General features: G+C 47.6%; 4 protein-coding genes, 1 long non-coding RNA gene and 7 other non-coding genes across 17 annotated transcripts; 7 read left to right on the forward strand and 5 right to left on the reverse strand.

Annotated features, from left to right (window-relative positions):
• Positions 1-348: 348 nt before the first annotated feature.
• Positions 349-27,146, forward strand: PATL1 (PAT1 homolog 1, processing body mRNA decay factor). Of its 4 annotated transcripts, none has more exons than XM_025265995.3 (19): positions 349-619; positions 2,546-2,657; positions 8,445-8,662; positions 8,964-9,044; positions 9,859-10,053; positions 10,433-10,504; positions 10,984-11,085; positions 11,535-11,624; positions 11,863-12,083; positions 13,644-13,733; positions 15,879-16,059; positions 16,520-16,643; positions 17,465-17,562; positions 18,002-18,061; positions 19,087-19,235; positions 20,665-20,824; positions 24,663-24,818; positions 26,675-26,766; positions 26,862-27,146. In XM_025265995.3, the coding sequence occupies exons 1-19, from the start codon at positions 605-607 to the stop codon at positions 27,013-27,015; spliced, it is 2,370 nt and encodes a 789-aa protein (XP_025121780.3). In that variant the 5' UTR covers positions 349-604; the 3' UTR covers positions 27,016-27,146. The 4 variants fall into 4 exon arrangements, with proteins under 4 accessions (XP_025121780.3, XP_006068132.3, XP_044785004.2 ...); XM_044929069.2 differs by lacking the exon at positions 349-619 and adding an exon at positions 1,091-1,356; XM_044929070.2 differs by lacking the exon at positions 349-619 and adding an exon at positions 1,091-1,304.
• A 19,888-nt stretch (positions 27,147-47,034) lies between these two features.
• LOC102390814 (oxysterol binding protein) lies at positions 47,035-74,393 on the forward strand. The gene is made up of 14 exons (XM_045162891.1): positions 47,035-47,630; positions 52,102-52,310; positions 54,405-54,655; positions 59,604-59,799; positions 60,149-60,251; positions 60,557-60,611; positions 60,795-60,926; positions 65,244-65,489; positions 65,757-65,877; positions 70,012-70,115; positions 71,154-71,249; positions 71,974-72,155; positions 72,995-73,215; positions 73,302-74,393. Exons 1-14 carry the CDS (start codon positions 47,263-47,265, stop codon positions 73,442-73,444), a joined length of 2,427 nt encoding a protein of 808 aa, XP_045018826.1. The 5' UTR covers positions 47,035-47,262; the 3' UTR covers positions 73,445-74,393.
• Positions 74,394-81,358: 6,965 nt separating this feature from the next.
• TRNAF-GAA lies at positions 81,359-81,431 on the forward strand. The gene has a single exon. It is a non-coding gene; the product is annotated as a tRNA-Phe (tRNA).
• Positions 81,432-85,239: 3,808 nt separating this feature from the next.
• Positions 85,240-89,202, forward strand: LOC112579530. 3 transcript variants are annotated; one of them, XR_006545200.2, is made up of 3 exons: positions 85,240-86,068; positions 87,858-87,948; positions 89,084-89,202. It is a non-coding gene; the product is annotated as an uncharacterized LOC112579530 (long non-coding RNA). The 3 variants fall into 3 exon arrangements; XR_006545201.2 differs by having other exon boundaries at positions 85,240-88,480; XR_006640064.1 differs by having other exon boundaries at positions 85,240-87,948.
• On the forward strand, positions 85,951-86,023 carry TRNAK-UUU. Its single transcript has one exon. It is a non-coding gene; the product is annotated as a tRNA-Lys (tRNA).
• On the forward strand, positions 86,769-86,841 carry TRNAF-GAA. The gene has a single exon. It is a non-coding gene; the product is annotated as a tRNA-Phe (tRNA).
• On the reverse strand, positions 87,690-87,762 carry TRNAK-UUU. The gene has a single exon. It is a non-coding gene; the product is annotated as a tRNA-Lys (tRNA).
• A 3,687-nt stretch (positions 89,203-92,889) lies between the features above and the next one.
• TRNAL-UAA lies at positions 92,890-92,972 on the reverse strand. Its single transcript has one exon. It is a non-coding gene; the product is annotated as a tRNA-Leu (tRNA).
• Positions 92,973-93,352: 380 nt separating this feature from the next.
• Positions 93,353-93,438, reverse strand: TRNAR-UCU. Its single transcript is given in 2 exon segments — positions 93,353-93,388; positions 93,402-93,438. It is a non-coding gene; the product is annotated as a tRNA-Arg (tRNA).
• Positions 93,439-93,722: 284 nt separating this feature from the next.
• Positions 93,723-93,795, forward strand: TRNAV-UAC. The gene has a single exon. It is a non-coding gene; the product is annotated as a tRNA-Val (tRNA).
• A 6,027-nt stretch (positions 93,796-99,822) lies between these two features.
• LOC102391149 (olfactory receptor 4D9-like) lies at positions 99,823-101,083 on the reverse strand. The gene has a single exon (XM_025265827.3). It carries the CDS (start codon positions 101,081-101,083, stop codon positions 100,148-100,150), a length of 936 nt encoding a protein of 311 aa, XP_025121612.2. The 3' UTR covers positions 99,823-100,147.
• Positions 101,084-115,047: 13,964 nt separating this feature from the next.
• On the reverse strand, positions 115,048-115,983 carry LOC102391487 (olfactory receptor 4D9). Its single transcript, XM_006068073.4, has one exon. It carries the CDS (start codon positions 115,981-115,983, stop codon positions 115,048-115,050), a length of 936 nt encoding a protein of 311 aa, XP_006068135.3.
• Between the last annotated feature and the right edge of the window lie 1,043 nt (positions 115,984-117,026).

The raw sequence follows: 117,026 nt of genomic DNA on the forward strand, positions 1-117,026 counted from the left end.
ACGAACACAGCCTCCGCCGAAGCCCTGAACGTCTCCCCGCCCCTCCCCCGCATTCGGCGCAAACGGTCCGTCGTGAGGAACGCCCAGCAACTCGAAGACGGTGCGCAAGTTGGAAAGACAGTCCAGGAATCTCCGTGTTGCCAGCCCAGGCTAACTTAAGCCTGGGACTCTTCAAAGCCCTGTCCTGTAACAATCACAAGGCTTTTCTCCGCCCCGTCGGTGACGGAAAACTCGTGACTGGAACCTGAGCGCCGGGAGAGCGCAGAGGAGCCGGAGGGGGCGGAGCTACAAGCCTACACCGCGAGGAAGCCCCCGACGGGCGGCGCGTGCGCAGTCTCTCGCCGCGGGACCTCCTTCCCGCCGCTGAGACTAGGAAGCGGGACGCCAAATCTGTCCCCGCGCAGCCGCCGCCGCCGGGTGCCGAGCGGGGCGGCCGCCCTCTCCGAGGCGCGCGTGCGCACGTCCCCACGCACGCTCCGGCGTACGGCGGCGGCCAGGGGTCGCGAGCCGGTGGAGGACCCGCGCACGGAGGAGCCCGGGGAGTCGGCGCCTCTTCCCTCCCTCTCCCATTCCCCTCCCCGCTCCCTCCCCCCCCTCCCCAAGAATGTTCCGCTACGAGGTGAGCCGCCGCGACCGGAAGTGACCCCTCCCTCGCTCCCGCACAAGCCCAGCTCTCTTTCAGTCTCTCTCTCACGCGCGTCGGTCCCGCGCTCTGGGGAGGAGGGGGCGGCCGGGGCGACCCGCGGGACCCCGCGGAGGGCGGCGGTTTGGGGTGGCGGGTTTCAGCTTCGGGTGGTGAGCCAGCTTCGGGGGGGCCGGGGCGGGACCGCCCTGTCGGTGGCCGGCGGAGAGAGCTGACCTCTGTGTTGGGCTGGGGCGGGCCCGTGAAGTACCGTGACCACACAGCCCCCCGCCCCCGCCTCGGAGGAGCGCCGAGTAGAGAGCCTTGCACCCGCAGCCGGTGATTCCTGTGGAGGACTCACTCGGGAAAGGCCAGAGACGCGTTTCCCGCCCTGGACACGGAAGCGTCTCCCCCTCACAAACGGGCGATCGTCAGGTCCCGGGGGCCCGGACTTGCCTTCTGACTGGGGCCGAGGACTGTTTACTGAAGAGGACTGGGGGCTGGGGACGGGCGTGTCCCGCAGGAGTTCCTTGGGGGCGAGCGCACGGAGGCGTGGGCTGGGGGAAGGTCCCGGGAATGCAGGACCAGTCGAGAGTCTTGGCGCTGTCGCCAACTCGCCGTGTGACCTCTAGCGACTCCTGATGCCTTGGACAGGGTTCCTGGGACTTGTAGAGCTGACAGGGTTGGTCTAGGTGATCCCTGAGAGTCTCTCCAATTTGAGAAGCAGTGATTTGGTTAAGGAGACTTTCGTGATTTGCGAGTGCTTGGAGAAGTTGCCTCTGATGTGGAGGCAGTCGCTTGCTTGTTTCGTGTTGAGTTTGGGAGGACTTAAGATGGGTAGACTGGCCCTTGAACCAAACTTTTCGTTTGGGAACAGCCTCGCTGAGAGGTGGTCAGTCAAGGTGTATCAGAAATGTGCCTGCAGAGAGAGTGGATTTCCGACCCTGAGTCTTTGAAAACTGGACACATAGACCTTGTATTTGATAGAAATGGCTCAAGATCAAACTGACTTTACGAAAATATGGAGAGAAGCGATGAGATGCAGTAGGCAAAGTTCCCCAAAAAACTTGGAAAATTAATCAGTTGAAAAGTGAAATGAAGGGGGAGGGAAGGGAGTGTTTAGAACACACCTAGGTTGTTATGGTGATATCTAGCATTGTTTAGCAGTATCCAGTGTTTGTCTAAAACTTTGCCTCCTTTGAGCCTCACAACACCTCTGAAGGAGATGGTATTGTCCCTGCATTACCACTTAAAGAGACTGTGGTTTAAAGTCTAACACAGCCTGAGACACAATAGGTGCTCAGGAGGTACTGAATGAATTCATCAGAAGGGGTGTGGCTTGTCCAGGTTGGCATCGCTTGTAGGAGTAGAGACTGAGCTTGAAGTTGTCACATCACAGTTTTTCAAGAGTTCACTGTGATTGAAAACTTAGCTTTCTCTTTTACCACCAAGTTTGAGCCTATAGGAAAACAAAATGTGTGAAGGAAAATGGAGAGAAAGCTTTAAAAGGGATTAATAGTTGAGAACATGACATGAACATGGGGAAGAAGAGAATTTCAGTGAAAAATAACTCAGGCAAAAAAAGTGTTCATTTTCAGTTGTCAATGTAACAAGTGATGGAAAGGAAGTTGCAGGCCTAATTTCTTGGTTGCATGAGGAAATGCTATTATTAGAGCCTTGATAAATAGAGAAATGGAAGTTTGGGGGAAGAGGTTAAATAAATAGGAAAGAGAAGCTGAAAGAAAAGGTACTGAATCTTCCAATGTCAGGGAAATTGGGGGATAGAAAAAATGCCATCTGTACAGAAAGTCATAATGAAGCTATTGGTTGATTGGTGTAAGAAGAACATTTTTAGAACATTTTGAAAATGAGGTTGTGAGCTTCCTGAATAGCTAATCTTTTTCTCTCTTTTTTTTTTTTTAGTCTTTGGAGGATTGTCCTCTGGATGAAGATGAAGATGCATTTCAGGGCCTGGGAGAGGAGGACGAAGAGATTGATCAATTCAATGATGATACATTTGGGTCAGGTGCAGTTGGTAAGTGACAGCTTTCTTTTATAATGTCTCGGTCTCCTGCTCTTTTCAAATGCTGTCTTTTATCAGCATTGATACTTTTGTCTTAGCAGGAATATCCTCATTCACAGAGTTGGCAGACTTCTATTCTTCACTCCAAGCATCTACCGTGCCCCTCTGGGCTTCTGTTTGCCTCACTTACAAAACCAGGTGTTTTTCTAAGCCGTGTCCCTCCCAGCTTTATGATCTGTGGCCCTCAGTTGACACTATGAGAAAATCAAGTGATTAGAGAAGTACACATTTTATAAAGGCTGAAAATAATCCTGCTGCTAAGTCACTTCAGTCGTGTCCGACTCTGTACGACCCCATAGACAGCAGCCCACCAGGCTCCCCCGTCCCTGGGATTCTCCAGGCAAGAACACTGGAGTGGCTTGCCATTTCCTTCTTCAGAAAATAATCCTAGAAGAAGTAAATATTTATTTGTGGAACATACAACTTAACTAGTGGACTAGGAGAAAACTCAGGTTCTGATATGTATGTTTTAAAATTTAGTTGATCAATAGTATATAGCATGATCCTCTGTTGTACTGTAGTATATTCAGTTAAATAGAGTTTTTGATTGCAAGAATTTTGGTGATAGAAAGTCTTCATAAATTAGAAAAGTGCTGTGTACAGATGAGATTTTCTCATCCCTGGAGATAGATAAATATTTCAGGAATTGGAAGAGGTTAAAAAATTAAAGAGCCAAACTAAACTACAGGTCACGGTTATAGTTACTGAGATGAGAAATTTAGGGGGCAAGTTTATATGATAAAGTTTGAAATTTGAGATTCTAGAACAAGCATACTAATAAGTTAAAATTAAACTGTACTTAAAAGATGAATAGGTAAGGGAATTCCCTGGTGGTCCAGTGCTTAAGACTGAACTCTCACTGCCAAGGGCCCCGGGTCCATTTCTGGTTGGAGAACTAAGATCCAGCATGTGCGAGGCCAAAAAGAGAGAGGGAGATGCGGCTATCTTTGCTTTGACTGATGGTGTTGAAAAACAACAATGACCACATTTACACTGGGATGTGTGAATATGTGGAGTTTCTTTGAACTCTGTCTAAGCAACAAATATTCAAACTTAAGTAATGAGGAAGAAGAGGAAACTTATTAGTATTGAGTAACCCCAAAATGTTGAATATCAAAAACAAACAAGAGGTCTTTAAAAATGTCGTATTGGTTACTGGTTTTGCAGTGACCTAAATGACTTGTTTGTTTAAGCTTAGACCGAGTTAACTGGCAAAAATGAAAAAATGTTCTCTGTTCAGTCAGGGTTTAGAGAATTCACTGGAGAGCTAAAACTGCCACTTTTGGGAGCAGGAAGAGAAGTATTTAAGGTGAAAGCAAGGCTCATTACAAAAGGGAACTGAAGACCTTTTGGATTCCAGCCGTAGTTTAAGGGAAGACCTCGCCCCAGAGGATAATCTAAGATGCTGTTCTTTCTCCAGGGAGATCACAGGGAAGGAGGGGAAGAACAGAGAATGGTGGGAGCAGGGGGCTGATGGAATTTGCAGATTATATTTGAAACTTTTGTAAAAACCTATAGAATACAATAAAGCTACAAACAAGTGTGTGCTTGCTTCTGGAACTCTTTCTCTCTTAAAATAGTGTACCGAATGTTACCGTTTTGTAGCAAATTTGTCTGTATTGAAATGAAGTATATTAAGACAAGACATAGCAAATGTCCTCAGTTTTGAACCTGGACTGGAGACAAATAGTCTTGCCTTCTCCCTGACTTCCAGAGTGCTTGACAGTCTTTTTTTTTTCTGAGTTTCTCCCAAGATAAGGAAAGTATTGCCCTAAAAGAATTTTAAAGTATGCAGAATTGTATTTTATGGGATGGAAAAGCAAAAAGTGCACACACATTGAAAAAGCCCCTAGGGTTACACAGTAAAAGAACAGGTGGTAAAAGGTAAGAACAGCGAAATAGCATTTGGATAGGGCAGCCCGTTTCTGTACCCTGAGGCACAAGGGCGATTAAGGACTTCTTGGTCTACAGAGTCTGTAGTCGAGAAAAGATTTCTAAATGTGAGCCCTTAACATTGAGACAATTGTAAGGTTAAAATCCTAGTTCCTCCTAACACCTTGTTATAAATAGTATACAGATTTATAAAAAGAAAATTTCTAAGTCCACCTGTGACTTGTTTAACATAGATGAGTAGAGAATTTAAACAAGGAGGTAGAATGTTAGACCTATGACATATGTTTTGACTTAATGGTTTTTAACTCAAGGAGTGAGTGTCTTGAGTAATACCTGTTAATACAGTAGTTATTTTAAGTCACTGGCTACAAATGCTCTGATGTCACCTTTCCATAAGAAACTAGTCAGTGTCTTTGCATGGAAAAAAATATTTGCATCATCTTTGAGCAATAAATGGGCCATAGTAACCTCAACTCATTCTCTAAATATGAAAGCTTACACTTCCAAGGTACTTATTAGATGCTCGGGACCATTCTAAATGTTTTACATATATTATCAATCCTCATAGCAATCTTATGAGATAGGCACTATTATTATTGTCATTTTAGCCAATGAAGAAGGAAAGTGCCAGAGAGGTTAAGTAACTATAAATACAATCAGTGTAAACTACAAGTTATGTTTAATAGTATTTGGGGAATCCTTGGAAATCTTCTGCCTCCATGTGGAAGGATCCTCATTGTTTCTTCCTCCTTTTTACTGATAGCTGCTGAAATCTTTAGAGACTGAGATTGCTCTAAAATTAAATTAACTCTACTTCTTTTTATTTTGTTTTTATTCAGATATATCCCAGAGACACATTTGAAGGGAATTGCCACAACAAGCACGTGTTTATAAAAGCAGACAGGATTTTAGTAACTCACATCTGGGTGTAGGTTAATTTTTTTTAACATTTGTATTTATTTGGCTGTACTGAGTCTTAGTTGCATCACATGAGAATCTTCACTGTGGCATGTGGGATCTAGTTCCCTGACCAGGGGTTGAACCAGGGCTTTCTGCATTGGGAGCACAGTGTTAGCCATCGGACCACCCAGTCCCAGAGTATAGGTTATAGTTGAAGGAAAGTAGGTATCTCTTTCCCTTCATTTCTCTTGTTGTTTCCCCCTACCCTTTATCATTTTGGCAAGTGTGGGTTGAGGTCAAACAAACAAAGGCATGTTTAAGTAACTATATTTTTCAGTCATTCAAAGAAGATACAGAGTGAAGTGTCTTTTTACACCAAGGCCATGTGTGGCCTCTGACGTTGCTTCAGGTGATTTTTCACAAAACAGGAAATACATAAAATGATGATGATGGTGTTTTGTGGCATAGATTTCTTTACTTACATGTTTGAAAAAGTAACAATTCACAACAGAGCCTTTCTTACAGAATATGGTCTTACAGAATATGGCTACTAATCAGTGTTTTTTAAATTAATTACTAAGGACAAATAGATTATCGTCTTTGATGAGACATATAGTAAAGCTTCCCTGGTAGCTCAGACGGTAAAGCGTCTGCCTACAATGCAGGAGACCCAGGTTCGATCCTGGGTCGGGAAGATCCCCTGAAGAAGGAAATGGCAACCCACTCCAGTAATCTTGCCTGGAAAATCCCATGGACCGAGGAGCCTGATAGGCTACAGTCCGTGGAGTCGCAAAGAATCGGACATGACTGAGCGACTTCACTTCACTTCATAGTAAAGTTAGTAAATAGGATTATGAGAAGTGAATGAAAACTCTTCTACATTAGAATTAATCCATTAACAAATCAGTTTCCTAAATTTGGGTAATAAATGTTTTTAAAACCTCCCATAATTAGGGATTATAGACTTTTTTCCCCCCTTTTTTTGGCATTGTTGAGTCAATAAGGTTGGAAAAAGCAGTTGGTCCTTCAGAGCATCCTAGCTTATTCTTCTTTAGCAAAGATGACACCAAGTATTAATGTCACAATTGATTTTTGATTATGCTGTTCCTTGTTTTTTTAATAACCAATAATTTAGTACTGTAAATTTTCATCTAAACTAGGTTTTTCCCTTACTGTACATAGTACATTCAGATCTATCACAGCCCTCCAAGACTAGACAGTGGTTCTGATAGTATCAGATGATAAATTTGGAAATCCCACTTTGTGTTTCTACTTTTAAAAATTTAACATTCCTGAAGAATTGTGGGGAAGTTTTGCTGAGTTACATATTTGTATAATGTTTAAAATTTTTTTAAGCAAACATGTATTTGTAAACAAGAAAAAAGAGTAAAGATACTTTTAACAAGTTCCATATGAAAGTCTAAATCTTTTTTTGAAGTAGCTATCATTTATTACACCCTTAGTATATACCAGACACTTTTCTTTTTCTTTGCATGTTGTTTCCAGTCCTTCTCCTTTCTTTAAATGAGATATATAGAAAAATAAAATGGGGAGGATTGTCATTAAGGACAGTTTTTCAGAATTCTGTTTTGTGATGTTAGTTATAAAGAGAATTACCTATTGTCTGTGTTGGATTTGCAGAACATACAAAACTAAAATAAGAATAAAAATATGTAACATATGCAAGAGAATACATGGGGTTTTGGTGGGTTAGATGAGGCAAAGGTAAGAATTGAAATGAAAAGATTATTTAGAGAAAGCGTCAGTGAGGAGGGAAAGAAAGGTGTCTGAATTTGAATGCTAAAGGCGAAATAGTAGCGCTTTTATCATGGAGGTAGAAGGGAATGATGAGTGATGTGGTTAAGGAGCCTGGAATGAAAGAGGTGATGGAGATGAGGTCTAGTTCTGGAGAAGCTGATAAAGGCTTCTGTAGATTTTCATCTGTGAAATAATGCTCTGTCAGCATAAACAATGAGAAAATAACCTAGTATCAGTGATACAGACTCCATAGTAGTGTACAGAAACGGAGACAGTTAAAGAAGAGGGCTGAGCCTCACCTTTCCCCTGACGTACTTGCAGTAGCCTGCTAACAGACCTCCATGCTTCCCGTAGTGCGACCCCCTTGTCCCCAAATCTGTTTTCAGCACAGCAACCACATCAATTCTTTCAGCAAGCCCAGCCACATCCTGACTTCTTGGGGTCCCATTTCAGAGCAGCTCTAAAGGACCCCTGAGAGCTCCCCCCAATCTGTGCCAACCTCGTTTTCCTTCTGCCCTTCACCCGTGTTCGTTCCAGTCCAAACGCAGTCCTTGCTGCTTCTGAAAATTGTCAATCTCTCATTTTAAGTCCTCTATACTGACCGTCCTTTGCCTGAGACACACTTCCCCTAGATATCCACGTGGCTAACTTTTTAACTCTTGAATTTTTGCTCAAATGTAACTTCCCTTGTCTGTTTCTTACGGTGATGTATGCCATGCACCTAGAACAGTGTTTGTCACATAATAGATTCTCAAAACACGCTAACTGGCTGAAAGGAATGGATTTAAAAGCTTGTAAAGAAGATGACAGTTATCTAAGAGAAAGTGGTATGCTAGCATGAGTTTTTGCCTAAAATGTCACAGAATCTCAAACCCACAGGTTGTAGTACACATATATATCACCAATTTAGAAATCAGTTTCAGAATATAATCTAGATGCCATTGCTAATGTATTAATCTATTACTCTAAAAGTTTGAATTTTATTCCTGATAGGATGTTTGTTCTCAATAGTGAGAAGCCCACTTGAGATGTGCCCCCTTAATTTAAACCTTATTTCATGTGTCTAGGTGGAAATTGAACTTCCCACCTGTCTTCTGGAGTTGGAATTGTTTATTTGGTTAACAGAAGAATTTCACGAAACTTTTTATTCCAGTATGAACCCTGTTTCTTTTTCTGATTTCCTCATAGATGATGATTGGCAGGAAGCACATGAGCGCCTGGCTGAACTGGAGGAGAAGCTACCTGCAGCAGTTAATGAACAAAGCGGCAATGGAGAAAGGGATGAGATGGACTTGTTGGGTGACCATGAGGAGAATCTGGCAGAGAGGCTCAGCAAGATGGTGATTGAAAATGAACTTGAAGACCCAGCTATCATGCGGGCGGTACAGACCAGGCCAGTGTTGCAAGTAAGTGGCCGTGAGCTGGAGCAGAGTAGTAATTGAAGCAGAGTATTGGGCTTTGCTTTTGCTATTTCATTTCATTTACCATACTGAGAGAATTACACATGCCATAGAAATTTGGTGATATTATTCCTTATGATAGCAGTTCTAGAGATGAAGTTGGGGTAGAAGGTATTTTCTAGAATGCTGTAGTTTCTTTATCCTCAACAGTTGCAGCTCTTTGAGAGCTTTGTTCACCACAAATTGGTAAGTTCCCCAGAGAGCCTGCACTGTTCCACACTTTGTGTGTGTTTTCCTTTCTTGCTAGCCCCAACCAGGAAGTCTCAATTCCAGCATCTGGGATGGATCTGAAGTTCTGAGGCGAATCCGAGGACCACTGCTTGCTCAGGTATTAAACGTTTTCTCATTATATAAAATTCCTAGCATCCGCAGCCTGGCTCCTGTTGTTGCCCTTCCCTTACTGGAGCGATGTATAGATGTATGTTCTCTGCTGGCCTCGTGTTGGTCACATTGTCCAGCAGCCATAGCTGAACCTCAGACTCCATGGTCATGCTGACTTGATTGTGCTTTCCTTTGAAATGGTTGAAAGGGAGCCATTGAAACATGAAAATTTTGGCAGCTTATGGTGTCAATTTCAATTAAAGTCATTTTAGGGGCTTCCCAGGTGACGCTAGTGATAAAGAATCTGCCTGCAGTGCAAGAGTTGCAAGAGACACAGGTTCTATCCCTGGGCTGGGAAGATCCCCTGGAGTAGGAAATGGGACTCGCTGCAGTATTCTTGCCTGGAATACACGGACAGAGGAACCTGGCGGGCTACAGTCCGTAGGGCCGCAGAGAGTCAGACACGACCAAGCGACTGAACGCACACAACACGCACACACAGTCATTTTTAGGCACAACTGTCAGGACAGAGCAGACCGATGTTGGCCAGTGGTTGAGGGTGATGGGAGAGGCGACTACAAATGGGCAGCGCTGAGGCAGTTCGGGGAGTGACAGAACTGCTGAGTCTTGATTTTGGCGGCAGGTCCGTGACTGCATTTATCAGAATTTAGTCCTGTACGCCACAGAGGGTAAATTTTACTGGATGTGAAATAAAACTAAATAAAAATTAAAAAAATAATTTCTCAAGGTATTGGGCATCTGTAAAGGTGATTAAGAGATTTCAAGCTAGCTAATTTTTTTAACACTACTTCCTCAATTAGGAAATGCCTACAGTGTCTGTGTTAGAATATGCCTTGCCTCAGAGGCCCCCCCAGGGCCCAGAAGACGATCGGGACCTGTCCGAGCGCGCATTACCAAGGCGGTCCACCTCGCCTGTCATTGGGAGTCCTCCTGTTAGAGCTGTCCCCATAGGCACCCCACCTAAGCAGATGGCTGTGCCCAGCTTCAACCAGCAGGTACCTCTCCTCAACAGGCACTCAGCCCAGGATACTGGGAATCTGGGCAAAACTCTTTGGGAAATGTGCTACTGGGAGGAGGGTGGAAGTGTGGGGTAGGCATTAGATTAGAAAGAAAAATAGCCGATTAGAGGAGAAGTTAGCACAAACAAGAGACACATTCCCCAATGCCCTTTGCTGGTGCTGCTCCTGTTGCTGCTGCCTTTTAATTGGGGGAGAAAAAGGGTAGTTAACCACATTTAGTGTAAATATCCTTTTTAAAATGTTTACTGGCTGCCCAAAACCTTGGCAGAGAGGTAGCTGAAAGCTGGGGGGGTGGGGACACACAGCATTGTCCACATCCCTTTTTACCTTTAAGATATCCCTGCTTTCCCTAGAGCCTGTGCAGTCCTGTTCCATAGACTTCCCTCCACCTGAAACCAGCAGCTGGAAAGGAAGGCCAATGTGGAAGGTATGGGGGGAGGGTGGTGTTGGTATGGCCTAGTTAGGCTCAATATCCTCTGAAATGGTGGAGTCACAGTGGACACAAAAGAGCTGAGCATGGCGGCCATATCACAGGGGCTTCAGAATAGGACTTAGTTAATCCTCCAGCTTTCTTATTCCATCTCCCTCACTGCTACCAAAACATATCCTCTTGGAGAGAATTTGCAAGTCAGAGTATCTGCTGGTACCTCCCTCAGATAGCATGGAAGGGTGGGGATAACTGGAGAATTAGCTAAATCTTCCTCGGTTAAAAAGTGGCACGTTGCTTGATATTTGTGAGAGGAAGTGACTGAAGGTTCTACACGTGGACCAAAGCCATAGCAGTTTGCTTAGAAGTAGGGCTTCGCATTGAGTTCTGTGTCTCTGCCAGTACTCGAGGGGAGGGGGTACAGGTGGAGGGAAAACTGGCTTCACTGAGTGCAGTTGTATGTGTGCTTGTCCTTGTAGATTCTGTGTCCAAAGGCTGTCCACGTTCGGCCCCCAATGCCGCCACGGTATCCTGCTCCCTATGGTGAGAGGATGTCTCCAAACCAGCTCTGCAGTGTCCCGGTATGCCACTCTTCAGCCTAGTGAAGACGTGCAGTGTGTGTTTTCTGATCAGTGCCTGGTGTATCGATACCTCCTAAATGATACATGTTTTTCATAATCTCCATACTTGAATCTCTGGATCTTAAGAGTGCCCAGGTCAGGAGACATGGTTCATCGTGTTCAGCTATTTCTTACCTCAACTCACTTCGTATCTTTAAAGATCTAAACTTGATATGATCTGGTTTCGTGCTGTTACAGTCCATCGTTCTCCTGCTTTCTTTTTCACGTTACATAATCCTAGCGGTTCGTAACTCCTAGCGTTACTCTCTCTCACGTCCCTTCAGTGGACAGCTCAGCTCTACCCTTTGGGAGTTTTCCTGTCCATGTCTATTCTGCGTTTCTAGTGCGTTCCCGTTATTTCTCTGTTTTTATGGTATGACTCTAATGTTTTCGTTTCCTTTTTTTTTTAGAACTCCTCCCTGCTGGGCCACCCTTTTCCCCCTAGCGTCCCTCCTGTCCTCAGCCCCCTCCAGAGAGCACAGCTTCTTGGAGGAGCACAGGTAAGCATAGGATTAGCTCAGCCCGTATAAGAGCTCACCTAAATCCTAGCGTTCGCTAGCTCACATCCCCCCCCCTTTTTTTTTATTCTCGCTACTAATCAATTCCTACTGCCTCTTCTTTCTTCCCCCCATTACTTTCTCAAGCAAAGTTATTGATGGAAACAGTATTCACTGTTCTGTGGATGAAAGTAAGGGGACCTGCCAATCAACTAAACCCAAGATCTTGTTCTTCTTGCAGCTACAGCCTGGACGGATGTCTCCCAGCCAGTTTGCACGGGTGCCTGGATTCGTGGGCAGCCCACTTGCCGCCATGAATCCCAAGCTGTTGCAAGGGCGAGTTGGGCAGATGCTCCCCCCGGCGCCAGGCTTCCGCGCCTTCTTCAGCGCCCCACCCCCCGCTACACCACCCCCTCCGCAGCAGCATCCCCCTGGCCCAGGACCCCACCTGCAAAACCTAAGGTATACAGAGAAGTGTGACTGTCCCTGGTCCGTTGAGTCTCTTGATTGTTGACGTTTAGTGATAGAAGGTAGCAGTCTCCTTGCTATTTTCAAATGATGTATTTTGAGATGTTATTTGATCCTCAAGTTGCCAAACACAGAAATGTTGGATGGTCTCCAAGGTTTCATATGAATCACATTTCCCTCGAGTCATGTGCTTCCTGGGCTTCCCAGGTGGCTCAGTGATAAAGAACTGCCTGCCAGTGCTGGAGAGGTGGGTTCCATCCCTGGGTCGGAAAGATCCCCTGGAGAAGGAAATGGCAACCCCTTCCAGGATTCTTGCCTGAGAAATCCCATGGACAGAGGAGCCTGATGGGCTACAGTCCTTGGGATCGCAAAGAGTAGGGCACAATTTAGCAACTAAACAACAAGATGCTTCCTACTTACATTTGCACGTTAATAATCACCTTTTTCATTTCTTCTAAAGTTTCTTATGTATCCATTTGACACACACACATACATGCGCGAAGTGCTTCTCACCTAACAAGGATTGTCTTACACTAAGGAACAGAGAGGGAAGTCCCTGATGGCTAGGACTCAGCGCTTTCACTGCCATGGCCCACGTTCAGTCAGGGGAACTGAGATCCAGCAAGCTACATCGTGCAGCCAAAAAAAAAAAAGAGGAACAGAGAAATAGATGCTGAGTTGTCAGCTAATCTCAGTGCTTAGCTACTTGCTTGCTTCCACTGGGATTTTACGATAGAGGTTTAAGTTCCTGCTTCAGTGAAATTGTGTTTTATTATATATCACGTTGTCTCAAGGTTCTCCTGAGAAGCAGAACCAGTAGGATATAAAGAAGAGATTTACTTTAAGGCATTGGCTTACATGATTGTGGGGTTAGGAAGTCCAAAATCCGTAGGGCAGGCCAGTAGGCTGGACATTCTGTTGGAAGTTGTGGTTGCACCTAAGGTCTGAATTTGTAGGGCAGGTGAGCAGGCTGGAAACTCAGTCAGGCCTTCCCGTGTTCCAGTCTTGAGGCAAAATTCCTTCTCTGGGAAACTGGTTTTCCTTTTAGGGCCTTCAACTGATAGGCAAGGCCCACCCACATTATCTAGGGCCATCTCTCTCTTTCTTAAAGTTAGCTAATTGTAAATGTTGATAGCATCTACAAAATACCATCACAGCAACATCTAGATGAGTGTCCAAACAACTGGGTGTCTTAGACAAGTCGACATATTAAATTAACCGTCACATGTATATTTTCAGTGTCATTTCCAAATGTGAATTTGAGTACATTAAATTTAGTTAGAGACCTCTCTTTAACAGTTAGGAGCAAAGAGAATTAGACTAGCTTACTGCTGATTCACTCAGATTTTATGATTGTCTTCTTGGGAGTTGATAATTGTCTTTCGTGGAAGATATGAAAATACAGCTATATCTTCCTTATGAAAGATCTTCTTAGAGTAGACACCAACATTCTCTTGGGTGAACCTGTGTGAAGTTATCCAGTTATTGACCACATTCTTTAAAGCTTCAGGTCATCAAAAGGACAGAACTGAACATCTTTCCCTTTTTTCTTAGATCACAGGCTCCAATGTTTAGACCAGACACAACCCACCTTCATCCACAGCACCGTCGACTTTTGCATCAGAGACAGCAACAGAATAGAAAGTAAGTACTTAACCTTCTCTTTTGTGGTTTCTTAATTTATGTTTCATTTTTGACCAATCTAGCTTACTTTTTAAGTAAATTTATCAATATTGAGCTTATTTCAACTGGCTAAGTCAGATTATATGTGCTATTTTATGTAACGCACAAGCTTTGAATGACTAAAGCTTATCAACTTATTTCCAAGTTAATATAATTCTGAAATGCAGTTTAGATCTGGGGTGGGGGGTGGTCAACATGTTATACTCACTCCTTACCAAATTCTTCCCATACTTTTAACTACATTTTTGTTTACCATCTCGGCTCAGAGGTAATCTTGAAGTATAGTCTCTAACATTATATTGGGGTCTTATGTAAAGCCAACAGCCACTTTATTTTTGCCTCTGTTTCATCCTCATTCAAATATATATATATGTGGCCCTAGCTGTGACCAGCTACTGTGGTCAGTTTGGGGGATTAGAAGAAGAACAAGACATAACAAGCCCTTGCTTTCATGGAGCTTATATTTTATTATCATTCTTATACATAAAATAAGAGAATTAAACATAACTTTGAAGTTTTTACAGCTTTCCCTTTTATGGTTCTTTATGTGTAATTTCCTTTTTCTTTCAAAAAAAAAAATTCTGGAATATTTTTTGCAGAGGTAAAAAACTAGTATGGGCCTTTAAGACACAAAAAATACAAACCATAAAGGAAAAGATTAATAATACATTGACTGTTAAAATACAAGCTTCTGAAGCCTGCAGTTGACATTATGGTATTGTGCATTTCAGAATTTAAAAGGGTAGATCTCATGTTAAGCATCTTACCCCCCGCCCCACAACTCCTCAAAAAGGGAAGAAGAACAAAGGGACCCAAGGAGTGGGTGTATCTGTCTAGTGCCTTTTCTATGCTGATGGCATGACAAGTGTTGGCATTTTTCCAGACTTACTGATTTGTATACATTGAATTGTATGTTTCTTTGTACAGTAGTTATCACTGAATAAAGGTGTTTACAAATATTTTTTATGAAATTGTAAAAATATATTAAATTTCTGTATAACAAAAGGCATCAAACACAAGCATGCAGTTTTCCAATAGAGGAAACCTACATGGCTCATAAAAATGCAAAGATTTTCAGGCTCACCTGTACTGAGAAAAGTGCAGATTGAAATTAGATAATCATTTTATATCCTCAGACGGCAAAACATGAAGTGTCTCAACACTCTCGTTGTTAGCAAGAGTGGAATATATGTAGCCTTTGGAGAGAGAATTTGGCAATAAACGATAAGGGTGACAGTGTAGGTACATTGAATCCTAACAGTTTCACTTTTCAGAACATACCTGGGGATATGTTATCACTGTGGACAAGTATGAAACACATAATGCTGATTAAGAATCAAGGAGCAGAATTTCATGCCTGATTCCATTTGTGTAAAATGGAACACTGCTGTATGATATTTAAAGGTAGATGTACCAGTAATACAAGTATAAAAATATTTCATGAAGGATATGTATCAGAGTCAGGATAGTGGTTCCTATAGGAAGGAAGGGAAGCTGGAAACTGTGATCTCGAGGGCCACAAGTGGGCCTTCAACTGTAAATGTAGCACTGTGTTACTTTAATATCACTTTTTAAAAATCTGAAGGAAATTTGACCAAATAATTTTTTCATGAAGTCCAAATGGTGAATAAATGGATTTTTGAATGTTTGCTGGACCTTTCTATGTGTTTAAAGTATATCATAAATTTCAACAAGTTTCTTAAAAGTATGTAGACTTGGAGTCAAGTTGGCCTGTGCTCAGACCTCACTGCTGCCAGGTGTATTGCTTTGGGCAAGGCACCTGATCTCTTCTGAGCTCAGTTTGTTGCCTCAAGTGGGGAAAATAAACCTATGGACCTCATAGGGTTGTTGTGGGGCTTATACACAAGTCCATAGGTGAAGGTGCTTAGCTTATGGTAAAGCACCCAGATCTTAGCTTAGTCCTCTGGTTAGGTATTGCATAGCTCTTTCCTCTCAAATTTTGTTAAGATTCTATTCTTTTTCACTCCTTTTTTAATAAAAGCAAAGGGGAATTTATTTTTTAGTTGGCCTGGTTTACTCAAGTATCTTTATAAGGCGTATTCATGTGTCCTCTCGGAGTGCATGTGACCTGTACTTCTTTTCCAGTCAACATCGGAATCTCAACGGTGCAGGAGACAGAGGGAGTCACCGGAGCAGTCATCAGGATCATATCCGAAAGGATCCGTATGCCAACCTCATGCTGCAGCGAGAAAAAGACTGGGTCTCTAAAATCCAGATGATGCAACTGCAAAGCACTGATCCCTACCTGGATGATTTTTATTATCAGGTATGTACTCTATGCCAGTCTGAAAGATAAGTGTAGTTGCTTACCCTGGTGAAGATACTCATTTAAATATTGGTAGAATTTTCTTCTGAGGTAGTCTTCAAGTGGGTAAGAATTTTGTCCCGTTTTTCAAGCTGAAGAATCTCTCACAATATTCACTGAAAGGTTTGCATATGTGCCTTTTATTTCTAAACTTTAGAGACTCAAACCAATATTTTCAAATCTTTTTGGCATCAGTAATCTGGTTCTTAAAATTAAGAATCTTGGCAGTCTAATGATGTTTCCATTGATGCTAATTTTGAAGGCAGGATTTTTTGATAAGTTCTTCACAATCTGACGAAAGTTAAAAGCCAGTACGTATAGAGCACGAGCAGCATCGCTGCCCCTGGTATAAGCCGCTTCATGGTAAAGAGCGGCCGTGTGCTGTGCTTGCTGCAACTGAAACCGTCTTCTTGCGTGGTAGAATTACTTTGAAAAACTGGAGAAACTGTCAGCTGCTGAAGAAATGCAAGGTGACGGCCCAAAAAAGGAGCGTACCAAGCTCATCACACCTCAGGTGGCCAAGCTGGAGCACACCTACAAGCCAGGTGAGGTCGCCGTCCCCACGCCCACGGCAGGGAGGCACGCCGTGCTGTTGGCAGGACAGCGCAGCAGCAGCGTGTGGATGATGGGATGCAGACGTGTGAGACCGATGCACACGGCACCGCTGTCCTTGACAGACGCGGAGGCCGCTGATTCAAGCGCAGAGTGGATATTTTGACAGATGACCTTTTAAGTCCATTTCTGCTTGAGATTCCATGACTTTTTAAAATGTTATAATTTCTAGTATCCATAAAATAGATAACGGGGAAGATACTTTAGACTTTTTATTATTACAACCAAAAAAAAATGGGAAAGGATAGATTTTGTTAAGACATTGCCTTAGATAATACATAGATTTTTGTAGTGAATTTTTTAGGTCTGGAGTAAAGACTAGAGAACATAGGACCTCCCTGGCAGTCTAGTGGTTAAGACTGTGCTTCCACAGCAGGGGGCTTGAGTTCCATCCCTGGTCAGGGGAACTAAAGTCCCCACATGCAGCACAGCGGGGCTTCCCTGGAGGCTCAGCAGCAGAGAACCCACCTCCCGGTGCAAGGGACAGAGGAGACACAGGTTCGATCCCTGGGTCAGGAAGATCCCCTGGAGAAGGAAATGGCACCCTGCTTCAGTATTCTTGCTTGGGAAATCGCACGGACAGAGGAGCCTGGCGGGCTGCAGTCCATGAGGCCACAAAGAGTCGGACACGACTCAGCAACTAAACAACAGGCCATGCAGTGGGGCCAGAAAAGAGAGACTGTAATGATCTTCTCTGAATGCTGTCTGCCTGTGTTGCTGGGTTTTTACTTGTTGGCAATTTTTGTCCTTGCAGTGCAGTTTGAGGGCTCTTTGGGAAAGCTCACTGTCTCTAGTGTGAATAATCCCCGAAAAATGATTGATGCTGTTGTGACGTCTCGGAGTGAGGATGATGTAAGTAGCCGCAGAATTGTGTGTTTAAGGAAGTCTGAGTCAGCACTGCTTCTTTGACGGTCCCTGGGTTGGAATCCTAAGGCAGCCAGGCAGGACCTGGGGTGGCAGGAGCCTTTGAACTGGGTAACCCTGGCTACAAACAGCATTAGCTGTTTATTCCAGTTTTTAAAACTGTCATTTTCTGTGTGTTTAAGATTTTCCTATGATATCTTCATTTTCCATCGCATTCTCCAATACCTTTTGCTTATCTGTGAATTTAGTTAATAGTTTATGTGTGGGTTTATTCAGTCAACTCCGTGACCTTTGTCCACATTACTTTTGTTTGATTATTAATCTTCACAGTCCTGTCACAAATAGAATTACCTATAGAATTTACCAGCAGTAAATTATTCTTAACATGGTTAAAGAGTTCATACTGAAATGTCTTGTCTTTTTTTAGGAGACAAAAGAAAAACAGGTTCGGGACAAAAGACGAAAAACCCTTTTCATAATTGAGAAAGTAAGTTTTAGAATTGCTAAAGTTGCTGTAGTTAGTTTCAATTAAGCGAACTGTGAAATGTATGTGTACGCAGCACGTGGGAAAGTAAACAATCGGTTAGTGTCCTGTGATCTTAATTAATGTACGTGTTTGTGTAAAGCGCCTGTTGTGTACAGGGCGTGCTGGAAGGGAGTGTGGTTTACCTCACCTGTGGCCTCATGGAGAAAGCACTGCAGTTACAATTAGAAGTCCTGGGGTTTTGTCCAAGCTTGTTCAGTTAACGGCTGAGTGTTTTAGGGCAGGGCATCTTTCTAAGAAAATGAAAAGAAAAATTGTTCTGCCTGTGAATGGATTGTCTGTTCAGCCAGTTCACGTGTATTTATTGACCATTCCCTGGGTGCTGGGCACTGTCCTGGGTTCTACGGAGAATCAGCAGTCGGCAGCTAGTGTTGGACCATAAACACCATGTTGTGGGGCATGGAGTATAGGAGTTAAGAGCACAGCCTCTGAGAACAGGCTCCAAAACACGTCTTTTTCATTTCTCACCAAACCTGTGACTTGAGGCAAGTTATTTAATCTTTCTGTGCCGTCTTTATCTTTAAAAATGAAAATGCTGAGAGTCTCTTCTCACTGGGCTGTGGTGAGTACTCTGTGAGTGAGTATTTGCACGGTGCTTGGAGTGGGGCCTGGGACCCTGTAGTCGTTAGCTGTTACGTTTTCACAGATAGAGGCATCACGGGACGCGGTGGCGCCTGTTGTTCACATTACTAACACTGCCGCTGCTGGAAAATTTGGAAAGTGGATAATCATTTCATTACCATCGCCTGCTGGATTAGCGGTTAAGAAGGGACAGGGAATGATACCTGAAGGCGGTTTTCTTTTTTTTAAGTTGTTTCACAGTGTTTCTGTGGGTTAAGAGAGCAGGTTTCCCTCTCACTGTTACTTCCATGAGCTTCACTCTTAGGTTGTTGTCTGCTAGTCCTGAATGGCCGAGTTGTTCACCTAATGTTCTGAGTTTGCTGAGGCCGGCTTTGTCTCTCCCTTAGACCTATAGTTTACTGCTTGATGTGGAGGATTACGAAAGGCGTTATCTCCTAAGTCTGGAAGAAGAGCGACCTGCCTTGATGGATGAAAGAAAGCACAAAATTTGTTGCATGTATGACAACTTAAGGGGGAAATTGCCTGGACAGGAGAGGTAAGAATTGTGTCCTTTGGTAAAAATGTTAGTCTCACTAGATTCCTTTGGGCTTTATACATTCTACCCTTACCCTTCTTTACCATTTCAGTAAGCTCAGAGTCTTTGCTTTTGGCCTAACTCAAATGCCACTCCATATAAAACATTTTAGAATCCTTTTGGGCCGGGGTGGGGGGGGAGGAAATATATGTATCTTGAATTCATTTATTTAGCAAGTACCTCTTCAGTATCTATTAGGAACGGTGCTGGACGCTGGAGACAGTGGGAAACATTGTTTAGTTTCTTTTGTTGAGCTTATAGATTGTATCTAGTTTATGCTTGTGTGTTGTGTGTGTGTGTTAGTCACTCAGTTGTGTCCGACTCTTTGCGACCCCACGGACTGTAGCCCACCAGGCTTCTCTGTCCATGGAATTCTGCAGGCAAGAATACTGGAGTGGATTGCCATTCCCTTCTCCAGAGGAACTTCCCAACCCAGGAATCAACCGTGTAATCTTTATGTATTTTGTTTCCTACTAAGATGGAAAGTGTAAACATTCATACTTTCTTGGGGTTGCCATACAGTTATTTGCTGTGGAAGCCAGTCAGTCTTCCAGTGAAGACTAAGCTTCTTAGTATGATTTCTCTGTCTCTCTGTCATCTCTCTCCTACCTAGTATCTGGAATAGAATCTTGCTAATGGTAAATGTTCTAGAAATCACAATATTTATTTGATAAATGCAAGAGGACACTCCCTTTGTCTTTGCCCATGCAAGAGAATTGATGGTTCTTTTAAGCTAGGACATACGCAAAACAAAACTTTTTGAAAAGGACCTTCTTTTTAGCACATCTTTTCCGGAGTTGGACTGACAGGGAGCTTGGTTGAATAAATCTGGGTTTCTCCATAGATTGGATTGTTATGCAGCCAGTAAAATCTATAAAGTATTATGTATTGCCGTGGAAAAGTGTTCATAAGAAGTTGTCAGGTGAAAAAAGTCAAGTAACAAGCCATATAAATTATATGGATCCCCCCTTTTTAAAAAATGAAAGATAAAAATATATAATACACAGCAAAAATGTCTTCAAAATGATAACACTAGTAAATTATCTCTGAGATGATGACTATTATTTATATATATATATTTCCAGACTTTGCTGTTTTAACCGTGTCATTTGTGTAGTTCCTTGAAAGTTAATAAAGGAAATCAATGCCTATAGTTTGATTAGTTTTTTTAATGTACAATTTTTGAAATGATTTTCAGTATTCATGAAACTCGAAGAATTTACTTTTTATTATTTGGTTGAGAGTGGTAAAGTAATTCTCACTGTTTTGTAGTACAGATCATTGCAGAGTGAAAATAAATGCAGTGTGTTCATCTAGTAACATGTAAGAGGAGAAAGGTGGTTTTTATATTGTTCTTGCTGACCTAAGTTGGCATTTTCTTCCCCCACAGGCCGAGTGATGACCACTTTGTACAGATCATGTGTATCCGAAAGGGGAAGAGAATGGTGGCCCGGATTCTGCCTTTCCTCTCCACAGAGCAAGCAGCTGACATTCTCATGACAACAGCCAGGAACCTCCCTTTCCTCATCAAGAAGGACGCACAGGATGAGGTGACCCACCACGTGGGGTCCTCTTTCCTTTGGGTCTTCACAGTGTATAAGATTTCTAGAAGCCAGACTTCTTATTTTTCCCCCTTATCCCTTTTGTGTTCTTTTACCTAATCTTTGGCTCAATGATTTGAGTATTTAAAGCAAAAACTTGACTCCAAACCTGTATTTTTAATGCCACTTCTTTATCCAACAGACTGTGTTCCTAAACATGAGGAAAGCAGTAATTCCATCTTATGTGGCACAGTTGTTAAGCTGTGATCTGTATTAGAACTGCTTTGGAAGCAAATAGTTCAGCCCTACCCCAGACTTGCTGAATCAGTGTTTACAGAGAGAAGACCAGGCCCCCAGCTGGGTCTGACGGCTCACTATTTGCCGTTCATGATCCCGGTTACCTTATTGGATATAAAGTATCATTCATGGGCTGTTATTAGTGGTTTAACACTGACCTGTAGACTTGAATGGTGTCCCACAAGAACTGGGCCAGTGCTTTTAAGCAGTTTAAACTGGGCTAGAATTTGTGGGTTTCATTTTCTTTATATTAATAGTAGTATTTTAAATTTTATTTATGTTTGACTGTGCTGGGTCTTTGTCGCTGCACGGGCATTCCTCTAGTCGCGGCAAGCAGGGCCGCTCGGTTACGGTGCTCAGGCTCCTCTTGTTGCGGAGCACAGGCTCTCGGGGGTGTGGGCTTTAGTAGCTGGGGTACACCGGCATAGTTACTCCAAGGCATGTGGGATCCTCCTGCACCAGGGATCAAACCCATGTCTCCTGAACTAGCAGGCGGATTCTTTACTGCTGAGCCACTAGGGAAGCCGTGGGCTAGAATTTGAAACATGATTATCAAGTTTGTAAGAATTGTTCTCTGCTTATTCCTATCACAATACTTGAAAGATGAGCAAAATTCAAAATAGTATTAGAAGTTCAAAGCAAGAAATTGATATGATTAGCGCAAAGGGCTAATATTATTAAGTATGAGATTCAAAGTAATAGAATTTATGCGAATGAACCCGAGTGAAATTTATTCTTTTACTCATTTATTTATGAGTGAAAATTATTCTTTCTGAAATAATAGAATTGAAAGAATTTCTTCACTCAGCAAATACTTACTAAGCACTTCTGTGTCCCAGGCACTGTTATGTAGGCCCTATAAGTATAGTGCCTAATTCTTGGTGCTGGGAGTTAGGAGCCCAGAGAGGCCTGCTGTAGTGGAGCTTATGTGCTAGTGAGGAAAACTTGGTTGAATATAGAGGCTAAGATTTTACCTGTATGTGTTAAAGAGTAATAGACCACATCTCTAAATACTGTTTGTTTGAAGTAATAGCAGGTTCCAGGTCTGAGGCATAAAATGTACAAGATAGTCATGGAGTATCGTGTCAGAAACCAAGAAAGCTGAAAGATTACTGTGGTTCTGTGTAAAAGACGCGCAGACCAACTTGAAGGAACCTCCTTTCAGTCACAATGGGATAATTTGTGTCAGAAACAAAAATTAACACCAGTGGATTGCTGTAGATCGGATATGTTTAATGAGTTCATAATATGAAAAAAATGTAGAGATTGCTTGGTCATCAACTCATTATTCTGAAAAGTGGTAAGTAAAGGAAAAGAAGCATTTATCCTGCTGCATTACAGCCAAAAGTCAAGGTGACTAGAGTGTTGATATTAGGAAGTTGTTCTTTATAGAAGAATTTCAGCTAATAAATTCCAAAGAAATGAGAAAATTGCCGTTTTACAAGCTCCTAATGGAAAAAACAGTCTGTCTCGGCAGCAGCCATTACTGGAGCTGAAAGCGTGGGACATTTGGCTGTAATGCAGCAGGATAAATGCTTCTTTTCCTTTACTTACCACTTTTCAGAATAATGAGTTGATGACCAAGCAATCTCTACATTTTTTTTCATATCATTATGAACTCATTAAACATATCCGATCTACAGCAATCCTCTGGTGTTAATTTTTGTTTCTGACACAAATTATTCCATTGTGACCGAAAGTAGGTTCCTTCAAGTTGGTCTGTGCGTCTTTTACACAGAACCATAGTAATCTTTCAGCTTTCTTGGTTTCTGACACGAATGGGGATTTTCTCATTTCTTTGGTTGGGGCAGGCTGGCCACACCTGAACCCGCAGACGACCGCCAGCCCCACGGAGGGGAGCAGTGCAACTGCGTGCTTCCTGACCCCGCGCGGAGGGAGCTCTCAGCTCTCCATGGGTGTCCTTGCCGCGCACCGCCCTGCCCCCTCTGCTGAACTCGAGTTCAGTCAAACCTCTGATCATAATTACTAGTTTTTATGGGGGAAAGACTGAAGATTGGGTCATTCTTAAGTGATACCACAGAGGTGCCATTAGCCAGATTCAAACTATGGGACAAATGACCCAGTTTCTTCAAATAAATGGCACGAGAAAAGGAGATGGGCAAGTGACGGAGGACCTGTTAACAGATTCTAAAAGCCTTAGAGCCACCATGCAGCGTGTGGATCCGATTTGAATCATCGTTAGAACAAATCGGCTCCTAGACATTTCTGAGACTGTTGGACTAATTTGAGTTTGGAGTGGATATTAGATGATCATTAAGGAGTTAAACTTCCACAGGTACGATAATATTGTGACAGAATTGAAGTATTGCTATTTATGACCAAGATGATGTGACATGGGAGGAACATAGATTTAATGAGGTTGGCACCCTGTTACTGATTGAATTGTTGAAGTTGGGTTGTGGGTACGTGGACTTCACTATACCGTTGTTTGCACTTCTGTGTGTGTTTGAAAATGCTCTGGGCTTCCCAGGGGGAACTAGTGGTAAAGAACCTACCTGCCAGTGCAGGAGACATGAGAGACACGGGTGCAGTCCCTGGGTCGGGAAGATCCCCTGGAGGAGGGCATTCTTGCCTGGAGAATCCCATGGACAGAGGAGCCTGGTGGGCTACAGTCCATAGGGTCGCACAGAGTTGGACACAACTGAAGTGACTTAGCACGCACGCAAGAATGCTTTAATTTTTAAAGCTCTGTTTATTTAGAATAGTCGATCATAAAAAGGAGTCTTCTCTAGTCTTGAATGCTACTTAAAGTGGAACCAGCCTTCATTTTTTATGCTGTGGTCATTGAGTGCTGGAAGCACCCTTGATTTCAGGTGTCATAACCCAGTTACACCAGTAGCTCTGTATTGTCGTTTCCCAGCCTGGGCCTTACGGCAAAGCAGAATGAGTGAGCTAGCAGGCTGGAATCCAGCAGCCTTGAATTCTGGTTCTGGCTGCTAGCTTTGTAACCAAAGTCTGGGTTTCTGATCACTTAGCTTCTCTGATCTATAAACATTGATTGATCATTTCTCTGTTTCCTCATTGAGCTTTTATAAAGATAAATTAAGATACCATTAAGTCTGAAAATACTTGTCAGTAACTCTCTGACTCTAGGAATTTACCCGTGTTCGAGTGCCTCGCACAGTAGTTAAGCTGGCAGTTGACTCACGGCTTCTCTGTGTCTTGGAGCCTGAGGGTCTGTCCTGTTCATCATGTGCTTTTAGCCCATAGTGCCAGCACAGTGTAAGCATCTGAGTATTTGCACAGTGAATACCGATGTTCTATCATGTATCTTGCTCTGTATTTGAGAAGTGATTTTGCCCCCTCGCTTCACACAAGTAATGATGTTCCTGTACGAGTGGAAAAAATTCTCAGCAGTTACCGTGGAATCTGCTGCTGAGATGCTGACAGTATCTGCTGGACTTGTCAGGCTCCTTTGTTACATCTTGCCTGGGGCAGTGGGCACCCCTCCGTCCCTGCCCACTAATGGGTATAGCTGAAGTAGCAGTTAACCAGACTGTGATGGCCTGTCCGTTCTGTTTTTCGGTAGGTGCTGCCATGCCTATTGAGTCCCTTCTCTCTCCTCCTCTACCATCTTCCACCAGTGACCGTCACCAGCCTTCTGCAGCAGCTGATGAACCTACCTCAGAGTGCAGCGGCCCCAGCTCCGTCCAACCCACACCTCTCTGCCGTGCTCCAGAACAAGGTGAGCCCTGAGCCCTGCGAGCCTTCTCAGTCCGAGGTACGGGTACAAATGATGGCCGCTGTGGCCGTCGTGGCGGGAAACAGGAGGGTGAGGGGGTTGGAGCTGTAACCTCAGCGGGGAGCTCCATTAAGCTCGTGGTGACAGAAGCTGGAGATGGTAGTGGTTTTCACAAGACAGGGTGCTCTGTACCTCACGTGGAGAAAACCCGGTGTGTGTCGGGGTGCAGACTCCTTTGGTCCCCCGCTGTGCCATCCCAGCAGCAGCTGCCACGCTTGCACCCTCAGTGGGTGTGGAATTTAGGGCTCTGCTCTGCATCAGGAGGAGAGGAGGGTTTAGAGGGCTGAAGGGTGTGGGGGAGCTGGCCTCCTCACTTGGAGCTCTAACCACCGACTTCTACTTGATCTCAATGGCCAGCTCTTAGTCTCACGCCGCACCCGAGTGCAGGGAAAGCTGGAAACATCTCTGAGTTCACGTCATTGTCACCACGGGTGAAGTCAGATCTAGTAAGAGGAAAGAGGATTAGGTAGGTAATGAGCCGTCTCTGTCACAAGACATCCCAGTTCATATTTCGTTTATATCAGATTAAAGATCCAGAGACTCCCAGGGGAAGCATAAATACAGAAGGAGAGCGGTAAGCTTTTAGACAGAGCAGGTTTCCACTCCTCGTCGGCCGCGTCCTAGGTTTGTGGCCATGAACAGATCATTTTGCTTTGCTGATCCACGGTTTCCTGATCTGTAAAGTGGAGGTGATGTCAGCGTCACTTAGATGAGCAGGCAGCTGTGAACGATGCAGTTTAATGCTGGGTACACAGTGGCGCTCACTCGGGACCATCCGTTACAGTAAAGGGAAAAGGAGACCGAGGCGGGTTTTCTTCTGGCACCTGAAAACCTGGAGAGCCTGGCTCGAAGGGCAGTGAGCGCCTCAGAGACTGAGAGGGTGGCGGTGCCTTGGGACGCAAGACAGGGGTCCCAAAGTTGTGTGCCTTCCTCGTTATTTGGTCTCTTAGCTTTAATTTTGATAAAGGCAGTCAAAAAGCCTGAAGTCAGACGAGATTATGTAACCTGTTGTTTTTCTGACAGTGACATGAAGGGAACTTTGTGGAAAGGCGAGGTTATCCTCTGTGAGGTGAACTCAGAAAGGGGGGAGGGAATCCCAGAATCTGCCCAGCTTCTCTTCATGGGCCACGATAGCCATGATTCATGTGTTTAACCTCAATCTTGTCCATGTTTGTGCCCCTTTAGAGTCCGTGTTTTCTGCTCTTACTGCCCACGGAGTAAAATAAGTATTTATATATCTCTCTACAGCATGTTGCTAAATTTTAACAGTCCTAGATATGGTAGATGGATCTGTTTATCCTCTCTCTTTTTTTATCTTTTAAACTCTCATTAACACCCTCTAAGCCTTTGTATTTCCAGATACGTATGTCATTTTTTAAGGAAATGTTTTCTTTACAGCCTAATCATTCCATTTCTTTTTCTTTATTTTCCCACAGGACTTTAACACCTGTTTTCTTAATTCAAACTCTATTTTTGTTTTTGTTTTTTCTATGAAGTTTAATTTTCTGTATCAAAATTTGTCTTCATGTAACTCTCCCTTCTATTTCTGTTCTAGTAAATAGGAGAAAAGCTACCCCCTGCCCATCTTGTGACAGGGAAGAGTCCACTTTTCATCGAAGGGTGGGATGGGGGAGCCGTTGCCCTTGAGAGAGCCTGAGCTGCCGAGTCTGGAGGGACGCCTCTGGGCTCTGCGCGGGCTAGGAGCAGCACGGCGAGGGGTGCCTGCATTCAGTGCCACCCCCTCGACCGCCTGGCCCCCCGTCGGCGCGGTGTCTCACGCCCTCTGTCTCCTCTTGCAGTTTGGCCTGTCCCTGCTCCTCGTCGTCCTGAGCCGCGGGGAAGACCTACAGAGCTCAGACGCCGCTTCAGAATCGGCGCAAAGCAACCCATGGTCAGTCTGGGCCGTGTTTCTTCTTTGAAGTTCTTTCAGGTCCTCTTTTTCATTCCTTTTCTTACATTATTATTATTATCGGTTTTCCCTGTTAGGACGGAGGTGATGTTTGTGGCAACCCGAGAACTTTTGCGGATTCCCCAGACGGGCCTGGCCAAGCCAATCTCTATACCCACAAACCTAGTATCCCTCTTTTCTCGTTACGTTGACCGACAGAAACTGAACTTGCTGGAGACAAAACTGCAGTAAGTTGGAAATAGCAGAATTCCACATCTCACTGAAGCTGGCACTTTAGAAGTTACGTTGAGGAGGTTGGGGGTGAAAGGGGCATAAGACGTCATGAATCCAGTGGAAGAGATTAAACACTTCTGTGAAATACACGAGTGTCTGCTGGATGTAAAGCACTGTGGCCACAGCAGAACCCTCCCAGTGAAATACCAGCTGGGGTCCAGATCTCTCAGTGTCCGATAGGAGAGGTTGCATGGGCTGGGGTTCTGGTGCAGATGACTGCTGTCTGAACTCATCCACACGGGCCTCCTCGCCCTGTGCCGTAGGCTAGTTCAGGGCACACAGCACAGGCCCTGCGCCTGTGCCCCCCTTGGCGGCCTCAGGGCACACGGCACAGGCCCCGCGCCTGTGCCCCCCTTGGCGGCCTCAGGGCACACGGCACAGGCCCCGCGCCCGTGCCCCCTTGGCGGCCTCAGGGCACACGGCACAGGCCCCGCGCCCGTGCCCCCCTGGCGGCCTCCCGCTCTGCTGCTGTCACCAGTGCAGTGCTGCTCCAACAAGGCAGGGAAGGCAGCGCGCTCCCCAGAGCGTCCGGTGGGGCCGAGGCCCATTCACAGGGCTTGCCTCTGAATGCCAGGTACTCCCCACTGCTCTGTGAAATGTGGCTGGGTTCACACTTCTGCTGGTTTTCTTACCTTCCGTGTGACAGTCCTGCATGTCCCACCTTACTCGATTCTTCTCCATTCTGCCTTTTCTTTGCCCTTGAGACACAACCATAACCTCTCCCTTCATCCCCCACCACCGCTCCAGCTCAGAGTAGGTTGTAGCCTGCCACAGAATTCCTTCCCTCATCGCCCCTATTAATATGACTGTAGGAAAGCTGATGAAGTAGAAATATAAGTATATATGCGCGCACATACACCCCGATACGTATGTTTATGTGGTCTCCAAAGGGTCCTTAAAGAATGAGTTTAGACTGAGAAATTTAGTTGGCACAGCATCCCTTCTCTAACCACAAACCAGCTGATGTGTTTTTAATCTGTTCCTCCTCCATCTTCTGATTAATTTGGTGGGTCCTACTTGTTCTAATAAAATGTAGGGTATGCAGCACGTGTAATAAACTCAGAGCTCTCAGTTGGCCGGTGCCCAGCTCTCAGCTGAGCCGTTCCTTGTCTCCTCCCCACTCGGGTTTCCTTCGGTTCTGTCCACCGCGGTGGAAACGGCACACAGTTAGCCTGGGTCCTGCTCCAGCCGCGGTTATTTGAGCCCGTGCCTTCAGGTGCGCGGAGGCTTGCGGGAGACGGCCGGCCTGGAGCCTGCTTCCACCGCGCAGCTTCAGCGCACTCCTTCTGTCTTCCTGAGACCGCTGCAGTAAGCCATTCTCTGACGTCTCCTTCCCTGTCTGTACTTGGTATCCTGGGGGGACCTCCGCACCTCCCCACGGGAGCGCAGGCCGCCGCTCCGCCCCTCGGTCCCTCTGCGCCGCACGCGGAAGCGCTGCCCTAGCCCCTTGGTGCAGCCAGGGCCTGGGTCTGCGTCCGGGCGGGGCGGCCTGTGCCCCGGTCACCACCCTCTCCCGCTCCGCAGTCACCCGGATGCGGGCCCGGGTCCCTGGTGATGCCAGCCCTGAGCAGATAGCATCTGATTGATCTCACCGGCCTGTCCTGAGCACACCTCGCTGCTCTCACGTTTCTGAATGTAGGGGGGAGGGGGGCAGGTTACGGTATTTAATACGCGAATGAACGTTTTGCACATAAATGTATCCTACAGCAGTGAGGCCCTCCTGTTCTCCGCCTGTACTTCTCCCCACTGTGCCCCGCGCGCCCCCTCGTCCCCTCTGCCATCACCCCCTGCCTTCCCTTCACAGCCGATCAAGTGAAGGCTCGATGATTATCTCTTCTCTTCTGTGCTTTTATCTTTTTTGTTTGGTTTTAATTAATTAAAAAGTTTCTAAATTTACATTTTTATAGGGTATTGTAAATAAAAACAAATTGTATACTTGAAAAAAAAATATGTGCCAACATTCCTGCTTGTTTCTCCTGAACATGCCTTTTAATGTGTTTCTAGCATATTTAGATAGATGAGCAGACCTCTTGGTGCTGGGGATTGGTGAGGATGGTATCACCTGATGTTTTTATCTCTTATTTTGTCATAAGGGAGACAGATAAAGATCTTATGTTTACATAACTTTCCTTAAAAAACCTAGGGTATGGGCCTCCCCTGATGGTTCAGTGGCTGAAACTGCAATTCCAGTGCAGGGGAAACGGGTTCGATCCCTGGTCCAATCCTGTGTGCCACAAATAAATAAATGCATATTTTTAAAAAGAAAAGCTAGGATGCTTTCAACAGTCACTGCCCCCCACCCCCAACTTTTAACTGCATAGCAGAATTAGAAAATTCAGTGGATAGACCACAGTTCACCTTCCTCATCTCTAGGCAGCTGAGAGTTTAGTTAAGAAACTTCACAAAGCCCAGTTTGACCTTAAGCTGCCCTCATGGTTAGTATTTCCTTAGCTTTCATTTATATCTTCTCAGAAGAGGTAAGAAAAAATTGGTAATTCTTTTTTTTTTTGGTAATTCTTTGTAGTAAATTCATGTTAGCTATTTCAAACTTAACACAGCATCATTTGTAATAGGAAAATTAGAAATAACCTAAATGCTCACTAGTGGCTAAGTGATAATCTATGTGTCATGGACAGGTATAATACCTAATCATGAAAAGTGTTTATGGTCTAGTGTGGGGGAACGCAGAAAGTATATATGCTTGGAATGCAGTTCTTTTATGAAAATGTATATGTGATGGGGAAGAAATTGGGAGAATATGCTTCCCAGGTGGCTCAGTGGATGCAGGAGATAGAGATTGAATCCCTGCGTCGGGAAGATCCCCTGGAGGAGGGCATGGCGACCCACTCTAGTACTCTAGCCTGGGGAATCCCATGGACAGAGGAGCCTGGCGGGCTGCAGTCCGTGTGGTCACAGAGAATCGGACGCGACTGAGCGAGAGCAACGCTCCTGCAGGTGTTCCCCTGAAGACGTACATCTCTCAGCGGCAGGACCGTGGGGAGCTTCCTTTTGCTTTCAGTTTTCTCCAAATCTTCCGTAGAGAGCAAGCATTGCTTACATTCTGAGAAGAAATACTGTTTTTGAAGAACTTCGTTACATCAGAAAGCACTTGGAGTATAAAGTTGAGTGTAAGTAAGTCCCTTATATGTATATGACTTCATGCAGGCACGGGGAATGGAAGAAAATACAATCCCGGGCGATTGGAGGGCGGTGGCTGCCTCTAAGGGGGAAGCTTGTGGAGGATTTTGTGTGTAGGTGATGGTTCCTTGTTTCCATTGTCCAGATTGTCTTCAGTCTTCATGTATTGCTATTAGAAACAAAAGGGGGTTATTCTCTAAAAACTGCTAAAAATCACAGCCCCCTGCCCTCTAGTGAGAAGTGCTAGTAGGGCAAGAATGTCCGATCCAGTTGTGCTTGATTTCAGAGCCCGTGTATTTGACTTTGAAAGATGAATGGGCTGAAAAAAGTGTGAAAGCAAGGCAGTTATCCTGTGAGGTGTGGTCAGGTATTGCACTGTTAAACGCTTAAAAACTCCACTGTTAAACAGTTGAGGAATCAAAGGACCACTGTAAGTCCAAGCCATATCTCCCAGTGAGTTTCTATATTTACAGAAATTGCATTTTTTCCTCACTGACTGCTGAATCAAAATGGGTGGATCTCAGCTCCATCCACACACAAAATCTGCTCAGGTCCATTGTGGCCTGAGTACCAGCCAGCTGGCTTTCACCAGAGCTACCCTGTCTGTCCCAGGAAGGCCACGATGACCTTCCAAGTTTGACGCAGACCACCAACTGCCTCTCCCTGTGGAGAGCAGTGAAGTCCTTTGTGTGAAAAGTCCAAGTAGGGAAGTAGTGGAAGACATCTTTACACTCCTCACCCAGCTGTGTTTAAGTATGTTGGCATTGTGATCCTTAAGAAAATAAAACGGGTTTTCAGGCAGCAGGTCTAGTGCATTAAGGCCGCAGGTAGCGTAGTTTTGGCCATTAACCTTGAAGCAGAGGCACAGTTGTGAATAGATTGCAGGTCACCTAATAGCCTCAGCTTTGCCTTTTATCTTGAGAATGTGGCATGAGAGACTTCCAAGGAGCCTGTTTACTCACCGTGACTCTAAGCTCCGCAGTTCAGCCAAGTTCGTTCTCCAAGGTAACTGTTAACCGAAATCAAGCCCGAGACCTAGGAAACATCTGGACGGGGACGAGGTAATCAGTGATGTGTGTACTTTCCCTGTTGTGAGTAGAGCATCTCTTAAGTCGCTTACGATTTAGTACTGATCTAAAGGATTCCACCCCCAGAAAAAGCCTGGCTGACAGCCTGATATGTTGTCCTCCAAGTGGTTTCTCGACGCACATGCAGTGCATGGAGTGGTAGATGCTGGGTTTCCCTGACGCATCGTGGACGTGCTTACATGTCCACAGAGAGGCACCGCCGTTTGTTTAGAGATTGCACGGTGCTCAGCCGCACGCTGTACTTTAACTGCTCCCCTGTTAATAGATTCCATCCTCAGGTAGTTTTGCCAACTCATTCTTGTTCATCCAGCAGTGAGCAGAGGTAAAGCCACAGTGCCCGTTCAGTTGCTCAGTCGTGTCCGACTCTTTGCGACCCCATGGACTGCAGCACGCCAGGCCTCCCTGTCCATCACCGCCTCCTGGAGCTTGCTCAAACTCACGTCCATCGAGTCAGCGGTGCCATCCAGCCATCCCAGCCTCTGTTGTCCCCTTCTCCTCCTGCCGGTAATCTTTGTGACACCAGGGTCTTTTCCAGTGAGTCAGCTCTTTGCATCAGGTGGCCAAAGATATTGGAGCTTCAGCATCAGTCTTTCCAGTGAATATTGAGGGTTGATTTCCTTTTGGACTAACTGCTTTGATCTTGCAGTCCAAGAGACTCTCAAGAGTCTTCTCCAACACCGCAGTTCAAAAGCATCAGTTCTTAAACGCTCAGCCTTCTTTGTGGTCCAACTCGCACACCCCTACATGACTCCTGGAAAAACCATGGCTTTGACTATACAAACCTTTGTTGGAAAAGTGATGTCTGCTTTTTAATATGCTGTCCGTGTTTCTATAGCTCTTTCTATAGTGTACAGAGAGCACTGACATTCATTTTATAACTCAACTCTTCTCTATTACCCTTTGAAATATTAGAATGGGCAGCTATAATTGTACAGTACCCAAACGAGATTAGTAAGACCATCCAGGTAATAAGGGCTCCGGTTTAAGACCGAAAGTTTCAAACTCCATATCCAGCATCGTGGCTACAAGAAGGCTCCTGCTTCTGGATAAATGTTTCATGGAGCAGCAACTGAGAAGCTGCAAGCATTTAAGGACACATCTGCAAACTCTTCTGATTGGGTTTTAATGCCTTCATTTCCAGTAGGCAGATTAAATAATTCCCTCTCAGTAGTGTCAAAAATGTGATTCAGGTCTTAGCTATCGAGGTCCATTACAATATACAAGGATCAGAATTTCAGAAAGGCAGCTGTCAGGCATCTGTGTGGTCCTTTTGGTTTAAGCGTTCTGAAGAGGAGATTTTAAAAAAGATTTGCTCCCACACTTCCATCTCAGTATTTGGAAATGCATTGTTTATATGAGATACATTCAGCCCCAGGCGGTCGGTTCGCTCGTCAGTTCCCTGCACTAATGCGGGAGCTCCAGGAAGGCGCCAGTCCTCATTCCCTGCCGCGCCCCAGTTCCCAGCACACAGGCCACACCAAGCAAGCATCCAACGGACATCGGTTCATAAAATAGTTGGGCCACAAAGAAACAGCTTGACAGGATTATTCAGATCTTCAAAACCAAGAGGACAGACCTTAATGGCGTGAACTCATCTGTGTGTGCAAGGCCCATTCCAAACACATTGTCACTCATTTTATCACAGCAACCCCTAGGTCGGAAACAATTTGATACAGTAAGCAGACAAGCTCTCGTGAATGTCCAGCGTTACTAGGTACAGAGGTGACAAAGGCTCCGCCCCGGGGGGTAGTTGGTGCCAAGCGCTAAGAGGAGAGCAAAAGAGGATGCAAGGATGGAGAGAGGGGGGTCTGTACTGTAGACAGGCCGGGGAAGGCCTGGACGGGAAGGTGACATTGAAGCGGACATGTGAACACTAAGACGACGGCCACGCAGAGGGCTGGGAGGAGCATCCCAAGCAGGATGAAGAAGGTGACCTCTGCCCGCGACAAGAATGGGTGGGGAGTTCTCAGGACCGTGACCGGTTAATGTCGCTGGAATGGAGTGACCACACTGCCTTGAAGGGCTTTACTCACATTGCCGTGGGAAGCCTTCGCAGAGTCTGTAAGGACAAGCTTGGCAGAGTTTTTAAGGAAAAGGACAAAACTATTTTTAAAGTCACTTTGCTGGGTAGGGGCTGGGGAGGAATAAATTAGGAATTTGGGAATAACATGCACACTACTGTATAAAATAGATTAAAAAAAAAAAGCCTACCATATAGCATAGGGAACTATGTTCACTATCTTGTAATAATCCATAAGGGGATAGTATCTGAAGAAGACTTAAGTACATATGTGGGTGTGTACGTATGCACGCGTCACTGCTTCAGTTTTGCTGTGCTGCAGAAATAACACTAAATCCCTACCGTCCAACAACGGCCGCAAAGCCCAAGGTGTGGCCCTAGTGCCCTGCCTCAGCGTGGACTGTCTGGGGACAGCGCCTTTGACAAGATGTGGAGGGGTAGTCAGGGAGTTTGAGGTGGACATGTACACGCTGCTGTATTTAAAATAATAACCAACAGGGACCTACTGTTTGGCACAGGGGACTCTTCTCAATGTTCTGGGCCAGCCTGGATGGGAGGGCAGACCCATGGCTATGTGTGGCTGAGCCCCTTCTCTGTTCACCTAAAACTCACATCGTTAATCAGCTACACGCCAATACAGAATAGAGAGTTCAAAAGAACAAAAAAAGATTAATCTGAAATGAAGTCGTAAGTAAAGGAAGTCATTAGGGTGAGTTCTAATCCCGTATGAGCAGCGTCTTTCCAGGCAGCAGTGATGGGAGCACAGGCACAGGGAGCCTGCCTGTGAAGACCCCAGAAGACGGCCATCTCCACCGCGAGCCGTCGGGAGAAACCGGCGCTGCTCACACCTGGACTTCAGACGTCCAGGCGCCAGAACTGTGAGGAAACACACTTTCATTGTTTAAGCCACCCTATCTGTGGTACTTTGTTAGGACAGTCCTGGCAAACTAGCAAGGGTCAAACATCTTATCATTGACTTCTTTTTAATTTTTAAAAATCCACAGGGTAGTAGAAGAATATATATCCAGCTGTTAACAATGGTCATGTCTAGAAGGTGTGGTTAAGGAGAATTTCCTTTTCTATATTTGCATTTCTGAACCCTTGTATCTTTTATAATGAATAGATTTTGGCTTGTATTTAAAGGAAGGAAAGGGAGAGAGCATCGACATGCTTTGTCCAACACTGTAGTGAGTGAGTGGCAGAAAAAGAAAACCTGAATCAGCCATTTCCCAACGTTTCTCCATCTAACAGAGAAGCAGACAGCTTGTATGGAACTTCCAAAAATGCTCCTTAAAAGACAGGAAATACTTATTTGTCCTCCTTTCTTTCCTCTTCGTGCTGCCTAGACTGCAGTCACAATGACTGGCGCTCCAGCAGCCGTCTCGGGGCAAACACCGCGCTCAGCGACAGCAGCAGCGCACGGCGGGGCGGGGGGGGCTGCGAGGCTCCAGCGAGCCGCCGAGCCGCTCCTGGGCCGCCTGCCTCGGGATTTCTTTTACTTTTATTTTTCAAATGTCTTTAGGCGTGAGGATAAACTCTTATGTGTTTAAACGAACATAAATTGGGCCTCTGTCCCCAGTGACTCAGCGGTAAATATCCATCTCCAATGTGGGAGGTGCAGGAGACTCAGGTTCAATACCTGGGTTGGGAAGATCCCCTGGAGGAGGAAATGCAACCCACTCCAGTACCCTTGCCTGGAGACTCCCACGGACAGAGCAGCCTGGCGCGCTGCAGCCCATGGGGTCGCAAAGAGTTGGACACGACCGAAGTCCCTGCACTTGCACTTGCAAATAAACCTAATCTGAATCATTACAAAGGGTTTGTTTTTCAGCCATTCAACATGAGAGTTCATTAAGTGCTATTGGGGAAAAACATGTTTTGAATGATTTTTACAAAAAATTATTACAAATGTGAAGGACTTCTTCACACACAGCCTCCGTTTTCTCTGAAGTACAGTGCATGATTAGCTGGTATGAAACAGAAGGCTCTGTATAGCCTGAAGAGGTTGGTTAAAATCTTAGTATATGCCCCTGGGAGAAAGGGGAACAGGGGCAGGCTCATGATACTTTTTAAAGATAAACATATCACAGTAGTTCTGTTACATTTAAACCAAACACCAGTTCGTTGTGTTTATGAAGCCTGATTTAATTCTTTGAATAGTTTCTGTCCTTAAGAAAAGATTCCCAGGCACCAGTTATATGAAGCCTGCCAAGGCCGAAGACCTTTTCATATCTATGTTGGAATGCTGGCTTTGCTTTTATAAGATATTTTGCTTGTTTGATTCTCAGGTTTTTAAATTGTAGATGGGGTGGTACAACAACTGGAACAGTGACAAAGAATAAATGAAATTGCATTTGTAGACGTGCTTAACATGCAGTAAGAGTCGATGCTCGCTCGCTTTACTCATCTGTTTGTACTTCATATGAAGTCCCAGTATTTGCAGGTTTTTCATACCCCCAGGAAGATGTGTGTGGGGTCCCACTTGGATGAGTCATGTTGTGCTGTAAAGATAGACTTGTGGTAATGAATATGTAAGGCCCCTACATAGGAACCTTTGAATGTGCCCAGGGCAGGGATGGAGAGAGACAAGAGGAAGAAGAAGTGAAGAACCCAGCAGATTCAGGATAGGAAATGGCCAGGGGATTGCCTTTGTTTGACCCGTGCCGTCAAGGTCAGGCATGAACATGCTTGCAGCTCGCCCCTTGTCTCCTACTGCTGCCCACCCTTCAGCTCTGCCGTCTCCACCCTCGTCTCCCTCCTCCACCAGTGACTCTTCCCGCCTGTTTGCTCGATGCCAGCCCCTGCGTGCCAGCTGTTGTTTACTGTACTACTGTACTGGAGGAGGAAATGGCAACCCCCTCCAGAACTCTAGCCTGGAAAATCCCATGGATGGAGGAGCCTGGTAGGCTACAGTCCGTGAGGTCGAAAAGAGTGGGGTATGACTGAATGACTTCACACTCACTGTACTTCTAAGGTACTGTACTGCACTGCAAGATTAAAAACGTTTATTTTTGTTTTTTATGAATTATTTGTGTGAAAAGTATTATAAACCGATTATAGCACAGTACGACAGCAGATTGTATTAGTTGAGTACCTAGACTAACCGTGTTGGACTTACAAATTGGATTTACAAATGTGCTGGCAGAACAGAACTCACTTGTACGTAGGGGGACTTACTGTAGTGTCGATCAGTCAATAGTGCCTCCTGCTAAGAGATTAGGGATGTGAATTTCCCCAGCTAGTATGCAGCTCCCCTTTTAAAAATTTACAATCAATCCTTGTGTGATCGTCTGTAAAATACACAGAGAATGTGGTCTTTGCTCTCTGGTCGCACCCAGTTCCCTTGTAAACCACAAGCAGAGAGTTGAGTGACCTCCCCTGAGGCCCCGCTAGGGAATCTGTCCTCACTTCTGCGCCTTACTAGTTTCAGTAAATTTCATCATCCTGCTGCGCAAACGTGAATGCGAGATGAAGACCAAAGGGCTGGGAGGCAGTTCTGGCTCCTTCCACGTGCCCCGCATGCTATGACTGACCAGTTCTGCGGAATAAGCACCCAGCTGTTTTGTCTCAAGATTGCACACACCTGCAACAGACCAACCCAAGTTCAGATTTCCCCAGAGCTGAGGCTTCTGTTGTAAGTGCCTCTCGGTTCAACTTCTCCCTCTGATCCTGTTTCCTTCACCCCCTCACAGGTGTTGTTCCTGGGAGCACGCCTCAATTAACTTACGAGGCGAACCTGACTTAAACAAACTAGACTTTCTGCTTCATTTGGTTGGGGGACACAATGTTGTCCTTTGAAATCACAAATTACTTTTTTCCAGTAAGAATTTTTTGTTTTGATTATAAAAAAGGTAAAACTGGGAAACCCAATACCTGGACTGATCATACTGATAAAATCTGCATATGAAACTATTATTTGGCAACAGTTGGGAGAGCAAGCCAGTGACAATGTGGAGAATGACGGGAAAAAAAAAAAAAAAGCATGAAAGTTACCCAAGTACGTTTAAAGCTAAACCACACAAAAACATGCACAGTAATGTTTATAGGAGCTTTACTCACAATAGAAAAACTTGGAAACAACCAAGTTGTTCTTCAGTAGGTGAAAAGATCAACTGTGGCCCATCCAGGCAATGGAATATTAGTCAGTGCTGAAAAGAGATCATCTATCAAGCCATGATGGGCTTCCCTGGTGGCTCAGTTAGTAAAGAATCTGCCTGCAATGCAGGAGACCCAGGTTTGATCCCTGGGTCAGGAAGATTCCCTGGAGAAAGAAATGGCAACCCACTCCAGCATTCTAGCCTGGGAAATCCCATGGACAGAGGAACCTGGCGGGCTACAGTCCATGGGGTCACAAGAGGTTGACACAGCTTAGGGACTAAACCACCATCAAGCCTTGAATAAAACTCTGCAGGATCCATAAGACAGGAAAAGTTCTGTTTTCACTCCAATCCCAGATAAAGGCAATGCCAAAGAATGTTGCAACTACCATACAATTGTGCTCATTTCACGTGCTAGTAAGGTTATGTTTAAAATCCTTCATGCTAAGCTTCATCAGTACTTGAATCAAGAGCTTCCAAATATACAAGTTGGGTTTAGGAAAGGCAAAGGAAAATAGAGACCAAATTGCAACATTCATTGGATCATGGAAAAAGCAGGGGAATTCCTGAAAAACATCTGCTTCATTTACTATGCTAAAGCCTTTGACTGTGTGAACTGCAACAAACTGGAAAATTCTTAAAGAGATGGGACTACCAGACCACTTTACTTGTATCCTGAAAAACCTATTACTCGGGTCAAGAAGACACAAAACCAGACATTAAACAACTGACTGGTTCAAGATTTGGAAAGGATCGTGAAAGGCTGTGTATTGTCACCCTGCTTATTTAACTTCTACGCAAAGTATATCATGCAAAATGCCCAGCTGGATGAATCCCAAGGTGGAATCAAGATTGCTGGGAGAAATACCAATAACCAGAGATATGCAGATGATACCACTCTAATGGCAGAAAGCGAAGAGGAACTAAAGAGCCTCTTGATGAAGGTGAAAGAGAGTGGAAAAGCTGACTTAAAGCTCAACATTTAAAAAACTAAGGTCATGGCAGCTGGTCCCATCACTTTATGGCACATAGAAGGGGGGAAAATGGAAGCAGTGGCAGATTTTTTTTTCTTGGCTTCAAAATCACCGTGGACGGTGACTGCAGCCATTGAAGACGCTTGCTCCTTGGAGGGAAAGCTATGGCAAACCCAGACAGCATATTACAAAGCAGAGACATCACTTTGCTGACAGCCTGTCTAGTCAAAGCTATGGTTTTTCCAGTAGTCATGTACAGATGTGAGAGGTGGTCCATAAAGAAGGCTGAAGAATTGATGCTTTCTAACTGTGGTGCTGAAGAAGACTCTTGGGAGTCTCTTGGACTGCAAGAAGGTTAGGACCAGTGAATCCCAAACCAGTCAAATCAGTCAAACCAGTTGATTTCCAAGGAAATCAACCTTGAATATTCACTGGAAGGACTAATGCTGAAGCAGAAGCTCTACTACTTTGGCCACCTGATGCAAAGAGCTGACTCATTGGAAAAGACTCTGATGCTGGGAAAGACTGAGGGCAAAAGGAAAAGGGGATGACAGAGGATGAGATGGTTAGATAGCATCACCAACTCAATGGACATGAATTTGAGCAAACTCTTGGAGACAATGGAGGACAGAGGAGCCTGGCTTGCTGCAGGCCATAGGGTTGCAGCAAAGAGTCGGACACGGTTTAGCAACTAAGAAACAGCAACAAAGCATCAAGCCATGCAAAGACATGGAAGAACCATAAATGGATGTGACTAAGTGAAAGAGGCCAATCTGAAAAGGCTGCATATTGTGTGACTCCAGCTATTTGACGTTCTGAGAAAAGGCAAAACCGCGGAGACAGTAGGAAGATCACTGGTCACCAGGGCTCCAGCGGGAAGGAGGGAGGGATGAACACGCACAGAGGATTTTGAGAGCAGGGAAACTGTTCTGTATGAAGAGGCAGGTTTGTTTGACTCGGCCGCGCCCCAGGGTACATGGGCTCTTAGTTCCCCGGCCCGGGCTAGAGCCTGTGCCCCTTGTCTTCAAAGCATGGAGTGTTACCCACTGGGTCACCAACAAAGTCCCAAAACTATGGTGTATGAAACTATAATGGTGTATACATGTCGGTACATACTTGTAAGACTCACGGAATGTACAGTATCAAGAGTGAACTCTAGGGATTTCCCGGGTGATCCAGTGGTTAAGTCTCAGGGCTCTCACTCCCAGGAAGCTAAGATCCTGCAAACAATGTGGTGAGGCAAAAAAAAAATTTTTTAAACGGGGTCACTGTTCTAACCCCGGGGCTTCCTAGGTGGTGCTAGTGGTAAAGAACCCGCCCGCCAGTGTAGGAGACAAGAGACACGGGTTCCATCCCTGGGTGGTGAAGATCTCCTAGAGGAGGGCGCAGCAACTCACTCCAGTACTCTAGATTGGAGAATCCAGTGGACAGAGGGGCCTTGTGGGTTACAGTCGGACACGACTGAAGTGACACAGCACGCACGCTACGCACCTTTAGTTGCTTCCCTTTGCTCCTGAAATGAAGCCCATGCTCCTCAGGAGGCCCTGCAGGCCTTTCCCACCTGCCTTCTCCGCCTCTAACCCCTCTGCCTCGGGTACTGCCTCTCTTCTTTCTTCACAGAAGAAAGACTATCCCCATCCTTTCATTTCTCTAAGTCCTCTCCAGCCCCCAGGTGCTTCAAGAGAGTTCATCCCTGTTTGGGACAGGTTGCACCTGCTGTTCTTTCCCAGCGCCCTGGTGGTCCTGCAGGTTACTTCAGGTATATCGTTACCGTCCATATTTTCTCTGTGCAAGTGTGTGTGTGTGCATGCAGTCACGGCCGACTCTTTGCGACCCCATGGACTGTAGCCCACCAGGCTGCTCTGTCCGGGCAAATTTCCAGGCCAGGAGTACTGGAGCAGCTTGCCATTTCCTCCTCTGGGGGATCTTCTTGACCCAGGATGTAGCCCACATCTCTTGCATCTCCTGCATTGGCAGGCAGATTATTGACCACGGCACCACCTGGGAAGCCCATGCAGATACTGTATATATTCATTTGTATGCTTCTGGTTTAATACCAGAGCGTATCCATACATTCATTACTCTGCCCCCAACACTTGACAAAAGCCTGGGGATTATACGGGAGATGCCCAATTCATATTTGTGAAATGATGAACCTGCTGGGCTTGAGACGGAGCAGGACTCTATTGCCTCCCCTCCAGCATGCCTTTCACCTGTGGAAAACCTTAGTCAAAGAATATGTTTAATCAGAGAAGTGAAAGATGTGAAAACAAAGGGAAACAGTCAAAGGAGACTAAAGAATAACAATGTCATTGAGCAAAGTCAAGGACTTTAGTTTTTTCTCAAGGGCTACAGATAATATTCAAAGCCATATCCTGTGAGCTGTCTTATCCATACTGAAACACCAGTTGGAAACCGAAACACCAAGTTAACTACACGATGACCAGACTGTACCAAGGACGTGAGCGGCCACAGTTCCGAGAACTGGCCTCAAAAAGTATAGGAACAAACGGAACAGAACGGACGATTAACCGTACCTAAAACAACAAAGGCGATGCTGCTCAGACCACCGATGAGCAACCTGAAGAGGACTGTTCGAGCTGACTGTGCTGTTTCTGCACTTAGCATGCCTGGCCCCCTGCTCCGTCTGTAACAGCTCTCACTCCCTGCTTGTAGGGGCGGGGGCTGGGGAATCAGCCTCTGGACAGATGTCCACTGCCCTCCCCGCACCCCCGGTCGCTGGCATCTGAAATAAAGCAAACTTCCCTTTCCACCAGCCTGGCCTATTTATTGGCTTTTGCTCAGCAAGCAGCAGACCACTCACCCACTCGGTAACAGGCTGTGAGCTGTCATGAGGAAACCAGAGATGAAAGAGATGCAGGTCACACTGGGGGACTCACCCCGAGGAGGGCTGGCGTGGTAGGAACACAGCTACAAAGCAAGACAGTGAGCATGACAGGGAATCCCGAATCCCGAGGAAGCGGTGGTCTTCTGGGCAGAGAACTCAGAGCAGACTCTGTGGAGGGAGGGAAAGCAGAGTGCAAAGGTGGTGCAGACACAGGGATCAGGTTGGAGCATGGAGTGCATCAAGGCAAAAGAGGTGGAGAGGCTAGAAAGGAAGGCACACCAGCTGGTCAAAGGCGTCTCTTGGCAAGCAAGGAAGTGTGGGTGGTGCTCTGGAAGCGTTGGTGGGCAACAACATTAACTCAACTCAGCCTTTTAAAACCTTTAAGGAAATGTTTTCAGATATACAACAGAAGTAGGAATAATAGTACAATAAACACCTGTGTACTTCTCACCAACATTCAAAAATTAACTTTGTGTCTGTGTGCGTGTGCCAAGTTCCTGCAGTCGTGTCCAACTTTTTGCGACCCTGTGAACTATAGCCCGCCAGGCTCCTCTGCGCCTGGGATTTCCCAGGCAAGCATACTGCAATGGGTTGCCGTGCTTTCCTCCGGGGGATTGAACCCACTTCTCCTGGGGCTCCTGCATTGCAGGTGGAGTCTTTACTGCTGATCCATTGGGGAAGCCCAACCTGTGTCTACTTGCCTTTATAAAGGAAACCAACCCTGAATATTCATTGGAAGGACTGATGCTGAAGCTGAAACTCCCAATACTTTGGCCACCTGATGCAAAGAAGAAAAGATCCCGGTGCTGGGAAAGATTGAAGGCCAAAAGAGAAGGAGGTGGCAGAGGATGAGATGGTTAGATAGCATTACTGACTCACTGGACGTGAATCTAGGCAAATTCTGGCAGATAGTGGAGGACTGAGGAGCCTGGTGTGCTGCAGTCCATGGGGTCTCAAAGAGTCGGGCACGACTTAGTGACTGGACAATAACAACAGTTTGCTTTTATATATAGTTATATATAAAAGCAAACTAGGTATATAGATGTGTTATCTATAGATGTGTTATATATAGATGTGATATATATAGATGTGTTATCTATAGATGTGATATATAGATGTGTTATCTATCTATCACATCTAGGTATATAGATGTGTTATGCTAAGTTGCTTCAGTCATGTCAGATATACAGTTACATATATGTAAATGTGTTTGTGTGTGTGCATATCAAAGTTTGTATTACTTTGGGAGGGGGGGCTTGCTTTCTTTCCTGTTCTTACCATTTCAGAAGATATTTACAGATTCTTAACTCTTCTCCAAAATCTGTTTCTTTTCGTTCAGTTTTATTGAGATCTAATTACTACAGAGCACTGTGTAAGTTTAAGGTGTACAGCACAAGGACTGAACTTACATACATCATGAAATAATGACTACAATAAGTTTAGTTAACATTTGTCATCTCACAGATACGTAAGTAAAGAAACAGAACAATTCTTCTTTCCTGTGATGAGCACTCTTAGGAGTTACTCTCTTAACTTTTATATGTAAGGTAGAGCAGTGTTAATTATATGTGTCATGTTGTACATTACAGTTTCTAGGACTTATTTGTCTTATAACTGAATGCTTGTAACCATTGGCTACCTTCACCCTAGTCTTCCCCCCGCCGCCCCCCTGCCACAACTGTGATCTGCTCTTCTATGAATTTGTTCTTCAAGTATAATTGACCTCAACACCTCTAGTTCCTGTGCAACAAGATAGAGATCTGATACTTCTATAGATTTCAAAATGTTCGCCACAAAATGTCTAGTGACCATCTGTCACAATACAAAGATGTTACATAATTACTCTATTCCCCACACTCTGCACTTCATACCAATGACTAATTTATTTTGCAACTGGAAGCTTGAACCTCTTAACCTGGCGGCTCATTTCTTCCTTCCCGCTCCTGTCTCCCTCTGACAGCCACCTGTTTGTTTTTGTATCTGTCACTCTGTTTCTGTTTAGTTATGTTTGCTCGTTTTTTTAGATTCCACACGTAAGTGATAACGTACTTTCTTTCATGTCTTTCTCCATTTACTTCAGTAGGCAGAATACCCTCTGGGTCCATCCGTGTTGCAAAACCCCATCCTTTTTATGGTTGAGTAATATTCTATATTTTCTTTATCCATTCATCTCTCAGTGGGCCTCTAGGCTGTTGCCATGTCTTCGCTATCATAAGCAATGCTGCAGTGAACATGAGACTGCAGATTTGTTTTTTGAATTAGCGTTTTCATTTTCTTCAGATAAATATCCAGAAGTGGGACTGCCGGCTGAAATGGGGCTGTTCCGCTTTTACTTTTTTGAGGAACTTCCATACTGCTTTCCATGGTGGATGTACCAGCTCACATTCCCACAACAGTGCACAAGGCTTCCCTTTTCTCCACACCTTTGCCAGCACTCATTACTTGTTAAATATTTTCTTTAATAATAGCCATTCTGACAGTGTGAGGTGATAAAACATGGTGGTTTTGATTTGCCTTCCCTGATGATTAGGGATCATCAGGGGAAAAGATGATATTGAGCATCTTTTTACATGTCTGGTGGCCATCTGTAAGTCTTTTTGGGAAAATGTCTATTCAGAGCGTCTGCCCATTTTTTAATTGGGTTTTTTGGTTTTTTGAAGTTGAGTTGTAGGAGTCCTCTGTATATTTTACATATTAATCTCTTACCAAATATAGTTTGCAAATATCTTCTCCCATTCAGTAAGCTGTCTTTTCATTTGGTTGCCAGTTTTCTTCGCTGTACAAAAGCTTTTAACTTTGAGTAGGTCCCATTCGCTTATATTTTGTTTCCCTTGCCTGAGGAGACATACCGTCCAAAATATTGCTAAGACTTATGTTAGAGAGCATACTGCCTAAGCTTCCTTTTAGAAGTTTTATGGTTTCAGGCCCTACATTCAAGTCTTTGATCCGTTTTGAACTTCTTTTGTAACATGGTATGAGAGTTTGTAGTGGTAGTCCAGTTTGATTCTTTAGCAGGTAGTTTAGCCATGTTCCCCAAAACCATTTATTGAAGAGGGTGACGTTTCTCCAGAGTCGAAAGATGCTTTCATTCATAGCCATCATACAGTATTACATTGAACAAATGTAATAACTGCCTAACATCATCTAATACCAGTCCATTTTCAAATTTGCCCAGTTATCCTCCGATGTCCACAAGAAGTTTTTTTGTTTTGTTTCAGAATCAAAATAAAGTCAAGCATTTGTTGGGGAAGTCTCTTTTAAAAACATTTTTTTTTTTTAATTTACAACAATCACCACGTGACTCTGTTATCACATCATTTTTCCTTAATCTTTCTATCTTATATTCTGTAAAACCAGTTGTCTTATAGACTGTCTTACATTCTTGATTTATTCAATTGTCTCCTTGGGGGGTGTTGTTTAACTGGTTCCTCCAGCCTCTGTAAACTGAAGGATAGATCTAAAGGCTTGACTGGACTTGGGATCAAGAAAACTTTGGCAAGAAAACTTAATTAAGTGGAGCTGTATACTTCATGCTGCAGCACACAAGTTCAGTTCAATTTAGTTGCTCAGTCGTGCCAACTCTTTGCGACCCCATGGACTGCAGTACACCAGGCCTCCCTGTCCATCACCAACTCCCAGAGTTTACTCAAACTCACGTCCATAGAGTTGGTGAAGCCATCCAACCATCTCATTCTCTGTCATCCCCTTCTCCTCCTGCCTTCAATCTTTCCCAGCATTGGGGCCTTTTCCAATGAGTCAGTTTTTCTCATCAGGTGGCCAAAGTACTGGAGTTTCAGCTTCAACATCAGTCCTTCCAATGAACACTCAGGACTGATCTCCTTTAGGATGGACTGGCTGGATCTCCTTGAAGTCCAAGGGACCCTCAAGAGTCTTCTATGACGACACAGTTCAAAAGCATCAATTCTTCGGTGCTCAGCTTTCTTTATAGTCCAACTTTCACACCCATACATGACTACTAGAAAAACCATAGCCTTGACTAGATGGACCTTTGTTGGCAAAGTAATGTCTCTGCTTTTTAATATGCTGTCTAGGTTGGTCATAGCTTTTCTTCCAAGGAACAAGCATCTTTTAAAGCAGCAAAGGGATCTCATAAAAAATGTTGGCTGTCCCAGGGTTAATGATAACCCAGTTGGTTAACTGGGTTAAGGTTGGGACAGCCAGATTTTCCTCAGTGTAAAAGTATGTGTTTCTCCTTTGTGGTTGGCAAATTAACAGAGGGATGTATTTGGCAATACAACTTACATTTTGTAGCTGTTTAGTTTATCAAATATGTTCATATATGCATTTAATCAGAACAATATCCCTATAATGTTTTATTCCTTTTTAACAGAAATGAAAACTAAGGCTGGGAATGCTTAAGTAACTTTCCCAGTCAGAGGGCCAGTAATTAGCAAAGGCATGACTCAAGCATAAAGGGGTTCACTTTAGTTGAGTTAAAACAATCCTCTAAGCTACATCTACTGCAGATTTTCAAAGTGCATTTTATCTCCAGAATTCAATAAATGTCTCTTCTCTTAAAAACGTTTTCTAAAAAAGGATATTTTTATTTTCCTGATACCATGAAGCACATTGCCAAGAAAAGGCGATTTGTTTTCCAGCCAGCAGCTATTTCTATTGTCCAGGAAAACTAGCAAAATGTAACAGACGCCAGGTTCCCGCAAAGCTCCATTTGCTAACAAGAGTTCTAAATGTTAAATGAGTTACTGAAGTTGTAACTTTCACAGATGTGTGAACAAAATAAGTGTATCTAAAATATTCTGTGCAAAGTTAAGCGTACACACGTGTGCTTATGACGCTAAAACCAACAAGGGCCTTTAGGACTGTTAAAGACATGGGTCCAAGTACAAATAAAATCAGGTCCTCGCAAGTCCACTTACGCCTCACAGCTGGGTCAGCAACTAGTGGGACAAAATCAGGAGAAGCATATGACAGTCTAGAATCAAGAGATAAGGTGGGTGGTACTATGATGAGCAAACCAGGAAAGGGAGTTAGGATGGTGGATTCTGGAGGACACTGGGGAAGCCATTTCTGAGGTCCCCAGGAACTCGGGCCTCCAGCTCGCAGGGAAAAACTCAGGCAAAGGCCAACTGCGCAGAAACACTCTTTCTAACAAACTGACGATCTTACTCAGAAAAGAGCGACTCCAACACTGACACACAGCATCAAAACACGCGTTAGAGAAACCGACTAGAGAATCCGACGGGCTTTGGCCACTCAAACTTCTCCGAAGGCGGAAGCAGATGGGCACGCCCCCAATTGCTCTTCCCGGGTTTTATTGGCTGCCCTGGCCTGCCCCGCCCCATCTCTCAATTGGTCTCTTTCATTGGTCAGAAGTGTCACGCTCCAGCGTTCACAGACAATTCCAGGAGCCAATCACCTCCAATCACCGCCCCGGCTCTTCGCCGCCTTGAGTGTGACATCCACTCCAACCAATAATAAATGAGAGTGAAGATGTGACGCGTAGAGTCCGCCCCCTTTCCCTCAACGCGTTCAGTGAATGGTAGTAAAGGTTGAGTAGCTGATATCAACCACCAATCCGTAAGGGCGGAAGAGGGCCGCGGAGACGACTGATGGGAGGAGGTGACGTGGCAGTGACGAGCGCACAATCTGAATGAGTGGCAGAAATATTGGCCAATCGACAGCCACACGGGCTGGGCGGTCTACATTCTCGAGTCCTCCCTGAGCGCCGGAGATTTCGGGAAAGCGCCAATGAGCTTGACCTGAGTCTGATTGGCCTTCACCTGCACCAATCGGCGGCGGGCCTGGCGGAAGCGTCCCTCCTCGGACGCTCACTGGGCGCTGTGGTATGACAGGTCCCAGAGAAATGCCAATGGCCTAGGGGCCCTGCGCAAGTGACACTCGGAGGCACCAATCGACTTTCTTCCTCCCCGTGGCCGGCCTGGCGGGGCGGGGACGCTGCGCGGCGGCGGCTGAGGCGCTCGCCGAGTGGGGCCCTCCGGGCGGCGACGGCGGCTCTCGTAGGCGGTTCCGGTCGTGTATCAGCGGGCGGCGGCGGCTCATGGCGGCGACGGAGCTCAGAGGAGCGCTGGGCCCGGGCCCGGCCACCATGGCGGCCCCGGGCGGCGGCGGCGCCGGTCCCCCCGGGGTGGGAGGTGGAGGCGCCGGCGGCCGCGGAGACTCCGGGCCGGGCTCCGGGCTCGTGCCGGGCGCGGCGGCCGCGGTGGCGGCGGGCGGCCCGGGCCCTGGGGCCGGAGCCGTGGCGGCGGCGGGCCCAGCTCCCGCGCCGCCGGCGGGGGGCTCTGGCGGCTCGGGCGCCGGGGGCTCGGGCTCGGCTCGCGAGGGCTGGCTCTTCAAATGGACCAATTACATCAAAGGCTACCAGCGGCGGTGGTTCGTGCTGAGCAACGGGCTCCTCAGCTACTACAGGTAACTGCTTCCGGGGCGCGTCCCCCCGCCGGCCGCCACACAAGCCCACCCTCGCGAGAGTGGGCGCGCCGGGACGTACGGCGCCGCCCGCGTGCCCCGCCCTCGGTGCCCCCCGGCCCCGGCCCCGCCAGTTGTTCCGGGAGCATCGCGTCTCCTCTTGAGTTGTGTCGCCGGCCGCGCCTCGGTGCAGTGAGGAGTCCGCAGGGAGGGCGCCGGTGTCGGTGCTTACGGGGGCAGAACCCGGGCACCGCTCCCGGGGAACTTGCTGTCAAGAGTCCCGAGGCTTGGTTGTCTGTGCCCCGGCTCCAGAATTCAGGGTTATCAGCGGCCCTTGACGTTCCCGCCGTTGCTCCCTCCACGTTCAGGCACAAGGACGCCACGCACAGGGTGGCCTCGGGGTCTGTCCCCAGGCCTTATCTCCTCCAGATTCGCCTCCGCTCTCGCCTTTGCACAGCCCACCACGGAGACGCGCCCTCCAGGGTTTCTGGTAGTTGTGACCGCCCCCGCGCCCTCCCGAGGGGAGATAATTAAGGGTTCCAGCCAGGATTGCTGGGGGCCAGCCGGTTAGTTCGGTTCAAGTTTCCTCAAAAGAAGAGTCCATGTCTTTTGTTTGACTCCTGTTAGCAGCGCTTGTGTTGGGACGTTTAATACACGCTTGTGGGGACTCACAGTCTTGCCGTAACATAGCATGCTTTTGGCTCTGAGCATTACTATAGATAGATAGGTTGGGATACTGGATTTGGGGACAAGACATAAACATTTCCTGAGTGCTAGACAGTTTGGACAGGTGTGTTATGTCCAGTATTTAGCTCCCAACGGCAACCTGAAAGTTAGGAGATCTCCCACCTTACCAGTGAGGAAACGGAGACAGCTTGGGCAGCTTTCCCAAGGTCTTGAGTCAGGATTTGAAACTAGTTCTTTTCATACCAACACAGCCTGAAACCCAGGTTAGTGTTACGTGAATCAGTCAGATAAAGAGAGAACTACTTGTCTACAGCAAGTTTATAGATAAGACACTCTGTGTGTGTTATACAAAATGTATAGTCTTCTTTAAGTAAGATTTTGCTTAATATAGTGGAATTTCTAAGTGAAATCTTTTTATAAAGACCATTCTATTTGAGACCCAAAAGAGTGTTGTTAAGACTGTGTTTCTTGCCCTCTGCCAGGAGCCGCTTTGCCACTGGGACAGTTTGGGTGAAGGAATCTCTTTTCCCTCAACTTCATTGTCTTGACTCTTAAAGAATCTTGAAAGGGAATTGAAGACTGGAGTTGGAGGTTGTGGAAGTAGGAGCACATTCTTACCTGGTCTCTAACATGGTAGAAAACGCCTTAGTGCAGCCTCACTGCTTAAGTGACATTAATCGTGAACGTTTATGTGTATCATTTGAATTATTCAGAATTGATTTTCGTTTTTAATTTTCCATTTTAATTATTCATCCGGGACTATCAGTTTAAGGTTAAATCACAAATCTAAAGTTTTTGTTTGTTCCAGAGTTTTTCCCCTGCTCAAGTTCATATTTTCCTGTTACATTGTTAACTGATTCATATCCTAGCCTGGCTTATAAGTCAGTATTAACACTGATTCCCCATTTTTTAATAGTTGTGTATCAGCTGAGAGCCTTAATGTGTGATCATTTTTCCTTATGCAAGTTTTTAATCAGATCCACTTTCCAGCCCAGTTTTGTCTTTAATCAGTACCTGTCTTGGTCGATATTGATCTTGGTTGGACAGTAATAACGTATATGTTGTTATCTCTTAAGTACTTGTAACCACGTTTAATTTCTCTCCTACAAGAGCTAGTGGTACCTGTCTGACTATAGCTAGAACGCTTTCCCAAACATACCAAACCATGTATTGGGAAATACGCCACGGGCCTGTCCTTGCCAGCCAAGACTGTTCCGCCCACAAACCAACCAAGGAACAGCATTCGGAATTATCAAGTCTACACGCTACCCTCAAAATCACATTGAAGTCCTTTCTATCAACCAGTTGGTATTCTTCCAAACTGGTTCTTTGGATCCCCATGTTCTTAGGGTTCATTTAGCCAAGTCATCTTGGCTCCTGCTTTTCATGCCTCCAAAACCATCTCCTGTATATGCCTTTTACAAAATACGGTCTTGTTTTTAACCAAGTGCTTCCTAAACCCATCCTCTGATGAACTGTCCTAATAGGTTTTGGCAAGCCTTCTTTTTACCTATCCTGTTCTTCGTTATATACAAAGTTACACAGCTGTCCTGTTACTTAAAACCATATGTAGAATCCAAGCTCTCCCAGACACATAGTGACAAGCCCGTAGTATTAGTTTTCTTGGCTAGCTTCTAGAGGTGGAGCTACTATTTTGGCCGGCCTTTTCCGAGAAGAGCACCACCTAATGCTGTGGTGCCTGAAGAGCTCCTCTTGCACCTGGAAAGCGTGTCTTTTGAAATACTTCTGCACTAACCATTTATAAGCAGAGGGGTATCTGCTTGAGCCCAAGAGCTCCAGAGTCAAGCCTGCCCAAACTTCCAGAGTCCTTTGGTATTTTTAAAAGTACTGTAGACTGTATGATTCAGGAAACTTTTTTAGTTCATGGACATGACCTGAGCAGAGGAGATTCCTAGGAAGCGGCCTGTGGAAAAGCTCAGCGCACTGTGAGGAGTTGCACCTTTGGAGTAGAAAGTGAGGGTGAGCTGGGGATTCAGCCTGCGTTATCCATAATGTAACTGCAGCGCGGGCGGGGGAGGGGACGAGGAGTCGAAAGAGCAGGAGTCACGTTACAGCATGGCAGGTGTGGGAGGTGGAAAATGGCCTGGTTTATTGAGACCCCGGCCCTCCCCACCGGCGATCCCAGGCTTCTCGTCTGTGCATCTGAGGAGGAAAAACCAGTTTCATGTGACAAACCGAACACTAGCCAAGCTGTCTCCCTCAGCACAGCAAACAGGCTTTCTCAAGCCTACCCCAATCGTGGTTTCTAGAGATGGCGCGAGTGTCATCGTTTACGGCATGCAGGAATTTGGGATGTGCCAGGTGTGTTTGGCCGCTTGGCACTCGTGAAAGAGAGACGGCCCTGTTTTGCACGCTGGCAGTTGGCAAAGGACTTTGACCTCTTTCTGTTCCAAGTTGGTCAGGGAAAACTGCAGTCTCAACATGCAGGTCCCCTGGGCAGGTCGGCGGGTGGCGGGGAAATGAGCGCAGGCCGCCCTGGACACTCGGCTGCACTGGCAGCTCTGTTTCGTGCCAGGTCCTTGTAGCTTGTGGTCACCAAGCAGGGCTGTAAGGTTCAAGAGTTGGCCTGTTAATAGAGCTGGCAGTCGGGAGCAATGAAGAACATTTTTACACCCAGTCCTCTGAGAAGAGATTTGATGAATTTCTCCTAGCCATTAATAGGGTGGCTTAGGAGTTCCCACCAATAGAGATCAGTGGACCTTAGGAAAGAATATATTCCTGAAAGATTATACCACCCCGTGCTCCTTTAATGAATATTCTTTCTTCACTGCCACGGAGAGCTAGTGACTCCTCTTTCATATCATTTAAGCTGTAGTCAGTATTTAATGGCTTCCCTGGTGGCTCAGTGGTAAAGAATCTGCCTGCCAGTGTGGGAGATGCGGTTCGATCCCTGGGTTGGGATGATCCTCTGGAGAAGGGAATGGCAACCCACTCCAGTATTCTCACCTGGGGGATCATCCTGTGGACAGAAGAGCCTGGCGGGCTACAGCCCATGTGGTCGCAGAGAGTTAGATACCACTTAGCAGCTAAGCACACACACAATATTTAATACTCTAAACATCTAAGTGTGCCTTACACGTCTGCAAGATGGTTTTAAGAGTGATATGACAGTTCTCACTGGGTCTGAGTTATAGTGGACTGGGGGAGTGGATTGTTCAATATTTGTAAAATGGAGCTATTCTTTTAACTTTTTTTTTTTTTGGCCATACCACGTGGCATGTGGGATGTAACCCGTGCCCCCTGCCCTGGGAACACAGCGTCTTAACCGTTGGCCCGCCAGAGAACTCCCTCTTTTTCTCAGAGAATGAGATTATTATACAGAATTTGGTTGCATGAATTTATAAAGCACCCTTTGATAATTGTATCTTGCTAAATGAAAGGTAGCTCCTGACTGCAAAGGGGCCTGAGGGGACTCTTGGGGGTGATGGAAGTGTTCTCCATCTTGATTGTGGAGGTGGTTGCACAATTGTTTACATTTGTCCAAACTCACTAAATTGTACACTTAAAATTGCTGGGTTAATGCTATCTGTAGTTCGCCTTCAGTGAAGCCTGTTTTCCCAAAGCTCAGGGTGAGGGGGAGAGCGGAGCAGTAAACACCGACTCAGAACTCGCTCAGGCTCAGAAGGGGAGTCCCTGCTGATTGGCTTTCTAATTGGAGGGAGCCTTGCGAGGGGCGTATTGGAACTTGCTGCCTGCTAAGACTGCGGCATGTCTGAAAGGCTGGGCCGCGATTGCGTCCGCTCAGCTGTCTGGCTCGCTCTTGCAGGTCCAAGGCAGAGATGCGGCACACCTGCCGAGGCACCATCAACCTCGCCACGGCCAACATCACGGTGGAGGACTCCTGCAACTTCATCATCTCCAACGGGGGCGCGCAGACCTACCACCTGAAGGCGAGCTCGGAGGTGGAGCGGCAGCGCTGGGTCACGGCCCTGGAGCTGGCCAAGGCCAAGGCGGTGAAGATGCTGGCTGAGTCAGGTGGGGCGAGCCCCTGGGGATGCTTCACTGCCCCGCACTCGCAGCCCTTCTTTGCCCCCACTGTCATCTAATTACCAGCTGTCCGCTGGCTGCCCAGCAGGCAGAACCTCTCCTGGAGGGCTGGTTTTCAGCCCGGCAGTTCAGCCCCTCAGTGTTCCTGAAACGTGGGAGCAGAGGCCAGGGCTGCTGCTGAAGCTCCCACCAGTGTTCAGGAGAGCCCCCCGGCCGCCGCTCCAGAGGCAGCTGGCCCCAAATGTCAGAGCGGTTGAGATTGGGAAACTCTTGTCTTAGAAGCATGGCAGTTAGCTTTTGCCTTTTAATGCCCACCGACTGCCTTAAAATCTTGAGAAAGGATGATTTATTGATAAATCAGTTTTTATTTATTGATTTTATTGATAAACCAGATCAATTCATCAAAACCAATGAACTCACAGGTTGGCTCTGTCCTTACTGTTTCCTTTTCTCCTGACATCTTCTTACTTAACTGGTTGTTTACTTGAATTGAAACCAGCAATCTCCGTAGACTGCCAAAGCATGATGTGTGAACCCCCTGGCAGTGGGCAGAGACCCCTGACGGAGGGGTTGCTCTCATGGGTTGGGGCAGAGGAGCTCCAGCCGTCCCTCATCCCTGCCTGACACCTGGGTCGGCGGCCGGAGCTGTTTCATGCCTGAGACACGTGGGAAAAAATTACTTGTGATATTTTCTGTGAAAAATCTTTATTTTGCTACTGTAGTCTCACTAAAAAGCACAGTCTGCTTATGTTTTGATTTTTCTTAAAGGAAAGTGGTAGTTGAATCATACTGAGCTCGTTTGCTTAGAGCTGACTGTGCTGCTCACCTGCTGACTTCTGTTCACCTCTTGTTCTTATCTCTTGTGGTTCCCCATGCTGTGTTTAATGTCTCTTAAGCAATGAAAGCAAAGTTTCCTGCTTTATAAATCTCTGGGTCACAGGTTATATTCTGACTCTGGCCCTGCCCCTCTGTCTAGCAGATATAGACAGGGCAGGTCTTTCCTTGTTTGTTTTGTTTTGATTTTAGTGCCGATTTTAGCTCCCCCAGAGGAAGTGACGTGGCTAGAAAAGAACTGTGCAGTTACACAGCGTTAAGGACAAACCTGCCGGCGAGCGGCAGGCACAGCCTCTCCGTGACTTGTTATTCAGGAGGCGTTTAACAGAAGGCCTTGCACGGCTTTCCGTGCAGCGGTGGCTTCAGTGTTGGATGAATTCATCGTGAGGTTCCTGAGTCCTCCTGTAGGAAAGAGGAATTCATGTGCCCTTTGAGGATGTGAGCGTGGTTCACAGACGGCTGGGCTGCGACTCAGCCCAGGACATACAGGGGCCTGCCAGTCACCCAGCAGATAATTGTGGGTTTCTATTCACAGTCACGTTGACTGTTTTGGGACCCTCATGCTATGGTTAAAGGCTCAATAATTCATTCCCAACCATCAGAGCCATTTAGCTTCTCCACCCTGACCTCTCATCACTAGTTCACAGACCTCAGTGTGCATCAGAATCACTCAGGCAGCTTTGCGAAGTACAGATTCCTGGACCTTGCCTCACACCAGCCAGATCAAAGCCTTTCTAGGTGTGGGGCCAGAGACTCCGCACCTTTAGGAAGAACCCCGGGTGGGCCCTGAGGGGGTTGGATGAGGGCGGTCCAAAGGTGCCGGCCTCCAGTTAGAAGGCAAGTAAGTACTAGGGATGTCGTGGATAGCACGTGACTGTGATGAGCTCTGCTGTGCCGTGTGTTGCAGATCCTGAAAGTCTCATCGCAGGGAAAAGCCTTCCTTTTGTGTTTGTATGAGGTGATGGAGGTTAGTTACTTTAATCATTTCCCGATAGATGTATGTGCTGTGCACCTCAAACTTAAAACAGCATCGTACGTCAGTTACACCTTGATAAAACTAGAAAAGCGGGAGCAGGAGAAACGCCGATTGTTACCTGCCTCGGTGTCCGCCCCAGCGGGGCCGAGGACCGGTGCTGGAGAGCCCCCTGGCGGCGGTGAGCCCGGCTGGTCACGCCGCGGGTGGACCGGGAGAGTTCCGGCTCTCGGCCCTGGGCCTGGAGTCGCATCGCTCCCCTTCTCGCCCCACAGATGAGTCAGGAGACGAAGAGTCCGTCTCCCAGACCGACAAGACGGAGCTGCAGAACACGCTGCGGACCCTGTCCAGCAAGGTGGAGGACCTGAGCACCTGCAACGACCTGATCGCCAAGCACGGCACGGCGCTGCAGCGCTCGCTCAGCGAGCTGGAGGCCCTGCGGCTGCCGGCCGAGAGCAGCGAGAAGATCAAGCAGGTCAACGAGCGCGCCACGCTCTTCAGGATCACGTCCAACGCCATGATCAACGTGAGCGCCCTGCGGGAAAGGCCACGCCCCCCGCACATGCTGGAAGGCTGTACTTGGCAAAGTGTAGACCATAGGTCCTGCCTCCTTGTTCAGGGGATTTGAGTTTCAGTGTCTGTTGCGTGAAACTGAATAGGATGGATGGATAGAATGACCCTCCGCGCTGCCCTGCTCGAGCCATCAGGAGGGTGCTGCCCAGCCAGGCTTCTACCCCAGCAGGGCCTCTGATGGAAACGCCGAGTCCTTCACCTCTCGGGGTTGCGACTCTTTCTTTCTCTCTCTTTTCCTTTCACTCTTTCTTTGTTTTTCTTTCTTCCTCCCTTCCTCCTTATCTGTTTTTCTTAACTCTATCTGTTGGAACTGAAAGATCTTCATGGGTCCTTTCCACCTTTCTGTTCTTTGAGATTTCCGTTGGAGTCTGACCCCTGCTTTGCTAGTGCATGCTGGCCTGCAGTGTGGTAAGTGGGGGTCTGGGTCAGGTATTACTGAGAACCTTGGAATCTGGGTGAGTCTCACCTTTAGTCTTTGAAAGGTGAGAGAGCTCTAGGTGATAGAGCTTCCCTGGTGGCTCAGCTGGTAAAGAGTCTGCCTGCAATGCAGGAGACACGGGTTTGATCCCTGGGTCCGGAAGATCCCTGGAGAAGGAAATAGCAACCAACTCCAGTATTCTTGCCTGGAGAATCCCATGGACAGAGGAGCCTGGTGGGCTACAGCCCATGGGATTGCAAATAGTCAGACACAAGTGAGCAACTAATACTTTAGCACACTTCCAGGTGATGAGACGGCATAATCAACCTTGGGCACTTTTTTTCAAAAGAAGGGACCAGAGCTTCTGCCCCCTTGTGACTCGTAGCTCGGGTGACTGTCATGGGTCTGTGGGATACTTTGGCTGCTTGGAGGCAGGGCTCCAGGTAAACCCAAAGTGCCACTGGCCCTGGTGATGTGGGGCAGATACGGGGTGATAGGTATGGAATGAGTCCACAGTCTGTAAACAGTGCCGCGCTTCCTCTGCTGGAGACCGACCCTCACCTGGCAGGTTGTGTTAGTCAGCTTCCAGGTAGGAACACGAGAGCATGGCTCTCAAGGCACGTGAGAATCGGTGAGAAAGGACTTACACGGGTGGTGCTTTTGTTTCCTGTCTACTTAAACGGGAGGAACTTAACACTTCCTGATAGCTCAGCTGGTAAAGGATCTGCCTGCAATGCAGGAGACCCCGGTTTGATTCCTGGGTCGGAAAGATCCCCTGGAGAAGGGAAAGGCTTCCCACTCCAGTATTCTTGGGCTTCCCTTGTGGCTCAGCTGGTAAAGAATCTGCCTGCAATTCAGGAAACCTGGGTTGGATCCCTGGGTTGGGAAGATCCCCTGGAGGAGGGCATTGCAACCCACTCCAGTGTCCTGGCCTGGAGAGCTCCATGGACTCAGCCCATGGGGTGAGAAAGACCTGGACACAACTAAGCTACTTTCACACTGCCTTCAGTAGGGCCAGATTTTTTTCCCTTGTTGAAGAAGTGATAATGAGGCTTCTGTTTAGAACTAGTTTAATTCGTGCAGCTCTCAGAGATCAAAAGTCTTTTCCTCTGATCAAGGGAAGTTTTACTTTCCTGCATTTAAAACCCCATAATAGAAAGCTGTGATGACTTTTATTTTCGTGCCCTGTTCTGAAACACTGAGCACTTTTCCGTGCTCTGACTCACACAGAGGTGAAGAGGGAAGCTGTTCTGTCCATTTAAGGGTTGGGGGCAGATCAGCGCCTCCCAGCAGCGCCAGTCTGTGTTCTGCGCTCCAGCGCGGGCACCCGTGTCTCTGATGTCCGGTCCTGTGCTCTTTCCAGACTCTTCCCACCTCTTGGTGCCTGCTTTTCTGGTCCTCCTGTGATGAGGAAAACTCATGAATCATACAGTGCATTTAATCAATAGTACATAAATGTATGTATGAAATAGAACAACTTAGGAAACAATTGTCTGTTGCCTTTTATCCAAGTCTGCAGAAGGCAATGGCACCCCACTCCAGTACTCTTGCCTGGAAAATCCCATGGACGGAGGAGCCTGGTAGGCTGCAGTCCATGGGTCTCGAAGAGTCGGACACGACTGAGCAACTTCATTTTCACTTTTCACGTTGATGCATTGGAGAAGGAAATGGCAACCCACTCCAGTGTTCTTGCCTGGAGAATCCCAGGGACGGGGGAGCCTGGTGGGCTGCCGTCTATGGAGTTGCACAGAGTTGGACACGACTGAAGTGACTTAGCAGCAGCAGCAGCTCCCATAACAATTTTTTTTTCTACTATGATAAATATTTGCTACATAAAACACCTCTTGATTTAAAAATGTCTCATAAAACTGAAACTGTATTTTGTACTTTTTTCTTGAAAATATGCTTGTCTTTGTTCCTGTGGAGAATTCTTTTTCCCTGAGTTCTAGGTATCCAGAGCTTGTGTCCACTCTCACTCTGTTCTCCAGAGTGCACTGTCTTTGCCCCTTCTGTAGCCGGTCACTGCTGGAAAGGCGTGTTTTCAATCCATGTGTTGTTCCCTAGGGGATAATGGCAAGGCCTGAGAAGTGCCGTGAGCACATCACGTCTCAAAACAGGCAGTGTTAATGCAAAGGAAGAGTGCGTGAGTCTCGCTCCGCTGCCTGCTTGCTTGGGATACAGCTTTTCTTGCTACCAGAGTGAGTCTCTAAGCAGGGGAGTGGATTTGACCCTGTGTTAGTGTATCCATTTTCTAGTTCAGTGAACACAGTTGAGCACCTTCTGTGTTCTAGGCCTGGTGCTAGAGGATATGGCTGTGGTCTCTGCCCTCAGGGAGATTACTCTCTGTTTAGGGGCTGAGAGGTGAGGAGATGATTATGGAGTGTGCTGAGCGCCCCGACAGATGTGGGCACAGGCTGCTGTGCTATAATCCTTGGGGGTGTCAAGCTCAGACCGGGAGGATTTGAGAAGGTAACACTTCAACTAAATGCTGGAAGACCTGAGAGAGTCTTCCTGTGAAAAAAAGGCACCCCTGATTCAGGGCCGAGGAGCCCAGTGGCCCCAGTTAACCGTCTCTATAGCTGGGGTTGCCTCCTTCCTCTCTGACCCCAGTTCCTTTTCTGTAAGTGGCGATGGTCCTGCCCTTGGGCTGTGGAAAGGTTTCATGAGCTCATGGGTGTCGAGAGGTGGGCACAGTGCCCGGCATGCCGTCGCCTCTTGCTGACCAAGTTGTCGCTGGTCTCGGGACGCGGGTGAGGGCGCGCGTCCCTGGCGTGCATCGCTGCCCAGCGTCTGCGGGGCGCCTCTCCGGTGGAGGAGGGAGCTGAGAGAAGGCTGAAGAGGTGCTCAGGTGGGCGGGGACGCTGTGTGTGCAGGTCCCACATGGGCTTGGCAGGGGTGGGTTAGGAGGGGACGAGATGGACTTTGGTGCAGGCGTAACTGTAGTCACGGTCGCCTTGTTGAGTGATGACTCTGAGCCGGGTCTTGCTGAGAGCTTTCCCTGTTCCTGTTGAGAGTGCTTTCGTTTCACAGATGAGGACGGCTAGGCGCTTCTCAGTTCAGTCAGTTGCTAAAGAGTCCAGTTAGACAGCGGGATGGAGCTGTGACGACCCAGGGTATGTTCTCCGTGCTGCCTCGAGTACAGAGTTTGGAAAGAAGTGTGAAGATCCCAGCAGTATCAAAGAACAGTCCGTAGGCTCTGATCGTTGGACTCAGGGAGGGAGGAAGACTCAGAATCCAGGAAGCCCCTTGCTTCTCTGCCAACGAGAAGATGCAGAGTTGGAAAGCGAGCCTGCTGATGTTGAGCTTACTTTGAGCTTTCTGGTAGGCAGTTGGGTAGTCTGATCTGTGGCTCCCTGAGCACAAAGTCGGAGTTCCTGACTCCATAGGCCTTAGTCCATAGGTCAGGGTTGAAACCATGGCAGCAGATACTCTATTTACCTTTTAGTTTCTCTTTAACATTGTCTAGACTTTTAAGCTTCCATTGCTTCCTTTCTCCATTTATTTACTAAGCAAACTTTATGGACTCCCACTGTGTACAAAGCAGCCAAGTTAGGAGCTGGAGATAAGCATGTGAATAAGCTATAAATGGTATCTTCAAGTCACTCATGATCCATCTGGAGAGAAAGTCACGATCAGATGCTGTGGATGCTGAGAAATAGAAATATGCGCCAAGTGCTGCGGTAGCAGAGGAGAGCCTGGCTCCTTTGCGCTTGGGGGGCAGGGGTGTCACGGAGAAGGAACTTTGCCATAGGTCTCAAAGAATAAGGAGTGCTTAGCCAAGTAGAGGAAGGAGGCGGGGGGCATCCTAGGCCGCGTGAACAGCACAGGCCCCTTCCGGCGAGATCTGCGTGTCTGAGAAGGGTGCACGGCGGGGGCTCCGTGGCGGGGCCTCCGTGGCGGGGCCTGGGTCTGGAACCCACACGGAGCCTGGGGCGGGACTGAGCACGGTCGGGTTTGTGTTCTGTCTCGAGGTCACGTAGGCGTTGGCTTTTTGAGGTCTGTGGTTCTCTTAGGGACCGAGATAGAAACCAAGGAAGTTCCTCGTGTTCGGGGTGATGCGGTTCAGACTCAGCTGTCGTCCGCGTTGAGTTCCTCCGCGGGCGGCGGCTTGAGTGTGGTCGGGAATGGGTCGAAAGCCACACCCGGCGCCCCATGCCTTCTCTCTGCTCCGGGTCAGCAGGCCTCCTCTCGAGCAGCCCCGGTCTGGGTTTGCTGCTCAGCAGGCACCCGTGTGGTCCTCGCGATCAGGAGAGTCCTAAGCCACCGTGACAGCCACACGGGGTGTTTTCTGTGTCTTTTGTGCGTTGACCTTTGTTGTGTCACGGAGCTGGCTGTCCCCGACACTGCCGTGACAGGGAAGGCCATTCACTGTGCTTTGCTGGCTCGGGCTCCCAGAGTGAGCTTACTCCGCGGGCATCCAGAGGTAGGGGCGACTCTGACTGGTCGAGTTGAGGGGACCCACGTGCGCTTTGTCTCCATACAGGCCTGCAGAGATTTCCTCGTGCTGGCCCAGACCCACAGTAAGAAGTGGCAGAAGTCCCTGCAGTACGAGAGGGACCAGCGCATCCGCCTGGAGGAGACCCTGGAGCAGCTGGCAAAGCAGCACAACCACCTGGAGAGGGCCTTCCGAGGGGCCACGGTGCTGCCCGCAGGCGCGCCCGGCGCCGGCCCCGGCAAAGGTGGGGGGACCGGGGAGCTCGGGGGGGCGTCCGACCGGCCAGCAGCGCTGGCTCCAGCAAAGGTGGGGGGCTCGGGGTGGGGGGCGTCTGACCGGCCAGCGGCGCCGGCTCTGGCAGAGGGGGGGTGGGGGTGGGGGCGGGGGGTGCCCTACCGGCCAGGGGGCCTCGCGAGGCGGACAGAGCAGGCCCTGGTTTCAGGAGTCGGTGCGTCATACGAGCTGGGATTCAGCCCTTCGTGTCTCCTGCTGCCCTTGTTTCCGTGTGTGTGGTTCGTGTTTAGAAGGTCTGCCTGCCAGGTTTCAATAAATGTAGCAAAATGAACGAACGCGGCTTGTCCCCCTCCCGGCAGATCAGTCCTGCTCTGGCAAAGGAGACCTGAGTGACGAAGATGACGAGAACGAGTTTTTTGATGCCCCTGAGATCATCACTGTGCCCGAGAACTTGGGCCACAAGTGAGTCCGGCTTGACTGCCCTCCCCTGGCCCAGCCATGAAAGGCGGGAAGTGTTTCAGTGGGGATATCCTGGTTGTTGCCCAAGGCCTGGACTCTTGGCCCTAAGTACCTGGGAGAGCGTCTGTCTTTACGTGAGCAGCTTCTCCAGAGACGCTTATTCCTACGCACGCTTTTCTACCTGTCGTCACTTGGTCACTTCTGAATAAGTTTGTGCAGTGTCCTTAGCGTTCTGCTCTGTGAAGATGTGGCGAGGACCACCGTCTACTTCTGATCTTTATTCTCATCCCCGTTTCCCGCCCGTGTAGACGCACCGGCAGCAACATCAGCGGAGCCAGCAGTGACATCAGCCTCGATGAACAGGTAACTCTCGCCTGGGTGATGAACAGGGACGGGGTGAGTGTGTTCCCAGGGATGTGCTTGTAAAGCACGAAGAGGAACAGGAGACACTGATTTTTTGTTTTTTAGCATGGGGGAAGGGAGGCCTAGAAATCCTGGGTTTTCTGTTCTCTGCGGGTCCCTGAATGGCTGTGTGTTTGCGCTCAGTACAAGCACCAGCTGGAGGAGACCAAGAAGGAGAAGCGGACGCGGATACCTTACAAGCCGAACTATAGCCTCAACCTGTGGAGCATCATGAAGAACTGCATCGGCAAAGAGCTCTCCAAGATCCCCATGCCGGTGAGGGTCTCGCACGCCGGGGCCCCTCAGGCCCGGGGGTGCTGCTGGGGCAGCCCTGCCCTCCCGCACGGCCGCCTGCGGCGCGACCCGCGTTACCCGTACTGTCATAGACCATCGCCTAGGACCAGGGGCTTCAATTCCGGCTAGGTTCCTGGTATGCTTCCAGATCACCGAGAATCAGATGCGTTGTTCAGAAGCAGTGATTTATGAGCAGATCCCTAGGTCAGATGTGCTGGGGCCGTGCAGAGATAAATTCAGTATCGTTTCTGTTTTCATGAACCGTGTAGTTCAAGAGACAGGCGCGAAGACCGGTAGAGGACATTGCTTTCTGTGACCGTCTGGTGGGCAGTGCTGCACGCACAGAGGCTTGGGGAGCGCAAAGCAGGGCGGTTGATTCCAGGCAGGAAGCCCGGGCCCATCTCCGGGGGAAGGTGGCGTTTGGGCTGATGTCCCTGCCTCCCATCAGGCCCACTTCCTGTCTGTCCAGAGTGCTTTAGAAGGGGATGGGTTTAGGATTGCAAGCGTCCCGTCGCCGCTTCCCTGGGGATCCTTTGCTCGCCGCTCCCTGCTCTTAGTGGAGCCCAGCTCCCTCGGCCTTGCCCCCCCCCCCCCCCAGGGAAGTGCAGGCAGTGTGCCCCCGGGGGGGCCACCTCAGGTCTGCACCGGCGCCTCGGTTTGCCCCCTGCGGCGTCTGCCCGTGCTGCTCTCTCTGCCTGCACTTCCCTCAGCTCCCACCTCCCTCGCCACTCTGCTGTTACCCTGGCTGGTGCCTGTTCTTCAGGAGCTGACTACAGAGCCCTGTGTCAGCCCCCTTCACCCAGGCGTCCCGTCAGGGCAAGCCGTCTCAGCCCTGTGTTCCAGCAAGTGCCCCTGTTTATTTCTGGGCAGTGGGTTTCACTTCCTCTTTCATTCCCTGAGCGTTTACTGGCGGCCAGGCTGCCCGGGGCTGATTCAGTTAGGTATAGGTTCAGTTTAACGAGTCCAAAATATGTTGGTTTAGACCAGGAGTCAGCGGACGGTGGCCTTGGGGCAAATCTCGCTGCCCTCTGCACAGCTCACAAGCCAGGCATCGTTTTCATATTTGTAAATGGTTGGAAAATATCAAAAAGAGGCTAATATTTTGTTATTTGAAGATGATATACAGTTTAGATGTCAGTGTCCTGGCGGTTTTATTGGAACACAGTAAACGCTCATTCACGTACCGATTGTCTGTGGCTGCTCTCCTCCTAGAACAGCAGTGCTGAGTAGGTGTGACAGAGGCCATATGGCCCTCACAGTCCAAATATTTACAGTCTGGCCTCTCACAGAAAAAGCTGGCCTATAAATATGAGCTTCAGTCACCATCACGCTGGAGTCCAGAAGCAGGTGGTTGGGTTCTGGTCGATGCCTCCGCTGCCGTGACCAGGCTCACCCTGGCCCGTGGCCCTGCCCCATGCTGCCCCGTGGCCTTGGTTCCTGGGTGCTGGGTGGCTGCCGCAGCCCTGGCCCTCAGAGGGGGAGAGGAGATGGCACGCCTGCCTTTTCGGGGTGCTTCCTGCAAACTGGGCGAACCATCCCCTTCAGTCTCTTTATTTACTCTGAACTCAGTTATATGGCCTCAGCTAACTGGAGATCACGACTTCTGTTTTTGGTGGTGTGGCTGGTATGAGAACTGGGGATTCCGCTGCCTGTGGACGAAGTGGAGAGTGGAGTGTGGGGGGCTGCAGGTTCTGCCCGCGCGCCGTCCGGAGACAGAGGCTCCCGGCCGCTCGGGGCCTACGGAGGAGCAGTGAGTGGTTCCGCCTCCCGTGGACAGCACTCTGCCCAGACCGTCTTACCAGCCTTCATACCCCTGATGCATAGCAGGGCCTGGCACGTGTATATCATTCAGCAAATGTGAGTCTTGGAAAACAAATAGATTTGTCTGGAAGCGTGTAGGACTTTTGGTAGAAAAAGACTCCTCTGCAGACCGAAAGGGCCGTGAGTAGGCACGGTGCAGAGAAACATAAAAGAATTGGTTCACAGGGTGGGGTGGGGGTCTTGAAAAGGAGCCCCACTTTTTTGCCCCAGCACCTTAAGGAAGTGGTAGGAAACGGGGCTGGAAAGGCCAGTCATCGCCGCGGAAGTGCAGTTCCTGCTCAGAGGAGCATCCGCGTCCAGGTGGCCCCGTCCACGTCGGTTCCCGCTGGTGCTGCTGCAGCCTGGCCCTCACCCCTCACCTGCCTGTGCCGAGTCACAGGAGGCTGAGCCCCTGGGCGGTTTCTTCCTCATCTGCGGGCTGTGCCGGCCCCGGATGCCCCCGGTGAGGCCCTAGAAGGTGTCTGGAGCGGGCGGGAGGAGGGAGCCACCCCAGGGTGCTCCTTGCGGCTGCCTCCTCCTGGGCCACGCTCCCGCTGGACGGGCCCAGAGGCCTCAGCTTCTGCGCGGGCCCGTGCCTCTGTGTGCAGTGACCCCATGCGTCCCTCGGTCCCTGCAGCCTGCCGACAGCTTCCTGCTGCTGTCTCTGGGCTGTGTCTTACGCTGCCCTGCTCTCCATCAACCATGTCACTAATGCCCGCTCCCTTCCACTTCGAAGTCTCAGATTTCTCTGTCCCCCGTGAGGCCTCTGAATGGTAAAAAAGACCAGGAGGAAAAGCCTGCCTGCTCTCGGGGACGCTGTGGGTCCTGGCACAGCTCTTGGGGGCAGGGCCATGCGTGTGATGAGTGGTGATGACCTGAGGATGTGCCGTCCCCACCCCACTTTGCGCAAAACATATGGAAGTGTTACTGCACGTCGGCTGCAGCTCAGCCCCTGAGAGGTTTTGTCCGCGTAGTTAATCAGTGCTCTCTTTTGAAAGACCTGGAGGCTTTGCGCTCTGTCCGTCCACTTCCCCTCCGTGTGCACTTTTCTCGTCACACCGCTCTCCTCTCCATGGACAAGGCGGCGCTGGAGTGTGGTACTTGAAGACTTTTAGTTGAGGCATGGTAGATCGTCCTTCCCCATTGGGAAAGTTTCACAGGAAAATGCTTGGTTTATTTTTCAGGAAAAAACAGGCCCTTTTAAAAATATATAAATGCATAGAAAAAATATGAAACTATTAAGGATGGTTATCTTTGGGTGATGGTATTTCAGGTAGATTTTTTTTTACTTTAAACTTTGTTTCTCCAAGTGTCATAGTGGAAATTACAAGATATTTCGCAATTGGGAGGACAGTAAATATTAGGGTAGTATGTGACTCACAGAGATTGGCGGGCAGAAGGTTGGATAAAAGTGCAGAAAAAGAAAAGAGGTGGGAGTCTAGGAAGGACAAGTGTCATTATTGCTTGTTTCAGTAACCACAACGGTGCTTTCGGTCAGCTTCATTCAGTACAAAGGGCGTTTTTTTTCTTCCTTCTTCTCTTCTCTGGACTCAGAACTTGAGCTGCTGGTTTTCAGGCTTGTTTAGCTGTGCTGCTAACTAAACAGCATTATGGGCTAACCTGGGAACCTAACCTCTTTTGATAATAAGTTTTTAAATAGAAAGTCATGATATGTTCCAAACAGTCAACTTAGAAGCTGATTCTTTGGGGTGGGGAGAACAGAGTCTCTTCTGCTCACTTCTCTGCCCCCGGTGGGTTGTGTAGGGCCTGGGCCCATGAATCTGCAGTGTGCGTGGACACCTTCTCCCGAGAGAGGCGCACAGGCACGCGCTCGCTTCATCCTGTAGTCCAGTGTCCCCAAGTTGGCTCTAAAACTTGAAGACAGGAGCACACGGAGCCCTTTCCCCGCCCCTGGCGTGAACACTCCTGGTCCAGAAATGCAGTTGTGCAGCCTCAGAGAAGGCAGCACCTGGTCTGACGGGGCACTGAACTGAGTCCAGTGATGGCCCAGGGTGGAGCGGAAGCTGGCCCCTGCAGCGTGCTCCCTGTCAGGACTGCCTGCTCCTGGACTCCGCTAGCTTTCCTCTCCTCCTCAGAAGGGTTACATGTCCAGCCTCCTCTCTGGGTGTCCTTGTGCCCACGTCCTTCCCCTTTCATTCACTCATTTGATGCCTGTTTGATGACAGTCTCCCGGGGCCAGGCGTCCGGGGCTCTTGGATATGCAGTGCTGAGCAAAAGAGGCATGGTTCCCATCTCAGTTTTCAGCTAGCAAATCAGTGCAGGTGGAGATTGCCCAGTCCCAGACGCGAGCAGCTCACCATGGAGAACGGGCGTTCTTCGGCGTAGAGTGTCCCCACGGAGCAGAGGCTGCTTTCCCCAGGGATCTGCTTTATCGTCTTGACGTCTCAGTGTGTGTCTCCACCTGTGGAGAAAGAAAAGAAGAAATGGTGTGGTGTGGCTGTGCGGGCAAGGCGTTTACATCTGCTCTTTTCCTGACAGGTGAACTTTAATGAGCCCTTGTCCATGCTTCAGCGCCTCACTGAAGACCTGGAGTACCACGAGCTGTTGGACCGGGCCGCCACGTGCGAGAACTCTCTAGAACAGCTCTGTTATGTTGCAGCTTTCACCGTGTCCTCCTACTCCACCACTGTCTTCCGCACCAGCAAGCCGTTCAACCCACTCCTCGGGGAGACCTTTGAGCTGGACCGGTTAGAGGAGAATGGCTACCGATCCCTCTGTGAGCAGGTGAAGGAGCCTCAGGACTGTGGCACGCTTCCTGTTGGAGGAAGGGGGGGTTCGGGGGGTTGCTCCCCACCCTGGGTGTTAGCATTTGCAGAAATTCCAGACCCCATCACCCCAGACTGCCTTCCTTTCCTTCAGGACTTCAGCCCTGGAGGCCCCGGTGTTCACCTCCTGCTGTGGGCGTGCGACGTCCAGCGGGAATCTGGGGCGTGACTAGGCAGCATCTCCTCTCCTGCTTGCCTGTTCATTTGCGCTCCCGGTCTCTTCCAGGTGAGCCACCATCCCCCCGCGGCTGCACACCATGCCGAGTCCAGAAACGGCTGGACGCTGCGGCAGGAGATCAAGATCACCAGCAAGTTTCGCGGCAAATACCTCTCCATTATGCCCCTCGGTAAGGCCGGCGCCTGGGTAAGGGTTGGTGCTCCGAGAAGGAAAGCCGTTCTGGTGGAACGGAGGAGGTCGCTGGTTCCGGGGTGAATGAGGGCTGAGAGACTCTGTAGGGACCCACTCAGTCACAGGTTCTCTGTCTTCTTAGCTTACGTCTAATGCATCTTTATTTGGGGGCTTCCCTGGTGGCTCAGATGGTGAAGAAACCGCCTGCAGCGCAGGGGAAGCAGGTTTGATCCTTGGGCCGGAAGATCTCCTGGAGAAGGAATGGCGGCCCACTCCAGTGTTCCTGCCGGAGGATCCCATGGGCTGAGAAGTCCATCGGGCCATAGAGAGTCGGACAGGACTGAGCGGCTAATGCTTTGACACTTCCTTTTCCTTTTAAGTACTATTTTAGGATATACATTTCAGCTTGCATTTTAAAAACTCTGTCTTTAAACTGGTGGTGTTGCCTCTCATTCCCTAGCAGGCAGTTTCTCTCCATAGATCAGAACTCCTATGACTGCAAGGTTAGGTTTCCTGGTAGACCCTCCCCCACATCCACCAGAGGGGTTAGGTATCATTTATGTAACAGCTAAACTCCAGGTAAGGTGAAACTTTGTTTTAAAAGATCTTATTGGATTACAAGTTAATTTTGCACCAAGACGTAAAAGATCCGGCCTGGGAATAGGAATCCTAGTATACCACGTTAGCATGTCTGTACTTCAGGTTATTCAAAAAGTGTAGCAGGCTCTTGAATAACCTGAAGTTCAGCGAAAGCAGCCACGTTTGACCCTGTACGTGTTGAAGAGCGAGTGCTGGTCTGCAGGAAAAGAAACCCAGAGCAGATCGAGAGACCAAGTAGCCTGGAGACGGCTGGCAGTAGGCGCCTGAGCTCGTCTTTCAGGAGGCAGAGCTGCAGGGCTGGGCTGTTGTAGGACAGCTTTCTGCTGGCTCCTCCCGCTTTCCCTCAGAAAACACACAGTGTAGCAGGCACAGTGCAAACTAGATGTGAGAAAAAAATCCAAGGATGTTGGAAGTGAAACTGAAGTGTTAACTTTATTGCTTCATGATTAATATGCAAGAAATTGAACAAAGAGTTGACATAGCAACAGGAACCTGAGTACAGAGTATAAAGAGGGTTTCCAGACGTTAGCCCCGAGGATGGCTGCACTTAATATTTTTGCATCTGTGACTTGGAAGGAGAATGGTGCAGTGTACTTTTCACATATTCAGGGATGTTCACCTCTCAGAGGGTAAGTGGTTAAGCGATAGACGTCACTGGTGAGAGAAGTACAGACAGGGCTATAAATGAGGCAGATGGAAGTCTGAGTCTTCTTGTAAAGTAGACTGAAAAGGTTAGAATTCTTGCAATCTGGAAAAAAGCACGCTTCTAGGAAATGTAATTGATGTTTGCAAAATTATGAAGACCGTGGTAGAGGATAAACACAAGTGTGCTCGTCCACTCACTTTGGAATTGAGTGGCAGCTTGCAGTTTAAAGAGGTGCATTTAAATAAGACTCTTCTTTCACAGCTTGGAGTTCTCAAGCCTGAGGAGAGTCACAGCCTGAGACTGAAAGGAGCCAGTGCTCAGCTTGTTGGTCTCTGTGGCGGTGACTGCTGGGCTCCACGTACCTTGAATTTGCTCCAGCAGCACTTGGGTCAAAAAATTCTCCTTTTGTATTTTATCCATTTTTCCAGTTTCTACTTTTTGCTTAAGCTATTAATCCATTTGTATTTATTGATTAGGTAGGGTTTACATCTGCTGTTTTGGTATTTTGTTTCTGTAGATCTTACGTCTTTTTTGTTCCTCTGTTCGTCAATTACTTCCTTCTTTGTATTAAATAGGATTTTTCCAGTTTACCATTTCAATTCCTTGGTTATTTCTTTTACTGTGGCTTTTAAAGGTATTTTTGTTGTGGTTACCCTGTGTATTAAAACCTTGTAATAACCTAGTTGAGATGAATGCAGCGGAATTTCTGCAGTACAGGAGAGCTTTGCCCGTGTACGGCTCCGTTACCTTCTCCCTCCTTCGTGCTTTTATTGTCATACAAACCATTTTTGTACATTGTAATTCCATCAACATTGTTTTATAACTGTTGCTTTACATAATTGTCTTTTAATGGTGGCTCAGATGATGAAGAATCTGCCTGTAATGCGGGAGACCCAGGTTCGATTCCTGGATTGGGAAGATCCCCTGGAGAAGGGAATAGTTACCCACTCCAGTATTCCTGCCTGGAGAATTCCATGGACAGAGGAGCCTGGCGGGCGACAGTCCATGGGGTTGCAAAGACTCATACACGACTGAGTGACTCAGCGCTTACTGGTCTCTTAATTTCTTGAGGTAGATTTAAGTTACTGTCCCGTGTCTTTTCATTTCAGCCTGAAGGACTTCCTTGAGTGTTTCTTGAAGATGAGATCTGCTAACGCTGCATCCTTTACGTTTGGTTTCTCTGGGAATGTCTCGCACTCTCCTGCGTCTGTGAGGGTGGTTTTGCTGGGCAGGGCCTTCAGCCTCGCAGCTGTGTCCCGCTGCTGACTCTGCCCGTGGCTGTGCGGGCTGCTCGCTCGCTCGCTCGTGCTGCAGCCACTCCTCTGTTCCTTGCGGGCATGGACGATTCTCTTTGACTCTTTCTCATTTGATTATGGCGGGTTTGTACGTGGTACTCTTTGAGTTGATCCTGCTTGGCGTTCAGTGGACTTCTCGGATGTGTAGATGAGTGTTTTTCGTCAAACCTGGGGAATTTTTGGCCATTATTTCTTCAAGTGCTCCAACTCTTATCACCACTTCTGGCAGCTGTTGTGTTAAATAATTGCCTCTGATTGTTTTGATACTTGCCCCAGGAAAGAAGCTTTTTGAGGTGAGCTGGTGCTGAATCAGATCCAGTAAAGATCAGCCCTGTGAGTGGGCTTAACAGGGGACCACCAGACAGGTCAGATAATGACAGTACTTTGGAGCCGGGTTCTGGGGGCTTCCTGCCGCTCTGCCCACTCCGGTGTGTGCTGGCCTGCTAGCTGGTCTTCCTGGTTATCATGACGGTGAGGCTGCCGGTTTCCAGGGCTTCTGCTGAGCTGGGGAGAGGGTGGTAGGACAAGGTACAATGCCACACAGCTCATTTTGCTGCTGAGATTCAGCCCTTTTTCTTGAATAAATGCTTCTTGGATTACTGTAAGCCTTTGGTTAATTTCCAGAGTTAGGAAGAAGTTGATTCAGATCGCTTTTGCTGTCCAGGGGCCCAGCTGAGGCACCGCACTGGCAGACACCTCCAGGGCCCTCACGAGTAACAGAGACACTATCACTCGGGAAATTGCAAGGGTTTAAATGTTGGACAAAGACCAGACAAATTCTTTATTATACGACACAGGCTTACACAGCTAACGAGTGGTGGAGCCAGTGAACCAGTTCTGTCTGATTCTAGAGCCCTTGGTCTATCCACTACTCCTCTTTATTTTTATTTTTTTAATCTATTAAGGCTCAAAGGTAGGGACTTCCCTAATGGTCCAGTGGCTGAAACTCGGCCTTCCAGTGCAGTGGGTGCGGGTTCAGTCCTGGTCTGGCAGCTACGATCCCACATGCCTCGAGGCCAAAAGACCAGCATGTAAAGCAGAAGCAGTTTTGTAAAAGATGCAGTAAAGACTTAAAAAAAAATGCTAAAGGGTTATTTTTTTAAAAGGCCCATATATGGACCGGTGACTTGCCTAAAGTCACACAGCCAGTGACTCACAATGGGGCTTGTCCTCAGTACTGATCGCCAGCGTGCTCTTTGCCACAAGGCAATTTTTGTTTCATGTTGGGGTAGGTTTGACCTGCTCTTGTTAATTTTGCTGCTAGTATGGCAGGCGCAGTTAGGGAAGACTGGGGTTTTTGCTTTCATTTTTATTTCTGTTGTTGCAGAATACTATTTGTCAGTTAAGTTGTATCAGTTGTTAGTGTTCATCATCATTAATTATATTTTATTCATATTTAACAAATTTAAAAATCAAGTGAAAAATTCAGTACTTTCAATATTTGTAAAGATTATAAGTCCTTTCTGATGTACTGTTTTCTTTTTAAAAGTAAGAAATATTGATAGAATAAAATCAACCCATCATTATTTCCAGCCAGCACAGTGCTGCTTTTCTAGCGTTGGGCTTAATGTGTGCCGTGCTCTGCTTCTAGGGAGCATCCACTGTATTTTCCATGCGACTGGGCACCACTACACTTGGAAGAAAGTGACCACAACGGTGCACAACATTATCGTGGGCAAACTGTGGATTGACCAGGTGAGCAAGGGGCCTCTGCGCGCTTCTGAAGCCCAGAAGTGCCCTCATGTCCATCTCTGCAGGGTTCAGGACATGGGACCTGGACCCAGACTGCTGCTCCTGCTCTGTCTGTTACCGAAGGGGTTCCTCTCCGGCAGCAACCACACTCCCAACTGCTGACTTGCTGTACCACCAATGACCATCTGTAAATGACCAGGTCACCGCATTCATTCGGTGACTGCTCTCCTAGGACTGGGTTAGGCACCAGGAAGGTTCCAAGAAAGTAATAAGCTCGGCTCCCAGCCTCCGTCATGTGATTGCACATCAGACATTTATTGCCGGCTGGAGCACAGGGTCTTTGGGGTACCAAGTCAGATGGGGCATTGTCCCTCAAGAGTTATTTTATCATTGGAGACTTTTGACGAATATGTGTAGGATGAAAAGTATTTGACAAAATGACCCACATAAGAGGTGTACTAAGATAATATCTAATTAATTATCAATTTGCTCTTAAGACAATGGTTGCAGTAAATTTAGGAAAAAAGAGGGAATATCGTCCGAGCAGTGGGAGAGGCTTCACAGTAGGTATGGGAATGAAGCTGAGTCTTCAAGAGTGGATTGGGGGTCACAAGATAGAAAGGAGGAGAGAATGAAATGAATAAAATACAGAAAGGCCCACCACGTGTAGTCTTGAAACTGTGAGTAGAATCCTTTGATTTAAGAACAGAGTTCATGAAGACTATGAGTGGAGGACTGGTTTGGGAAGGTAAATTATTATGTGAATGTCAGTGTGTGTGCTGAAGGTCGAATTACGCCACCTAACGTGGCACACAATTTTTTTTTTTAAAAAAAAAGGTCATTTGGCCTTGATTCCAACCAGGAATACCAAGATGATAAAAGCATTTCACAGCATCTCAAGAATGACTGAGACCTGAATCTTAAGTGTACGAGCTCTAGAATGTAAGACTGAAAAGAACAAAATTATGAGGCATGGGGCTTAGCATATATCCAAGTCATTCAGTCTTAATAAAACAATCCATGGTTCTTTTCTTTTCATAGTCTGGTGAAATTGACATTGTGAATCACAAGACGGGAGACAAGTGCAATCTCAAATTTGTTCCTTATAGCTACTTCTCTCGGGACGTAGCAAGAAAGGTAAGAGAAGTTGGAATTAAAGTGTTTTTCACCGAGTGTATGTCCTGTAGAAAGTCTGTTCCTTTGGAGCTGGCACAGACGGGTGTGTGTGTGTTCAAAAAAAGGAGCAGTAAAGGAGAACATCAGCAAAAGACAGTTAGAAAGTAAAAGTCAAGAGTAGTGAGAGATTAGAATTGGTCCAGTGGTGAGGGGGCTTTCACTGCCATGGTCCCAGGTTCGATCCCTGGTCAGGGAACTAAGATCCTGCAAACTGAGCGAAGGTGGCAAACAAAGAAACAAAAAGAACCACGAGAGACTGAGAATGGGAGACGCTGCGGCAGGACCAAGGGAAGGACTGCAGGGAGCAGGCACGGCAGCGCGACCCCTGTGAAGTCAAGCGAGGCTTCCGTTACCACCGCAGCGGAATTGTGCCGGGAGTTGCGTTGGGAGAGTGAAGAGGTCCGTCTGTGGTCTCTGATTTCTGAGAAGAACACAACGTAATCCCCAGTATGGTCAGACCCTTCTCCTGCATACATCATAGGACAAAAACCGCTGTACCACCAAATGGTGACGAAGCTCCCATTCATGACGCTGTTCCTTTGAGCAGTTCAGGCACACGCTCCCGGAGTAAGTCGAGCGTTCCCCGGAGTCTGCGCAGCAGGGTGCGAGCAGCATATGCCCCAGGGCCAGGGCGTCCGGGGCGCGGCCTCTGTGCAGCCCTCCCGAGCCTGCTCTCCACCCCTAGGTGACGGGGGAGGTGACCGATGCGTCGGGGAGAGTTCACTTCGCTCTTCTGGGCACATGGGATGAGAAAATGGACTGCTTCAAAGTGCAGCCGGTCCCCGGGGAGAACGGGGGTGACGCCCGGCAGCGCGGCCACGACGCGGAGGAGAGCAGAGTGCTACTCTGGAAGCGGAACCCTTTACCGTGAGTATCTCGCCGGCCCCTCCCCTGCCCTCCCGCTTCAGTCTGAGCGGACCAGCGCCATGGTGGACGCCTGCAGAGGACCCTAAGGCGGCCCTGTGGGGTGGGGTTGTCACCTGCTTTGTCCCAGGAGAGTTCAAATGACTCAGACCACACCTGCCAAAAAATAATTGGGTGTCTCCTAAAGGTCCTTGGTGGACAAGGAAATGGTAACTCACCCCAGTGTTGTCTTGCCTGGGAAACCCCATGGACAGGGGAGCCTGGCAGGCTGCAGTCCACGGGGTCACAGAGTCAGACACGACTTGGCAACTGAGCATGCACACACCCAGAGGTCCTTCGGATTGTGGTTCAGAAGAATATTTTTCTGTAATTTAGAGCAAAACTGTTCCGAAACGGCCAAGGGATTAAGATGCCTACCACCTGGGGCCTAAAGGCTTATGGCAATATGGTGGTTCTTAAGGTGATGTCCAGGACGTTGGAAATAATTAAGACGGAGACCGTTTGTCTGTTTGTCCGTTTGTCATCATTTAGTATGTTCAGTCCTTAGTGATGCCAAGGTTATCCCAGAAAGTGGTGGAAAAAAGCAAAAGGAAACAAGTTTGAGGTTTTATTTAGTAGAATGTTTCGGTCTTCCTAATTTCAACTGAGCATGACCCACACCCAGAAAACAATCCAGCTGGGGGCCCTGGGAGGGGAAGGGGATGGTCCCACCGGCTCTCAGGCGCCCCGACAGGCTCTGTGGACACCTGGGGTTGTATCCCTGGGGCGAGCTCAGCTGTGCTGTAGCTCACGGGGCTCTGGGCTCTGGCGTTGCCCGTCCCTTCCTGACCCCTGCCCTGCAGGAAGAACGCGGAGAACATGTACTACTTCTCCGAGCTGGCTCTGACCCTCAACGCCTGGGAGGCCGGCACTGCGCCCACCGACAGCCGGCTGCGGCCCGACCAGAGGCTGATGGAGAACGGGCGCTGGGACGAGGCGAACGCGGAGAAGCAGCGCCTGGAGGAGAAGCAGCGGCTTGCGAGGAAGAAGCGCGAGGCCGAGGCCGTGAGGGCCACGGAGGACGGTAAGGGCGCCCCGCCGCGTGTCCGCGCCCCGATTGAGGGAGGCGCCCGCGGCCCTGATCCCGCCTCCCCGTCTCCTGCCCGACAGGCGCGGCCCACGACCCCTACAAGGCGCTGTGGTTCGAGCGCAGGAAGGACCCGGTGACCCGGGAGCTGACGCACATCTACCGGGGCGGCTACTGGGAGTGCAAGGAGCGGCAGGACTGGGACTCGTGCCCCGACATCTTCTGAAGGAGCCGCCGAGTAGGAGGAGGAGGAGCCCGTGGACTGCTGCCGGCGCCGCCGCCGAGCTCGTCTGTCTTAACCAATCACTTCTTGTTCCGAATCAGTCGCCAGAAGCAGACCCCGTTGGTGGTGATTGGCTGGTTGCCTTAGCTGACTGACCCTGAAATCAACATTCTGAACCCCGCGTGCGTGTCGGGGAGGCGCCCCCCACGTCCCCGGAGTCAGGGAGCCCACTCGCCCCCGCGAGATGCTGGCCCTCACCCCCCGGAGCAGCCACTCAGCCAGGCCCGCGGAGCACGCTGCTGCGGGGCGCCCGGCGCTGTGCAGCGGGAGCTGATCTAGAGTTGCCTCAAAAAAGAAACACGCTCAGACTTGGCGATGGACCGTGGTGAGCGCCCTGGTGGAGCCGAGGTGCGGCCCAGGAGACGCACGGGGCGCCCGCGAGAGGTTTGTCTGCAGGACCGGCACGCGCAGAGGCCATGCTTGGAAGGAAGTGACTTCGCTCGTTGGCACAGACCGCTGCTGTTCTCCGCCTTCCCTGACGGCCGCCCGGCCTCTCGGGCGGCGCAGAAGGGTCCCCTTGTCCTCACGGGGGGCTTTACGGACTCGCTCAGGCAGAGGGCTTCGGAGAACCCAGAGCACGAGGCCGCGTGGACACGGCTGGCCGCCGCACTCTCCCGCCCCCTCACCCCATCGTCCCTGCCGCCTTCTCTGTTCTCCTGGCTGCTCTCCCTCTCTTTCTGTCTTTCTGTCTGTCTCCGGGCACAGTACCCGCTCAGGTTTGTGTCCCGAGGGACAAAGCATTACCTGCCCCGTTCTGACAGACTTCAGAATCCGAAAGAAGGCGTTTATCCCCAGTGAGTTTTCACCATCTCTCAGAGCCCCCGGACTGAAGGCACTGCTGGAGTAATGTGTTAATATCTGTATATTATATATGTGTAGAGAAAAGGCCGAATTTTCTGTTTGATTTCCCTCCCTCCCGTTAAGAATCTTGCTCTCTGATCTCACTTGTCTCCCCGGGACTCTCGGTCACCCGGCAGGGTCTGTGTCCGCGGGTCGCATCCTGGGCGCCCACGGCGGTCTCAGCTCCGCTCTCCTCCTCACCCCACTCTGCAGGACAAAGCCCGGCCCCCTTGCCCCGCGTTCTGTCCTCCTCCGGGGAGAGAGGGGGTAGATGGGCAGGAGGGGCGTTTCCCGCTGCAGCGCCGCGTAGCTGGTCCTCCTTCCTGGGAACTGGGGCTGGGTAAGAGAACCGGCCTGTTTGGCCCTGGTTTCCTTCTATTTTTGTTCCGTGTTTCGTTTCAGTTGTCTTTGTTCAGAAATATGACCCCCGTGCCGCCCACCCTTGGTGAGGATCGCAAATCGAGGTGCCTTCCTTGTCTGCTCTTCCTGAGTGTTCTGTTTGTGTTCCCTAACTGCCGAGCCTCAGCCAGCGTGGATCCCTGGGGGGAATCATTCCAGGGGAAGCCGGCCCCGCAGGGAAACTGGATTTCTGCCGGGGAACCAGGCCTGCTCCTCCCCCGCCCGCCCTCCCTGGCGGCTGTCGGGAGCTGCCTCTGGGGACTCGCTTCCCAGCACGAGCGAGGGGTTACGGCAGGGCTACCGCCTCCAGGGAGGCCCACGGAAGCAGCGACCCGCTCCTGGGGTGGGTGCTTCGGACGGTGGGACCCCCCCGGAGACTGAACTCCCTGCTCTGTCCCCCCATCCCTGCCTCCTCCTCCATCTGCACTACGTTCCCAGCCTGATCCTCAGATTCCTGCTCAAGGAAGAAGCTTCGAGTCCTTCAGGTGAAATAGTCACACGGAAGCAAAACAAAACTATATATATTTTCTTTTTTTTTTTTTTTTTTTTGCCTTATTGTTTTTTTTCCAAGAAAACTACTAAATTAAATAATTTTTAAAAAGTCAGATTGTCTGTCTGATTCACTTCTACTGAGTAGGAGGCAGCGGAAAGAGGTGGAGAACTGGCCCCACGGTGATTTGTTTTTCGGGAGTCAGGGAACTTGATCTTCATGGGAAACTGGGTGAAAAACTCGGCATGGGTTTCCAGATGTTTGAATTTAATTTCACCCGCCCGTATAAATTCTCAGGGTCTTAGCTGATCCATGCAGGGATTCAAATTCTGTGTTTTGAAGAATAAGCAACTCATAGGTGATTGGAAGACCTTGGAAAGACATAAGGACGCTGAAAATCCTGGTTTAGGTTTTCTCTGAGAAGTTGAAAGAGGGGAGAAGCTGGGCACGGTGGTGGGAGGGGCGTGGAGACCTTGGAGGAGGGCACCGCCAATTCTGGCCTGGGGGAGCGGCCCCTGTCCTCAGCCTGTGTTTCTGTGTCCAGGGTCCTGAGACTGGAGTGCTCAACGTTGCCTGACTTCCACTTAAACAATTTTTAGGACGTTCATGTTAGTTGTCAGGCTGAATATGAAGAAAGACGCCCAGAAAATAAACTAATTTACTCAAGGTCACATTGTTGATTGGTTAGTCACACCATTGGAATTCCAAGCAGGGTTTGCTTAACCCTGAAGTTTGCGACCTTTGCAACCTTGTGTTCTGTGAGACACTGGGCTGGAAGGCAGTGGGTAGCTAAGTCATTTCCTCCTCCTGGGCTATACATCGTGAAGACATGGGTATCTCTCTTTCCAGAAGCTTCTTAATGTGGATAACACTGTGTGGGGAGTCCTACCTGAAGGAAGGAGCATTCTTGAAGTTCGTCCTCCTGACGCCTTCACTTCTCAAGGCTCTCATGCCCACAAAATCAGTTGCATTGTCAGGGTTAACTTTCGAGCCTGGTTCTTGGGAAGGCCACTGATCTGGCACAAGTCATTTGCCTGATTCCCATTGTGGGCTGGGTGTGAAGTAGCAGCAGTGGTTTTTTCTGGCAGCTACAGCATGGTGGTAGACCCCTGACGTTTGTGAGAGCTGCATCCTGCAATCTTGAATAGCAGGTGGTGTGTAATTTCCTCCAATAGGGGCAGTTGAATGTACCCAAAACATTTCAACATCCTTCTTTATTTTTTTTAACTTATTATTTTGTGTTGGGGTGAAGCTGATGAACAATGTGGTGAAAGTTTCAGGTGAACAGCCGAGGGATTCAGCCATGCATATACATGTATCCGTTCTCCGCCCCGCCCTGTCAAATCCCCTCCCATCCAGGCTGCCACGTAACATTCAACAGAGTTCCATGCGCTGTACAATAGGTCCTGTTGGTTATCCATTTTAAATAAAACACAGCAGAGTGTGAATGTCCATCCCAAACTCCCTAACTGGCCTTCCCTGCAGCGCTCCCCACACAACCCTAAGTTCATTTTCTAAGTCTCTGAGTCTCTGTTTTGTAAGTTCATTTGTTTTTTTTTTGCTTTTTTTTTTTTTGTAAGTTCATTTGTATCCTTTCTTTTTAGGTTCCACTTGTAAGGGACGTCATGTGATACTTCTTTTCTTTCTTTCTTCACTCAGTGTGAGGCTGTCGAGCTCCATCCTTTCAGCATCCTTCCTTCAGTCCTTTAGGGCCTGCTGTGACATGATGGGCTGGGACCGAGATCCCGGAGCCTCCCTTCCGCATGATTCAGTTACGGATGACTCAGCAAAAGGACACATTATTGCATCCGTCAGGGAACTCTGCCCAGTCACTCAGTCGTGTCCAACTCTTTGTGACCCCACGGCCTGCAGCCCGCCAGGCTCCTCTGTCCATGGGATTATCCCAGGCAAGCATACTGGAGTGGGTTGCCGTTTCCTTCTCCACAGGGACCTCTGAAGTCCCACAAAAACATTAAACCTCTACATTTCAAGGATCTGCTCTACTTGCAGCAAGACAAATGAAAATCAACTTATAGTCCTAAAAGGAAGTGTAGAAAAATCACTAGAACGTATTCACTATAAGGTATATATCTTGTGAAGCTCTTAACATTGTTACAAAAACTTAAGAGTTTGCTTCTAAAGGTTTATAAAGCTTTTGCCCAGTAATATGCCCTGCCCTGTGGGAAGCATTCCCGAAGCCGTCCATGGTTTTCCGTTCCAAGTTCATAAAATAAACGGTGGTTACATTCTCTTCAGGCTTTCCTGCCTACTGTCTTTTCAGGTAAAGTGCTCCTCTTGGGGTTCACCTTGATTCCCCAGGGGAAGCTAACAAGCTGATTAGATGCAGTTTCCTTAAAGGTGAAAACCAGAGATCTCAGATTCTTCTATAAATAGCCTTGTGGAAGTCACACCTGAGTTTTATCAGGTGATTTTAGAAGTTAGTAAAGAACCAGATGTTTGAGCTTCCCTGTTGGCTCAGACAGTACAGAATCTGCCTGCAATGCAGGAGACACCGGTTTAATCCCTGGGTCGGGAAATCCCCTGGAGAAGGGAATGGCAACCTACTCCAGCATTCTTGCCTGGAAAATTCTATGGACAGAGGAACCTGGCAGGCTACAGTCCATGGGGTCACAAAGAGTCGGGCACAACTGAGTGACTCACACACCAAAAAACCAGTTGGCCCTGAGATAGATATGGCTAAGTATGTTTTCATTCATTCATTCAACACTGACTTCCAAGTTGTTACATAATATACATTAGGGATAACGAGCTCAGATAAAGGGACATTTACAATCTAGGTTGATAAATGGCACTGTAGGGAGGCAACACGCCTATAGGGAGTAGGGAGGGGGAATAAAGACGTCCAAGGAAGCCGCCCACAACTAGGAGAATGTATCTGAGTTGAGAGTTGCAAGTTAGAGGAAGAGCAAAGTATAAAATGCTGCATGGACCAAACCTTAAGGACCAAAATCAAGGAAAGCATCCTGAGTTTGGACGGCTATATGAATGGCTGGAGTTTAGGGTCAAGGAGAGGACACTGATTCGGTGATGGAGAGAGGTGAATCCCAAGTCATGGAAGTCTTTATATACTTTAGTGTTCAAAGAAGTCTTGGTTTTTGTTTTCAGTGAGGGAGCCAGAGAGAGATCTGTAAGCAGGATCGTGAGTCCCAGTGTGGAAAATGAGTGATAGGTACTCAATCAATTAAGAGGCTGGAGAAACTGTGAGAATGAGAGGTGCAAGAATTCCAGTAATAGTGAACAGGAATGAATAGCACTTGAGCATGACTATTGGTGGAGAGCAGAGGGAAAGAGGAAGGAATCTGTGTTTTTCTGGCTCTGGAAACTTGGCTGGAAGGTGGCAGCAAGCTAAACAAGTCTAGAGGAAAGACGGGTTCACTTTGGGCATTCCGAGTTGGAGGAGCCTGTGGAGAGCTTAAGGAAGCAATTTAAAACATGGGCCCAGATTCACTTTGCTGTCCACCTGAAGCAAACACAACATGGTAAATCAACTATATCCCAATAAAAATTAAAGTCATCGGACCAAATGTAATGGCTACATTTTTGTGAAAACTGAGGAATGAGATGCTAAGAGGCTGCACATTGAAATCACCTGGAAGTTAAAAATATATATAATTCTTAGCCCCATCTGCAGAGATTCTTATTCAGTTAGAGCTTGGGCTAGTGCAATTTTATATATATATATAATATATGAATGCAAAGGGTCAAAAATTATGAAATGGGAGAAGGTGGGCTAAATCAGCATATTAGGGGCTATTATTAAACTATAGATTGCTTCTCAGAGTTTGAGAGGTCTGAGTCAATTCCACTTTTTGACGATGTCTGTATGTTTCAAAATTTTTAAATGCCAAGATGAGATTACAAAAATTGAGATTTTGTTGTTCAGTTGCTAAGTCATGTCTGACTCTTTCCGACCCGATGGACTGCAGCACACTAGGCCTCCCTGTCCATCACTATCTCCCAGCAGTTTGCTCAAACTCATGTCCATTGAGTCACTGATGTTATCCAACCATCTCATCTTCTGCACCCCCTTGTCCTTCTGCCCTCAATCTTTCCCAGCATCAGGGTCTTTTCCAAACAGTTGGTTCTTTGCATCAGGTGGCCAAAGTATTGGAGTTTCAGCTTCAGGATCAGTCCTTCCAGTGAAAATTCAGGGTTGATTTCCTTTAAGATAGACTGATTTGATCTCCTAGCAGTCCAAGGGACTCTCAAGAGTCTTCTCCAGCACCACAATTAGAAAGCATCAGTTGTTTGGTGCTCAGCTTTCATGGTCCAACTCTCACATCCATACATGACTACTGGAAAAACCAAAATTTGACTACAAGGACCTTTGTTGGCGAAGTGATGTCTCTGCTTTTTAGTACTCTGTCTAGGTTTGTCATAGCTTTTCTTCCAGGAGCAAGAGACTTCTAATTCCTTGGCTGCAGTCACCATCTGCAGTGGTTTTGGAGCCAAAATAAAGTCTGCCACTGTTTTCACTTGTACCCCATTTATTTGCCGTGAAGTGATGGGACCAGATGCCATGATCTTAGTGTTTTGAAGACTGAGTTTTAAGCCAGCTTTTTCATCCTTAGCAAGAGGCTCTTTAGTTCCTCTTCATTTTCTGCCATAAAGGTGGAATGATCTGTATATCTGAGGTGGTTATTTCTCCTGGCAATCTTGATTTCAGCTTGTGATTCATCCAGCCTCTCATTTCACATGATGTACTATTCATATAAGTTTAAATAAGCAGGGTGACAATATACAGCCTCAACAAAATTGAGGTACACTTTAAATATTTAGATTTAGCAAATCAATGCTTTTAACATACAGATACCATGATATTAAAAAGTAGAGACATTACTTTGCCAACAAAGGTCCGTCTAGTCACGGCTATGGTTTTTCCAGTGGTCATGTATGGATGTGAGAGTTGGACTGTGAACAAAGCTGAGCGCCAAAGAGTTGATGCTTTTGAACTGTGGTGTTGGAGAAGACTCTTGAGAGTCCCTTGGACTGCAAGGAGATCAGTCCTGGGTGTTCTTTGGAAGGACTGATGCTGAAGCTGAAACTCCAATACTTTGGCCACCTCATGCGAAGAGTTGACTCATTGGAAAAGACTCTGATGCTGGGAGGGATTGGGGGCAGGAGGAGAAGGGGACGACAGAGGATGAGATGTCTGGATAGCGTCACTGACTCGATGGACGAGAGTTTGAGTGAACTCTGGGAGTTGGTGATGGACAGGGAGGCCTGGCGTGCTGCAATTCATGGGGCTGCAAAGAGTTGGACACGACTGAGCAACTGAACTGAACTGAACCATGACCCTATGTATAATACTTCATCGGGAGGTAATATTGAAAATTTACATTGGAAATCTTTACAAATGGCCTTCCTAACTGTTCTCTTCCATACATGTCTTGAAACCACTTTGACAATATCTGAAAAATTCCACATGTTCGTATCTTTTGGCTTTGTGAAATCTGCCTTCTCACAAGAAAAATAAATACAAAAGGATAGTCATTACAGTATTGTTTTTAATAATGAAAACTGAGGGAAAAATTAAAATGTCCATCATTAGGAAATTGATTAAGTGTATGTGTTATATCCACACAACCAATACAGTGTAAGCATTAAAAAGAATGAAATATGTCCACATAGCTAACATGAAAAAAGTCCATGATTTATTTTTACATGAGAAAAACAAATAGCAAGGTAGTTAGAAAAAGAGAAAAGTAAAATTATTACTTTTAGCTTATAAATAGAGGCCTTGCCTGCTGCTAAGTCGCTTCAGTCGTGTCCGACTCTGTGTGACCCCATAGACGGCAGCCCCCCCAAGCTCCCCCGTCCCTGGGTTTCTCCAGGCAAGAACACTGGAGTGGGTTGCCATTTCCTTCTCAAATGCATGAGAGTGAAAAATGAAAGTGAAGTCGCTCAGTCCTGTCCGACTCCTAGCGACCCCATGGACTGTAGCCCACCAGGCTCCTCCAACCACGGGATTTTCCAGGCAAGAGTACCGGAGTGGGGTGCCATTGCCTTCTCCGCTACCGCCCGCTAAAAGTATATCCAAATCCTTCTTTTGCTACAATGGAGCAGATATTTAATTACAGATGCGAGGAAGCCACTTTCCGGAAGTTGCCGAAATAGCTCAGTTGGGAGAGCGTTAGACTGAAGATCTAAAGGTCCCTGGTTCAATCCCGGGTTTCGGCAATGGTTTTAGGCGTCACCACCAACGATATTCCAAGAATACCCTCTATGGTTTGCACCCTTGTCTCCCCCTTCGGTGAGGGGAACCTCATTTGCCCTTGGATGGACAGGAAGCACTGGTCCCTACACCTTTACTTTTAAGCTGATCAATATCAAGTCAGTGTCCCTTTCCCTGCCCTTTAGTGTGTGAGGAACCAGCTCTCCCCATGCACCACGGGCCCTTCGCTTTTCTTTAAATTTACTTTTAGTTAGAGGATAATTGCGTTACAGTAGTGTGTTCCTTTCTGCAGTCAGCCGTAGGCAGACATGCCCCTCCCTCTTGAACCCTCCTCACTCCCACCCCACCCATCCCTGGAGGCCTCACAGCACGGATTTGAGCTCCCTGCCTCGGCCGGCTAGTTCCCAGCGGCTCTCTGTTTCATATGTGATAATGTGTCTTTTTCAACGTTACTCTTGGACTCGTCCCTCCCTCTCCTCCGCCGCCTGTTCCCTCTGCGTCTCCACGGCTGCCCTGCAAAAAGGTTCTTCAATACCATCTTTGTAGAGTCCACACACACGCCTTAACATACATTTGTTTTTTCTCTTCCTGACTTACTTCACTCTGTATAATAAGCGCCAGGCTCTTCCACTTTATTCTCTTTCTAGTTCATCCTGCCTTCCTGGTTCGGACCACGCTCCGCGAGCTGCGGGAGTTCCAATCTTCCCCGCGCGTCCGGGGGCGGCGGCTCCCGGCTCTGCAGGTGGGTTTTGCGGGCAGGGAGCCGCCACGTGCCGGGTAGGGGGCTGTCCTCGGGGGTGGCCACAGCCTGCGCCCTCTGTCTGCCGAAGAGATCCTCAACTGCAGCTTGGTTTGACGACACAAGGACAGCTTTCGGTGATGGTGGCGGTGGCCGGGTGAGGTGGGGTGAGGGGTTGGAATTCCTTTCTGGTTTATGTCTGCACTAGCGTTACCAAATCAAATACACGGCGCCCAATTGAATTTAAATTTCAGAGAAACAATGACTATTTTTAGTATAAGCATGTCCCAAAGAGCGCACGGGACATAATAATTACATACTCGTTATTTTTCCGAAATTCAAATTTAACTGTAATTTTATTTGCTAATCTCAAACCGCTGTTGTCCATCCCATATCCACACCGCTCTGACTTGGATGCGCCCTCCCGCCCCCACCCCCATCCCGAAGGCGCCTCGGCAAAGACAGAAACTCTCATCAGCAGGAACTGAATTTCAGAAGAAACTGGTAGTTTCTTGTTCTTAACAACTTGCAGGTTTCAAAAGGCATCACTTGATTTGTTCTCATCACCACCAGACAAGACCTCGGGTGGGGACCACCAGGGAACACCCCAGGAATCAGCCATCTTACCCGGTTCCAGGTTTCCAGTGCTGCCCACATTGGTCTGGGATAGGGGCCTCAAGGAAAGGGAGATTTGAAAGCTCCAGACTGAATCTTGAAAACAAACAGAAAACATCGAAAAATTTGTTGAGATAATGAGCCACTTCATTCAAGGCAGTGCAATGGCACACACAAGTAAAAGTGTTAGTTGCTTCAATCGTGTGCGACTCTTTGCAACCCTATGGACTGTAGCCCACCAGGCTCCTCTGTTCATGGGATTCTTTAGGCAAGAACACTGGGTTGCCATGCCCTCCTCCAGGGGATCTTCCTGACCCAGGGATCCATCAGGGGTATCTTACTTCTCAGGCATTGACTGCAGGTTCTCTGCCACTAGGCACCTGGGAAGCCCCATGGATCACCCTCTCTCAGGCAGGGCTCCATTTTTTGCCAGCTCCCAGGCTGGGACACAGGGAGAGAGGCAGGAGGCCTACACCTCACGTTCTGAAAACTCAAGATGTGATGAAAGTCGTCATGGAGGACCTGTGATTTGCTCTCCCCTTTCTGTTAACCTGTGCCAAGAGAGCCACTGAGGAGGAGCTTCATCCCCCAAATCTTTGTGCTTTTGGGTGGAAGGATGCGTTTTGATAAGGGACTCTGAAAAAGTCAATGATGATCAAAGAAAGGAAAACAACAACAACAACAACAGTGGATTAATGTCAGGCAGAACAAACTCTGCATGACTTATGTCAATGTGTGTGATACTGGATTTGATGTGTCAATATAGCAGCTCCGGTACATAAATGCCGGGTGGGATGGTGCTGTGAAGGTCTTCTTCAGATGTTATTAACATTTAAATCAGTAGACTCGGAATAAAGCAGTGGAGTATCCTCCATAACGCAGGTGTGCCTCATCTAATTATCTGAAGGTTTAAGAACAAAGATTGGGATTTCCTAATGGAGAAGGAACTCTCCTCAAGACTGACATCGAAAACCTGCCTGAGCCTACAAATGGCTGCTCTGCTGAAGCTGGCCTAGACTGCAAAATCAACTCTTACCTGAATTTCCAGCTTGTTGGCCAACCCAGTAGATTTTAAACTTGCCAGCCCCCACAATCCCCTGAGCCAATGAAATAATAGTCTCTCAGTCCCGTGTGACTCTTTGTGACCCCATGGACTGTAACCTGCCAGGCTCCTCTATCCATGGATTTTCCAAGCAAGAATACTGGAGTGGGTTGTCATTCCTTTCTCCAGGGGAAATTCTCAACCCAGGGATCGAATCTGGGTCTCCTGCATTGCAGGCAGATTCTTTACTGTCTGAGCCACCAGGGAAGCCCCGATAAAATAAGTCGTCTCGATCTATCCACAGGGATGCTGCTGCTGCTGCTGCTAAGTCGATTCAGTCGTGTCCGACTCTGTGCGACCCCATAGACGGCAGCCCACTGGGCGCCTCTGTCTCTGGGATTCTCCAGGCAAGAACACTGGAGTGGGTTGCCATTTCCTTCTCCAATACATGAAAGTGAAAAGTGAAAGGGAAGTCGCTCAGTCGTGTCTGACTCTCAGCAACCCCATGGACTGCAGCCTACCAGGCTCCTCCGTCCATGGGATTTTCCAGGCAAGAGTACTGGAGTGGGGTGCCATTGCCTTCTGCAGATCCACTGGGATGGCAGGCTTTAAAGTGTTACACACAGGTAAGATGGAAGGATGAGAGAGTAGTTACTGCTCCTGAGGAAAAAGTGCTCTGAACAACGTCAACCACCTTGGGACCATGAGGGTGGGCGTTATATTCCTAGGAAATGTTGGGCCTTTGCCTTAAAAAGGCAAACTCTTCCCAGTGTCTAGCCTGAAGAATCTCTTCCAGAGGTATTTAGATAGAAACAAGAGGCCCGGGGAAGACAGGTGTTACTTGCCCGCATCACCAAGCTTGAAAGCTTGGCACACTCCTACTCGCCTTTCAGGGCACAGTTCTAATTCTCCCCGCACCCCCGCTGGCAGGTCCTTCTCTCCTTGCCTTCTAAGCATTCCTCTGTGTTATCTGAGCACTTCCGTCTTCCTGTATTAAAGCATTAATTACACGGCCCCAAAGGTCCCTAGACAGCATATTAGAAAGTGGAGACATTACTTTGCCAAAATAGGTCCCTCCAATCAAAGCTATAGTTTTTTCAGTAGTCATGTATGGATGTGAGAGTTGGACTATAAGGAAAGCTGAGCACTGAAGAACTGATGCTTTTGAACTGTGGTGTTGGAGAAGACTCTTGAGAGTCCCTTGGACTGCAAGGAGATCCAACCAGTCCATCCTAAAGGAAATCAGTCCTGAATACTCATTGGAAGGACTGATGCTGAGGCTGAAACTCCAATACTTTGGCCACCTGATGCGAAGAACGGACTCATTGGAAAAGAGCCCGATGCTGGGAAAGATTGAAGGCGGGAGGAGAAGGGTATGACAGAGGATGAGATGATTGGATGGCATCACCTACTCGATGGACATGAGTTTGGGTGGACTCCGGGAGTTGGTGATGGACAGGGAGGCCTGGTGTGCTGCAGTCCATGGGGTCGCAGAGTCGGACACGACTGAGCGACTGAACTGAAATGAATTGAAAGGTCTGCTCCCAGCTCTATAGTGGACCCACAGCGCGGGGGAGGGAACACCAAGGATTGGGGGGGTCAACCAAGCGCCTCCCCAGGGCGCGGCGTGACGAGGCCCACAGGACCGAAAGGGCGCCGAAACACGGCGTGTACGAAGCCCAGAGCGTCGCCCTCAGCTAATCCGTCTCGTGGGCCCAGGACGGGGACAGGAAAGTGCCGCGCGGCGCTTCTTGGGCGAGGAAGCGGCCTCAACGCCGCCTCGCGCGCTGAACCGAGGCCTCCGACCCCGCGCGCTCCGGGGGCCCTGAAGGCTGGCTTCTCCCGCCTCAGGGGTGTGCAGGTCTCAGGAAGCACGTTTGCCAGGAGCTCTCTACAGAAAGGCGCGCCTCTTCTGTTTCACTGGAGGAACCTGCCTTCGGCTGCCAGAGAGCCACCTAGTCCCCTCCCTTCCGCCCTCCCCACTTGGCCCGCGCCCCGCCGCGGAGCCTGCAGACTGGAGTTGCAGCGCTCGCAGGAGGAAGCCGGAAACGCCCGGAGCGCCCCCCCACAATCCTCAGCGCCAGCCTTCGTAGGCTTTCACTCATCAGAGTGAGCTTCCGAGCGACGAGCCCGGATAGCTCAGTCGGTAGAGCATCAGACTTTTAATCTGAGGGTCCAGGGTTCAAGTCCCTGTTCGGGCGCAGTTTCGACTTTTTAATACCGGGATTTTTGAAAGTGAGAACCAGGTATAGGAGCCTCCGTTTGTTAGCCTCTTTCCTTTAGAAAAGGGAGTGAGATGTGGCGCGTGTACGCTGCGCACCCAGTCGCCTTCGGGGGAGCAGCCCCGCAGACGCCGCACGCCCTGGTTGCACAGGCCCCGCAAGATGCGCCGTGCGTGGCGGACGCTCCAAAGCCCCGGCCTCCGGGCAGCCGCCGGCGGCGGCGCGGCCCCCGCCGCTGAGGTGGGCGCGCGTCGGGCAGGCCGGGCTCCCGCATGGCCGCCGCCCTCCGGCCTCACCCAGAGTGTGGAGCGGGGCAGCCCTGCTTGGTTGCGGATGCTTTGAGGGCAGATTAGTGACTTCAGTTAAGAGATAGCGTGTTCTGCCACCCTGACGGCGGGGCGGCGCCTGCAGGGACCCGCGTCGGTCACGCGCTGGGCACCCGGCGGGCACCTCGTGGGCGGCTCTCGGTCCTCGCGTTGGTGTCCGGGGGAGAGGCCGGGAAGGCGTCCGGGGGCGAGAACAGGCGGCCTGGGACTCGGCGGGACGTGACTGTTCTCAGACGCCAGGAATGCGGTTTCTTCCTCACTGCTCTGGAAAGCCCGGAGCTAAAAGCGGCGCACTTTGGAAGGTGAAGTTGGCAACTGAAAAAGCAGAGGAGAGACGAGTCCTTTTACAATTTTTCTTTAAAATTTTCCTTAACGGGGTTGAAGACGCAGCCGGCGTCGCCGAAATAGCTCAGTTGGGAGAGCGTTAGACTGAAGATCTAAAGGTCCCTGGTTCAATCCCGGGTTTCGGCAGGACTTTTGCTGAGTGGGTCTGGAGTCCTTTCCTTTCCTTCGTGTCTTCCCGAAGGCAAGCCACCACACACGGTGAAGATGCTAAGAGCTTAAGCCTTTAAAGAAACCTGGACCCGGTCGCAGAGTCATTCCACTTACACACTGTTGGATGTTGGGTCGCAGCGTGTGGCCTGACTCGCATTTATAATGTGGTCAGCTCAGGTCTACAGGTGGAAGGTTTTGGATTTGATGCGAAATATAATCACGTTGGGTTTGCAGGTTTTTCTTATTGGAGGCAGACATGAAGACAGTGTTCAAAAACGTTTGTCTCTACAGCAGGACTGGCAAATCAGGGTCCCACAGGTGCTTTAGAAGAATGGTCGGGATGCTTCCTGGCTGGAGAGGTGATTTATAAGCACGTGTCACGGCCTAAAATATTTCTTGCAATCTCAGTTTTCTCACCTCTCTTCTCATAAACCGTGCGTGAACTGTTACTGCTCAGAGCGAATGTTTGCAAATTTCCTGTCAGGAGCATTACCATCGTTACTCTAACGACAGGGATGCAAATGTCTTGGTTATGTGTTTATTGATGTTTTGAATATAATTCTACATACTAGTTTTAAGATTAAAATATCCAAAGACCAAGTATCTATCATACAAAGGCTGTAAAAGACTGAGGTTGGGAGAGAAAGTTACCGGGCACTTTCCCCACCCCCCCCCCCCTTTCACTTTTTCTGCAAAACCCACCCCGGTCTGGCCTGCCTGCTGGGTTGTAAACCCCTGACTGAATCAAGTGTGTTTTGCACAACCTCACCTCAGAGAGTGGTGTGGACACATTTCAATTTGTTTCAAGGTTTTAAAATAACCGCCGCCCGAACAGGGACTTGAACCCTGGACCCTCAGATTAAAAGTCTGATGCTCTACCGACTGAGCTATCCGGGCTCTCGAAAACACTTCCTCTCCTAGTCTATCCACAGAAAATAGACCGCGCTGCCGTTCCCATTGGATTAAAATTCTGAGTCTTTTTGTTGATTTAGTGAGTGGTGAAACTGCAAAATCAAGTTGGAGCGGGCTTTTGGTGGAAGTCTTTTCTGATCCCATCACTGACAGACTATGAAGAAAATATTAGTAAGTGCCGGCCAACCCCTGCTGCGACTAAAGGAGGATGCTCTCTCACCCCTTGCATCTCAAGGAAACATCTCAGGAGGAATTCTGATTTAGGACCCTTGGGGGGCCTCCTGGGGAGCTGGGGATTTCTAAACCCAGTCTTGGTCTGTGAAGAGCCCCAGAGCATCTTGTGGGTGGAACCTTATGAATAATTGATTAGGTTTCCTGTCTTTATTCATCAGAACCTATTCAGGACCAAGACACGGCGGGCGTCCTCAGTGAGGCGGGAAGACACACGAGATAAATATCAAGCGCTTGGGTGGTGGGAAGCCGGTCAACACCGGAAGTTAAGGGTCCTAACTAGTCTTCTAGCGGGTGATGATTCCCCGCTGAGCTGCCAATGGTGACTGGGGGCCTGAAGGCTCAGGAAGAGAATCCTGAGCAGAGGGAAGGGCAGAAGGGAAAAGACCTCCGCTAGTGAATCTGACGGAGAAGGCAATGGCACCCCACTCCAGTACTCTTGCCTGGAAAATCCCATGGATGGAGGAGCCTGGTAGGCTGCAGTCCGTGAGTGAGGTCGCTAAGAGTCGGACACGACTGAGCGACTTCACTTTCACTTTTCACTTTCATGCATTGGAGAAGGAAATGACAACCCACTCCAGTGTTCTTGCCTGGAGAATCCCAGGGATGGGGGGGAGCCTGGTGGGCTGCCGTCTATGGGGTTGCACAGAGTCGGACACGACTGAAGCGACTTAGCAGCAGCAGCAGCAGCAGCGGTGAATCTGAACATTTTCCTTGAAGCTCTCATTGAAAAGTTTCAATCAGGCTGAATTTTATATTTTTAGGAAGTCCTATTACCCTGGAGGCAACCCATCTTGCCTACAGTTCTATCAAACACTGAATGTTGCAGCCATCAAGCCATCAGGCACTGCAGCTTCCCTGTTGTGTACTCTAAGGGGAATTCAGAATGGATAAAAAACAGGATATTGGCCCTAGATAGTTAAGATGCATGTCAAAGGAATAATTTCAATGAGGCCCGATCCTTGCATCATCCCATACTTAGGAAAGCACTAAAATAATTAACTTGAGATGTATGTTTTTCTATGTTTAGCAGTAATCTTTTGATGTTCAATTACATTTTTTTTTTCCCCTCCAGAAAAAATCCCTATATATCCTGGGTCCTGCCTTACTGTCTTTGGAACAGTTCCTCAGAGCTACCCGAGAGTCTGCTTCTCTGGCTGGTCTTCAGTAAGGTCCTTGAATAAAACGTGACTCATAAGTTGTAGGTTGTGTGTGTGTGTTTCAATTGTCAATAGTAGGCCCAACCCCACCCCCCCCCTTTTTTTTTCTTACTTCTGCTCCTTCATTGCCATGTTATTCATCGAGGCGTTGGATAAGATCCCTTGAAAGAGTAAAGGAAGGGAAGGGAATCCTATGGAGAAGAGCCTCATAAGGGTTTTAGCTGTCCCTGGAATTCAGACACTTCCTCTGTTGAGGAAGAATAATTGTAGTTCTTTTATGGAGGAGTGTAACCGAGCAGGATCCTAGGGGGCCTTCCTGGGACACACCCCTCCCCCCCACTACAAGGCTACCTGTCTCTTGTTTGTAGAAAAGGTTTCCTCTCCCAGGCTTCCCAAAGGCTAGCTCTAGAGGTAAGGATTGGAAACATGTAAACATCTAGTAACAAAAGCTAGCAGCTGGGCCAGGAGTTTTTATTCAGTCACTAAGTCCTGTCCAACTCTTTGCAACCCCATGGACTGCAGCACACCAGGCTTCCCTGTTGTTCACTGTCTTCCAGAGTTTGCTCAAATTCATGCCCACTGAGTGGTGGTGCTATATGATCATCTCATCCTCTGCCGCCCCCTTCCTGGGCCAAGAGAACTGGTAACAATGGAAATAGATCAGCCACATAAGTCACAGAATCTTTAGTTCCTTCCTGAAAGACACAGATAACAGTATCTGATGCACATTCCTGAGGTGGTTTGCAGATGCTAAAACCACCACCAGAGGGAAAAAGCCAGCTGCACAGAGAGTAGACTGTAGCCTTGACACAAATGACTCCATCCTGAGCGGCACCAAATCTGTGGCTTGCATACCTCCAGAAATTCGCCTCAAGAAAGTGGAACCAAACTGACCCTGGAGTTGAAGATTAACTGTGATTAAAACAAGACGAGTCCAGCCAGACCACAGCATTACTCATTTTGAGATGACCGTCAGAGCTGGCTGTGCTGTTCTGCACACAAGACCCACTCGCTCACCCCGGACACTTCCTGGTTTTTCCCTATGAAATCTTTTTCTCTCCAACTGAAAACTTGGAGACGGTTTGGGGTACACCTGTCTTCTGTCTTCCTAGGTTGCTGGCTTCCTGAATAAAAAGCTTCTTTCTTTTCCCACCAGTTCTTGTGTCTCTTGAACATTGACTTTTGAGTGAGAGCAGCTGCGCCTGAGTTCATTTCCAGCTCCTGCCGCTAACCTCAGGAACTATGAACAAAGTTTAAAAAGCAAGCCAGTATGGAAAGATATTGAAGTTACGTTGAACAAAAATGACAGAAGTTGCCAAACAGTATGTATGAGATAATATGTGTGGAAGAGTCAAAGGATGTGCACAGGGATAGACATCTTTTAAACGTGTATATCTGTACATATATGTATTAAACATATGCATACATGTACTAAATATATATATTTACATATTTGTTTTTTGCATATACATGAGATGTTTAAGGATAGAAAACAATCTAATAAAAATGACCACCTTTAGAGGAACGGCTTTGAAGTGTGTGTTTCCTCTAAGTACATCTGTATTATTGGGTAAAAAAAAACAAGCGCGTATTGTTTTAAATCATAAATGAAGAAAAAATGTATCAGATTATTCTATCCTTCAGAGATCACATAGGCAGTGCTTCAGATCAAAGCGTCCCTGATCCTGTGTTTTCTACAGACCCCAGCAGACAAAAGAGAAAAACAAATTTCCTTCCCAGTAGGAGCTGGGTCCAGAGAAGGCGATGGCACCCCACTCCAGTACTCCAGACACTCCAGACACGACTGACCGACTTCACTTTCACTTTTCACTCTCATGCATTGGAGAAGGAAATGGCAACCCACTCCAGTGTTCTTGCCTGGAGAATTCCAGGGATGGGGGAGCCTGGTGGGCTGCCGTCTATGGGGTCACACAGAGTCGGACACGACTGAAGAGACTTAGCAGCAGCAGCAGAGGCCGGGTCTCCCTCTGTGCCTCAGGGTTTTGGAGGAGAGTTACTGGTGTCCAGGAGGACTTTTCCCCTGTATCCTTCTTAGTTCTTCTGGATGGTCTAAGAATTAAATTGATGAGACATATTAACAGGAGAAAATCAAAGAAAAGTTGAATAACATGTATACATGGAAGGGACCCAGAAAAATCAGTAACTGGCCAAAATGTCTGAAACCCTCACCACAAATATCTTCAGCTAAAGCCAAAAGGGGATGCTCGGGGTAGTGATTTGGGACCTCAAAGGGGAAGAAGGCAACTGACATGGGGATGGAAAAGCAAATGTGTGCTAAACCAAGGTTTGCTGGGCCATGCAGAGGCCATGGGCAGGGCAGAGGGACTTTTAATGCAGAGCCTGTGCTGGGTGTTTCCCTGTCTACACACCTGTTAGGGCTCCCGCTGTCTGCCTGGAACAGGTCCTCCATGGCCTTTCTTCAGGCGGTCAGGGAGAAGGTCAAAAGTCACACTTTCTTCTCGACCGTTTAAGACTTCAACTGTTTTCAGCTTGAGACAATCCACGTGCCAAAGACACATTTTGAGGTGGTGAATTTGCTCCCCTTCACTGGTAGTGAAAAATCACCAGTGAAATTAGAAGCATCTTTCACAAATGAAGATGTGGATCCCTACGAATCATATGACATGGCTTTAACCAAGAAAAATAAAAGCAGCTCCCCCACCCCCGCCGCGGGAGTTCCCTGTCTGATGAAGTCAATCCTCTGAGGAGCTGGTGAGCTTTTGGCATAACCTCAGCTTCTACCACAGCTCTGGGTTTAAAGCTGAGTTCGGCTTTGAATGCAACTGGGGGAGCATGAAGATCTATTTGCTGTTCTCCTAAGGCAGGCTAGATGGACAGGCACTGAACACGGAGAACCCAAGTCTCAGAGGGCGAAACATCAAGTGTTGATGATGTGGAACTGGGTTGCTTAGCACAGAGAGAGTTAACTGGAGCTGTGTGCAATCTCATTTAACAAACTGTAGTGGTTTTTTTTTTCCCCTATGTACTATCCCTCCATCTCTTCGTCCTCCATCCTGAAATGCCACCGTCTTCCTACTTTTCAAGTTCTTTGGTTTGGGAAGTTCCCTCCAGTCCTTAAAGTCAGGGATCTTGCCTGTCTTTGCCACAGAGATCCCGGCTTGATCCCTTCCAGAGGGCGTCCGGTCCTGAGGACTCTTAGACCTTCGGTACTGCTGCGCCCACCACAGGCAGGCCCACCTTTGTCCTGAAAAAGTTCTGTGGCACTCTATCGTGCCAGCCCACTTAATTGTGCATAGCGCTTACCACCATCTGGAATTCGATTTGCTGGTTTATAAACCATCTCTCCCCTCTCTTACTCTACTCAGTAAGCTTGCTGGTAAGGACCTTGTATATTTGTTGCTGTTCATGTTATTTTCTGCTTATTTATTTTTTTAATCTTCGCATTCCCACAACCTCGGCGTTCAGAACGGTATTTGGCACATAGCATGATCTTAAATGGCGACTGTTTATTTTATTTTTTAATTTAAATTTATTTTGGTGACTGTTTAAAAAAGCCAAAGTTTTTACTGCACACTGCCTCCTGCCCAGTTCTCTACCAAGTGGCATAGCTTCACGTTGACGTATACTTTCTAACTTTCCAAGCCTTAAATTCTGAAGTTATTGCTACATTTTCCAGGTCTGCTACAAACTTTCAGATTAAAGGTCATCGCGCCTCAGGCTAGAAAAGCAGAACCCGTTGTACCAGAAGTGGGGTTCGAACCCACGAGGATATAAATCCATTGGATCTTAAGTCCAACGCCTTAACCACTCGGCCATTCTGGTACCTGCCGAATAAGTTTTATTTTTACGCAAATTGAGTCATATTAAGCTACTGCTAAGTTGTAAAACAATAAATTTTTTATTCCTTTTAAATTTTTAATAAATTAAAATTTTTATTCCTGTTGTAAAAGAACAACAAGGGAATGGGAGTGGGGAGGGGCCGCTCAGCAGCTTTGGCCACGGCCTGTTAATGTCCTCAGGTCGAGCTAGCAGAGACTCGAGAGCCACAGCAAGGCGACGGGGAAGACTGAAGAGGCAGGACTCACGCCTGAGGCCGTGACAGCGCAGTGCGACGGGACCCTTCCCAACGTGGGCGAAGGTCGCTGGACTTGGTAGGGGATGTGTCTCCCTCCGAACTCTTTCCTCATTTATCAAAAGAGAAGCGACTCTGGTGGGACTCGAACCCACAACCTTTGAATGCCTCCGTCTGTCTAGAAGTCCAATGCGCTATCCATTGCGCCACAGAGCCCGGTGCTCGAGCCCCCTCCGCGCAGCTGACATCAAGGCAGAGCGGCGGCGTCTGGAGGGCCGCCACGGGCGCATCCAGACCGGCTCTGTCCCGGACAAGTGGGGGCGCTCGTGTCGCCGAGGACAAGTGCGGACGGGACTTGCGGGGGGAGGTCTGAGGGCCATCTGAACGCTTCCGTCCGCGGGCCGTCACCGGCCTCCACCCTCCGCCGCGCTGACTGTGCGGAGGAAAAAGCCTCTGCGCGCGGTTTCTGTATCCCATCCTGGCGGCGCTCCCCAGCGCGCGGTTCCATAGTGTAGCGGTTATCACGTCTGCTTTACACGCAGAAGGTCCTGGGTTCGAGCCCCAGTGGAACCACGAGGCGGGGGTCGCTCTCTTTTAGAGGCATTTTAAGTTGAGACTTCTTGGGGCCAGCCGCAGCTCGAGTTTTAACTCGGGAAGTGGCGACTGCGACTCCCAACGGGGCTTTGCTCCGAGCCCCAACCGTAGACTCGCGCCGGGGTGCCCGAGCAGACGGGTCGCCGAAGCTGCCCCTTCTCGGCGTTTCTAGGAGCGTTCGGGCAGCCCCGCCCGCCTCAGGGCGTCGCGCGCCATTGCGCCTGCGCGCTCGCGCCTGCCGGTGGATCTGCTTCCGGGTCCCTGAGGGGGTCCGCGGGCGTCGCGCGCCATTGCGCCTGCGCGCTCGCGCCCGCCAGTGGATCTGCTTCCGGGTCCCTGAGGGGGTCCGCGGGCGGTTGAGGAGTGCGGATCCCTGGCATTAGCCATTCTCTGTCCACGCCTGCTTGGCCGCGAGGGACATCCCTACGGTCCCCTCCCTTGTTTGTTCATTACTTCACGTCCGCTGACCTGTTGCTTCATTTATTTAAGTTTACAGTACTTTTTGAAACATTGTGTGCTGATGGTCGTGGACTTGGGCAAACCCTGGGAGACAGTGAGGGACAGGGAGGCCTGGCGTGCTGCAGTCTATAGGGTCGCCAAGAGTCGGAGACGGCTGAGCGCTGAGCACGCGGGTGCTGGAGAATCCAAACCAGCCCCTCTGTTTTTACAGTGTTGTTTCCCCCGGTTAAGAATTTCTCTTTGACCAAATTGTAGCCGGCTCCTCTGAGCCCTTGTCTCAAATAGCCGGCTTATAAGGCTTGAAGAGACAGTAACACTAATATTGCTTTTAATGAACTGTGGTGTTGGAGAAGACTCTTGAGAGTCCCTTGGACTGCAAGGAGATCCAACCAGTCCATCCTAAAGGAAATCAGTCCTGAATATTCCTTGGAAGGACTGATGCTGAAGCAGAAACTCCAATACTTTGGCCACCTGATGCGAAGAGCCGACTCATTGGAAAATATCCCGATGCTGGGAAAGATTGAAGGTGGGAGGAGAAGGGGACGACAGAGGATGAGATGGTTGGATGGCATCACCGACGTGATGGACATGAATTTGAGTAAACTCCGGGAGTTGGTGATGGACAGGGAGGCTTGGCGTGCTGCAGTCTATAGGGTCGCAAAGAGTCAGACACGACTGAACTGACTGAATTCAAGGCAGCACCCCCTAAAATGGCCCGACTTTCAATTACAGAGTCTGCCTGAGAAAGCTGAATGGTGCCGCCCCGTCCCGCCTTCACTGTTTGTTCCAGACAGGAGCTGAATTTGCCCTCATCGCCTGTGTCTCCTGCATCAGGCGGGTTCTTTACCACTAGCACCGCCCGGAAGCCCCTCTTCGTAAAAGACTTATGATTATTGTACAAAAGGTAGCATGCCATAAGGACCGCTCCCCTGCAATATCCTAGAAGTCTTTCTATTTCCTTCTTAAGCCTTCACTCATCCTTTCACTTCATGGTTTGGGTATAGCCCAATTCTTTAATCTGTGCCTTTTAATGAGCAATTACATTGTATTCAGTCTTACAGACCATGCTCTAGTGGGTTTCCTTATTTGTAGGTTTTGGAGTGGATCAGTCTGTAGAGTAAAAATAGCAGAAATCTTGAATGGTCACTATTATCTGACCTATTTTACAGATGAGGAAGAGAAAGAACAGGGAAGTTAAGTGATAGACCAAGTCTCATACTGCCCTAGACAGTCGTGGTGCACATCGAAGCAATGATTCCATTGAGCCCAACTCTTGCATCTTCCCATGCATAAAAAAGGTGCGAAATTCATTAACTTGAGATGTCTCTTTAATTAGCAGTAATCTTTTGATATTTGACTTTTTGTTTTTCTTTTCAAAAAACTCTTACATCCTGGTCCTCTCCTCTTCAGAACAACCCTTCAAGCTACCTGAGAGGCTGGACCCCAGGTTTAAGTCCTCAGTAAGTCCACCGAATAAAACATAATTCTTGATTCTTAGGTTGTGTGCCCCGCCCCCCCCCCCCCCCCCTCCCCTTCAACATGGGTTTTCAGGCCTCATCTCTGGAAATAAAAAAATCTCAGTTAAACTCTTAAAGGCTTGCCAAAGGGAGGAATATGGAGAAGGAATGTTTCCCTCTAGTGGTGAGAAGACATTATGAAACATTTTGCTCTGTAGACTCTGCTCCTATTGAAGAGGTTCTTTCGAAATATAGGCCCCCCCCCCCCCGCCCCCTTCAAAAAAAAGAAGGAAAGAAATACAACTTCCCAGGGTGGGAGATGTTGAACAGTTTAGTCAAAATACCGATACCCTGTGTTAGAACTCATATGTTAAACGATTGTTGTCAAGCAACATGTTCTTATCACACTGAAGGAGGAGAAACACATTTTCGTGAAAAATATTTATTTATTTTTTTAAAGCACAAACTTATTTAAAAGAACTTGGCTACACAGAAAGCTGGGGATCTTAGTTCCCTGGCCAGGGACCGAACCTGCACCCCTGACAGTGAAAGCTCAGAATCTTAACTGCTGAACTGCCAGGGAATTCCTTGGGAAAACAGATTTTAATGTATACTATGTCTCCAAAATACCATAGTCTTTTAGGAACCCACTAATTGATTAATTGGGCTTCTCTTGTGGCTCAGATGGTGAAGAATCTGCTTGCAATGCGGGAGACCTGGGCCCAATCCCTGGGTAGGAAAGATCCCCGGGAGAAGGGAATGGCTATCCACTCCAGTGTTCTTGCCTGGAGAATCCCATGGACAGGAACCTGGTGGGCTACAGCCCATAGGATCGCAAAGAGTTGGAAAGGACTGAGAGGCTAATACTTTCACTTTCTTTAAGATCAGTTGTTTCTTAAAAGTAAATGTGTGGGTGTTTGTGTGTGTATGAATTTGTGTGTGTGTGTATTTGGAATCCTCAATTCACTGTTTGCCTCTAGAAAGTAAATATTAAATGCTGAGAAAAGTTATGAGAAAGGGAATTTTTTCTTTTTGTATAAAAATTGATTTACAAGGAACCAAATAGCTATTGGTGATAAAGGAACATACTGATTATGGGAGACTATGATTCTGTATTCTTTGGTTTGAGAGGAAGTTTGAATTGTTCTTGACTTTCTGTTGTTGTTGTTCTTGATGTTTTTTCATGTGGGTTGCTGCTGCTGCTGCTAAGTCGCTTCAGTCGTGTCCAACTCTGTGTGACCCCATAGACGGCAGCCCACCAGGCTCCCCTGTCCCTGGGATTCTCCAGGCAAGAACACTGGAGTGGGTTGCCATTTCCTTCTCCAATGCGTGAAAGTGAAAAGTGAAAGTCATGTCTGACTCTGAGTGACCCCATGGACTGCAGCCTACCAGGCTCCTCCATCCATGGGATTTTCCAGGCAAGAGTACTGGAGTGGGGTGCCATCACCTTCTCCATTCATGTGGGTAGCTAGGTACAAAGTTCAAAGCTATAGTCAGAAATCTGGTGAATGATTTTCATTATAGTCAGAAAGTAACAGTCACCCCAAAGAAGCAAATGTAGATTTTTTTTTAATGTAGAGTTTTAAAAGTCCAGGATCAGATATGAGTGTATGTGAATTTTGTCAATAGCTTCTGTCTTGTGTTGCCCCATCACCTGGCTGAAGTATTTCACTTGTCTGTACCTGGTCTCTCAGGTTACCTCTGACACCTGGGCTTGGACGTATCTCCCTCATGTGCACCCCACTGCAGTTGTCCTGTCCTGTATCTCTTCCCCCGTGAGATGACACCTGGAGCCATTGATTGGGCCGGTAGACAACCTGAAGTTAATTGCTAGTGAGACACTACTGAGAACGGGCCTGCAGATGCCTTTTCTGCACCGTAACCACCAGAAGATGGCCATGGCCTTCCAGAAATGTATCTAACTTTTGCATGATGGTGAAACAGGAGGGAACTGGTTCCAAATCGGGAAAGGAGTACGTCAAGGCTGTATATTGTCACCCTGATTATTTAACTTGTATGCAGACTACATCATGCGAAATGCTGGGCTGGATGAAGCACAAGCTGGAATCAAGATTGCCAGGAGAAACAGCAATAACCTCAGATATGCAGATGACACCACCCTTATGGCAGAAAGCAAAGAAGAACTAAAGAGCCTCTTGATGAAAGTGAAAGAGGAGAGTGAAAAAGTTGGCTTAACACTCAACATTCAGAAAACTAGATCATGGCATCTGGTCCCATCACTTCATGGCAAATAGGTGGGGAAACAGTGGCTGACTTTATTTTTTTGGGCTCCCAAATCACTGGAGATTGTGACTGCAGCCATGAAATTAAAAGACATTTGCTCCTTGGAAGAAAAACTATGACCAACCTAGACAGCATATTAAAAAGTAGAGCCATTACTTTGTGGACAAAGGTCCATCTAGTCAATGCATGCATGCTAAGTCGCTTCAGTCGTGTCCAACTCTGTGTGCCCCATAGACAGCAGCCCACCAGGCTCCTCTGTCCCTGGGATTCTCCAGGCAAGAATACTGGAGTGGGTTGCCATTTCCTTCTCCACCGTCTAGTCAAAGCTATGGTTTTTCCTGTAGTCATGTATGGATTGTAATAGACTAGCATCTAAATGACATACCCACAGGCACCATGACAATTCTCCTAGAGGAGGAAATGGCAACCCACTCCAGTATTCTTGCCGGGATAATCCCAAGGACAGGGGAGCCTGGTGGGCCACAGTCTGACTGGTTGCAAACAGTCAGACACAACTGAGCACCATGTATCGCATCATTGGTCTTTGATGGTTGGCCTCGGAATTGTCACGGTGACTGTGGGTATGTCGTTTAGATGCCAGTGTATTACAACGAGTGCATAATGAGGCTCAAGGTCCACTGGAAGTCAAATCTTCTGCCATCTTGGACCTAGTCGGTTCTAGCCAGTTCGTCATATCCTCAAGGCCTTGTCATTCATTTAAAGGCTGTGGCCTGCCTGCTTCCCTCCTCCAGGGGATCTTCCCGACCCAGGGGTCGAGCCTGCATCTCCTGTAGCTTCTTCCTTGGCAGGCGGATTCTTTACCATTGTGCCACCTGGGAAGCTCAACACTACAAGAGAGGATAAATAGACGAGCTTGTTTCAGATGCCATCAAATCCTGCCTGAGGCAACAGGAGTAGTCAGACATGCATTTAGCTGAGGTCAGATATCTCAGATCTAGCCTTGTCTCAGCTATTTATCAATGACAAAAACTTTGATAAAATATGAACCATCTCAGCTTCTGTAAGGAAGACCCAGAGGTTTCCTTAGAAAAACAGAACTGATATCCTCAAAATGGGCAATGGAAATTTTCCACAAAGGGAAGAGTGGCTGGATTTTATAGGATGGACTCTGGTCCCTAAAGATCATTTTACTAATTGTTGCTTGGGCTGCAGAAGGTACAGCCACAACTCAAGAACTGAGAGGTAATTTTCTTTCAGATTTCATTTCCTCACCTGTAACATGAGGTGTTTGAGTGATATAAACTTTGGAGTTCCTTTAAGATTACAGCATCAAGTCCCATTGCTTCATGGCAAATAGAAGGGGAAAACGTGGAAGTAGTGGCAGATTTTATTTATTTGGGCTCCAAAATCACTGCAGACAGTGACTGCAGCCATGATATTAAAAAATGCTTGCTTCTTGGAAAGAAAGCTATGACAAACCTAAACAGCATATTAAAAAGCAGAGATATCACTTTGCTGACAAAGGTGCATATGGTCAAAGCTATGGTTTTCCCAGTGGTCATGTAAGGATGTGAGAGTTGGACCATAAAGAAGGCTGAGCACCAAAGAATTGATGCTTTTGAACTGTGGTGTTGGAGAAGACTCTTGAGAGTCCCTTGGACTGCAAGGAGATCCAAACAGTCAATCCTAAAGGAGATCAACCCTGAATATTCATTGGAAGGACTGATGCTGAAACTGAAGCTCCAATACTTTGGCCACCTAATGTGAAGAGCCGACTCATTGGAAAAGACCCTGATGCTGGGAAAGATTGAAGGCAAAAGGAGAAGGGGGTGACAGAGGATGAGATGGTCTGATAACATCACTGATTCAATGGACATAAATTTGAGTAAACACTGGGAGATAGTGAAGCACAGGGAAGCCTGGTGTGCTATATAGTCATGGGGTCACAAAGAGTTGGACACAACTTAGCAACTGAACAACAACAACATCATGAGCTAATGGCTTTTGGATCTGAGACTTAAGTTGCAGACAATCTCGCCATGACAAATCCCTACTGAAATAATTATTTCAGACCATCTTCATTAGAAGATTCTGCCATAGGGTCAAGATGGCCTCATCTGGCCTCATGATGGTCTATTGATAAGGGTCTTCTACTGTGTGTGAGAAAATACTTTTCAGTTCTGACTCTTCCATTCTAGACTGCATGGTATCTATTCCTTTTCAGCAGGTCCAAGTCTTTTCTTCAGTCTCCTCATGGCTGCCTTCATCTCCTGGTTCCTCAGGGTGTAGATCAGGGGGTTCAGGACAGGAATGATGACAGTGAAGGTGATGGAGACAGCCCTGTCCATGGGGAGGGCGGAGAAGGGCCGGGCGTAGACGTAGATGCAGGGCACGAAGTGCAGGGTGACCACTGTGATGTGGGCGGTGCAGGTGGAGATGGCTTTCCCCCTGCCCTCCCCGGCCTGAGACCTTATTAGTAATAATATGACCATGTACGATACAAGGAGGAAGACGAACCACAGGGTAGAGATCAAGCCATTGTTGGAAATCATCAGGAGCTCAAGGACAGCAGTGTCCGTGCAGGCGAGTGTGAGGACCTGGGGGACGTCGCAGTAGAAAGTGTCCAGGACGTTGGGTCCGCAGAAGGGGAGGGGGAGCAACAGGGAGATCTGCACGATGGAGTGGACGAAGCCCCCCGCCCAGGAGGCCACTATCAACCCAATGCACCGCCCCCGACTCATGACGGTCACGTAGTGCAGGGGCTTGGAGATGGCCACGTAGCGGTCAAAGGCCATGACCGAGAGAGAGAAGATGTCTGCGCCCCCGAGGAGGTGGAAGAAAAACATCTGTGTGAGGCAGCCACGGAAGGAAATGGTCTTTCTCTCCGAAAGAAGGTCCACCAGGACCTTGGGGGCAGTGATGGAGGAGAAGCAGATGTCCAAGACGGAGAGGTTGCGGAGCAGGAAGTACATGGGGGTCTGGAGGCGAGACTCGCAGCTCACAGTGACCATGATGAGGAGGTTGCCCAACACGGTAGCTGTGTACACCAATGATAACAAAAGAAATAAGACCCGGCTCAGTTCTCGGGACTGGGTCAGTCCTTGAAAAATAAATTCTTCCACTCTGGTATGATTTCCCTGCTCCATTGGGTCATGTTTTTTCTTCTTTCTCAACTTCCTGGAGAGAAGACAGAAAATGGAATACAGAAAAGATATCATTAAAAACCAAAGGAGTGTGAATTGTATGACTGGATTGCCTTGGGTGTTATTTTTGCAGTTATTTTCCTTTTGGGGAAAGACACCAACTCCTGTAGATGGTGTTTTTTGAGTTATCTCAGAGCAAAACAAAGAGTGGGTTTTCAAAGGAGTATTTAATTAAAACCTTTACATACCATTCATGGGGTTCTTGAGGCAAAAATCCTGGAGTGGTTTGCCATTCCAGGGGTCTTCCAGTCATGGCACATAGAAGGGGGAAAGTGGAAGCAGTGACAAATTTTATTTTCTTGGCTCCAAAATCACTGCAGACAGGGACTGCAGCCATGAGATTAGAAGACGCTTGCTCCTTGGAAGGAAAGCTATGACAAACCTAGACAGCATATTAAAAAGCAGAGACATCACTTTGCCGACAAAGGTCTGTATAGTCAAAGCTATGGTTTTTCAAATAGTCATGTACAGATGTGAGAGTTGGACCGTTAAGAAAGCTGAGCAGGAGGAACTGATGCTTTCAAACTGTGGTGTTGGAGAAGACTCTTGAGAATCGCTTGAACTGCAAGGCAATCAAACCAAAGGAAATCAACACTGAATATTCACTGGAAGGACTGATGCTGAAGCTGAAGCTCAATAGTTTGGCCACCTGATTCGAAGAACCAACTCATTGGAAAAGACCCTGATGCCGAGAAAGATTGAAGGCGGGAGAAGAGGGCATCAGAGGATGAAATAGTTTGTTAGCATCACCGACTCAATGGACATGAATCTGAGTGAACTCCAGGAGACAGTGAAGGACAGGGGAGCCTGGCGTGCTGCAGTCCATGGGGTTGTGAAGAGTAGGATATGACTTAATGAGTGAACACCAACAAATTAATTAAAACACCTTAATTAGTACGTTATTCTTATTAAAATTTTTATGTCTCATCATTTTATTCTTGAAAAACCGCTGAATGCTCTGAGAAGTGAAGAGACTAGCTTTGTTTTTGTTTTCAATGAACACTCATGCATCCAGTTGTTAGGAAGTGGGAAACACGCGGAGGGGAACGGTATAATGCACAGTCTGTGGCTCTAACAGAAGCTCGTAGTTTCTCCTTCATTGTCTTCCACTGGAGACAATCTACTTTGCATAGTCTTGCTGGATCTTCATGATACCAGTGATCAGCACTAAATTAAGGCCAGAAAGACAGTTTCTGTTTTACTTTCTCCTTAGGACAAACAGCTTTGCAGCAGCTGAGACAATTTAATTGGGTGCATCTCTCTTTCTTTCTTTTTTTATTCTTCCCTTCCTTCCTTCTCCTCTTTCTTCTTCTTTTCCTTCTCAATCTCCCTTCTCTTTGGCGTCTTGCTTTCCTCTGATTTCTGTGGCCCAAGATCAGGACTTCGCAACTACAGTCTCTGCTCTTCATAATGCTGTTGCCAAAGACCTCACCATCCTGGCCCCTGGACCAGTGCTCTTCCTTCCTCAGCCTCCCTCCCTTTTGTCACCTACATTTGTGCGTCACTTCGGTATTTGTAGAGGCTTTAGTTTTGCACAAAGAGCAAAATGTTAGTATCACACACTGCTGTATTTAAAATGGGTGACCAACAAGGACCCAGTGTACGGCGCAGGGAACTCTGCTCAGTGTGCTGTGGTAGCCTGGATGGGAGGGGCTTTGGGGGAGAATGGATTTTGCTCCGTGTATATGCATGGTTGAGTCCCTTTGCTGTTCACCCGAAACTATCACAGCATTTTTAATGAGCTGTACCCCAATACAAAATAAAAAGTTCAAAAGAAAAAAAAGATGTTAGTATCAGCAGACCGGAATTTGTGTGTGTGTGTGCAAATTTACTCTACTGAATGCAGCTGATCTACAGTGCATGTACATTTCTGCCGGGCAGCAAAGTGACTCAGTTACACACATATTCAGTCATTTGCATTATGGTTTATCACAGACTATTGAATATAGTTCTGTGTGCTATAGGGACCTGGTTGCTCATCCATTCTGCGTATAATAGGTTTGCATCCGCTAGTCCCAAACTCCTGATTCATTGCTCCCCACCCGCATCCTTGGCAAGCACAAGTCTGTTCTGTATGCAGCAGACTTGAGTTTGAACGTAGATGCTGCCACTTAATTGGCAGGTAACTATTCATCATCCGTAAAGCTGTTTGTTTTCCAGGACTGTGGACCTTGAGGAGACTTGCTTAATACAGTCAACCTGAGGCGACACAGACCGCAGCTCCCCCACGTATAATGCACTTAACATTTTGCAGGGTCAGTCTTTTATACATTTTTTTTTTTGAAAACGCTGACAAAAATGCACTTTTATACTTCTGTTATAAAATATGGTTCTTTGAAATAATTGCAACTATTATCTAACCTAGCATCTCAAAAGCAGATATGTTCTGTACAATGGGATATTATTCAGTGATCACAGGAAATGAGGTACCAAACCAGCAAAAGATGGGGATGAAATGTTATTCATAGTACTAAATAAAAGAAGCTGATCTGAAAAGGTGTTTACTGTATGATCCCACTATATGACAGTCTGGAGATGACAATATAATAAATCATAATTGAAAGATTGTAACACAATTATAATAAAATATTAATGGCTGCTGGGGGCTGGGTGTGGAGGCTGGGAGGGATAAATAGATGAGACACAGGGAATTTGGGGGGCATCCCTTGTGGCTCAGAGGGTAAAGAATCTGCCGGCCAATGCAGGAGACCCGAGTCAGTCCCTGGGTCAGGAAGATCCCCTGGAGAAGAGAATGCCAACCCACTCCAGTCTTCTTGCCTGGAGAATTCCATGGTCAGAGGAGCCTGGCAGGGTACAGTCCTTGGGGTCGCAAAGAGTCAGACATGACTGAGCGACTCACACACACACACACACACACACACACACACACACACACAGGATTTTTAGGGCACTGAAGCTAATCTGTATGCCGCTCAGATTGCGGGTACATGGCACCGTGTAAACCCATAGCATGTACAACACCGAGTGGCGTTTAAGATCAGGGTCTCAAGCTTTCAGTGGGTCGTGATCGGACTTTTCACACGTATGGAACACCTTCATCTTGCACAAGCAACATAACATTCTTGCTTTCCAGTATGTGGAAGGATTTGGGTCACATACTTGAATCAGTTACTGCCAGGGGAAATTCTACACTGAAGCCACATTTGCACTCATGATTCAGGTTAGCTTAAAATATTATAAGTTGTTATTCTAAAAAGCTTTAAGAACACTCTAATTTTCATGCTATCATTGTTAGTGATACTTAAAGAATTTTCAGCAAATGCTTAAAAATCATTTAAATCATGCTTTTAGGAAATACTGCAGTTCTTCAATACTAGGTCATTGAAGGGTAGATCTACTTTTTAAAAAACATTACTAAAATCATGCAAGTACTATACTCATCTATGACATATGTTTTATTATTCTGTTATTATTGGCAGGAAAATGGAAATACTCAGCACTAAGTGAGTTAATGCATAAAAGTGAATATCCATTATCTTTTATGGATAAAACCCATAATCTGTTTTTATGATTAAGCTGTTAGGACTATTTGAACTATTGTTTTTTATTGGAAAGTATAAGAATGTGATAAGTGTCTATTTTACTCCCTTTTTAAAAGTAATGCTAAAGTATCAGTATTGTAAACACATCTAGAATATGGAAAACTGTGACTGCAACCAGCTTTGCTTTCCTCATACTAAACGATCGTGTAGGGCATGGAAAGGAAACTTAAAATTTCCTTTTTTCTTTTCTTTTTTTTTTTTTTTTTTAAATTTCCTTTTTCTTAACAAAAAGAGTGGGCCCTCATGCAAACCATGGACTTCAGTTAAGAATAATGTATCCATCCTGGTCTGTCAGTTTTTACCCAATGGAGCCCACTGTAGACAGTGGGAGTAATAGGGGCAACTGAGCTGGTAGTGGGGAACGGTAGTTGATGGGAGCTCTCTGTACATTTTGTCCAATTTTTCTGTAAATTTAAAATTGTTCTAAGAAATAAAATCTATTCTTCTGAACCTCCCCGCCCCAACACAGATACCAAAGGATAAAACAATTTAGAACATTTCTACTTTGCAAAGGAACACAATTTTTAAAACGCTTATCGCCAAGTTTCATTTGCTGATCCTAATTTGTTGGTGTTCTCCTGTTTCCAACCCTGTTTTAAAGAGAGTATTTAGAATGAATTCTAGTTTCGGTGTTAACAGGCATCAGTCTATTGTGATTTTACCAACAAAAAAACTATCCTTTGCACCTTTTTTCTTTTTTTAAAATCAGCTTTGTTGAGGTGTAACTTACTTGCAATGAACTACTACACACATTTAAAGGTTTGATGAGCTTTGATATATATATACACCCATGAAACCATCACCAAATTAGGATAAGGAACATCTCCCTCACCCCAAAGTTCGCTTGTGCCCCCGAGAACCGCAGAATTTTGGCACCTAAGGACTCTGTCCAAACCTGCAAAAGAGATGACCAGACCACCGCATGGCCTCTGGAGACACAGGACAGTGTCCTTAGCATGACCCCAGGCCCTTATTTACAATGCCTGCCTGGGAAAGCACAAAGCTGCCAGGAGAATTTACTGTTTGTTCCAGCCAACATCAGAGGTGGTCCCCGATCTCCCTTGCTTAGAGCATTTACGGACCAGTCCTGGCAACTGTCGGAGAAGGCAACGGCAACACACTCCAGTACTCTTGCCTGGAAAGTCCCATGGACGGAGGAGCCTGGTAGGCTGTAGTCCATGGGGTCACGAAGAGTCTGACACTTACTGAGCGACTTCCCTTTCACTTTTCACTTTCATGCATCGGAGAAGGAACTGGCAACCCACTCCAGTGTTCTTGCCTGGAGAATCCCAGGGACGGCGGAGCCTGGTGGGCTGCCATCTGTGTGGTCGCATGGAGTCGGACACGACTGAAGTGACTTAGCAGCAGCAGCAGCCTGGCAACTGTGATGTGTATCTCTTGCAACTTACAAGCGTCTCTTTCAAGGACCAAGAGCCATTTCTTTGAATGTGATCATCATGAAGGAAGGAGCCTCTGTCTCCCAGTCTTTGCAGGGGGTGTCTTACATAAATGCCGCTGGCAGACAAGCGGCCTGACCGCACTGACCCTGACCAACTCTGCCATTTTCTGCTTTTTCGACTCTGCCGAGCCCTAGCTTGTCCCCCTGCTCTGCGCCTCCTTGGATCACTCTGGGCAAATAGGCGCGGAGCTCAGTTCTTTCACTGCTGTTCTCACGACGTCAGGCTGTGTTCACCTCTGACTCTTCTTTTTACTTCTTTCTGTGTCCTTCCCACTTTGAAGCCATCCTTTTGTTCCGCTGTTGCTGTTGCTCAGTCGCTCAGTTGTGTCTGACTCTTTGTGACCCCATGGACTGCAGCACGCCAGGCCTCCCTGTCCTTCACGATCTCCCAGAGTTTACTCAAACTTATGTCCATGGAGTCAGTGATGCCATCCAACCATCTCATCCCCTGTCGTCCCCTTCTCCTCCAGCCTTCAACCTTTCCCAGCATCAGGGTTTTCCCCAGTGAGTTGGCTCTTCACATCAGGTGGCCAAAGTATTGGAGCTTCAGCTTCAGTCAACGACTCAGATCTTTGGATCCCACTGTACTTTATGTCTTTGGATCCCACTGTACTTTATGTCTCATTTTCTCATCAGAACAGAACTTCACGTTGCGAACTTTCCTCCTATTCTCTTTCCTTTGAAGGCCAAGCCGAGCAAAGCTAATTTTCCTGGCTTACTCCCAGTGACCTACAAATCCATCAATAACTCCCCAAAGATTTCATCCCCTTCAAATGCTTTCTGTTTTTAAAAGGGCCACTTATTTTTTTTTCCAGAGTAAATATTTTAAAAGATTTTTGAAATAAAGTGATCAGAACATAGGCAGCTTTTTAGTTTTTTAGATAATGCACAGAGGATTTATTTTTTTAAAATTTAAACTACAGTGGGAAGTATTGTGACTCAGAAAGAAGATACCAGCTTGGGAGATTTGAACTCTGAGGACTTCACGAAGCAACAGTGGAAGTTTTAAAGGCGTCTAAACTCTAGGATGTGTAGTCTCTTCATGCGTGAAACGGGGGCACACGCTGCCTTGAGTCCCTTTGTAAGCAGGCAAGGTCTGTCCGGCATTACACAATATTAAATGGATCCATCGGTCCAGGTAATTTCCAGACCTTTGCAGCTCTTTTAAAAAAATTCTTTTCATTTTTTTAAAAATTAGAAATATTTTTGACTGCAGCATGCGACACGTGGGAGCTTAGTTCCTGACCAGGGACGAGCCTGTGCCCCTTGCGTGGAAGTGTAGTCTTAACCAGTGGACTTCCAGGTAAGTCCTCTGGAACTTTTTAAAAATAAATATATATTAAATTATTTTTTGTTTAAGTATAGTTGACTTATCGTGTTAGTTTCAAGTGTACAGCAAAGTGATTTGGTTTTATATATACATATATGTAAATATCTATATTCTTTAAAAATATTTGTTTCCATTATAGCATTATAGTTGATTACAAGATATCGAATACAGTTTCCTGTGCTATATAGTAAATTCTTGTTTATCTATTTTAATATATGACAGTGTGCATTTGTTAATCCCAGTTTATTCTCACCCCCTACCCCAGCTCTAGACCTTTGGAGCTTTAATTCTCAATTGTTTTAAATAGTGTTGCCCTCAATTATCTTGTGATGAGTCTAAGATTGTATTCTGTCTATTGCTTACCAGCATTTGAATCTCAGTTAATCTATAAATCTCAAGTGTGTCTTGGAAGTTAACTGATGGCTGATTGGTGGCAAGAAATGCCAGGGGCAGTTTGTCCTAGTGGTGAGAAGAATGGGCTTTGAAACCCAAAGGCATGAGATTCTGTGCAGAAGGGAGTGGTGCAAGGATCACTGATCCAACTGAAAAATGCTGAAAATGCTGCTCCTCCCTCCACAGGATATTTGCACAGCTACGAGAGTAAACGCAGAAGGGGGAAGATAGATGAGAGTCCCTGTGTCTGTGTGTCTGTCTGCAACAGGAGAGAAGGAAAGAAAGCATAATCAAATACAGACCCTGGAACACTCTTGACTGGATTTTACCGCTGCTGGAGCAGCTAATGACTTTTTCACACCTCCTCTAACTTTATTCCTGGAAAAAACATTCTGTCTAATCTTCTCATAATCATTCTTCCTTGTATTGTCAGGATTCTTCGGCAGAACATTCAGAAGCTTGTGACTGAGCTGCATCTGGCTGTTTTAAGAAATAAAAAAGGGGGAGATGCCAGGAGCCGGCATATTGCATATTGAGTGCATATTGCATATTGCATATTGAGTGCAGCACTTTCCACAGCATCATCTTTCAGGATCTGGAATAGCTCAACTGGAATTCTATCACTGCCAGGAGCCAGCGTGAGGAGCTCCACCCATGACAAAGGTCATGAGGAAGGAGGCTCGGCATACGCAAAGGCGGGATCAAGCCTTAGGAGTCCCCCTGGAAATTCTCGAGCATCTACCCCCCAAAACCAGAGTCTGCCTACTTTCTGCTTTCACCTACACCTCTGACTTTACGGGGGGCTGTCCCCCACTACCTCTCTCTGAAAAAAGAGTTAACTTACAGCTCCAGTTAATAAAGTTCCTGGGTGTGACAGTGTTTCAACCTATGAACTCCTTTGGAAGTCCTCTAGCCTGCCTGAATAGGTTTTTCCGGCCACATGTGATTGCTCAGAGCCTCCCAACTGTGAGAGGCATGAGATATTCTAAACTGTCTAAATACAGATTCCTTTGAGCAGTTAAAAGATTGATTAGAAATTGTATTGTTGAAGGGTTTTTCACTTGTTGGGCCAATGTTTGCTGCTAAGTCTCCATATCCCTTACCTGCTGTGTCCCTGGCAGTGTATTGATTAATATAATTGGTGTAAGTAGTAGCTTTAATGTTTGTAACCTGGGACCCTTGAGTTAATTCTTTTTCTTGTTATAGCCCACCACACCTTTGCTCTGTAGGAATGCAACTTTATCTAATGCTTTTGGAGGGTGGCTCCTGACCAATCACCTTTAGAGAAAAATAAGCTTTCTGAAGAAAGGGTCTTAAAATGTTAACAGGCCTCTGGGCCAGAAGATGATGCAAATCACCTAAGCTTTTGCATATGATAAGTTTGCAGGAAGAAAGCCTGGCTTGCTGCATGACTCTACCCCTTCCCCCATTATCCTCTATGCATAACTTAAGGTATAAAAACTACTTTGGAAAATAAAGTGCGGGCCTTGTTCACCAAAACTTGGTCTCCCCATGTCGTTCTTTCTCTCACTTTCTGGCTGAATTATTCAGCCTCTTTTCTCCACTGAATTTCCTCACTGAGCTATCCTTATTCTATTACTCTTTATATCCTTAATTAAAGTTTAATTAAGCAGTTGTTTCCTGATCCTCGCCGACGCAGTCCCCGCTTCGAATTCCCTGGATCCACCGGGGCTGGACCCCGGCAGAACATTACTGTTTATGTTTGCTTTATTTTTTGCTTTTGGCAAGAACGAGTTCAAGACCCCAAGAATTTCTTTACAAGTAGGTCCAGGGACCAGTCGAGAGGGTAGCATTGACATACACACCACTATGCGTAAAACAGACAGCTAGCGGAGCTGCTGTGCAGCGCGAGGGCTCAGCGCGGCGCTCTGTGCTGACCTGGAGCCTGGGGTGGGAGGGGATGTGTGCCTACACACGGCTGGTTCACTTTACCGTACTGTGGAGACTATCCCAACATTGTAATTATATTTCAATTAAAAAAACAAACGTGCTGCTCACAAAAGAAACCCTCATAAAAGCAAAGTGATAACTTCTAAAGGGAATATTTTAATCTAAATAATGAAGTTTAAAAAGAATAATAATAATAATAAAGGGCCAGAGAAACCCATTCTGATAAAACAGGCTAGGGAATTCCCCGGCCGTCCTGTGATCAGGACTCCGTGCTTGCACTGCTGGGGCCTGGGTCCGAACCCTGGTCAGGAACCTAAAGATCCTGTGAGCTGAACGGCTCAGCCAAAATGCAAAACAACAGTAGCAACCAAACAGCAACATCCCCCAACCAAAACAGGCTTAAGGAACGTCATGGAGCCCCCAACTTGAGGGACTCCTCACCCCCTCAACTGTCCACCAAGCGTGTGCCCCCTGGGGCCCTCTTGACAAGCTGACTTCTCTCTGCTCCTCAAGGACCCTTCCGAATACTGAAGGGCTAATTGCGCTGCGTCTCTGAAGTTTTGAGCTTTAACGTCCAGCATCCTCTACCTTTCAGGAGCATTATTAACATTCAAAGTATTTCTGAAATCCACAAGAAGATTTTCCAAGCTGGTACTGCATGCGCACACAGGCACAGACGTACAGTCAGACACACAGGCCCGCACCCCAAAGCCCCTAAATAGAGCCACTTAGAGCTCCTGACCTCTAACTCCTACCTGAGAAGTAGTGCTGGCCGTCCGGGGGCATACGCTGATCTTAGGAGTCATGGATGCTCATGAGCAGTCCCCTTTAAGGCGGGCGTGCAGCTGGGGGTTGGCCGCACAGTATCTTCTCTCCTGCTGCCCAAGGCACAGGGCGGGCTCCAAGAATCGCCTCCGCGTGGTCCTGCCACCCAGCCGCAGGTGCGGCTGCCCCGAGTGCCAGTCCCTCGGCTCCGGGCGTGCTTCCAGATGTGATTGTTGAACTTGAGTGGCCAGACTTTCCTAATGGGATGCCGTTCCCTTGAGTCTTATTAAGAAATTGAACATGCGCCGGAAAAGGTATGCGAACGCGCACATCTTGGTTTTGAAATTCTCCTAGTGCGGGGGAGGAGTGACTTCTCTTCGATCTTCTGATTAGAACCCGAGGATCTTTGCCTGAAGGGCTCACGGGGACAGACAGGATTCTGTCTCCTTAAGAGGTGGAACTCAGGGAAAATGAACAGAACTCCCAGGAGAGTGTGTGCAGCCTATTTAATTTCTTTTTCTTTCTTTCTTTTTTTTTTTTTTTTAAGGCAGGTAGTTTGCTTGTTGTCCTGATAGTATGCATAATCAGATGCATCATAGAGACTTGGAGATGCATTTTTTCTTGTTTTCCCCCAAACTTCTCATACAAAGAAGGCACGTAAACAGACAAAGGATGGGTTGGTACCATTCATCTCTAAATATTTACTGAGTGTCTCCCTTGTTCCAGGCCCTATGAGCCCCAAAACTCCGTTTCCCCCCTCCTCTTATTTTCAATATCATTTTTGAAACCTTGTCTCTCACCATATACCCATGGCTTGTCTCACTTGGATATAGGGCACACCTACAACTCAAAACGTCTAAAATAGATCTGATCATTGCTCTCAAGAACTAAGTACTTCGGGCACTTCCCTGGTGGCCCAGTGGCTAAGACTCTGTGTTGCCAAAGCAGGGGGCCCAGGTTCAATCCTTGGTCAGGGAATTGGATTCCACATGCAGCAACTAGTTCTTTGCACGCCACAAAGAAAGATCCTGCATGTTGCAACGAAGACCTAGGACAGCCAAATAAATAACAAATATTTTTAAAGAACTAGGACTTCCTTGGTGGTCCAGCAGTTAAGAATCCGCCTGCTAATGCAGGGGATCTGGGTTCCATCCCGGGTTTGGGAAGATTCCACAGGCTGTGGGGAGCCCATGGGCCAAAGTACTGAAGCCGCGGAGTCCGTGCTCCGCAACAGGGGAGGCCACAGCGGTGAGCAGCCGTGGGCCACAGCTGGACAGTAGTCTCGACCTTCTGCCGTCGAGAAAGGCCGAGCACAGCAGTGAAGACCCCGTGTAGCCAAAAAAAAAATAAAAAAAGAAAACCTCAATCCTTCTTTCAGTGTACCTGGCACTGTTATTCTCCTTGTCACAAGGACTCAGTATCTCTGAAATACCTCTGATACTTCCTTTTACCCTTTTTTTTGGCGGGGGGGGGAGGTCTTTTGTAACTCTTCCTGAATCAATTGCTTTTAGGTTTCTTTCATCATTTGCGATCATTTTTTCCAGTTTATTTGGAGAGCTTGTCAGTTCCTGCTCTAATATTCATGCTCTTGTGCCATCCCCTTGCCTTGTGTGTGACTGGACTTAGTTAACTTGCTTCTAAGGATGAGACGTTGACAAAAATGATAGCCTGCCCCTTTCCAGATCAGGCTATAAGAGCCCGTGACTTCTGTCTTGCTGACCCCCACTTTTCCTCCTTGTTTGTGCGCTCTGGTGAAGTAAGGTGCCCTGTGAGAGAGGCCCTGGAGGGTTAGAACCTGGGGATAACCTCCAGCCACAGCCAGGAAGGAACTGCAGCCCCCAGGCCAATGGCTCACTATATGAGTGAGCTTGGAAGCCTACCCTTCCCCAGTCGAAACTTGAGATGAGACTGCAGCTCTCAGCTCATGCCTTGACTGCGGCCTTGTGAGACATTCTGTGCAGAAGATGTAGCTAAGCTGTGCCTGGATCCCCAACTCACACAAACTGTGACTTAAGAAATGTGTGTGGGACTTCCCTGGGTACAGGGGGTGGGAATGCCTGCCATTGCCGGGGACACGGGTTCTGTCCCTGGTCGGGGAAGATGCTATGTGCCGCAGAGCAAGTAAGCCTGTGGGCCACAGCTGCTGAACCCACACTCTGGAGCCCTCAGGCCTCAACGACCATGCCTGTTGCTGAAACTGCTGAAGCCCGTGAGCCCACAACAAGAGAAGCTGCCACAAAGGTGGGAAGGCCACCCACTGCAGCTAGAGAAAGCCCATGTGCAGAAACGAAGACCCAGCACAGCCATAAATAGATAAATAAAAAGAAATGGGTGCTGTTTTAAGCCACTAAGTTTTGGGGTAATGTGTTATACAGCAATAACTCATTAACATCGTACTGAGCTAATAGTCTATTATCGAGTAAGAGCTATGTGGACAATACTCTCTTTCAGACTTGAAAGACAAGTTACGTAACAGTAACGACAGCAGAACTCTGCAGATCCGTCCAGGGTAGAGTTTTGCGGCTGGAATCTCACGGTTGCTTCAGTATAGTCTCTGTGGTGCTGACCCCACTAGCATCTTGGAAACTAAGCTGAAGCAACCTGACTCTTCTTTGAATTTTTTCAAAGACATCCAGAATGACAGGATCACCCCTGAATTAGCCCATCTGTGTATATAGATACATTTATTTGCTTATGGGAGAAGGCAATGGCACCCCACTCCAGTACTCTTGCCTGGAAAATCCCATGGATGGAGGGCCTGGTGGGCTGTAGTCCATGGGGTCGCTAAGAGTCGGACCGACTGAGCGACTTCCCTTTCACTTTTCACTTTCAGGCATTGGAGAAGGAAATGGCAACCCACTCCAGTGTTCTTGCCTGGAGAATCCCAGGGGCGGGGGAGCCTTGTGGGCTGCCGTTTATGGGGTCGCACAGAGTTAGACATGACTGAAGTGACTTAGCAGCTTAGCAGCATTTGCTTATGAAAAATATCATGGAAGTTTAAAAATCAATGTTTCTGGGGTAGGAAAAAACATCACAAATGATAGGGCCAAATATATGGAATGTGTGTAGAATAAACTAGAATCAGTTCAATATCTAGTCGTTCCTTAAGAAAATGTCTCTACTTGGAGAAAAAATATGTATATATATTGATCCAAGTAAGTATTTGATGTCATGGTGCCAGACAAGTAAATTTAACGGTCTTCTGAATTCAGCTGCTTTTCCTCACTGTGTTTTATGAGGTTGTTTTGCCTGTTGCAAATGGTCCAAGTCAGCTTCATGAACAACTTTTGTAGGTTACAGTCGTTTGTGGGGTCCTACACTTGGGAACAGGCTTCCCTGGTAGCTCAGCTGGTAAGGAATCTTCTTGCAATGCAGGAGACCCCAGTTCGATTCCTGGGTTAGGAAGATCCCCTGGAGGAGGGCATGGCAACTCAGTCTAGTATTCTTGCCTGGAGAACCCCCATGGATAGAGGAGCCCGGGGGGCTGCAGTCCATGGGGTCGAAAAGAGCTGGACAGGGCTGAGCAACGCATGCACACTTGGGAACACAGACTCTGATGGTATAGATCTTTGATTATTCAAAGTTTTGCCCAGTCATAACAGTTTTGCTCAAGGTAAAGTCAACAGAGAAGTAGGGGGGAAAAAAGACACCTTTGTGAAAAGTATAGAGGAGCTGGAGAACAATGGTACCAGAGTAAAGATGGAACCAGGCAGTAAAGGTGGATTTATTCTACAGATGGATCCAACTGAAGACAAGTTATGCCTTTACTGGGACTTTGATGCTTAGAGGAAGAATGTCTAATATTGGAAAATAATTCAGAACATATTTGAGTGGTGGAAATAGAACAGAACACTGGAAAGGACAGTAAGAAGAAGACACTTGTCTCTACAGGAGCCTCTGTATTAATAAATGTTGGCTTACAACAGGCATTCCCAGGGGCGCTGCTGGTCGGGAATCTGCCGGCCAATGCAGGACACGCAAGAGACGCTGCTTCAATCCCTGGGTCAGGAAAGTTAGATTTCTTCATCTCATGTCTCTTTCACTTCAGTGTGGTTCTCTGTGCATTCCAAGTGTGCAGTACTCCTTCCAGCAAACATTTCTATGTATAAAGAGACTCCTTAACACAATGTTCTAGTCCCTGTACTCTGATCCGATCGTGATTTCTTAGCAATGAGTCATAAATGCCAAAGAGATTTCTATTGCTCACTGTTTTTCATGATCTCACCTCTTCTCTCTGGGTGCAGAGCTGGATTACATTACCCAGACTCCTTTGCAGTTAGTTGGGGCTATAGGACTAAAGGCTGGAATACAGTCCACTTTCAGGACTGGCTCAAATGGACCCCTCTCCTGTGCATGTATATATATTTGGTCACATCAAGCAGCTTTCGGGATCTTAGCTCCCCGACCAGGGATTGAATGACGAGACTGCCAGAGAAGCCCCTAATATTTATCTTTGAATTCTGGTATTATCTTGTCCTCACAGACGCTAAACCCTTTCTGAATGCCCTAGCTGTTTCTTCAGTCTCTGCATGGCTGCCTTCATCTCCTGGTTCCTCAGGGTGTAGATCAGGGGGTTCAGCAGAGGGGAGATGACAGTGAAGGTCACGGAGACGGCCTTATCGGTGGGGAGGGCGGTGAAGGGCCGGGCGTAGACGTAGATGCAGGGCACGAAGTGCAGGGTGACCACCGTGATGTGGGCGCTGCAGGTGGAGATGGCTTTCCTCCTGCCCTCCCCGGAGTGGGACCTCAGCATCGTCAGAATGACTGTGTAGGAGACGAGGAGAAAGAAGAATATGAACCAACTGACTAATCCATTGTTGGAAATCATCAGGAGCTCAAGGACAGCAGTGTCCGTGCAGGCGAGTGTGAGGACCTGGGGGACGTCGCAGTAGAAAGTGTCCAGGACGTTGGGTCCGCAGAAGGGGAGGGGGAGCAGCAGGGAGATCTGCACGATGGAGTGGAGGAAGCCCCCCGCCCAGGAGGCCACTATCAACCCAATGCACCGCCCCCGACTCATGACCGTCAGATAGTGGAGGGGTCTTGAGATGGCCACGTAGCGGTCAAAGGCCATTACCGAGAGGGAAAACACATCTGCTCCCCCGAGCAGGTGAAAGAAGAATATCTGAGAGACACAGCCACTGAAGGAGATGGTCTTCCTCTCTGAGAGCAGGTCAGCCAGGACCTTAGGAGCTGTGATGGAGGAAAAGCAGATGTCAAGAACCGACAGGTTACGGAGCAGGAAGTACATGGGGGTGTGGAGACGCGATTCCCAGGTCACCGTAACCATGATGAGGAGGTTTCCCAGCAGAGTCGTCATGTAAACCAGAAACAAAAAGACGAACAAGACCCAGCTGAGCTCTCGAGACTGGGTAATGCCCAGGAAAATAAATTCTTTCACTCTGGTATAATTTCCCTGATCCATGGGGTCACAGATTCTTTTTCAAGTACATCTCTGGAAGAAATAACAGCACAGTTAAAGGATGTATTAAGAGATCTACCCTTGTCTTTTCTGTCGCTTGGGTTTTGCTGTTGGCCTGGTAGGTTCTTTATTTTCTGGGCAGGCTCTGTGCCTGCAATTCTGTACGCCATCGTGAGGGAGAAGGTGACCCACGTTTCTGATGGGAGTCGTTCGAGCAGGTCGGTTCTATCACTGTGGCCACTGAAACACTGGGGACCTCTTCAATTTTCCATGTACTATAACACGTGACACTTGCCGTGATAAAGAGTAAGCATACGCTTTAGGACACGTAAAGAAAAGACATCACTATAAGAATTAAAAGAACCCTCAAATGGAAGAAGATATTTACAATACTTATAGCTGAGAAAAGACTGACATCCGGAGTATGTAAACAACTTCTGCAAATCAGTAAAAGAAGACAGATGAGCAAAGCAGAAAATGGCCAAAGACAGGAACCAAAACTTCACCAAAGGGCTTTTCCTGGTGGCTCCGTGGTGAGGAATCTGTCTGCCAGTGCAGGAGACATGGGTTTGATCTCTGGTCGGGGAAGATCCCGCTCGCCGTAAAGCAACTAAGCCCGTGAGCCCCAAGTATCGAGCCTGTGCTCCAGAGCCTGGGAGCCGCAATTACTGAGCCGGAGCACCCTAGAGCCCAGTGCTCCGCGGCCGGAGAAGCCGCCGCCAGGAGGAGCCCACACACCACAGCTAGAGAGGAGTTCCTGCTCCCTGCAGCTAGAAAGAGTCTGCACAGCAGGGAAGACCCAGCATGGCTGAAATAATAGATGCACATTTAGGAGAAAAAAATTCACAGCAGAGTATCGAAAAGCGGATTCAGCTTCATTAATTACCAGGGAAATGCAAATTAAAATCACAGCAAGAAACTGCTGTGCATACACGCAAAATGGCTAGGTTAGAAAAGAGGAAAAGTATCAAGTGATGGTGAAGCTATGGGACAGTTGGAACCCTGCTGGTGGGGTGTAAAATAACCATTTTGCTGTTTGATTATAT

The sequence above is a fragment of the Bubalus bubalis genome, chromosome 16 (genome assembly GCF_019923935.1).
Source record: "Bubalus bubalis isolate 160015118507 breed Murrah chromosome 16, NDDB_SH_1, whole genome shotgun sequence".
Taxonomy (NCBI): Eukaryota; Metazoa; Chordata; class Mammalia; order Artiodactyla; family Bovidae; genus Bubalus; species Bubalus bubalis.

Excerpts from the sequence above, each read along its gene's own strand:
- PATL1 (XM_025265995.3), top strand. Across the intron at positions 10,505-10,983 it reads AAGGAAGGCCAATGTGGAAG|ATTCTGTGTCCAAAGGCTGT; the intron begins GTATGGGGGGAG and ends TTGTCCTTGTAG. Across the intron at positions 13,734-15,878 it reads AGACAGCAACAGAATAGAAA|TCAACATCGGAATCTCAACG; the intron begins GTAAGTACTTAA and ends CTTCTTTTCCAG.
- LOC102390814 (XM_045162891.1), top strand. The coding sequence starts at position 47,263 with ATGGCGGCGACGGAGCTCAGAGGAGCGCTGGGCCCGGGCCCGGCCACC. Across the intron at positions 47,631-52,101 it reads GGGCTCCTCAGCTACTACAG|GTCCAAGGCAGAGATGCGGC; the intron begins GTAACTGCTTCC and ends TCGCTCTTGCAG. Across the intron at positions 54,656-59,603 it reads CGTCCAACGCCATGATCAAC|GCCTGCAGAGATTTCCTCGT; the intron begins GTGAGCGCCCTG and ends GTCTCCATACAG.
- LOC102391149 (XM_025265827.3), bottom strand. The coding sequence starts at position 101,083 with ATGGAGCAGGGAAATCATACCAGAGTGGAAGAATTTATTTTTCAAGGA.
- LOC102391487 (XM_006068073.4), bottom strand. The coding sequence starts at position 115,983 with ATGGATCAGGGAAATTATACCAGAGTGAAAGAATTTATTTTCCTGGGC.